This window comes from Bufo bufo, chromosome 2, assembly GCF_905171765.1.
Source record: "Bufo bufo chromosome 2, aBufBuf1.1, whole genome shotgun sequence".
Classification (NCBI taxonomy): domain Eukaryota; kingdom Metazoa; phylum Chordata; class Amphibia; order Anura; family Bufonidae; genus Bufo; species Bufo bufo.
In genome coordinates, this window is record NC_053390.1 from 297000711 (window position 1) to 297144889 (window position 144179).

Consider the following 144179-nt stretch of genomic DNA (forward strand, 5'->3'; position numbering starts at 1 on the left):
CACCAATTAAATACACCGGGTAGTAATAAAGTGAAAGGAGCCCTAACACATTTTACTAAATTCGATACCCAAACAATAGAACTACGGCTCCAATTATAAGTACAAAAATTCTCTTTATTAAATAAAGAAATCACATTGTCATAAAAACAGCAGTAAACGGGTATGTTGTAGTGAGGAAAGACCCAAGGAGGACCGGGGGATCGACACACATGGGCTCACATAAGTTAGTAAGGAGCGTCGCAACAAAGCCAGAAAAAGAAAAGAAAAAGTAACTCTGGATGGTTGGATCCAATGAGAAATATACATAGGCAGTGTTGAAATAAAGACAAGCTCAGAAAAAGTACCCAATATTACTGCACCGGTCCCTCAGTCTCCTTGTCCCTACTGCTGTTTACTGCTGTTTTTATGACAATGTGATTGTGTTTCTTTAATAAAGAGAATTTTTGTACTTATAATTGGAGCCGTAGTTCTATTGTTTGGGTATCTAACACAGATTTAGACAGATTTGTGAACAATATTTGAGAGTAATGGGTCTTTTGTGAATGTAGAAAATGTTTCAGATCTTTGAGTTCAGCTCATGCAAAATGGGAGCAAGACCGAAAGTGTTGCGTTTATATTTTTGTTCAGTATATGTGATTTACAGTAAGCTGCCATCTGCTGATTGTTGCATAATGTGAAACACATTGGTGGCTTGAGACACACAGCCTGACAACCCCATATAAAACATAGTGGTTGCTATCAGCTGGTCTCACAGGACTGAACTGTTCAGCCTTATAAACTATGTTACTATGAAGGGGTGAATCAGCTTGGCAATAGTCCTTGTGATCAGTTTTTTTAAAATACTATAATAAGATGGCATTTTTAAATACCTTTTAACCACTTGCCGTCACGGTAACGCCGATAGGTGTCCGGACGGCAGCTCTCTCAGGTCTCAGTGACGCCTATTGGCGTCATCTCGTGAGACCTGAGATTTCCTGTGAACGCGCGCTCACAGGAGCGCGCGTTCACAGGATTGCGCAGTATTCAAGTTTAACTACAGCCTGCCAGCGCTGATCATTGGCTGGCAGGCTGTAGATTTTTAAAAGAGCCAATTAAATAGGTATATCAGACGCTAATTTGTAAATAGCGTCTGATATACCTGCTACCTGCTCTTCTGGTGGTCCCTTTTGCTTGGATCGACCACCAGAGGACACAGGCAGCTCTGTAAGTAGCACCAAGCACCACACACACATTACACCCCCCCTGTCACTTATTAACCCCTTATTAACCCCTGATCACCCCATATAGACTCCCTGATCACCCCCCTGTCATTGATCACCCCCCTGTAAGGGTCCCTTATCACCGCCAGTTAGTTAGCTACTTGTTAGGTAGTTAGCGCCCAGCCCACCTCACCGCAGTCACTGATTAGTTGCTGATTAGCGTCATCACTGTCGCTTATCAGCACTAGTACTATATAGTATCTGTAAGTGATCAAGACTGATCGCAATCAGATCTATATCAGTACATTAGGGTCACCTTAGGCTCTACAAAAAACGCAGTGTTCACCCGATCAGGCCTGATCTTGTGCCCACACTTGCGTTCAGTCCGCCCCACCGCAGTGACAGAATTATTTTTTTTCTGATCACTGCAAAAACACCGTAAAATCGCTGCGGCGCTATAAAGATCACTTTTGAGCTTTTTGGATCTTTATTAGCGATCGCAGCTTTACTTCACAAGCACTCCTTTTTACTAGGCAGGTGTGCTCTTTTTCCTGGGTAGTCTCAGAGGAATACCCCCTAAATTTAGTTAGCCCAAAATGTCAAAAAAGGGGTACTGCCCTGGCATTTTAGGGGCCCTAAAGCGTCAGAAGTAGTTTGGAATTCAAATGCGTAAAAATGCCCTGTGAAATCCTAAAGGTACTCATTGGAATTTGGGCCCCTTTGCGCATCTTGGCTGCAAAAAAGTGTCACTCATGTGGTATCACCGTACTCAGGAGAAGTAGGGCAATGTGTTTTGGGGTGTATCTTTACATATACCCAAGCTGGGTGAGAGAAATATCTCTTTAAATTGACAACTTTGTATAAAAAAATGGAAAAAGTTGTCATTTACAGAGATATTTCTCACACACAGTATGGGTATATGTAAAAATACACCCCAAAACACATTGCCCTACTTCAGGGATGGCCAACCTGAGGCTCTCCAGCTGTTGCAAAACTACAACTCCCAGCATGCCCAGACTGCCTACAGTTATCAGCCTACAGCAAAGCATGGTGGGAGTTGTAGTTTTACAACAGCTGGAGAGCCACAGGTTGGCCAGCCCTGCCCTACTTCTTCTGAGTACGGCGATACCACATGTGTGACACTTTTTTGCAGCCTAGGTGCGTAAAGGGGCCGAAAGTCCAACGAGTACCTTTAGGCCCCTTTCACACGAGCGAGTATTCCGCACGGATGCGATGCGGGAGGTGAATGCATTGCACCCGCACTGAATACCGACCCATTCATTTCTATGGGGCTGTGCACGAGCGGTGATTTTCACGCATCACTTTTGCGTTGCGTGAAAATCGCAGCATGCTCCTCTTTGTGCGTTTTTCACGTAACGCAGGCCCCATAGAAATGAATGGGGTTGCGTGAAAATCGCAAGCATCCGCAAGCAAGTGCGGATGCGGTGCGATTTTCACGCACGGTTGCTAGGAGACGATCGGGATGGGGACCCGATCATTATTATTTTCCCTTATAAAAAAAAAAAATTTAACTCACCTTAGTCCACTTGTTCGCGTAGCACGGCATCTCCTTCTGGCTTCATCTGATCTCTGTGCAGCAACAGGACCTTTGGTGACGTCATTCTGGTCATCACATGATCCATCACCATGGTAAAAGATCATGTGACGTACCATGTGATGACCAGAGTGACGTCATCAAAGGTCCTGTTGCTGCACATAGATCAGATGAAGACAGAAGAAGATGCCGGGCTACGCGAACAAGTGGATTAAGGTGAGTTAAATTATTATTATTATTTTAACCATGTTATAAGGGAAAATAATACAATCTACAGAACACTGATCCCAAGCAGTTCGGGTTTGGGTACCAAACACACGCGATTTTTCTCACGCGAGTACAAAACGCATTACAATGTTTTGCACTCGTGCGGAAAAATCGCGGGTGTTCCCGCAACGCACCCGCACATTTTCCCGCAACGCCCGTATGAAAGAGGCCTTAGGCTTTACAGGGTTGCTCACAATTTAGCCCCGCCCTGTAATGACCTATGTCACGCACAGGGAGGAAAAAAGGGAAAGCCCTGCCCAAGGGAGAGGAAAAGGTGGTGACCCCTAACTCACCTTGCGGCTGGCACCTGACTGCCCTGACGTCCCTAGACGGGTTCCTCACCCGTGCGGCGATCACGTGCCTAAACCCTGGCTTTCCCTAGAATGAGCCCTAGATAGTGAACGGGCCGGTGGGATCGCTAGTCCGCACCACTATCACTAAGAGGGAAACACCAGGGAGAGGACAGACAAAACAGACAAACACATACACCCAGGTGGGCGATCACAATAGACCACAAAGGTCCAACAGGGATCCGGAGGGTAGCGTTCTGGACCAACTACCAGAGAACGCAGCAACACAGCTCCAGAAGGTCAGAATAGATGTCCAGGCAGGAAGTTCTATCTCTGGCAACCAGAGAAGTGTGAGAGAGGAATATAAGGAGGATTGGGAGTGCTGGACAAGGAACAGCTGAGGAGAAAGAGCTACGGATCCCTGAGTGAGCCAAAAGGGTTTGCAAAGCAAACCCAGAAAGCTACCATAAGGAAAACAGCCCTATCTTAAATAGAGCGTGCAGCCAACCGCTGCGACTTCCTGACTCCAGGTATAACGGAGTCAGGCGTGGTTCTCGATACCCTCGTGACACGCCCAAAATGCCAGAACAGTAAACACACCACACAAATGACCCCATTTCGGAAAGAAGACACCCCAAGGTATTCACTGAGGGGCATAGCGAGTTCATAGAAGATTTATTTTTTTGGCACAAGTTAGCGGAAATCTATTTTTTTTTTGTTTTTTCTTACAAAGTCTCTTATTCCACTAACTTGTGACAAAAAATAAAATCTTACATGAACTCACCATTTGCCTCACGGAATACCTTGGGGTGTCTTCTTTCCAAAATGGGGTCACTTGTGGGGGATTTATACTGCCCTGGCATTTTAGGGGCCCTAAAGCATGAAAAGTAGTTTGGAATCCAAATGCGTAAAAATGCCCTGTGAAATCCTAAAGGTACTCATTGGAATTTGGGCCCCTTTGTGCACCTAGGCTGCAAAAAAGTGTCACACATGTGGTATCGCCGTACTCAGAAGAAGTAGGGCAATGTGTTTTGGGGTGTATTTTTACATATACCCATACTGTGTGTGAGAAATATCTCTGTAAATGACAACTTTTTAATTTTTTTTATACAAAGTTGTCAATTTACAGAGATATTTCTCTCACCCAGCATGGGAATATGTAAAAATACACCCCAAAACACATTGCCCTACTTCTTATGAGTACGGCAATACCACATGTGTGACACTTTTTTGCAGCCTAGGTGCGTAAAGGGGCCGAAAGTCCAACGAGTACCTTTAGGCTTTACAGGGTTGCTCACAATTTAGCCCCGCCCAAAATGCCAGAACAGTAAACACACCCCACAAATGACCCCATTTCGGAAAGTAGACACCCCAAGGTATTCACTGAGGGGCATAGTGAGTCCGTGGGAGATTTTTTTTTTTTTGCCAGAAGTTAGCAGAAATGGAAACTTTATGTCATTTTCCGCTAACTTGTGAATTTTTTTTTAATCATACATGAACTTACCATGCCCCTCCGCGAATACTTTGGGGTGTATTCTTTCTAAAATGGGGTCATTTGGGGGGTATTTATACTATCCTGGCATTCTAGCACCTCAAGAAACATGACAGGTGCTCAGAAAGTCAGAGCTGCTTCAAAATGCGGAAATTCACATTTTTGTACCATAGTTTGTAAACGCTATAACTTTTGCGCAAACCAATAAATATACACTTATTGGATTTTTTTTTATCAAAGACATGTAGCACAATAAATTCTGACACAAACTTGTATAGAAATGTAATTATATTTGAACAATTTTACCAGAAAAAGTAAAAAATACACTTTCTTTGAGAAAATTGCGGTCTTTTTTGATTAATATCAGAAAAAAGAAAAATCTCAGCAGCAATCAAATACCACCAAAAAAAAGTTGTATTTGTGAGAAGAAAAGGAGGTAAAATTCATTTGGGTGCCAAGTTGCATGACCGAGCAATAAACCGTTAAAGTTGTGAAGTGCCGATTTGTAAAAAAGGGCCTGGTCACTGTGGTCCTTAAGTCGTTAAAAAGGTATTCCTATCATATAAAATGATGGCCTATGGCTGATATGCAATCACTCTATGATTATCACGGTGCCGATCTTTGGGACCCCCGTTAATCCTGAGAATGAAGGGGCCATAGAGCAGGTTCAGTCACTTTTTAGAAGATGTTAATAACCCTTTATGGAAATTCTGATTTAATCAGGATATCTGCTGTACATGTGTTGCAGATATCCACACTTTAGAGATGGCGTTCACACTAGAGCGGATGTCACAGCCGCCCGGTTTCTGTTGTTTCACCCAGCAGACACCTGAGGCTAATGCCTGTAGTTGGCGATAACGCTGATCTCAGACATCTGGGAAGGATCCAGGCTACTACAGCAATATGTTCCTATGGAGCCCTTAATGTGAATGTATCTTCCATAGACTGCAATGGTAACTCATACTATGAGAAAAGAGATCTGAAAATTGCATGTTCATGTCCCCTAGGGGGACTTGAGGACTGTTTGAGTACCAATTCTAATTGAACCAGGAAATTTATTGGGGTGGTTCATGGATCAAACACCTGTTGTGAATTTTGCTGTTAAGCTCCTTGTTAGAGAACAGCAAGTTGTGCAAAAAGTACTGAAACATTGAACAGTTGGACATGTGCATTCAAAACTTAGAGAAGGTCACATTAAGTTCACCTGTAAAGGTTAGTGTGCATTTTAGGTTCATCCTAAATTTCACCCACAAACCAAATATCTCTAACTTTTTGTGAGTAGTGTATGTATCTGATAGAGAATTTGATGAGGAATCCAAATCTGTACCGGGAATTAAGAAAATGAAAATACCTAAATATTACTTTATTATAAATATATTCTCAAATACCTTTCATTAGTTATAATGCCTCATTTTGTCTCAGGAGCAGTCACTAGGCCAAATAAAATGTCCGCCGTCCTATTAGTACACACAAAACCTGTCCTAATCAGACAGCAGGACAAGTTACTTCACCACACTGAGCTGAAGAGTTGCCTCTCTGCTCTGCAATTTTAAAACTGGGATCTGAAGTCAGCTTCAGTACCTACTGGTACCTAGATACTGAAGCCAACTTCGGATCCCAGTTTAAAATTGTTTTCAAGTTGAATAATCGATGTTCAAAGTTATTCAAGAGACTTCGGGGATAATTAATTTTATCTCGGCGGAGCCCATACATTTGAATACTGCACGGAGACGGATCTCCTTACTGCATTCAAATAAAGTTTTGACCGAAGCGACTTCGCTCAACACTAATAATCTCTGACAAGTAGAGCAGAGGAGGCTGAGGCAGCTCTTTAGCTCAGTTTTGTGAAGTAACTTGTCCTGGTGTGTGATTAGGACAGGTTTGTGTGTACTAATAGGATGGCGGCCATTTTATTTCCCCTAATGATTGCTCCCTCAAGAAAACAAGCCATTATAACTAATGAAAGGTATTTTAGAATATATTTATGATAAAGTAACATTTCAGTATTTTCATTTTCTTAATTCCTGGAGAACCCCTTTAAGAAACTGAGCACAGGTATACATTGATCCACACTATGCGGGTACAGCTCGCACACAGAAAAACTGCTGCAGAGCTGGAAAAAAAGGAGTCACAGATAGCTTGGCATCTGCCAAAAGCGCATCGGCGGGGAAGGTACTGGGAGAGGAAATGGTACTTTGGATCTGCCCAAATGTACATTTCAATCAATGTACATTGCAGCAGTTCCAGAATAAAAAGTTATCATTATGTTTTTTTGAAGTAGATCGCTGTGGAGCTCAGGTGCACCACAAGTCCAAGCCAGCCAACAGAGCACACAGTAAACCTCTACAGACAGTCACCAAATAGAAAACTAGAATGGCTGCATGCAGAGAGATTCTTCCAGTTCCAGCCAATCGCAGTGCTAACAAGGGACACCAAACACTGGTGTCCACTGTCCGACCATAAGGGTGATTGGTGCTGTCCATTTCAGCACCAATCCCCCTCATCATCACTCACCCCCTTCGGAACCTACCTGCACCCCCCTCACTGGTTTTTACAGTGAGCAAGCTGCGACTAGCTGGACTGCATTGCCTGGCCAATCCCAGAGATTGGGGATGCAGGGGGGTGTCAAAAACTTAAAGGGGTTATCCTATGATTAATGTAAAAAATTAAAATCTGATATCAGATAGTACATGATAATCTCACATGGATTCAGAGATCTCCCCATTGATTGCTCTGCTAGATTTATTTCAAGCTGTCAGTTTAGTGAGTGTGCCCTTTCTCAGGGGACATGTCCTTTCTACTGCAGTTGGTCACAGTTAAAGGATGGAATAGAGCATGTGTGTCCATCTCAGGACAGAGAAATTAGAAAAAGAGCAAACAGCAGGTGGCGCTATACAGATACTTTTCAGTGAATAATTCAGTGGTGTGACGAATACTGCACCTCGCGGCCCCGTCTGACGTCAACTACGTCGAGCTCACGAGATACAGTTTAGTCACTGGGTTCCAAGACGTGATGTTACGCACTCCCTGGGAGCACGTAAGGTGTCACGGCCATGGTCATGGTTGTGACTCTTAACCGCAGGCTGTTGCCTGCGGTTTGGTTTGGGTGTTCAACCACAGGTGAGGGCCGCTAGTGTGTTGCCTCACTTGTGGTTGCCGCGGGCAACAAGTTGTTTTGTATTGTCGCAGTATAGCAGCCTGAGCTGATGCTAGGCAGCTTGCTGCAATGTGCATGTGGTTGCACCTGGCAACCTGTCTGTTAGGTGTGTCTTCTGAATGTCTGGTGTGCACTGTGTTTTATGTTTGGTATGCACTCTGACATTTTCCCTTCGTCTGTGGCTGCCCGTGGCAACGTTTGGTGTTTGTACATGTGATGGCAATGTCTCGGCCTTTTGGCCGGCTCCCAGGACACGTTTGCCACGCATGTCGTTGTCAACGGTAACAGCTGCAGTGAGAGTTTGTGTATTCCCCTTTTTGTGGTTCCACTACACTCCCTGGTGTTGGAAGGGTTAACTTCCTTCCCTGTGTGTCTGAACACTGGGTGTGTCTGTGTGGGTGTGACTACTGGGGCCTATAAAGCCTCACTTAAGACCTGATGTCTGAGGGGTACTCCAGCCTTGTAGTAAGCTGGAGGCACTCTCCTGGTCACATTTAACATCTGCCAGTGAGGGCCACCCCTGTGGTCATAAGTTTATGTCTATGTGATGTTCTGTTGATATTTTCCTTTTGTTATTTGGTGCAGCTATGGATCTGTGTTCCTGTGTGTGTGGATGTGTGTTTGCTGGGTTCATTGAATGTTGTGTGGACATCAGCTTGCCAGCACAGGGATCCAGTCAGCAAGGCTGTGGCAGGTAGGTGGAACTAGTTCAGTTCACATGCCATATCCATAGGACTGTTTGTGTTCCCCTTTTCCCTGCAGCTTGGCCAGTGAGACTCCTGTTCCTCCGTGTCCAGAAGGAACAGGTCGTCTTACCCTGCTCCTAGTTTAGGGCCGTCCTGAGGGCTAGCAGGGACTACAAGGTTCCGGAGCATGAGCCCTCCTACCATCAAGGTCGGCTCATGCAGCTAGGAGTCAGGGTCAGATTAGGGATGCGATTAGGAGGTTACCTGCTCCCTAATTCTGTGGTCCTGGCCAAGTAGCGACCATCCATCTCCTGGCATCGCACGGCTGAGGGTTTTCCCCATCCTCAGCCGTGACAGTATGACCACAAAGGCTCCTCACGTGGCATTCCCTCGAATGAGGGTGAAGCATGCATCGCCATATGCTTATGGGGTGCATGCGTGTTCTCCTGAGGGAGAGCGTTGTGGGGGTATCGCCGCTGACGACTCGGTGAGTGGCTTTTCCCCGCCATCCCTTCACCGTGTTCTGTTTTGGCGTCCCCTTATTTTTATTCCCTCACCATTGTGTTTTTTGGTGTGAGGTTGCACGCCTTCGAAAGAGGGTGCAGCATGCAGCGCCATCTGCTTTTGGCCTGCATGCGCGTTCTCCGGAGGGAGAGCTTTTGGGGATCACCGTCAACGGCGCGGTTGGTGGCATATTCCCCGCCACCTTACCTTCCGTGTCCGTGTTGGTGATCCCTCGTCCCTCTCTATGTTCCTATCTCTGGTCGTCTGCTGGCAGCATTCCGTTAGTCTTCCGGCTGTGTGCTGGGTAGGAGTGTCTGTTGGCAGCGACTGGAGTGGGGACGTTAATAGAGAGTGGACGCAGTGTCAGTGCGGTCTCCTCGGGCTGTTTCTTTGCTGGTCTCTGGTTCCTGTGTGTTGTTCCAGAGGCTGGCAGTCGGATCCTGGTTCCTGTGTGTTGTTCCAGGGTCCGGCAGCAGTCCTGGGGAGACTCGCAGGTACTGACACTGATTCCCCTTCTCCTATCCCCTTGTTGGGTCCCGCACCAGTTTCCTTTTTTTGGTGGGGGGGCTTTGAGGGGTGGGAGTGTCATGGTCATGGTCGTGACTCTTAACCGCATGCTGTTGCCTGCGGTTTGGTTTGGGTGTTCAACTACAGGTGAGGGCCGCTAGTGTGTTGCCTCACTTGTGGTTGCCGCGGGCAACAAGTTGTTTTGTATTGTCGCAGTATAGCAGCCTGAGCTGATGCTAGGCAGCTTGCTGCAATGTGCATGTGGTTGCACCTGGCAACCTGTCTGTTAGGTGTGTCTTCTGAATGTCTGTGTGCACTGTGTTTTATGTTTGGTATGCACTCTGACATTTTCCCTTCGTCTGTGGCTGCCCGTGGCAACGTTTGGTGTTTGTACATGTGGTGGCAATGTCTCGGCCTTTTGGCCGGCTCCCAGGACACGTTTGCCACGCGTGTCGTTGTCAACGGTAACAGCTGCAGTGAGAGTTTGTGTGTATTCCCCTTTTTGTGGTTCCACTACACTCCCTGGTGTTGGAAGGGTTAACTTCCTTCCCTGTGTGTCTGAACACTGGGTGTGTCTGTGTGGGTGTGACTACTTGGGCCTATAAAGCCTCACTTAAGACCTGATGTCTGAGGGGTACTCCAGCCTTGTAGTAAGCTGGAGGCACTCTCCTGGTCACATATAACATCTGCCAGTGAGGGCCACCCTTGTGGTCATAAATTTGTCTATGTGATGTTCTGTTGATATTTTCCTTTTGTTATTTGGTGCAGCTATGGATCTGGGTTCCTGTGTGTGTGGATGTGTGTTTGCTGGGTTCATTGAATGTTGTGTGGACATCAGCTTGCCAGCACAGGGATCCAGTCCGCAAGGCTGTGGCAGGTAGGTGGAACTAGTTCAGTTCACATGCCATATCCATAGGACTGTTTGTGTTCCCCTTTTCCCTGCAGCTTGGCCAGTGAGAATCCTGTTCCTCCGTGTCCAGAAGGAACAGGTCGTCTTACCCTGCTCCTAGTTTAGGGCTGTCCTGAGGGCTAGCAGGGACTACAAGGTTCCGAGCATGAGCCCTCCTACCATCAAGGTCGGCTCATGCAGCTAGGAGTCAGGGTCAGATTAGGGATGCGATTAGGAGGTTACCTGCTCCCTAATTCTGTGGTCCTGGCCAAGTAGCGACCTTCCATCTCCTGGCATCGCACGGCTAAGGGGTTTTCCCCATCCTCAGCCGTGACATAAGGTCAGCTTGGTACGGTTTACACAAACACCTCCTGTCAACGCAGGCACAGAGGGGTGGGGGGGTGAGTGACTGTGGTCCATGCGGCCTTTGGCGTAACTCCACACTCGCTCACAACCCTGACAAGCCTTTTCACTGTCTCAGTGAAACAGAGCTTTATCAGCCTGGTAGACTGCCACTAGTTCCTCATTGGACATAAGCGCGGTCCGCTAACGGGATTATATTGGGTGCGAAACCAACCCGCGGCAGCGTATAACTATGCGGAAACACGGACATGGGGATTCGTGATCGAGATACAAGGACAGCACAAGATTAAATCATATATTTAATTGCCTTAAGGGCGGACTAGACAATACACACAGAGAATATATACAGTGGTCGGATGTGCAAATACAGGTGGTATGATACAACAGAGTTAAACAGAGCAAGGGTCAGTTACCAGATGGATGAGTAGTCCTTTGGGTTGTGATGAGTTCTGGGCTGCTATAATGCTTGGCTGTAGTCATATGGGGGCAGTGATGTCAGCAATTTGTCCACGGTCCCTCCAAACACGTTACCCGAGGTGACCCCCTTCAGAGAAAGACGCCAGCCTCTGGCCTGCATGGGCCTTTTCACCTGTAGTCGGTCACTCCCCTCCCTCCCTCTGGGAGGTGTCCACCCTCCCTTCCTTGTCCTGGCAACCAAAAGACCACAAAACCCATTAGGGCCCATAGCTCCAGACCAGAAGGTCACAGGGAGATGGTTCTGGGACTAACGGATCCGCCTGGGTTCTGGCTACAGGGGGAGACCAAACATGGTGCCGTTATTCGGTTTCTGCTGGGAGATCTCTGTATCTCCCCTTCCTGGAATCCTACCACCAAACTACAACCAAGGGCAGGTCCGTCTGGGTCTCTGTGTCACAGTTATATAACTCGTTTATGCCTGTGACGGATGGGCAATTCATAATTCCTTATGAACCCCCGGTTCCGTGATGTCTGATAGATTTGAGTGATCTGGTTATTAGCTGCGACCCCCTACAGTTTTTTTTTCCTGTAGGATGAGTTGGCCTCCGTGCTGAGAGAGGTGTGAATTTGTACACATGTGGCCTGTTTGAAGCCAGGACCCCTGCAGAGTTCACTCCCTCTGCTATCTGACAGCAAATGGCTGGAATTAGATCATGGCTGGCATTAGATCATAATTCCACATTCCTCACAAGTGGCTATACTAAATTTTTTATGATATTCAAGTATTCAGGTCCAGGTGCTGGTTTAAAAAGTGTAGAATATTTTTTGTTTGACAACCCCTTTAACTAAGATGGCTGACTGTTGCGCTGAGCAGCTATCTTAGCTCGGGACTGTGCAATTAGGCACTGACTGTTTTTCGTTGCACCATACATGTGCAATGCTTTGCATGAAGTCACTTTCCACCGCACCGTATGTGCACGAAACATGTCGGGAAGGGGTTAAGCACAAGAACACTGCACATCAACAAATCATAGAAATGGGAACATGTTCAAGGCTGACTTCCCTTACTATGCGATACTGACGTCAGTCCTGTCTAGGGCATAAGCAAGTTTCTAAACAGCTTGTATCCCACTGCAGCGATAAAACCAGAACATTCAGACCCGGCAGCAATCAGAAAGCATTGCCATCTGACCTGTAATGATTAACAAAGTAGTAAATTATGGAGCTAGGAATCAAGGAAATAGTGATTCATTATTACATGCACAACATCCGCATACATGACTGCACTGATTCATGTTAAACAGCGGATAAGATAAGATACTTATTCCCCAGCTATGAGTAGGAATGATTGGAAAGCTGTATTTTTTCGCATGCTACGGCTATTTGGTTTCAGTAGGATGCTTTAAGCCTCATTCACACGTCCGTGTTCATGCTCAAATCTGTGAGGTCATCAGTGATGCATCCGTGAAGCTGTCCGTGATGGATCCGTGTTGGGTCCGTGTGTCCGTTTTTTTGCTGTCCGTGTTGCATCCGTGTTTCACTGACACTGAACAGCTGAAAAATAATTTTCAAAGCATCTCTTCTTAATGATCCGTGTTGCATCCGTGGTTTTCACGGACCCATAGACTATAATGGGCGTGAGGGATCCAGGAACACGGACCAAGATAGGATATGCATCCGTGCTGAAAACACTGATATGTGAATACACACATTCAAATGAATGGGAACGTGTGCTGTCCACGGAGAACACGTACAGCACACGTCCGTGAAACACTGACGTGTGAATGAGACTTTATGCGTGGAGCAGTAAGCGCAGAAAACTCACAAAGAAAGAAAAAAAAAAAAAACAATCCTGCAGTTACCCATAATACTGATGGACTATCCTTAACATATCATTAACAGATTGCTGGGGTCAAACCCTCAGCTGTCTAACCCTTTCAGCTCCAGGTCATTTAACATTTTTGCGTTTTCATTTTTTTACTCCTGGTTTTCCCGAAGCCATAGATTTTTATGTTCCATTCACATAGGCGTAAGAGGGCTTGCTTTTTTGTGGGACAAACTGTACTTTCTAATGGCACCATTTACTGTTACATACAAGGTACTGGGAAGCTGGAAAAAAATTCCATATGTGTTGGAATTGAAAAAAAAAAAAGGAATTTTGCAACAGTTTTATAGGTTTTTTTTTCCGTTCCCTGTTAGTTTCATTCTCTGGGTCAGTACAATTAACACATTTATATAGCTCTTTTTGTGTTTTTATAGTTAAAAAAATAAAAACTTTCCAAAAAATTATTTTTTCTTTGCAGCGCCATATTCTGACCCCCATAACTTTTTTATGTCTATGGGGACTTTGTGATCACATTTTGTTGAATTTTTGAGGGAGGTAAAGCGACCAAAAAAAAGGCGAAACGACCATTTTGATTTATTTTTCCATTACGCAGTTCACCGTATGAGATAAATATATTTAATTTATATTCCTTTTTTAATAGTATTGGTGTTTTTGAATGCGGCGTTACCTATGCTATTTGTTTTTTTATTTATTTAAATTTTGGCGAAAGGATTTTAGGTGATTTAAAGTTTTATATTTTTTGTTTTTTGTTTTTTTTTACTTTTAATTTTTTTTTACACTTTTTAAAAGTTCCCCTAGGGTACTTGAACATGTCATAATCAGATCGCTTTTGTCATAGACTCCCCACAGGCAGGGTCTCCATAAGAGCATACAGTCAGGTCCATAAATATTGGGACATCGACACCATTCTAACATTTTTGGCTCTATACACCACCACAATGGATTTTAAATGAAACAAACTAGATATGCTTTTACTGCAGACTGCTTTAATTTGAGGGTATTTACATCCAAATCAGGTGAACGGTGTAGGAATTACAACAGTTTGCATATGTGCTTCCCACTTGTTAAGGGACCAAAAGTAATGGGACAATTGGCTTCTCAGCTGTTCCATGGCCAGGTGTGTGTTATTCTATCATTATCCCAATTACAATGAGCAGATAAAAGTTCTAGAGTTCATTTCAAGTGTGCTATTTGCATTTGGAATCTGTTGCTGTCAACTCTCAAGATGAGATCCAAAGAGCTGTCACTATCAGTGAAGCAAGCCATCGTTAGGCTGAAAAAACAAAACAACCCATCAGAGAGATAGCAAAAACATTAGGCGTTGCCAAAACAACTGTTTGGAACATTCTTAAAAAGAAGGAACGCACCGGTGAGCTCAGCAACAGCAAAAGACCCGGAAGACCACGGAAAACAACTGGGGTGGATGACCGAAGAATTCTTTCCCTGGTGAAGAAAATACCCTTCACAACAGTTGGCCAGATCAAGAATACTCTCCACAAGGTAGGTGTATGTGTGTCAAAGTCAACAATCAAGAGAAGACCTCACCAGAGGGAATACAGAGGGTTCACCACAAGATGTAATCCATTGGTTAGCCTCAAAAACAGGAAGGCCAGATTAGAGTTTGCCAAACGACATCTAAAAAAGCCTTCACAGTTCTGGAATAACATCCTATGGACAGATGAGACGAAGATTAACTTGTACCAGAGTGATGGGAAGAGAAGAGTATGGAGAAGGAAAGGAACTTCTCATGATCCTAAGCATACCACCTCATCAGTGAAGCATGGTGGTGGTAGTGTCATGGCGTGGGCTTGTATGGCTGCCAATGGAACTGGTTCTCTTGTATTTATTGATGATGTAACTGCTGACAAAAGCAGCAGGATGAATTTTGAAGTGTTTCGGGCAATATTATCTGCTCATATTCAGCCAAATTCTTCAGAACTTATTGGACGGCGCTTCACAGTGCAGATGGACAATGACCCGAAGCATACTGCAAAAGCAACCAAAGAGTTTTTTAAGGGAAAGAAGTGGAATGTTATGCAGTGGCCAAGTCAATCACCTGACCTGAATCCGATTGAGCATTCATTTCACTTGCTGAAGACAAAACTGAAGGGAAAATGCCCCAAGAACAAGCAGGAACTGAAGACAGTTGCAGTAGAGGCCTGGCAGAGCATCACCAGGGATGAAACCCAGCATCTGGTGATGTCTATGCGTTCCAGACTTCAGGCTGTAATTGACTGCAAAGGATTTGCAACCAAGTATTAAAAAGTGAAAGTTTGATTTATGATTATTATTATGTCCCTTTATTTTTGGTCCCTTAACAAGTGGGAGGCACATATGCAAACTGTTGTCATTCCTACACCGTTCACCTGATTTGGATGTAAATACCCTCAAATTAAAGATGACAGTCTGCAGTTAAAGCACATCTTGTGCAATCAAATCCATTGTGGTGGTATATAGAGCCAAAAATGTTAGAATTGTGTCGATGTCCCAATATTTATGGACCTGACTGTAGCCTCGTTTCATTCACTGGGACAATGAACTTCTCCAATAGGAAGAGCTGCTGCAGTATAAGTGCCCTTTATAGGGAAACAATGATTAAGCCACGAAGGAAGGAGTTTGTGACTCTGAAACACGTCTGGCAGTTACTATTGGAAACTATTCAGTACCTTTGCAGCGGAATTGTCGAACACATTATTCATCTACCACTAGTATCCACCACCAGTATTGGCGCAGACACCGACACCCACTCGGACTGGAGCATCAGCGAGCTGGAGAGGAGTGGCACGTGCTTTCAGCACACCAAAGGTGTGCTGCCACTAATGCGGCAAACATTGGGGTACAACACCCTCTCCTCCATTACTGTATATTAGAGAAGCTAGCACCTCATACTCACAAAGCAGAGCTCCATCAATACTGGATTGACACTGATAAGGAGACCGGCATAGCTGAGCTGTTACTTAGGGTGGTAAGATCACGCTGCAACATTGTTTGGCTTAGTTGTTACATTATTACAAGGAGTAAAGGCGGGTTTACACTGTAGCTGGCCAGCTAAGACCTGTCCTAGGTTGCTAGTATAGCTTACAGTATATGAGTATACAGCTAAACCTGCCAATAGCCTTAATACAGTTCCTATGTTTATGTGTTAAAGACAAAAGCAGAGTTATTTACTTTGACATCATGTTTCGGATGTCATATTACTGTTATACACTGGTCAAAAAAATAAAGGGAACACAAAAATAACACATCCTAGATCTGAATTAATTAAATATTCTTCTGAAATACTTTGTTCTTTACATAGTTGAATGTGCTGACAACAAAATCACACAAAAAAAAAAAATGGAAATCAAATTTTTTAACCCATGGAGGTTTGGATTTGGAGTTACCCTCAAAATTAAAGTGGAAAAACACACTACAGGCTGATCCAACTTTGATGTAATGTCCTTAAAAAAAGTCAAAATGAGGCTCAGTAGTGTGTGTGGCCTCCACGTGCCTGTATGACTTCCCTACAACGCCTGTGCATGCTCCTGATGAGGTGGCGGACGGTCTCCTGAGGGATCTCCTCCCAGACCTGGACTAAAGCATCTGCCAACTCCTGGACAGTCTGTGGTGCAAAGTGACGTTGGTGGATAGAGCGAGACGTGATGTCCCAGATGTGCTCAATTGGATTCAGGTCTGGGGAACGGGCGGGCCAGTCCATAGCATCAATGCCTTCGTCTTGCAGGAACTGCTGACACACTCCAGCCACATGAGGTCTAGCATTGTCTTGCATTAGGAGGAACCCAGGGCCAACCGCACCAGCATATGGTCTCACAAGGGGTCTGAGGATCTCATCTCGGTACCTAATGGCAGTCAGGCTACCTCTGGCAAGCACATGGAGGGCTGTGCGGCCCTCCAAAGAAATGCCACCCCACACCATTACTGACCTAATGCCAAACCGGTCATGCTGGAGGATGTTGCAGGCAGCAGAACGTTCTCCACGGCGTCTCCAGACTCTATCACGTCTGTCACATGTGGTCAGTGTGAACCTGCTTTCATCTGTGAAGAGCACAGGGCGCCAGTGGCGAATTTGCCAATCTTGGTGTTTTCTGGCAAATGCCAAACGTCCTGCACGGTGTTGGGCTGTAAGCACAACCCCCACCTGTGGACGTCGGGCCCTCATATCACCCTCATGGAGTCTGTTTCTGACCGTTTGAGCAGACACATGCACATTTGTGGCCTGCTGGAGGTCATTTTGCAGGGCTCTGGCAGTGCTCCTCCTGTTCCTCCTTGCACAAAGCTGGAGGTAGCGGTCCTGCTGCTGGGTTTTTGCCCTCCTACGGCCTCCTCCACGTCTTCTGATGTACTGGCCTGTCTCCTGGTAGCGCCTCCATGCTCTGGACACTACGCTGACAGACACAGCACACCTTCTTGCCACAGCTCGCATTGATGTGCCATCCTGGATAAGCTGCACTACCTGAGCCACTTGTGTGGGGTGTAGATTCCGTCTCATGCTACCACTAGAGTGAAAGCACCGGCAGCATTCAAAAGTGACCAAAACATCAGCCAGGAAGCATAGGAACTGAGAAGTGGTCAGGTCACCACCTGCAGAACCACTCCTTTATTGGGGGTGTCTTGCTAATTGCCTATAATTTCCACCTGTTGTCTATCCCATTTGCACAACAGCATGTGAAATTGATTGTCACTCAGTGTTGCTTCCTAAGTGGACAGTTTGATTTCACAGAAGTGTGATTGACTTGGAGTTACATTGTGTTGTTTAAGTGTTCCCTTTATTTTTTTGAGCAGTGTATTTTGTGTTCACAGAAGCAGAAAAAGATAATATGCCTTTAAGATTCATTTTGTAATGTAAGGTAAATTCAGTGACACAGCAGAAAAAACAGAAAGTATAGTGTTAATCTTTTGTTACTGGGCAGAAGTCTAGACCAATCACAGCCAGCTTCTCATACAGCAAGAGTTTTCACCAATCACAAACAGCCTGTCTGGGAATTCCCCCAGCTCCTGCTGCTAGAATCATTATTCACCAGAGACAGGAGCTGAAGAGACATTCGCTCCACTTAGAGCTGAGTTTTATGGGAACAAGAGGCCAATATAGGTATTTAAAACAGTTATGTTAATAATTAATGTTCATATTGTTAGTATTGTCTTTAGAACTGTATACTGAACTAGATATATATGTGTTTACTTACAGTTCCATCAATTACAATCCACAAAGTTCACAAATTCAATTGCAGCCATACAAATTTAATTGCAAACTACAAATAGCATACAAATTCAATTGCAAGTTTCAAATTGCAAGCTACAATTGCAAGCATACAATTGCAAGCATTCAGATTCCATATTGCAATCCAAATTGCATACAACCATACCAGATCATACTCAACCAATCTGCAAATAGTCACTGCTAACTGCAAGTGAACTATTAGTTAGACCTCAGATATACCTCTCAGAGAGATCATAAAGTGCTTAAATAACTTAAAGTGAGAGTACAGATACTCAAGAGAGAAATATATCCACCATTTTATGTTGAATGACAAGATTGAACAGTTGAACCACCATCTTTTGCATACCGCCATTTTGTGATATCTTTTCAACACGTGTTATGTAAATGGACTATCTGCTGCGGAGGTGGCAGTGTTATATATGAATGCATTAAATTCCGTTTGGTTGCGTCCCCATCGTGGACAGAAAAACGGATCCGGCGCCCATTGACTTACAATGGTTTTAGTGCCGAATCCGTTATGGCTATTTTAGAGATAATACAACTGGATCCGTTCAGAACGTGCAGCTGGTTCAATTATCATGATGGAATCATTTTTGCTGATCTATGACGGACCCAGCAAAAATGCAGATATGAAAGTGGCCTTAGGGCCCATGCACACGAACGTATTTTCTTTCCGCGTCCGTTCAGGTTTTTTTGCGGACCATTTGTTTAAATGGGTCCGCAAAAAAAAAAATGGAAGTTACTCTGTGGGCATTCCGTTTTCCGTTCCGCAAAAAAATAGAACATGTCCTAGGATAGGACTATTCTATTAGGGGCCAGCTGTTCCGTTCCGCAAAATATGGAATGCACATGGACGTCATCTGTATTTTTTCCGGACCGCAAAATACATACGGTCGTGTTCATGAGTCCTTACTCTGATTCCGTGGATGATTATACTGTAGTTCCAGACAAATCTGGAAATCTGAGAATGAAAGTTGCTAATATCTTTTTTGAAGAGGGAGATGGGGAGACATGGGAACACAAGTCGTTCTACCAAAGAATGGTTAAGGAAAAATAAAGTTTTGAAATGGCCAAGTCAAAGATGTGGCATCAATTCAATAGAAATGCTGTGGAAGGACCTGAAGCAAGCAGTTCATGGGAGTAAACCCACCAACATAAGGCTGCATTCACATGTGCACCCCGCAGAGTGGAGGTATGGACCCGGAAGCAGTCAGTCGGTCTGCACCGCAATACACAGTGCACACAGCCTGTGTCCGCGGTTTGCACTTTGCACTCAGCCATCACATGGTCGTGGGAATGCGCCTTACAGAGTAAAGCTGTTTTGTGTGGAATAATGGGCTGAAATTCCTCCAAGCTGATGTCCAGGACTAATCAACAGTTACTGAACGTAAAGGTTCACATACTTTTGCCACTCCCAGACATGTGATATTGGATCATTTCCCTCAATAAATAAATTACTAAGTCTAGTATTTTTAATTCATTTGTGTGATACTTTTTTGAACTGCCATACGAGGTTAAAACATAGGGTCGGTGGCAGATACTGTGGCTGTCATCCCTGCCTGCTCACTTCAGCATTATATTGGATTACATTACCCCCTGTCCCCTGATGAGTCTGGGGGAATTTGTTTATGACAGAATGCATTAGTAAAATATTTGTTTATAGTGTTACCCCACCAAACTGGATTTTTCCATAATCCTAGTGTAGTGTCCCACTACGTAAAGGTAGGCACTACTAAGGGTCATGTTGCCCCCACCTCCTGTGGGAAATTGCTATGGTATTTTATATTGCATTGTAATGTGTATTTTCATGTTATCTCCTGTACCAGGCCTGTTAGGGGTGTAGTTCCTCCTCCTAAGCTGTAGATGGAGCTAGGGAACCCCCTAGTATATATAGTAAGGCCCAGACAGGAAAGAGTAGTTCAGTCCAGTCCAGGAGGCTATGTAGCTCAGTCTAGCCTGCCTGAGGTTCCTGAGTAAGAAAAGCTCAGAAGTTAGTCCAGGAGAAGAAGTTCCCTCCTGAAGTTATCCTGCATCTTACAAAGTACAGAGCAGTGCTAATTTTAACCAGCAAAGTAGAAAGCTGAAAGGCAGAAGGGTATTTGCAGCAAGTAGATTGCATAACAGAGGAAGGTTCCCCTCCCAAGGATAAAGCCAGCTATTAGGCATCCGGGCCTTGGAGAAAGTCAGACAGGATTCTGCAGAAAGTACAGCCTGATCTGTGAGTTTATTCCCTCTGAGTTATCTTGCTTGGATTTTACCTGCCATTTATGTCAAGCCTGCCTGATACCCATATCCTGCATATGGAACTTGATCTGAAGCCTGTAAATAGTTGAACTGTTCAGTAAAAAGGAGTTCTGGTTCACTACAACTGTGTGTACCTCAATTATTCCTACAACAAATCGGTGTGCCACCGTTACCGGCACTGGCGTCACGAACTATAAGGGATCTTGCCACCGGCAGACTAAACTTCCAACACCCAGGGCACCTCACCTACCACCCGGCCTGGTCCCTATATACAGAGAGTGCCCCAGAGGATCCATGTGCCAGCCTCTCCATCACTGCTGTACGCCTGCCCAGGGTCTTCTACAAATTGTGAGTACCAAGAGTAACCCTCGTTCTGCCTATTAACCCGTGACCTCACATTCGCTCACCCTGAAGGACTGGCGAATTGCATATTTTGGCGTCACAAACAGGATGCGAATATGTCTACGCCATAGTGGAATCTGAACTGTGTGCCATAATTGCCTATTAAGTGATAAATGCCCTATCTGTTTATTTGAAAATTGTTGGGCCAAAGAACTGTGGACAATCGCGGTGTGAAAACTGTATATTGTGGACTGTTTGTTGCTTTCTGAGTCACCGCTTGCTGTCAGTGAATTGACAGCCTCATGCTTAAAGATGGCCGCCTAAGCTGACTGGATTATCGTTGCGCCATTGTTGTGTCTGTCTGGCGCGGAAAAAAAGAGAAGATACCGTCTACCTCGAATCTGGAAGCTCCGAGAGGCCGCGTGGGACCTCCGCACGACGTGATCACGTACCTCGCGAGACTTGGACATCACCGGAGTGAGTAAAACTTCGGTATTAACTGCCCCTTTGTATTCAAGTACCGGGAAGATTCTTGCTGGGAGACTGGGGGGAAGTCCATCGTTAGCAATAAAGTACTTGATCCGGGGGAAGCACATCCAATTTGTATTTCGGCCTGCTCCGCCGCTCCTTAAAGGGCCATACCCTCTCCGTGGTCACGGCCTGAGAGAGCGAAGTCCAGCGTGAGTCTGCCTACAGAACTTGCCTCCATAGACCACGCCATGTCCGCATCTGAGGAAACGGGGCAGGTGGCCCCCAACAAGCCTTCTGTAATTCACGCAGATGAGAACAGGGCGCCCGCCGCTGCGGCAGCATCCAGTCTAATGCCGCTGACCATGCCAAAATACTTTGGGGCCCTCTGGTTCCCGCGATACTCCGGGGAAGCCCACAAACTGAAAGACTTTAAAGACCAGATCAAGGCCTTATTCCGGCTCTATCCTATCTCCGCGGAGCAACAGATGGCGATCCTCTTAGCGCAGTTAGAAGGGGCCGCCCGCAGGGAGGTCATGTCATGGCCCAGCCCCGTCCTGGCACCACGTTTGAAGCCAGGACTGGGTCGGAAGTTAGGATGTGATTTTTCAGCAGAAAGCAACAGCCCGGTGAGTCACTCCGTGATTTTGCTTTGTCCCTGCAAGAGACCTTGAGGGCCGTGGTCCAGGTGGACCCCCGGGAGGCTGAGGACCAGGACCGGACTCTGAGAGAGCAGTTCATTGCGGGTGTAAACGCTGAACACTTAAAGGGCCAGCTGAGGATGCTGTCGGCCCAACACCGCAATTGTGCGTTTTTGGACTTTAAGGAGCTGGCCATCAGTATCCTGGGTCAAAACCCGCCCACAGGGCCGGCGGCCTCCCTTGAACCTCAGGCCTGCCAGCCGAAAATTATTGATGTGAAACCGTCCGGAGCCAGTCAAGCCACCCAGGCTCCAGTAACAGATGTGGTGGCGGCGTTAATGGAGCAAGTTAACTATCTCACTAAGAGCCTGGAAAAGGTGTGCAGGAAAATAGAGGAATGGGAAAGACCATTGTTATTGGAAGACAAAAGCCCCCTACCTCAAAGGCTCCTCCCGCCTGCATATACAGGGAGTGCAGAATTATTAGGCAAGTTGTATTTTTGAGGATTAATTTTATTATTGAACAACAACCATGTTCTCAATGAACCCAAAAAACTCATTAATATCAAAGCTGAATATTTTTGGAAGTAGTTTTTAGTTTGTTTTTAATTTTAGCTATTTTAGGGGGATATCTGTGTATGCAGGTGACTATTACTGTGCATAATTATTAGGCAACTTAACAAAAAACAAATATATACCCATTTCAATTATTTATTTTTACCAGTGAAACCAATATAACATCTCAACATTCACAAATATACATTTCTCACATTCAAAAACAAAACAAAAACAAATCAGTGACCAATATAGCCACCTTTCTTTGCAAGGACACTCAAAAGCCTGCCATCCATGGATTCTGTCAGTGTTTTGATCTGTTCACCATCAACATTGCGTGCAGCAGCAACCACAGCCTCCCAGACACTGTTCAGAGAGGTGTACTGTTTTCCCTCCTTGTAAATCTTACATTTGATGATGGACCACAGGTTCTCAATGGGGTTCAGATCAGGTGAACAAGGAGGCCATGTCATTAGATTTTCTTCTTTTATACCCTTTCTTGCCAGCCACGCTGTGGAGTACTTGGACGCGTGTGAAGGAGCATTGTCCTGCATGAAAATCATGTTTTTCTTGAAGGATGCAGACTTCTTCCTGTACCACTGCTTGAAGAAGGTGTCTTCCAGAAACTGGCAGTAGGACTGGGAGTTGAGCTTGACTCCATCCTCAACCCGAAAAGGCCCCACAAGCTCATCTTTGATGATACCAGCCCAAACCAGTACTCCACCTCCACCTTGCTGGCGTCTGAGTCGGACTGGAGCTCTCTGCCCTTTACCAATCCAGCCACGGGCCCATCCATCTGGCCCATCAAGACTCACTCTCATTTCATCAGTCCATAAAACCTTAGAAAAATCAGTCTTGAGATATTTCTTGGCCCAGTCTTGACGTTTCAGCTTGTGTGTCTTGTTCAGTGGTGGTCGTCTTTCAGCCTTTCTTACCTTGGCCATGTCTCTGAGTATTGCACACCTTGTGCTTTTGGGCACTCCAGTGATGTTGCAGCTCTGAAATATGGCCAAACTGGTGGCAAGTGGCATCTTGGCAGCTGCACGCTTGACTTTTCTCAGTTCATGGGCAGTTATTTTGCGCCTTGGTTTTTCCACACGCTTCTTGCGACCCTGTTGACTATTTTGAATGAAACGCTTGATTGTTCGATGATCACGCTTCAGAAGCTTTGCAATTTTAAGAGTGCTGCATCCCTCTGCAAGATATCTCACTATTTTTGACTTTTCTGAGCCTGTCAAGTCCTTCTTTTGACCCATTTTGCCAAAGAAAAGGAAGTTGCCTAATAATTATGCACACCTAATATAGGGTGTTGATGTCATTAGACCACACCCCTTCTCATTACAGAGATGCACATCACCTAATATGCTTAATAGGTAGTAGGCTTTCGAGCCTATACAGCTTGGAGTAAGACAACATGCATAAAGAGGATGATGTGGTCAAAATACTCATTTGCCTAATAATTCTGCACTCCCTGTAAAGAGGTCTACCCCAAAGAACCCGATGGACGACTGAGCTACCGGTCTAAGAATCGCAAGCAGCCCGTCTGCACCTATTGTAAAAAATATGGTCATACTGAAACGTGTTGGCAGTTAAACGGGCCACCCCCGAGGCCGTGGACCGCCCCTTGGGAGGTAGAACAGTAGGATACTGGGTCTCAGGTCACCACCATCCAACGACCTACATTTGGCAAATTCTGGGATTCAAGTCCCCTCACCCAGCCACCGGAATCCTGGCTGAATATCATTGCTAGCAATGGCAAGCCAGTGAAAGTCCATGGGTACTGGGAACCTACCCTTCAGGTGGGAGAAGCCACCTTACCACAGCAAGGTGTGATTGTGGTGCAAGCCGGAGATAAAGGGGGACACCCCGTGATCTTAGGGACCAATGTCTTTAAAAATTGTTACTCCGAGATACTCGAGGCCCTGAACCAATTCATACATTCAGCTTCACCTGTTTCTAAAAGAGTCATTCAAAAGACTATCAGTGTGCTGTGTGCTCAGCAAAAATTTGTGAATGGAAAAGGAGAAATCTGTACTGCCCGGATCCGGGATAACCGGCCGGTTATCCTGCCACCGAATTCCCAGATCATTCTGTGGTGCCGTGCTGTACTAGGGATCCAGGGCCAAGACTATCAAGCCTTGGTGGAACCTATCCAAATTGAAAAACATCCCTTTGTGCGAGCAGCTAAGAGCCTGGTGACTGTATCTCAAGGTAAAGTGCCTGTCCGTTTGATTAATTTCAGTGATCACCCTGTTGCATTCTCTAAGCACTGCCCTGTTGCTCAGCTTTTCCAACTATCCTTCCAGGATGTTATCCGTCTGCCTTCCACGGAGACGTCTCAAACCGCACAGAGCAGCAGCGTCTCTGCCAGCGCCTCTTCAGTATCCTGGTGGGAGGAACTTCATGTGGGGAACGAATCCACCCCGAAGGATCAATTGGAGGGAGTCCTGAATCTGGTGAAAGAGCACCACCAGGCCTTTAGCAAGCACTCCACGGACTATGGAGAGGTCAGTGTAATCAAACACACTATACCCACTGGCTCTCATCCTCCTATCAAGGAGAGATACAGACCCCTACTACCTACTAGTCTGTAAAAGAGATGATACAGGAAATGAAAGACTCTAATATAATCCGGGACAGTCATAGTCCCTGGGCTGCACCCCTAGTTCTTGTTCGTAAAAAAAATGGCAGCATTAGGTTCTGTGTGGACTATAGAAAAATCAATAAAATCACTCACAAAGACGCTTATCTATTGCCCCGCATTGAAGAGTCTTTAACTGCCCTAGGGTCATCAGCCTGCTTCTCAACTCTTGACTTAACCAGTGGATACTGGCAGGTGCCTATGGCCCCGGAAGACCGGGAAAAGACCGCTTTCACCACGCCTATGGGCCTGTTCGAATTCAACTACATGCCTTTCGGACTGTGTATCGCTCCAGGGACGTTCCAGCGGTTGATGGAGCGTTGTTTAGGCCATAAGAACTTTGAGACTGTACTGCTATACTTGGATGACGTCATTATCTACTCCAAGACATATGAGGATCATTTAAAGCATCTGGCCGAAGTGTTTCAAGTCCTCATTAAATATGGCCTCAAAGTCAAGCCGTCCAAGTGCCATCTGCTGAAACCAGCTGTAAAGTACCTGGGCCATGTTGTTAGTGCAGAAGGAGTCCAGCCTGATCCTGATAAACTTGCTGCTGTCCGTAATTGGCCTACTCCTACCACCGTGAAAGAGGTGAGAAGTTTCCTCAGTTTTGCAGGATATTACAGACGCTTCATCCCGCATTTTGCACAAATTGCGGATTCGATCCAGGAACTTCTGAGGGGGCATCCCAAAAAGAGTCCAAAGACTCCTATCCCTGTTGAATGGAGTGAGGAACGGGAGATTGCCTTTCAGCTCATGAAGAAGAAGCTGACCGAACCCCCTGTCCTGGGTTACCCGGATTATCAGAAGCCATTCCACCTCTATACGGATGCCAGTAAAAGAGGCCTGGGAGCCGTCCAAGACAACAAAGAGAGGGTGATTGCCTACGCCAGTAGATCCATGAGGGGAGCTGAGAAAAACGATCCGAATTATAGTTCCTTCAAGCTGGAGTTCCTTCCTTTAGTGTGGGCTGTGACTGAAAAATTCAAGGACTACCTTGCTGCCACTCCGTTTGTCGCCTTCACTGACAACAATCCCCTGGCGCATCTGAATACAGCCAAGTTAGGGGCTCTGGAGCAAAGATGGGCCTCCCGCCTTGCCAACTATGACTTCACTGTGAAATTCCGGGCAGGTCGCTCAAATGATAATGCTGATGCCCTGTCTCTGCTTCCCACTACAGAAGCACCAGATGAACCAAAAGATGCCTGTGAAGAAGTGGAGATGCCGGTGTTTTACAACTAATTTACTCAGCAAGATAATGTTCACATTGAAAATTACTCAGCTGCTGATCCCTCTCCACCGACTAATCCTGAGTCCAGGGGCGAACAAGAAAGGTGGATTAAGCTCCAGTCAGAAAGTAGAGTCCTCGGTGAACTGCTCGACTTCCTTATTAGTGGAAGAACTCCTGAAAGAGTCCGCAGGAAGAGTGCAGACCCAGAACTATTGAAATTGTGGAGATATCACCACCAACTCTTCCTTCAAAAAGGCCTGTTGCTAAGAAGGAGCCTGGATCCAGTGTCCTGCGATAGGGTGTACCAGATCCTCATACCACGTCGAGACGCCAGTCTTGTGTTAGAGATGTATCATAACCGGTCCGGACACTTCGGCGTGCAGAAAACTGAGGCCACCATTCGCAGAAGGTTCTATTGGATTGGGATGAGAGAAGACATTGAAAAGTGGTGTCGGGAGTGTACTGCCTGTGCTGTCGGGAGAAGTGAGCGCCATGACCAGAGAGTGCCTCTCCACCCTATCGTAAGTAAAACTCCCCTGGAGCTTGTTGCCATTGATCATGTGAAGTTGGAGCCAAGTCGCTCAGGTTATACTTATGCCATGACCATTATTGATCACTTCACTAAGTTTGTTGTAGCTGTGCCCGTGAAGGACCTGACAGCCAAGACTGCGGCGGAAGCATTTCCTCCTGCCCTACGGCTGCCCAGAGAGAATCCTCACCAACTAGGGGTCTGCGTTTGAATCACAGTTGTTCCAGGAATTGTGCCCGCTACATAATTGCCAGAAGGTCCGGACCACAGCCTATCATCCGCAAGGTAACGGACTCTGTGAAAAAAATGAATCAAACTCTCATCGAAATGTTGAGAGCAGTGCCCCCTGAGACAAGGGGTAATTGGCCTACTCTGCTGCCACAACTTATGTATTACAATTCACTGCTCCACCGGGTACACTCCTTTCTATTTGATGTTTGGCCGTCAAGGGAGGCTGCATGCCGATCACTTCCTGGACGTGCAAATACCTGATGTCATCAACCCACTACCAAAGACTGATTGGGTGGTGGAGCACCAAAGACGTCTTATTAATGCCAAAGAGATTGTTCAGGAGCGCATGGAAAGTGCCCGAGAGCGGCAGCAGAGAGACTATGACCTGGCTGCTCATGCAGAACCTCTTGCTATAGGGGACGTGGTGTGGTTGAGGAATAACCACCGGACTAGCAAGCTGGACAGTAAGTGAGAGAGGACTCCCTACGTCATAACTGCTATTCCTAATGCTGAGACCCACGTTTACCAAATTTCCAGGGAAGGTAAAGGCTCCCAGATCGTACACAGGAATCGTTTAAAGCCCTGCATAGAAGGAGAAACTGCAGCAGGGGGCATTGAGCCGGAGTCATCAGTCCAACCTGTTGATCCTATGCAGGCCGTTGAGAATCTGTTACATGACAAAGAGCCACTTCTTTGGTTCCTCACACCCTAGTTGAACTTGGTGGTACCGGCTCCAGTTCCTGCTAGTCCTCAACCCCAGGATGACCTGTCCCAGGGTATACCTGAAAGGGCTCCAGAACCTGTGGATTCCTCTGGCCCCACTGAGCCAAGGCAGGAAGAGTCTCTGCCAGTAAGGAGGTCCACGCGGCCTACTAGAGGGCACCGACCTGTGAGATTCGGAGACTACATTGTTGATTAGTCACTTCCCCCGGGAAACCCCTGTTTAACTGTCTACAAGACCCGGGTACGGACTCATGTCGTTCTTTTGAGCCTCCAGGAACTTATGTTATATTTGCATTTTTTATTATTATGGACTATCCTGGTTTTTCCTGATACGCTGTACCAGGTCAGCCCCTGTTCCCTGTATTATCCTGCGTAGAGAACGACGCCCCCTTTTCACCGCACTTGTTCCTTTGCCAGTGGAGCTGCCTGATAATATCCTTGTAAATGTAGTGGTTGTTGTATATGCCTGCTTTGCATTTTTGTCTTTCAGGTCACAGATTCCAGCTGGGCGGGCCCCCTGTGTTGCGCCGAGGACGGGCAACCTCAAAGCAGTGGGGTATGTAGTGTCCCACTACTTAAAAGGTAGGCACTACTAAGGGTCATGTTGCCCCCACCTCCTGTGGGAAATTGCTATGGTATTTTATATTGCATTGTAATGTGTATTTTCATGTTATCTCCTGTACCAGGCCTGTTAGGGGTGTAGTTCCTACTCCTAAGCTGTAGAGGGAGCTAGGGAACCCCCTAGAATATATAGTTAGGCCCAGACAGGAAAGAGTAGTTCAGCACAGTCCAGGAGGCTATGTAGCTCAGTCTAGCCTGCCTGAGGTTCCTGAGTAAGAAAAGCTCAGAAGTTAGTCCAGGAGAAGAAGTTCCCTCCTGAAGTTATCCTGCATCTTACAAAGTACAGAGCAGTGCTAATTTTAACCAGCAAAGTAGAAAGCTGAAAGGCAGAAGGGTATTTGCAGCAAGTAGATTCATACCAGAGGAAGGTTCCCCTCCCAAAGGATAAAGCCAGCTATTAGGCATCCGGGCCTTGGAGAAAGTCAGACAGGATTCTGCAGAAAGTACAGCCTGATCTGTGAGTTTATTCCCTCCGAGTTATCTTGCTAGGATTTTACCTGCCTGCCTATTAACCCGTGACCTCACATTCGCTCACCCTGAAGGACTGGCGTATTGCACTAGTAAAGTCGGGACGTTCCGAGCCTTGATAATAGGGTAAGATTCCAGACAGGGCCATCCTTATAAAGGGCAAAGACTCTGTATTAGGTCATTTTAGGGTGGACAAGCCTTGACAGAGACAAGCACCATAGGCCCAGCCCTCGTCGTATTTTTGCAACTTCCAAGAGCCCGCAATGTGATCATTTAGCTGGTAAATAGTTGCGGGGTGCTGTATACCCGAAACCCTTTGGGTGTTCTTATTTATGTAGTGCTTTTTTTTGTTCTGTGGTATTGTATGTGTCTGGTGTGCTTACTGGTTTGTAAAATTGATGTGTGAACATTGTTTTATTGTGAAACATTAAACGTTAAGTTTTAATTGATATTCTTCACTACTTTTTTTTTTTATATTCGCAACAGAGTTTGCCTAGGTAGTATTCGGGTGTATTGTCACCAGATCCCCCATTTCGCTGCAGTCTATTTTATATAAGAACTGTCAGTTACCAGCTGGTGGACAGCGAGAAGGGAAACTCTTCTCTGGCAGAACCAGCCTGTTCTCCGGTATGTGGTGCCAGGATTAAACGCCAGGAGGGGGGAGCATTTAACAAGACCGCCAATTTCTTTGCTGGTCTTGATTTCCCCTGCACAGCCAGAGGATGTGCAAAAATTATGCTGAGGCACAAGCCTAGTCATATTTAGCACATCCTTCAGCAGGCCAAGCACCAGACTGAAAACTATGGCCACGTCCCCTTTTTGGAAAGTGGCCTAGTAGCACAGAAACACGCGAGACAACATTTTGTCGCAGTGGTGTTAAAGTTGCAAACACAAGGTTTGATTTTTTTTTTCTTTGTTTTTTATACCAGAAAACTGGAATGGGCAGGAGGTTAATTTCCCTTGGGTTTTCAGCAGCAGCGCAACTTTAGCAGGTAAGTGACAGACCACTGATTTCAAGATGTCTGTCCTTACTGAATACTATTTCCAGTGAGGGCAGCATAATGACACATGACTCTGTGTGGCCCATGCTGCAGACCGCAAATAGCAGTCCTCAATGCACAGGCACTAGCCGTGTGGCCGCTGTATGTGGACCCATTCACTTGAAATATTATATACACACACACACACACACACACACACAGAGGCACGGACCGAAATTCTACTGAAGTGCTCTGCGACGCTAGTGACTTAAATTTGTTGGTATGACATTTGTTATAGATAATATTGTAATAAAGATGGAGTGGATTGGTAAATGTATTCATCACACTACAAATTAACTGATCATCCATCACAATGGCTCCCTGGAAGAGAGGAGATACATTAGGCAGCAAGTGATCATTCAGCTTTCGAAGCTCTAGTGTTGAACGCTGGAAAAAATGCAAACACAAACATCAGAGTGACATTGACAAGGGCCTAATTGTGAAATGTTCCCAATGTACTGAGGTTAGTACCTACTAAAAGTAGCCCATGAAAGGGCTGACCTAGGGACAGGGTCACTTAAGATTGATGCGTGCTGGGAGTGAAGGGTAGGCTGTTGGTCCAACACCACATAAGAGCTACTGTAGTGCAAAGTGTGTATGCACCAAAAATCTGTCTAAAAGGTGGCGCATCTAGAGTTTCTACACAACCCCATGTGTCATGTATCTTAGGGGCAGGGCCTAAGATACATGACAAAATTACACTACAATTCTAGTGTATAAATCTGTCTCAAATGTAAGCCAACCAATAGTTGGTATAGAGTCAGAAGTGTGTCTATCCCTGAACCAGATTTATCATCCAGCCTAAGACCCTGTGATAAATCTGGTGCAGGTATAAACAGCAAACTTTCTAAGCTTACACCATCTTTAAGATTCATAAACCTGGACCACAGTTTGCCGTCTATGGGGCTGTGTCCCAGTTAGAGTGCTCATGCTGACCACAGTCCACCACCAAAAGCTCCTACAATGTGCATTTGAGCACAGACCTGAAACAATGGGAGAAGATGGCCTGGTCTGAAGAAATCGCATTTTCTATTATATCATGTGGACAGCCTGGTGCGTGTTGCAATATGGAGCGAAGAGATGGCACCAGGTGAAAAAGGCAAACTGGTTGATACAGCATGATGCTTGGGACAATGTGGGTCCTCATTTATCGGAACCTCTTAAAGAGCATGGTATACCCGAATGTCAGTGGCTACTATCACGGGTAGCATGTGCCTTGCTACACTGCAAATATTGTTCAGGAATGGCTTAATGAATAGACAGGTGTTCAAAATGCTGCAAACCAAGTCCGATCTATGGAGGCCTCACGTCACAACCTACAGGACTTAAAGGATCCGTTAACTTCTTAGCGCCAGATAGCTTCAGAGGTCTGTTTTTGCAGTGCAACAGGGACCTACAGATTAGGTAGGTGGTTTTAAGGTGGACTCATCTGTATGTTTTTGTACAGTGGGCACCATGCTTAAGAGTTCAACCAAAACACAGTGCTCTAGAAATACTGTACTTTGTGAAGCCTACTTTTGAAGGGCTTGTGGCTTTTCCTTTAGTGATACACAAAAATTCTACAACCTCAAAAAAATACAAACAAATCATCTGAGTTTCATAGTTATTTTATTTAAGCTCTCTACAGTAAGATATATACAAAGTACAGAGGTATGTCAGATGTACATGGAATGTCAAGAATCACATTTCCATTATAACACATAGAACTACAGATTGTTAAAGGATTGACTGCTCTATAAATCTGTCTTACAGTATAGACTGTGGGAGTGAATAAATAACTACAGTACTCGGGGTTATACTGCTTTCCTTTACAAGCTCATTAGCAAAAAGGTTATTATGACCCTTAGGGCTTGTTCACACGAACATGCCGTGTTTTGCGGTCCGCAAAACACACAGATGCCGTCCGCGTGCCTTCAGCAATTTGTGGAATGGAATGGACGGCAGATTATAGAAATGCCTATTTCTTGTCTGCAAAACAGACAAGAATAGGACACTATAGTTTTTGCAGGGCCACGGAACAGAGCAAGAGATGCAGACAGCACACGGAGTGCTGTCCGCATCTTTTGCGGCCCCATTGAAGTGAATGGGTCCGCACCCGAGCCGCAAAAGCATGCGGCTCGGATGCAGAACCAAACCACGGTCATGTGAATGAGCCCTTAAGGTGTTCTCTGGGAATGATTTGTAACGGCCACCAGCAACCTGTCCTAGAATGTGAGCATGGCTGGTTCCTACCACTTGCGGAGCTGCCCAGGAGGGTGAGGCCTCACTAGGCTTTGGCACTTGCATGTACTATATATTGGTGAGTTTTACTGTAAGGCTGCTCAGCCATGATGGCGTATCATTGTCAGGATTACATTATCATCTATTGTAGAGCTGTGTAGTGGGGCCCTGATCCCTCCTCCTAGGCAGCTCTGCAAGTGATAGCAACAAGCCCTGCTCACATATTAGGACAGGTTGCTGGAGGCCATTTTAAATAAATCCTGAAAGGACAGGTTCCTGCACTGCAGTTTGATGACTCTTAAAGCCAAAACAAAGTGGATACCAGACTAGAATATAAAATATATATGGATCAGGTTATCAGATGTCCTGTGACATGTTCTCTCTCCGATATATGGAGGCACACATTGTCACTGATAAGGGAAGATCTTTAAAACTTAAAGGGAAGCATTCTTGCGATACAGGTATTGCTCCCCAATGGGATACCTACTCATGAAATAGGGTAAATGAACTTGGACTATATAGAACTTGTATACAACTGCTCCACCTATTAGACTTTTGTAGGATTTAAGCCTCATGCACACGTCCGTGGAACACGGAGCGTGAGATACCGGCCTGGATTCCTGCTGAGTGCAGTAGCGCACTGAGTCATTGGTTGCTATGAGGCCGTGCGCCCGCTGCAGTACAGTAATACACTCTTATAGATAATACGAGTGTATTACTGTACAGCAGCGGGCGCACGGCCTCATAGCAACCAATGACGCAGTGCGCTACTGCACTCAGCAGGAATCCAGGCCGGTATCTCACGCTCCGTGTTCCAGACGTGTGCATGAGACTTTATAGTGAACAAGTCCAATATATATTTTTTACATTTTTTTTTTATTTCTCTATATGGAAAACATTTTTCTACATATAAAATTATAGCACAATGTTCATACAAGATTTATATTTTATATTTTTTTCCAATATTTTCTTGTTAATAAAAATGGTTTATTTATCTGAGATAATCAACTATCCTCTCATCTTTAATCTTTCTTTTACAAAAATAGTCTGGATTGTTAATATAATAAATCATTCATAGCATCTCTCACATTGCGGTCAATTTATACAACCCTAGATATTTTGAGTGCCTCCCAGATCGAATATCCATTATAAATATATACCTATTAAACTTATAGTTATACCTTCCTTTCTGTTAGGATCCAGTTTATGTTTTGGCAAATTGAAAACTGCATCAATAACTGCTTTGTGTGAACCTGGCCTTAGAGTACAGTTTATTAAGAAGCAGTGTGAGGTGGATGTAAAATACTAAGTTCTATAGTATTTTAAGACCAAAGTCATTACTTTGTCCATATGAGAATTTCATGCAAGGAGCAGATTATATGAACTACTCTGTTCATGAGTAAAAACCATTTTGCACCTATTTAAAAATATAAAATATACCAGAGAATGTACCAGTACTACTAAAGCCCGCATTAGCTCATTCAGCTTTGATCCTAAAGTCAAACACTGATGCATGGAAGAGTACAGTACATTTAATATTAGAAACAAATGCAATACAGTACCAGAAGTCTATTAAAGCCCCCAGGTATTCTTTGCATTAATAAACAGCAAGATCTATTAGATTGGCTTTGCAGTTTTGTCTCATGAAATTCAAGTCTTCATTGTTATTTAGAGCTAAACCGTTATATATGGTCAAAATTAATGGAGGACTGTAAAAAAAGAAAAAAAAAAAAGTAACGTGTGCACAAATGCCTTTACATAATATAAATAAATAGCATTAATAATTATAAAATTGTAACATCACCAAGCTATTCATTTCAATGTAACAAATGATATTCTCATAAAAGGTACAATGAGAGGAGAACTCTAGATAGTCATGCAATGAATGCAAAGATATCTACCAAAAAACATGTGTACGATCTCAGATATCAGTGCTAAAGGGTCTGAGAAGGAGGGAAAGAGGAATGCTTGTCATGTCAAAAGTCATAAAGCACATTTATAGCTGAGGAATGTGGTCCAGTTCTCTACACAGCAGGTGGGTACAGAACCGTGCTAATGAGCCCCTATGGTTGGAGAAAGTACCCTGCACAGAGAAATAGCTGAGTGTACTTGGCAGTGGCCACTAATTCTAAATACAAGGGCCTAGATGAAGAGGCAGCACTTTCTCCGGCCCATCACACACCCTTCCTAGAACACATTATTGTTCAGCTCAATGCGTTGGATCAGGAGAGTCACCAGCTTCTCTAGGAACTTGGCACTATCTTTTCCAGCTTGCAGCACTTCTTCGTGGTTAGCAGTGAGTTCACAGTCGTAGTCCATCACCGCCTTGTTCGTAATGAGAGACATGCCCAAAACTCTTAGACCGCAATGTCTGGCGACAATCACCTCAGGTACAGTACTCATCCCTAGAGAAAGGAAGACCGAATAGAAGAGTAAGGAAAGTGTGTGATAGTGTAATTGCAATAACTGCTGCTATATGTTTGTATTGTGGTCCAAGAATATGAACTTACACATTATATATACTGTATACATTTAATTCTGTATTAGAGTAGATACTCTTGCCACTAGTCTACATACCAACAGCATCAGCTCCAAGGCTATTGAGGAATCTACATTCAGCAATGGTCTCAAAATTGGGTCCTCCAAGGCTACAATACACTCCTTGCTTCATGTTCTCAGAGAATCCCAGCTCTTGCCCAACAGACAAAGCCAGCTTCCTCAGGTCTTTGTCGTAAGCATCTGACATGGGTGGAAACCGAGGGCCAAACCTGTAAGAAACCATGAGTGGTTTAGTAAGGAAGCAACAAAAGACTAAAGGGGTCATCTAAAATTAAAATAATTGGCCTCAGAATTGTTGTTATATTCAATGTACCGAACCTCTACATTCCAATGCCACCAATTCTATCCTCTCCGTGGCTGCAGATAAGATGTCATGCCGTTATACTATGTGACCGTGCAGCCAATTGCTGGCATCAGCACAAGATCAGTGACACTAGTGATTGTAGCAGTGATATGCCTATATATCCCACGATTGCTGCAGCCAAAGGACGGAGAAGTGGCACTGGAATGGAGGGGGATTTTAGGAAGGGTGTATAGACAATAATTTTTTTTTATTATTCTAATAGGCTCTCTGCCTTTATTGTTTTGTAATGAACTCAGACAACTGCTGCCCATATGCCCTATTAGGACACATGGACATAATGGAAAGAGGCCATTTAATACTACATTTTCTCTGTAGCTGCTGGGGAATGTGCATCACAACTTTTCCAGGCTAGTCACCACGAATTGTTGGTCCTTTACAAGGGGGTATCATGCGAAGAGAACGTCATTCATTAGCTTAATATTTACATTGTACGTTTAAAAGGTAATTTTAATAATTAGAAGACTCACCTATCCTCATTAGGACCTGTGAGTGGATTCTGTCCTGCAAACCCTGGCAAATTTATGTGATCTTTAATCACCATAATGTCCCCAACTTTATAGTCTTGATTCAGTCCTCCTGCAGCATTCGTCACAATGAGCGTTTCAACCCCAATCAGGCGAAAAACACGGATTGGAAATGTAACCTGGTAAAAAAAAAAAAAAGGGAAAGGAGAGGAGCACTGTTAGAATATACGTAGGATCACCATCCTTGTATGTGCCAAATTGCAGCATACCATCACCTATACGTAATGGGGTCAACCAATATACAATAGTTTATATGTTATATCCAGTATTCACTCTATAAGGAATTGGGGAAGTAACTGAAAATATTTGGATGGAATATCATCATATCTGGTAAGAGCAGAGCAACTTTTCATCGTAACGAATAAAGGTTGTATCCTGTTCGTACAAAGGGTATTGTGTAAATGGATACCGACGCCATTCACAAGCTGTTCTCACCTTCCAAAGTGAGTAACCCTCATAGAGGTGAAACCGTCCTTGCATACACACACATGGCTTTCCATTCAAATTTCCAAATATAAGACGTCCAGCATGTCCAGGAACTGTAAGTTTTAGAAAGGTGGAACAAATCAATAAAAAATAAAAAAAATGCATATGCAGGTGCCACTACAAGTGTTGACAGTTCATAGCAGGGGAACCCCCAAAAATCAATGTGGGATTTCATAAACATTTAACTATAAATGCCATTTGCCATACCTGTACTGTGTGGGAAGTTGGGAATGTCACTGTAGTTAAAGGCAACTTGATTCTTTAAAACTTCACCCAAAGCTCCAAGTCCAGAGCCACATACAATGGCCACTGCAGGGCGATGCTCTGTCTTTGACAAGAGCCAGTCTGCAGTATGCTTGTATTCTTCATAGGTGTACCTGAAAACGCAGAAAACAAGACTTGTCAAGAGAACCGAAATTTACCAAAACAGATGAATCTTCCTAAAAACGTACAAGTATGACCCTCTAAAATTATGGCGGGTTTACACAGCCTGATCTTCAGGAACAAGCATCATTACGAATGCCTTTTCCCAATAATTGGCCCGTTTAAAGGTGCCGCAGATCTCTCGAAAACAGGAAAAACACTCCATCTGGTGAAAATCGTTCATGAGGACACCTCAATCATCATTTTTGGCCAGCAGATCGTGCCATGTGACCAGCAATCTACTGCCAAGAAACAATGACTAAGGAAAAGTGATGGTGACACCCATTGCTCATCCCGATGCGTGGAGGGGAATGCTGCATGTAAAAAAAAGGGGCCGTTATCAGGGCAGTACTGGTGGTACCGAAGTCAGGGGCCCAGGCTCAGCCATTCTTATTAATATTTACTTCAAGTCATTTTACTAGGAATTTAATTCACTGTATGGGCAGCTTGAAAGCTTAACAACTACACTATATGATCACATATGTATGTAGGTAGGGTAGGATAAAAGCAGAAACAGTAACACCATTTGCCTTTGGTAGATTTGGGGAAGAGGGGTCGGTATACAGATTGCCTGTATGAGCCCCTGAAACTCCTGATGGCAGCCCTGCATGTAAGTGATTTTGTACTTTCAGCCACGGCGAAGTGCACCTGTACTTTAGGATGTGTTGACTAACTTTGTTTTTTGTCTCTGAATGTAAATGCAGATCTTTACCTCCAAAGCAGGCAATTATTGGGAACAAATGGTCCCTTCCCGAAAATTGCCTGATCGGTGCATGTAAATACACCTTTAGGCCCCTTTCACACGGGCGAGTATTCCGCGCGGATGCGATGCGTGAGGTGAACGCATTGCACCCGCACTGAATACCGACCCATTCACTTCTATGGGGCTGTTCACATGAGCGGTGATTTTCACGCATCACTTGTGCGCAACGCAGGCCCCATAGAAATGAATGGGGTTGCGTGAAAATCGCAAGCATCCGCAAGCAAGTGCGGATGCGGTGCGATTTTCACGCATGGTTGCTAGGAGACGATCGGGATGGAGACCCGATCATTATTATTTTCCCTTATAACATGGTTATAAAGGGAAAATAATAGCATTCTGAATACAGAATGCATAGTAAAACAGCGCTGGAGGGGTTAAAAATAAAAAATCATTTAACTCACCTTAATCCACTTGATCGCGTAGCCCGGCATCTGCTTCTGTCCCTTTTACTGAATAGGACCTGTGGTGAGCATTAATTATAGTTCAAGGACCTGTGATGACGTCATTCCGGTCATCACATGGTACGTCACATGATCTTTTACCATGGTGATTCACCATGGTAAAAGATCATGTGACGTAACATGTGATGACCGGAGTGACGTCATCACAGGTCCTTGAACTATAATTAATGCTCACCACAGGTCCTATTCAGTAAAAGGGACAGAAGCAGATGCCGGGCTACGCGATCAAGTGGATTAAGGTGAGTTAAATGATTTTTTAATTTTTTTTTAACCCCTCCAGCGCTGTTTTACTATGCATTCTGTATTCAGAATGCTATTATTTTCCCTTATAACTATGTTATAAGGGAAAATAATACAATCTACAGAACACCGATCCCAAGCCCGAACTTCTGTGAAGAAGTTCAGGTTTGGGTACCAAACATGTGCGATTTTTCTCACGCGAGTGCAAAACGCATTACAATGTTTTGCCCTAGCACTGAAAAATCGCGGGTGTTCCCGCAACGCACCCGCACATTTTCCCGCAACGCCCGTGTGAAAGGGGCCTTAGAGTTCTTGCAATTTCTATAGATAGCGAAAAATGCAGTTCCTTATAAGTAAAGCTTTGTGCTTGGGAATTCGCTTGAATAAATGTGGCTAGTCGTGTTGCCTATTCCTTCAGGAAACAATAAAAAAGGTCAAGGCATTTCCGCCAGGCTTCGTGGTATAAAACAAACTTTCAAAGTGATCCAGAAAACTTGATTAACTGTATGTTAGAGGTTTTCCCGAACTTCTATACTGAAGACCTATCGGCAGGGGTTTGGCACCCCAACCATTTGGCTGCAGTGTTGGATAATAATAATCAAATTATTATTAGTGTTGAGCGAACTTGTGTTTTAAGTTCGGGTTATCGAAGTATCCCGTTATGGATTCCGCTACCACGGACCATAACGGAATTTAGAATCCTTAACGGGATTCTTCGATAACCTGAACTCGAACTTTAGACGCCGAACTTAAAAAACACAAGTTGACTCAACACTAATTATTATCATATTAAAAAGTTGCAGAAACAAAAAAAAAAAAAAATTATATATATATATATATATATATATATATATATATTATACACACACACTGTATAATGTTACATCCAGATCAGTATAAAGAATATATGGTATAAGCTAATAAATAAAAAGCTGGGAAAACAGTAGGCCCCATGGACATGTAAATTAAATGCAGACATTACAGTCCTCACATGCATTACTTTAGGATAAGAGTTTTTTTTATAAATCAGTCCTTTGGAATAATGCAAGTGGTATGCCCAACTGGTGGCCTTCTCCGACTGCGGTGCGGCACAGGCCACAGAAGAGAGCTGCCCTTCTTGAATTAATGATGGACAGGAGTGGTTTACCGCCACTGATCTACAGTGTTCCGATAGGGCTGTTGAATTGGAACTCCATTTCTATTGAAGCATACAATGCATCTGTTCATATATTGCAATCCATGCAATAGGTTTTAGAACGTGACAGAGATATATCCATCAACTGCCTTATGATAAAAGAGCCCAAAATGCGTAAAGAGGAGTCATCTTTCCCCAGTTTCTAATAAACTGAATACTGGATAGAACTTAAAATGGAATTACATGTTCAGAGAGATGACAGCTCCTCTTTACGTGTCTAAGTTAGTAAATACTTGTATTCCCCATGAAATAATTCTGGAGTATCTTTTCTTAGTACTTTTTTTTTTTTTTTTTAGCAATGGCAGAACAAAGTATAAATAACAAGACAGAAGGGCTTTGCTAGTTGGGGGGTGTCCGTACACTCAGATGTGGTCCAATCAGTGCTAAACTGTGTAGGGACACAACCCCTTTTGATAAGGGGAACTGTGACAACTAACTGTCAATTTATTTGTAAAAATTCAGTGAGTAATGATATGAGAATAGATGCTCCAGCATTGTTATTACATGGGGAATACACAGTTATTAAACAGATGTAGGCGACAGATACGATCCCGTGAACTAAAGCCTAGGCATGGTGTTTTCTTATTTTTACAGTATGTAAGTGGGTTGGACATTTTATAATAGGACCACCTGTATAAATGGGACTATAGGCTTTCCAATTCATTACCCCCTTGGAGTTACATTAGGAGGCATGTGACAGGCCGAAGGCAAGGCTCATCAAACTATCCTCACAACCGAATGAAACTCAGTTATTCCAAGAATGGAAGTTAACACTCCAGAGAGAACATTACTGAATTCTTTGGAAATATCTTTCCAGTTCAACAGTGAACTATAAAGCTTCCATTTGTTAGGTAGATGTGTGTCGGGGATAACTGGGTGGAAAGCCACATGGCTGCCCCCAGAGGGGTTTACCCAATTATGCAGCAATCAATCCCCCCATCCAGATCTCATGTGTCGGAAAATGGAATGGCCACCATACTGGCTGTCAGTCACATGCATGAAGGCATTGCGGTCTGCGTGAATATTGTGGTGTCTTTTTTTAACCTACTTGCTGACACTGCAGAGGGAAGCATTCTCTGCCTCGGGCACACAGGCTGTTAGGAGGGTGTGGGCTCTGAACGCAGAGCTTATTTGGCGGAACTAGGAAAGGCTGGGCATTAAACATTATACACCAAAATGCACAATATTGTGTGCACAAGGCCCGAATAGGTTAAAGGAGTTTTAAAAAGTAGCCCTGTCAGACCCGATAGTTCCAGGCTGCATAGGCCGTCTTCACATCTCAGTTTAGGAGATTCGGTGTAAATGCCAGCTGTCAGCCAGACAGAAAAAAAAAAAAAAACTTTGCATGCACTGGATTTTGTTGGGCCAAAAACCAGCATTTATGCTGGAAATCAGCTGGAGCACCGCCAGACCTCATTGCAGTCAATGGGGATCCTGCAGTGAAAGTAGAGGATCCAGCAACTGCTGTGGCGGGACAGCCTGCCAGATCTCCTAGTGGAGAGGTGAGCGAGGATGTGCTACATACACATCCCCCACACTTCATAGAGTGGGTGCCTGGTGGAGCCCAACACTGTGGGCCCTGTAGTGGCCGCTAAGGCTCCCACAGTGGTCGTTACGTCCCTAGGTGTTGCAAAGGAAAGAAAATCTTCAATGCCTTTGTATTGGAGTATGAATCAGTTGTGCGAATTCTATATAGCATGCTGTGCAGTATGTCAAGAGCATCTGCCATTGCACAAGTTAGGGTTCGGCTACACAAGGTATGTCAATGTTGTTACAAGGAGACACAAGACTTTAACACATGAGACTTGCCTGCATAGTCACCGCCCAATCACAGCTCCGAAATAGCCCAGCGACAGCAAGTTGCACATATTTTAGTGTCGTGCGACATGTAGCCATACCCCGATTCACAAGTAAGAACCAGCCTAGCTACATTCTGTGCCTCAGCAAAAACTAGGGAATTGGTGAAATTCTGTACAGTAGCACAACAGGACATTCATGAGAATGACAGTCACAGCACCTACCATATGTATAGGACTTTTAAACTTTACTTTAGAGCCAGTGTGTACAAGTGTCTATTTGTGCCCTACAAAAGTCATTAACCTACAGGACGTCATCCCATAGACATGCAGACAAGGAGAAACCATGCTGAACATTTCTCAGAGGTACTCAACCTACTGTAGACCACAAGCCATTATGAAACCGTATGCAGGTGGTACTGACCCTGCCGAATATTAAAAGCAATAGTCTATGAAAGATGTGACTCACTGTCGTGTTCAGGGGCTTTTTCCATCTCAGATGACATTTATGGCACATCTACAGGTTTTGAGTCCTGCCTCTAGTACTCACACCTACATCAAGAAAGGAAGTCCCCCGACTCTGAATAGAGAGGCAAGTGTGCCTTCAGAACTCCCATAGAAGTGAATGCATCCATGTGCAGCCACCTCTTCACCCACAGGGGACGTATACAGCATAAATGTCCGAGATCCAGACAGTGATATGGTGCCACATCCTAGTAATGCTAGGATATCCCTGGTGCCCTTAGTGCACAATATGTGGCACGTTAAACCACAGACGGGCAGGGATTCAAAGAACCACCAGATTAACAAAGTAAGGCCTTGCACACACACAACCGTATGCAAACCGCAGATCCGCAACATACAGATACCGTCTATGTGCCATGTCCGTTAAAGGGAACCTGTCACCTAGAAAATGCATCATATTAAACCGCCAGCAGTACCTTATTGCAGCCTGTAGCATGACTATAAAAGGTGCCTGTCTTTTCTGTGCAATGCACCAAAGGTCTAAAAAAAAATAAAAAAAATAAAAAAAATAAAAAAAAAGGACTTATTCAATGGGCCACGCTATGTAAACGATAGTCTTGAAGTCAAGGAGGCAGCGGCTTTCTCGCCTGTAGTCAAGCGCTCCCCTCCCCCTTTACCTCCCCAAAGCGTTTGATAGGATGCCCGATTCCTTCACTGCCGGTTGCTTGAATGCAGTCTCATGTGTGCCTGAGCATTGACCTCATAGCGGAGTGGAACAGGAACAGTGCAGGCGCCGGTATTGCAGGGACACGGCGCGCGCGCAAGACCCATGTGTCAAGTAGTGAAGGAAATCCTATCAATCAAATGCTAAGGGGAAGAAAAGGGGATGGGGCGCGCTTGACTTCAGGCGAGAAGGTCGCTGCCCCCTTGACTTTAAGACTATCGTTTACATAGCATGGCCAGTTGAATAAAAGTCTTTTTTTCAGAATTTTGGCGCATTGTACAGAAAAGAAACAGACACCTTTATAGTCATGCTGCAATAAGGTACTGCTGGCGGTTTAATATACATTTTCTAGGTGACAGGTTCCCTTTAAGCATAGAACATGTCCTATTCTGGTCCACAAAATGCAGTCCACAGACCTACTGGAGGCAACAGGTCCGCAAAAAACAGATGGCACTCAGACAGTATCCATATTTTTTTTGTGGATCCGCGATCTGCAAAATACATACAGTTGTGCATTTCCACGCTTTATCCCATCTGTAGGCTAAGAAAAGTCAGCATTCTTATAAGCTTGAGGTAGCCATCCTGAAATTACATAGTTACATAGTTAATACGGTTGGAAAAAAAAAAAAGACATAAGTCCATCAAGTTCAACCAAGGGATAGGTGGGGACGCGAATCCCAGAAGGAAGCGAGACTCAGATTTCTACACATTTTCATCAGCATTAATGTAATTTACTTTTAAGAATTTGTCTAAACCCTTTTTAAAACTGCCCTCTGTTCCTGCTGTGACCACGTCCTGAGGAAGTCTATTCCACAGCTTCACAGTTCTTACAGTAAAGAAGCTTTGACGCTTCTGGAGACTGAACTTTTTCTTCTTCAGTCAGAGGCAGCGCCCCCTTGTCATTTGAGCGCATTTTACATGGGACAGCTTTCGCTGTATTTTTTGTATGGCCCATTTATATACTTGTACAGGTTAATCATGTCCCCCTTGAGACGTCTCTTATCAAGACTAAATAAATTGTATTCTTTCTTCATAACTAAGACCCTCTAGGCCCCTTATCAGTTTAGTCGCTCTCCTCTGTACTTTTTCCAGCTGCAGAGCGTCCTTTCTATGGACTGGTGCCCAGAACTGAACTGCATATTCCAGATGAGGTTGCACCAACGCTTTGTAAAGTGGTAGCATTACATCCCTGCACCGCGAGTCCATGCCTCGTTTAATGCATATCCTGGTGGCCTTAGAAGCAGCTGATTGACATTGTATGCTGTTATTTAATCTACCATCTACAAGGACACCCAAATCTTTCTCTATAAGTGACTCTCCCAGTGCTACATCCCCTAGTACATATGAAGCATGGAGATTATTACTAACAAGATGCATAACTTTACATTTGTCCACATTGTCATGAAATCAGTCATGTTTAATACAAATGACTTTCCCAGTATGACTAGTTTGGAGAGTAATGACCAAGTACGGGCGCAAGATCATATTTTCCACAAGATGGAAAAACCCGCTTTACTAACAGCAAGCATGAAGACACGACTGGAAAGTCCAATGAAGTCTTCATTTACATGAAAAGATCACCTCTCCAACCACATCTAATGGATGTAACATAATGTAGGAGACATGTTCAGTGCAGCATTTTTTAAGTGTGTCTAAACCAGGGATGCTCAACCTGCAGCCCTCCAGCTGTTGCAAAACTACAACTCCCAGTATGCCTGGACAGCCTACAGCTATTAGGGCATGCTGGAAGTTGTAGTTTTGCAACCGCTGGAGGGCCACAGGTTGTGCATCCCTGATCTAATCCTTCTGCACTTTGCAGTCCATTCCCCATACACTGCTGTGTGGAGGAGTATAGATTCCCCTGCTGCTGCACTGTACAGGCTGGGGCTCCTCCTGAATGTGCCAGTGCTGCTCTCCTAAAGCCTGGCACAGATCTGGCTGGCTGGCTCCCTGGTGAAATGGATAGCATTTGAGGCTTTAGCAGAGCAGTGCTTTGAGAAGAACAGCTTTGGTACAGGCAGAGAAGCAATGAACAGAGCTCAGTGCAGCCGCAGGGGAATCCATTCTCCAGTACGCAGCAGTATGGATTGCAAAGTGGGATAGACGCCTATATCACTAGGAAAAGAAAAAAATGAAAGTATAAGGCCCCTTTCACACAGGCGAGTATTCCGCACGGATGCGATGCGTGAGGTGAACACATTGCACCCGCACTGAATACCGACCCATTCATTTCTATGGGGCTGTTCAGATGAGCAGTGTTTTTTATGCATCACTTATGCGTTGCGTGAAAAATCGCAGCATGCTCTATATTCAGCGTTTTTCAAGCAACGCAGGCCCCATAGAAGTGAATGGGTTTGCGTGAAAATCGCAAGCAAGTGCGGATGCGGTGCGATTTTCACGCATGGTTGCTAGGATACGATCGGGATGGAGACCCGATCATTATTATTTTCCCTTATAACATGGTTATAAGGAAAAATAATAGCATTCTGAATACAGAATGCATAGTAAAATAGCCCTATTTTACTATGCATTCTGTATTCAGAATGCTATTATTTTCCCTTATAACCATTTTGTAAGGGAAAATAATACAATCTACAGAACATTGATCCCAAGCCCGAACTTCTGTGAAGAAGTTCAGGTTTGGGTACCAAACATGCACGATTTTTCTCACGCGCGTGCAAAACGCATTACAATGTTTTGCACTCGCGCGGGAACACCCATGATTTTTCCGCAACGCACCCGCACATTTTCCCGCAACGCCCATGTGAAACCAGCCTAATACTAAAATAATTTCGAATACATTTTAATAAAGTGTATTTGAAGGCTTAGGGCTGTTTCACATGAGCGAGTCCATTGCGGGAATCATGCTCCGTGTGTGAGTGTGATCCTCCGCTCTGGACTTGCAGGAGCGCACGGCATTATCATGATTTATAATGCTATTGTCTCTGCTTGACCTTATTTCTACAGAATCACACTGACAGCTTTATGTCACTATGATTCTGTGGAAAAAAGGTCAAACAGAGACACATAGCATTATAAATCATGATAATGCCGTGCGCTCCTGCAAGTCCAGAGCGAAGGATCACACTCACACACAGAGCGCGATTCCTGCAATGGACTCGCTCGTGTGAAACAGCCCTTAGGGTCATGTCCCCCCCACTATGGGTCTGCACTGTCCAAACTGGGGGACGTTACTCCTAAGGTGACCAAACACATTAGACAGAAGTTGGTTGACAGATGAACAAACATCTGGTGAGCGTCCATTTCACAGAGGAGGCCATTGGCCGTTACAATTGATCAAACTGGCCATACATGCTCAATAAAACCGGGCGAGGAAAGATCTCGGATCGCATGTAAATATTAAACATCAGAAACTTATTTTCAAACGATAATGTTCTGTCATCTAAAATGATCATTCGTTGTTAAGTTTCACGTTACGATCATTTTCGTCAAAATTTGTCCATTTTGATCAACGTTAGTCTAATGTGTATGAGCACCTTTAGATCAGCTGGCCCTTTATGAAATATATTTTACCCAAGGCTATGGCCGCAGAGCATCAGAAACTGGGACTGTCACACGGGATTTCATGTCCTGCTTGAAAATTATAAATAACTGTAATGGAAAGAAATACAGTAATAAAATAAACGTAGGCTTCCTGATGACGAATGGAGGAAATTAAAAAAATAACCCTGAACCAGCCGCATTACAACACAGCTACGATGAATAATGAATAACTGAACACCTTTCATTCTACCTAAAACTAATAGCCAGATAACACACGAGTGTAGCCTTCTCACATAGAGAATTGTATGTCACATGGCGTACAGCCCTCGCTCACGCCTGTTGCCGTATTTCAGACCACATTTGCAGATCCGCAATACACAGGAGCTGTTCCGTGGGCATTCCGCATCACAGATGCGGACCCATTCACTTTAATGGGTCTGCAAATCCGGAGACGCGGAACAGAAGCACTACTTCCGTGGGGTTTCGTCCCGCAAAAAGATAGAACATGTCCTATCTTTTTGCGGAACGGGCGGATCCATTAAAATGAATGGGTCCGCGATCCGCTGCGGCTTTCCCGCGGCCGGTGTTAGCGCATTGCGGCCCGCAATTTGCAGGCCACAGCACGGCCACACACGTTCGTGTGCAGGAGGCCTAACACTTAGGCCTCTTTCACATGAACGATACGGATTAGGTCCGGATGCGTTCAGGGAAACTTGTACCATTTTGCAAGCAAGTTCAGTCGGTTTTGTCTGCGACTGCGTTCAGCGGGTGCGATGCGTTTTTAACGCGCGTGATAAAAAGCTGAAGGTTTACCAACATCCCTTAGCAACCATCAGTGAAAAACGCACTGCATACGCACTTACTTCCGGATGCAATGCGTTTTCCACTGAAGACCCATTGACTTCTATGGGGCCAGGGCTGAGTGAAAAAACACAGAATATAGAACATGCTGCGTTTTTCACGCAACACAGAACTGATGAGAAATAGGAAAAAAATATAAATAAATCATGTACACAGACCCATTGAAATGAATGGGTCAGGATTCAGTGCGGGTGCTATGCGTTCACGTCACGCATTGCACCCACACGGAAAGCTCGCTGGTGTGAAAGGGGCCTTACAGTGACAAAGTAGGCATTCATGTCTTCATTCCATGAATTTCATTAGAGAGCCTCGGGATCTTTCAGAAATCCTGTTCTGGAGTCATTAGCAATGGAAATGTATTTAATCCCTTAGGGCGGTTTCACACGAGCGAGTCAATTGCGGGAATCGCGCTCCGTGTGTGAGTGTGATCCTCCGCTCTGGACTTGCAGGAGCGCACGGCTTTATCATGATTTATAATGCTATTGTCTCTGCTTGACCTTATTTCTACAGAATCATAGTGACATAAAGCGGTCAGTGTGATTCTGTAGAAATAAGGTCAAGCAGAGACACACAGCATTATAAATCATGATAATGCCGTGCGCTCCTGCAAGTCCAGAGCGGAGGATCTCACTCACACACGGAGCGCGATTCCCGCAATTGACTCGCTCGTGTGAAACAGCCCTTAGTGACCACACTTTTTTAAATCGCATGCCAAGAGCCATAACTTTAGTTTTTTCATCAATGTACTTGCATGAGATCTTTTTTTTTTTTGCAGGATAAGTTCTAGTTTTTAATGCACCATTTTGGGTACATGTAATGATTGATTAAAGCCAGCCGTTTAGCAAAAACCCCCTATGTTTACGTCAGTAAAAAGGCGTATTAGTGGTCACTAAGGTGTTAACCAAATATCAGGGTCTCCAGGTTTAGGGAGCATTCACACGACTGTGTTTTTCTTCCGTGTCAGTTCCGCAATTTTTGCGGACAATGCACGGACCTATTCATTTCTACGGGTCCGCAAAAATTGCGGAATGCCTTTCATTGTCATCCGTGTGCTGTCCGTGTCTGTTGCTTTTATTTTAGAACATGTCCTATACTTGGCCGCAAATTGCGGTCCGTGGCCCCATAGAAAGTCATTGGGTCGGTAAAAAACGGATAGCACACAGAAATGCATCCGTATGTCATCCGTTTTTTTGGACCCCTGGACTGAAAACATTCTAGGAAACCCCATTTCAGTTTTTTGCGGACCGTGAAAAACGGATCACACAAGGAAGCACCACGTCCGTATTATATGGACTTACGGAACGGAAAGATAACTGAAGACACACGGAACACACGGATCCGTGATTTGCGGGCCGCAAAACCAACACGGTCGTGTGAATGCTCCCTTAGACTTGCATACAAAGTATCCATGTCTAGATTGTACAAAGCACCCCATTTTTACATCTTCTTATGCACCAGGCCATGTCATGGACCCACGTTGTACAGATCTGTACATAGCACCACAGAACTCCATGGGGGAGATTTATCAAGACCGGCGCTTTCTGCGCTGCTGGAGGATGCGCCTAAGACAGATTTACTATAATTTACACAAGAACCTGGTGGAAATTGTAGATCAAACCTACACTCGCGGATAGCTGGTGTCAGTTTCCATAATCCACACTATTATGGAGGTGCCATATTATGCTGTGAACAGCTGATCAGTGGGGTTGCTCGGTGTCAGACCCCCACCCGGGTGATCAATATGTAAATGGTGGGTGGGGGAATATATAGAAATTATACAAAACCAGTACCTTGATGACACTGCACGGAAAGGACATGATACTATTTGGTCAACCCAGGCCGGGGGACTGGCCACTGTGGGCATCATGTCCCGCTCACCCTGGAGGGGTTGCTCACAGGGATGAGGGCTATTAGACTAACGAAAAACAAAAGCAGCACAGTCATGCCATCAAGTACTTGAAGAAAAGGCACTACAGATAGGAATGGGACTATTAAAGGATTATCTTAAAGGAACAGTACAAACGACTCAGTCTCAGAATAGTCTAACAATGGAAAATACATCCATTCGGACATACTTGATATATACTACATAGAAGCCTAATCTATTCAATACCGACGAAAGGTAATTCCTATTAGAAAAAGAATAGAGAAAGAAGATCAAACAGTACAATAATACTAAACAAGGTAATCAGCAAGGGTACAGTACAGGAAAGTGCTCGTGATGGTGAATAGCCCCCACCCCATTGTGAGCCATTCACAGATGAGAAATAATGAAACTGCTCTTCGCTCCTTATGACTTAATTCAGAATGTCTACTGACATAATAAAACTGTGTCCTGTAGAAGAAATGAGTCATAACTGAGCATTGGGAGCGCCAAGTATAGCCGTGTTACCGGAAGGACGCGGGACAGCTCTGCTGAAGAGCGCCACATATCTGGTAGTGACACAATATAATTATATATATATATATATATATATATATATATATATATATATATACACACACACACACACACACACACACACACATACATATACATACACACACACACATATATACACACACACACACACACACTGACATGCTGTAGATTTCAAAGTCCACAATGAAATCATATGCAAAGTCTGCACAAGTTTTGTCAAAGTTCCTTCACTTTGCTGGTACTGTATTACTCTGCAGTTGTTCCTCACGAAAATCTGTGCGCAAAAACCCTAGATGCACCAATTTGCAACACTTTTTGGAGACAAATTATGCATTAGTAAGGGCTCATGCACACGACCATATGTATTTTGCCGTCCGCAAAAAAACGGATCCGGAAAATATAGAAAAGTACTATCCATGTCCTATTATTGTCCACATTATCGACAAGTACTATTTTTTTGGCGGAACAGAAATACGGAAACAAAATGCACACGGAGTACCTTTCGTTTGTTTTGCGGACCCATTGAAAAGAATGGTTCTGTATACAGTCCGCAAAAAAACAAAACAAAAAAAAACACGGAAAAGAGCATGCTCTTACAGGCAATGCATAATGAAATGGGCATCATTCAAGGAAATGGCATACCTTATGTTATAGGCGATGTATGGAATCAGGCATTGTATAGAATGCCTAGTATCCAGGCAAAAGTATAAAATACTTAAGGGTTTTCCAATATTTTTTTACTCATCGATGGGGGTCCGACAACCAGAACCCCCGCCATTAAGCTGTTTGAGAAGGCAGTGTTGCTCCTGTGAGCACGGCGGCCTTCTCTCTGCCAGCGACGACACGGTCATCGATCACAGGAGCACCGCTGCCTTCTCAAAACAGCTCATTGGCAGAACTCCCACCCATCAGATACTAATTACCTATCCTCAAAACTGCCCACAGCAACCAGATTCCATCTTTCATTTTCCAAAGAAGCTCTGAAAAATGAAAGTTGGAATCTCATTGGTTGCTATGGGGAGTTTTGATAAGTCTCAGCCTAAGGCCTCATGCACACGACCGTTGTTTTGGTCCGCATCCGAGCCGCATTTTTTTGACAGCTCGGGTGCGGACTCATTCACTTCAATGGGGCCGCAATCCGTTTCTCCGTTCCGTAGCCCCGCTAAAAAAAAACAAAAAAAAAACCATGTCCTATTCTTGTCCGTTTAGCGGACAAGAATAGGCATTTCTACAATGGACCGCCCGTTCCGTTGTGCAAATTGCGGAAGGCACACGGGGGCGGCTTCCATTTTTTGCGGATCCGCGGTTTGCGGACCACAAAAAACAGAACGGTCTAAAGGCCTCATGCACACAACCATGTCTATATTGTGGTCCACAAACCATGGATCCGCAAAATACACCATCTGTGTGCAGTCCGCACTTTCCTCACTCCCATTACTACAAACTACTGTTTTTGTCAATAGGACACATTCTATCATTTGCAGGATGGACACACGGATGGATGACATCTGTGTGCTGTCCGTTATTTTATTTTTTTACGGACCCACACATGAATGGGTCCGTGTTCAATCCACAAAAAGAGTAGACTAGAACATGGATACAAAATATGACGGCAAACCTCAGATCCACAAACCACAGGCACCGGCCGTGTACACCCCGGTCCCACCAATATGTCCCATCTTTTGTGGCGTGGAGGCATAGACCTGGAAGAACATGGAAACACAAGGAAGCCCTTCCGTGCTGCAAAAGATAGGAGATGGGGGGTGCACACGGCCAGTGCTCGGATCTTGCGGTCCGCCACACATTTGGGTGGCTGAAGACTCTAGATTCTAGAGGCAACTGAGGTGAAGCTGCAGTGGGGTACATACGCCCCAAAACATGGCACATGCCTACAGCCCACTACCCGCACCCTACTCCCGCAGTTGTAAAACGACAACCCAATCGCCCTCATAGCCGCAGGCTGTCAGATTATGATGGGAGTTGTGGTTTTGAAACAGCTAGATAGCCACAGGTTAGGGGACACCATTACATAGAGCCACGGAGTCATCTGGGACCACACTATGGCCACGTGACTACTCATCTCACTTGAGCCCAGTCTGATGCCAACTCTCTGGGCACCACTATGGCTTCTAAAGATTATCCCCCCAAGTATCACTGCTGGCACCCTAATGTCCCATCCCAAATTTATAGGACCACCATCAGCACCTAGAACTAAGGGGGTCCCCTGCTTCTATCAGTAACTGCAGGCAGGCCAGCCTCCCAAGGGGTTAGATAGGAGATCAGCACTCACCCTGTCCGCGCCTCCTCCTTCCTCCTCACCTCCTGCTTCTGCGTCTCAGCTGCTGGGGGAGCCATGCCGCAGACGATGCTATGTAATGATATGTAATGACTGTATAACTGCCACCTGTTTTATATAAGCACGTAAATAAACGCTTCGAGCAGCTTCTGCCCCGCCCCTCCTAGGACGTCAGCACGGCTCTGATTGGTTTATTAGGACCGTGCCCATCACACTCCCCTGTACAGGGGATTGCATACTGGGGTTTTCTCAATGACACATCCACCTTCGTCAGAAGGAAGGAAGGGAGGGGGCGGAGGGGGGGCTCCGGATGTGGAAGTGGCTGACTGGAAATGTTTCGTGACACTTTCCCGCCTTGTGACAGCTGATCATAAGGAGCCGTACAGCCTGACACGTGACTCTAATTAACCCTTACCACCACATAAACCTAAAGTGATACTCCAATACAGCCATGGCGGAGAGAGGAGCTGGGACCTCTGAGTGGTCAGTGTCTGCCCTGGTGGCTGCATTTAAACCAACCAATAATTGGTGGTCATTTATCAATATTTTGACTCCTGGTTTTGGCATAAAAATGTTGCACGACCCCCTATTTTGATTCTGGCAGAGGGGATCAGTCTCAGCGATCTGTCATTGTCATCTACCAGAAGTGTACGTGAATCTCATAGGACCCCATAGTAAACCTTAGTATGGGCCCCTACTGCCCGCTCCGTTTCCCAGTACACGTCAGTCACTCCCAATCGATGCAGAGTGCAAAGCACAATACTTCAGACTTCTGACATCATGTTTCATTAGGCAGAATCCTTTTTAATTAAAAATGTAATTAAAAAGTCACCCTGGGCCTCACTCGCTTAAAAGGATTTAGCGAGATTTTAATACTGATGATGACCTCTGGATAGGTCATCAGTATCTGATCGGTGGGGGTCCGACACCCAGGACATTGGATAGCAGTTGTGCTTCGGAGGGACTGAGCTGCTCCTAGGCCACGTGACCGATGAACATGTTGTCACTGGCCTAGGGAAAGCTGTGAGAAGGCCACGGGGCTACTGCAAGCGTCACTGTCTTCAAACAGCTGATCGACGGAGGTCCCGGGTGTAGGGTTGTTTCGATACCAAAATTTTGATTCGGTTTCGATACCATAAAAAAGTATTGCGATACTCGATACCACGCGAAAAACATAAAACACCAAGAAAAGCTGCGTGCATTACACATTTTATGGAACGTCCGGCCCAGAATAGAACAGTCCGATCCTATTTTTTGGGGGGACAAGGTGACAAAAAAAAAGTGGGTGAGTTTTATTTATTTCTGTTACGGCACTCACCACATAGGACATTTTTAACAAAATATTTTAATAGTTTGGACTTTTCAGACGTGGCGATATGTAAATGTTTATTTATTTATTGTTTATATATTTTATATCTAAAATTGGGAAAGGGGGTGATTTATACTTAATATTTTCTTTTCTTTTTATTTAATAACTATTTCCCCCCCTTAGGGGCTAGAACCCTTGTCCTATTCAGCCTGATAGAGCTCTATCAGGGTGAATAGGAGCTCACACTGTCCCTGCTGCCCTGTGCATAGTACACACAGCAGCAGGGAGGTTACCATGGCAGCCAGGGCTTTAGTAGCGTCCTGGCTGCCATGGTAACCGATCGGAGCCCCAGGATTACACTGCTGGGGCTCCGATCGGAACTGCCACTGCCACCAATGAGGAGGAGGGGAGGGGACCCTGTGGCCACTGCCACCAATGGGGGGGGCGCACTGCGCCACCAATTATTTTAATATTGGGGGGTTGAGGGGAGGTGGCGCCACCAAAGATAATATAATTAACATTTATTACAGGATTTGTATTAAACATTTACTTTCATTGGTGGCGCTGTTTGCCCCCCCCGCCCTCTTCATTGGTGGCAGCGGCACAGGGGGGAGGGAGAGACGGCTTCATTCTCCCCTGTGCTGCTGAGGAGAACACAGAGCGCACTTAGATCAGCACGCTCATTGTTCTGTGATACTAGACTGCGCAATAGCGAAGCCTAGTATCGAAAAAAAGGCAAATTCTGGTATCGAGGTCGATACCAGGCAAAAGTATCAATTGGGTATCGAAAATTCAGTACCCGAAACAACCCTACCCGGGTGTCAGACTCCAACGATCAGATATTGGTGACCTATCCAGAGGATGTAAGTCTTGGAAAACCCCCTTTAATCCAACTGTGTAAAAAAAAAGAAAAAAAGATGGAGCTCATCCTGACAATCATAGGCCTCATGCACACGGCTGTTGTTTTGGTCCACATCCAAACCGCCGTTTTTGCGGCTCGGGTGTGGACCCATTCACTTCAATGGGGCCGCAAAAGATACGGACAGCACTCCGCGTGCTGTCCGCATCCGTTGCTCCGATCCGTGTCCCCGCAAAAAAAATATAGCATGTCCTATTCTTGTCTGTTTTGCGGACAAGAATAGGCATGTCTACAATGGGCCAACCCGTTCCGTTCCGCAAATTGCGGAAGGCACACGGCGGCTTCCGTTTTTTGAGGATCCGCGGTTTGTGGACTGCAAAAAACGGAACGCTCGTGTACATGAGGCCATAAAAGATTTTCCAGGATTTTTTAACTGATCACCTGCCCTCAGGCTGCTCCTAGGCCACGTGACGCATGAACATGTCGACACTGGCCTAGGAAAGGCAGAGAGAAGGCAGCGGCGCTACTGTGAGCACTGCTGCCTTCACAGACAGCTGATCGGATCATATACTGATGACTTAACCTGAGGATAGTTATTACAAGAAAGTTTAGACTGGCATATTCTTATTCATAATCATAGTCATGGGTGCACATCCATAAGGCAAACATAATAAATAAAAAAATAATGGCTGCACACATATAAGCAGTAAAGCTGAGAAATGGGGATCATTCTAAATTCAAGTGGTACTATACCTACTATTGGAATCAATGGAAGCTCTTTGCGCACATTTTGATCAAACTTGTGTTGGGCCCATCCACCACGCGTCAAGGTGGCTTCCGCGGACGGGTCCCTATCACTAATATACCGCCTCTCTTGGACTTATCCAAGTCCACATTATCAGGGCAGTGAATGAACCAGCTTCATTTGTACTTTGCTCAGAAGCTCCAGGCAGATGGGTGTGTGCTCAGTCTAAAAGAGGCGCCACCCTCAGATAAATACACTGCTCAAAAAAATAAAGGGAACACAAAAATAACACATCCTAGATCTGAATTAATTAAATATTCTTCTGAAATACTTTGTTCTTTACATAGTTGAATGTGCTGACAACAAAATCACACAAAAATTAAAAAATGGAAATCAAATTTTTCAACCCATGGAGGTCTAGATTTGGAGTCACACTCAAAATTAAAGTGGAAAAACACACTACAGGCTGATCCAACTTTGATGTAATGTCCTTAAAACAAGTCAAAATGAGGCTCAGTAGTGTGTGTGGCCTCCACGTGCCTGTATGACCTCCCTACAACGCCTGTGCATGCTCCTGATGAGGTGGCGGACAGTCTCCTGAGGGATCTCCTCCCAGACCTGGACTAAAGCATCTGCCAACTCCTGGACAGTCTGTGGTGCAACGTGACGTTGGTTGATAGAGAGAGACATGTCCCAGATGTGCTCAATTGGATTCAGGTCTGGGGAACGGGCGGGCCAGTCCATACCATCAATGCCTTCGTCTTGCAGGAACTGCTGACACACTCCAGCCACATGAGGTCTAGCATTGTCTTGCATTAGGAGGAACCCAGGGCCAACCGCACTGACATATGGTCTCACAAGGGGTCTGAGGATCTCATCTCGGTACCTAATGGCAGTCAGGCTACCTCTGGCGAGCACATGGAGGGCTGTGCGGCCCTCCAAAGAAATGCCACCCCACACCATTACTGACCCAATGCCAAACCGGTCATGCTGGAAGATGTTGCAGGCAGCAGAACGTTCTCCACGGCGTCTCCAGACTCTGTCACGTCTGCCACATGTGCTCAGTGTGAACCTGCTTTCATCTGTGAAGAGCACAAGGCGCCAGTGGCGAATTTGCCAATCTTGGTGTTCTCTGGCAAATGCCAAACGTCCTGCACGGTGTTGGGCTGTAAGCACAACCCCCACCTGTGGACGTCGGGCCCTCATATCACCCTCATGGAGTCTGTTTCTGACCGTTTGAGCAGACACATGCACATTTGTGGCCTGCTGGAGGTCATTTTGCAGGGCTCTGGCAGTGCTCCTCCTGTTCCTCCTTGCACAAAGGCGGAGGTAGCGGTCCTTCTGCTGGGTTGTTGCCCTCCTACGGCCTCCTCCACGTCTCCTGATGTACTGGCCTGTCTCCTGGTAGCGCCTCCATGCTCTGGACACTACGCTGACAGACACAGCAAACTTTCTTGCCACAGCTCACATTGATGTGCCATCCTGGATAAGCTGCACTACCTGAGCCACTTGTGTGGGTTGTAGACTCTGTCTCATGCTACCACTAGAGTGAAAGCACCGCCAGCATTCAAAAGTGACCAAAACATCAGCCAGGAAGCATAGGAACTGAGAAGTGGTCTGTGGTCACCACCTGCAGAACCACTCCTTTATTGGGGGTGTCTTGCTAATTGCCTATAATTTCCACCTGTTGTCTATCCCATTTGCACAGCAGCATGTGAAATTGATTGTCACTCAGTGTTGCTTCCTAAGTGGACAGTTTGATTTCACAGAAGTGTGATTGACTTGGAGTTACATTGTGTTGTTTAAGTGTTCCCTTTATTTTTTTTGAGCAGTGTATTACAAGAAAGTTTAGACTGGCATATTCTTCTTATTCATAATCATAATCATGGGTGCACATCCATAAGGCAAACATATGTAGGTATAGTACCACTTGAATTTAGAATGATCCCCATTTCTCAGCTTTACTGCTTATATGTGTGTGCAGCCATTATTTATTTATTTATTATGTTAACCTGAGGATAGGTCATCAGTATCAAAATCTTGGAAAAACTCTTTAACTGGCACAAATAGGTAAACCTTCTCCTGTACAACTCTAATTCACGGCTTCCCTTCAGATACCATATAACAAAACTGACTGCCTACAGCCACCACTAGGGGGAGCTCAGTGCATAGAAATTTGTACAGTTACGAGTTAGTGCAACATTTTTTTGGCATTTTTATTTAGTAATCTTTAGAGAAGAGAGACACAAAAGATGCCAGAGACACAAAATATGCCACAAATTAGAAATGAAGAGCCACTAGGCAAAAAATGCTTGTCTCCCCCTCCTTTCATATTTCCTATAGACTTTCAACTAATAGCTGGAGCTGGTGTTTACCGCAAACCACTAATTGATTTTGATTACCAAACCACACCTACAGTCCAAAGCAATGCAATTGCTTGCATCTTGCCGCTAAGTGGTGGCAACTAACGGCCATATAGTTTTGCAGTAAAATAATGTGGCTGTTGTGGGTGGGCATGGTCGCATGAAGCCAGCTGTACCGTTGGGCCACAGCTAAATGACAGTTTACTTCTTGGCCATTACTATATACTACATAATAATGTGTAAGGCCAGACAAGTGAGTTCAATGCGAGTAGCTCGCAGCGTGTGTCAGTGAGAGGTCCAATCCTGACCTCCGCTCCTCTCACAGGATCACACCGCATAAGGGCTCATGCACAAATTGTGGATCCACACCGATCAGATAATGATAACTTGGGATGAGAGAACTTGTGTTTTCGAGTTTGACGTACAAGGTTTGGGTTATCTAATAGTTAATCATAAGTTATGGTCCGTGGTAGCGGAATCCATAACGGAATTCTTACATAACCCGAACCTTGCCCAGTTTGGTCATTATGCACCGTGCTACTACATCACCAATGGCTGGTAGGATGCTACCGTCACCGCACTTCATAAGGAACTGGCTGAAGACCATCTCACTTTGCCAGACTGGGCAATTTGCAACTAAAGCCAAGTTCACACTTCATTTATGTGGTCAGTTATCTCCATCGGTTATTGTGAGCCAAAACCCGTAGTGAAGCCTACGCAAAGATAAGGTATAATTGAAAGATTATATACCAACAGTAGCTGTAACCAGCTATTATATACACCGCACGGTAACTGACCGTAAACCTCCTACAAAAGCAAAACCAAACCCGCGGATATGACCATGTAAATCTTTATTGAACAAATATTAATAAAACCCAGTAGGAAATTGCAGAGGAGTGTGGATAAAATACCCCCAAGCCAGTTCATGTGTCAATGAATAATAATTGCATATAGTTACCTCTGCATATATGATACACCAAGGAACATCCAAAAGGGGATAAAACACATAAATATGCCACAGGCATGTGCAACTTGAACCTGTGCAAAAACGGGAGACCAATTGGCAATTAGCATAAAGAATGTGTGAGGTACCACTGACACCTGGTACTAACACATAAGCAGCGATAACAAGCATGAATAAATAACAGATGACCAACCTGGCTGGAGGGACGGCCCTGCCAGGTGTCAGTGGTACCTCACACATTCTTTATGCTAATTGCCAATTGGTCTCCCGTTTTTGCACAGGTTCAAGTTGCACATGCCTGTGGCATATTTATGTGTTTTATCCCCTTTTGGATGTACCTAGGTGTATTATATATGCAGCGGTAACTATATGCAATTATTATTCATTGACACATGAACTGGCTTGGGGGTATTTTATCCACACTCCTCTGCAATTCCCTACTGGGTTTTATAATTGAAAGATCTAAATCTGTTCTGTGGTTTTGACGCACTCCCTGTTTTGGCTCAGCAATTTCCATCAGTTATTGTGAGCCAAAACAGAAGTTCGTGTTTGGGTTAGGTGTAGTGTAAATTTTTTATTATTTTCCCTTATAACATGGTTATAAGGGAAAATAATAGCATTATTAATACAGAATGCTTAGTAAAATAGCGATGGAGGGGTTAAAAAAAAATACTAAAATAATTTAACTCTCCTCATCCACATTTTTGTGCAGCCCGGCTTCTCTTCTGTCTTCTTTGACCAGGAGGAAAAGGACCTGTGGTGACGTCACTGCGCTCATCACATGGTCCATCACCATGGTGATGGATCATGTGACGGACCATGTGATGAGCGCAGTGACGTCACCAAAGGTCCTTTTCCTCCTGGTCAAAGAAGAAGACAGAAGAGATGCTGGGCTGCGCGGATGTGGATGTGGGGAGTTAAATTATTATTATTATTTTTAACCCCTCCATCCCTATTTTACTAAGCATTCTGTATTATAAATAATAATGATCGGGTCCCCATCCCGATCATCTCCTAGCAACCATGCGTGAAAATCGCACCGCATCCGCACTTGCATTTGCATAAAAAAAAAATTGTGTCAGATTTAAAGGTTTTAATCAAGGATTCAAAAAACATGGCTTCTATCCTACAAAATCAGCGCCACCATTTCCCATGGGTTGTGTCTGTATTGCAGCTGAACTGGATGGAAGTGGATGGGACTGAGCTGCAATACTTTTTATTTACAATTGGTCAGAAGACCATTAATGTCCCTTGATTGACACGTGTTACTAAATGTAAAACTTAACATTTATTAGTTATTTTTATAAACAATTAGAACATCTTAATTTAAAATTATCAGCTCTGCCTGCCTTATGTATTAAACTGTCGCTCGGGGTCTGATTGTTAGGTGTATCCACTAGGGGGCACTTTCCCCTCTTGGCTATTGCGATCTCTGTTTGATTATCAACTGCATGAAGTTAGTGCACATTGTTGCTTTCACAGTGCACTAGTCCCTAGCGATTTTGTCCCCTCCTGTGGGTTCACTCTTGTGGCTATATCAACCAGACCTAATTTGGCTAAGCATCCGCTGCTTAAAACCACCCTAATAACACTATCTGCTCCCCGACATGTTTCGCCAACAGCTTTGGCGTCTTCAGGGGTATGAGCAGTGACTAGTGTGTTGGGGGCGGAGCCAACCTTTTGAAACCTCCCTCCGTGTGTCATAGTTCTTAAACCAATCGGTGCCTCTGTTGTTCTAACCTAGTTCTGCTGGCCTATCACTGTGTATCTAACAGTTGAGGCTCAGTACTGTCTCCTCCCACTGTCTCAACTTCCAATGGGCATTGATCTGCGCTGCTTCTATTGCGCTGACACTTAGTAACTGCGGTCGGCACTGCCATTTTCTGCGCATGTCTGGGCACTTGGTCCGTGGATTTACAGGATCTTATGTTTCCGCACTCTCCTAATATTGATGGCGCTTGCTCTCCCCGTGACTGCCCGGTATGTCGCTCATCTGCACCCTTCAGATGTCTTAGATTTATATTTTATTTGCGAGTTATACTGCGCCTATTTAATGATAGTGCTGATCCATCAGACTACTGTTGCGCATGCGCGGGATGCCTGTTACGCGTGTCAAAACCCTTAGGTTCCGTCTGATGTATCCGATCTGTCCCTTCACTGCATCTCGTAATGGTGATATTGCCGATCACCCGGCTTCTATAGCGCATGCGCTAGGACTCTGTCAGTATTAGATATTGCCTATATCAGTTCACTAAGGTCCCATATGCTGTCTCTAAGTATCTTTGACTTAGCTAGGTGCTGCCTTTGATTTTGGGGCTCTTGTGTTTTGGACATATGTCCGACTTCCATATAGCTACAGCCATCCACTGGGTCATTTTATTGCTTATAATAACAGTGTATTTATGAGTTCACATATAGTTGAATATTTGCTTTATTTGTATTAAATATTTATTTTTATATATATTTGGTTTAATTTTTTATATTTTTTATTTTTTATTTTATATTTTTATTTTTTATTATTGATTATCAATTCATGCTGGTGGTACCTTCACTCCTTAGTGATATAACCTTAATATTAATAATGGTGATAATTCGGATTAAAAATAATTTATATTTAAGCCACACCTCGTGTCCCTTGGATCTGTTGAGCTATTGGAATGTCGTCCATATGTACATCTATGTGTATTTTATTTTGAATACTTATAATCTCATCATTAATGCTTTATTTTCTTGGTTTTATTTAATTTCTGTATTTATTTCAGAGGTGCATTGGTTCTCATTTTTCACCTGCTAGTTAGCATATATGTGGTTCTCCTTCGTCTGGATACATTTTTATTTTATATTTATTTTTATTTTTATTTTTTCCAAAGGTAAGTTTTTATTTTTTATTATTTTAATTTTATTTTATTTATTTCAGAGGTATATTGTTTGTCACCAACTGGTTATCATATGTCTGTTCCTCCTTGGTCAGGACAGATCTTTATTTTATATTTATTTCAAAGGTACTTTAGTTACCATATGGTCCCCTACTAATTGATATGTATATGATTCTCCTTATCCAAGGTACATATATTATTAGAACTATTTCTTATTCATCTTACTATATTCCTGGTTTATGGTGTACTGCTGTAGTAAAATGGGGCAGCATAGTCAACCATAAACCAGGAATATAGTAAGATGAATAAGAAATAGTTCTAATAATATATGTACCTTGGATAAGGAGAATCATATACATATCAATTAGTAGGGGACAATATGGTAACTAAAGTACCTTTGAAATAAATATAAAATAAAGATCTGTCCTGACCAAGGAGGAACAGACATATGATAACCAGTTGGTGACAAACAATATACCTCTGAAATAAATAAAATAAAATTAAAATAATAAAAAATAAAAACTTACCTTTGGAAAAAATAAAAATAAAAATAAATATAAAATAAAAATGTATCCAGACGAAGGAGAACCACATATATGCTAACTAGCAGGTGAAAAATGAGAACCAATGCACCTCTGAAATAAATACAGAAATTAAATAAAACCAAGAAAATAAAGCATTAATGATGAGATTATAAGTATTGTAGCGGGATTAGCTCACGGGACCGCCGTCTCCTGGGATAGACGGGCGCTATAGGCACATAAAACACAGTCCAGTCCAAGCAAGTATGGTGCAACTGGCCTCAGCCAGTTTTATTGACTTTTGCAGAAAAAGAATTAAACAAAACAGTTCAAAACAAATGAAATACCTGGCCGTCTGGCCACTACTTCTAGACAGGTAGTAGTCCCTAACTACATGAAACTGAGCCTTGTGCCCAGCTCCATCAACAAAACACACTGTTGTTTTTACTCACACATAAGGGTTCTTCCCAGGAGCAGAGAGATCAGCTAGTGAGCTGTTTGCCCTTTTATAGCACACTCAGGTTGCAAGGTGATTAGCCACAGTTACACTGAATACCTGGAGTGGCTAATTGGAGCAGGGACCCACCCAACTCTCCCTGCTCCAAGCAGCCAGGCCCTTCTAACCAAGTTTTTAACAAAACCCTTGCAAAGAGAAAACCTAGTTTTCCTTGCTGTCAATTCCCTGGCTGCTTTTTAGAACGTATAGGACAGGAACCTAGGTGAAATGTAGACTCCTTCCACCACTTTCCCCCTGGTCCTGTCACATATCCTCCCCCCCTGTTTCGACCTTGGGGTAGGAACACTCTGTGCCCTTAAACAGTACATCCTGGACAGGGCATCTGCGTTTCCAAGCTGACGCCCGGGCCTATGTTCAACTGTAAAACTATAATCTTGAAGAGACATGAACCATCGGGTCACTCGCCTGTTTTTCTCACGGTTTTGGCACATCCATTTAAGGGGGGCATGGTCAGTTACCAGTTTGAATGTTCTCCCTACCAAATAATACCTGAGAGCTTCTATGGCCCACTTAACTGCCAAACACTCCTTTTCTACAATGGAGTATTTCTTTTCATGTTCATTTAACTTTTTACTCAGGTATACTACAGGATGCTCTTCCCCAGCCCTTACTTGCGACAACACAGCCCCTATACCAACATCCGAGGCATCTGTTTGCACAATGAACTCCTTTTTAAAATCTGGTGTGACTAACACTGGGTGGGCACATAGAGCCTGCTTCAGGTTCTGAAAGGCCTGTTCCGCTTCCGTGGTCCATTTGACCATGGTTGAATCCTTCCCTTTTGTAAGGTCTGTTAAAGGGCTCGCAATGCTGGCAAAATTTTCAATAAAACGCCTATAATAACCAGTTAAACCTAGGAATGCTCTGACTTGTTTTTTGTTCAAAGGCCTTGGCCAGCTCTGGATGGCTTCCACTTTGTTTATTTGAGGTTTTATAACTCCTCGCCCAATCATGTACCCCAAGTACTTTGCCTCTTCTTGCCCAATGGCACATTTTTTTGGATTCGCTGTTAACCCTGCTTCCCTAATAGAATTCAGGACGGCTTCTACCCTGGGTAGATGACTTTCCCAATCCGTGCTATGGATTATCACATCATCTAAATAGGCAGCTGCGTATCTACGATGTGGTCTTAAAATTTTGTCCATCATCCTCTGAAATGTGGCCGGGGCCCCATGCAAACCAAAGGGAAGGACTACATACTGAAAATGGCCATCAGGGACACTAAAAGCAGTTTTTTCTTTGGCCCCCTCAGTCAACGGTACTTGCCAGTAACCTTTTGTAAGATCTAATGTGGTAAAGAACCTAGCATTACCAAGCCTATCAATCAGCTCATCCACTCGAGGCATTGGGTAAGCATCAAACTTTGCGACAGTGTTCAGTTTCCTGAAGTCATTACAGAAACGTATGGTGCCATCAGGTTTGGGAACCAAGACTATAGGACTAGACCAGTCACTATGGGACTCCTCTATAACCCCTAACTGAAGCATTGTTTGGACTTCTTGGGAGACAGCTTTACGTCTAGCCTCAGGTATTCTATAAGGCTTTTGGTTGACTCTGACCCCTGGTTCGGTTACAATATCATGTTCAATTATATCTGTTCGACCAGGTAGCTCAGAAAATACATCTTTATTTTTTATTACAAACTCCTTTGCCTCTTGGGTTTGAGATCCTGACAAAGTGTCTGCAATTTTTACCTCTGGTATCTCAAAGCTACATTCCTTTTTCCCACTGCTGTAAGCTGCTAACACCTCTCGGTCCTTCCAGGGTTTGATTAGGTTCACATGATAAATTTGGTAGGGCTTACGTCTACCTGGTTGGTGAACCCGGTAATTCACCTCTCCGACCTTCTCAACTATTTCATAAGGTCCTTGCCATTTGGCCAAAAATTTACTTTCTACTGTGGGGACAAGGATTAATACCCTATCCCCAGGGTTGAAGTTTCTTACTTTAGCCGACCTGTTGTAAACCCGGGACTGACTCTCCTGGGCCTGCAGCAAGTGTTCTTTTACAATGGGCATTACTTTTCCAATCCTTTCCTGCATTTGGGACAAGTGTTCAATCACACTTTTGTAGGGTGTAGCCTCACTCTCCCAGGTCTCTTTGGCAATATCCAAAAGACCCCGAGGGTGCCGACCATACACTAGCTCGAACGGAGAAAATCCGGTAGATGCTTGAGGCACCTCCCGTACAGAAAACATAAGATATGGTAAAAGACAATCCCAGTCTTTCCCATCCTGTGCCACCACTTTTCTGAGCATCCCTTTTAAGGTTTTGTTGAACCTTTCAACTAATCCATCCGTTTGGGGATGATAAACTGAGGTACGCAAGTGAGTTATTTTCAACAGTTTACACAACTCTTTTGTAACCTTTGACATAAAGGGCGTCCCCTGGTCAGTGAGTACTTCTTTAGGTATGCCCACTCTAGTAAACATCTGGAACAACTCCTTGGCTATCACTTTTGCAGAGGTTTTCCTTAGAGGTATTGCTTCAGGATAGCGGGTAGCATAATCAAGGACAACCAAAATGTATTGGTGACCTCTGGCAGACTTAACAAGAGGTCCCACCAAATCCATTGCAATCCTCTCAAAGGGAGTTTCAATAATCGGGAGTGGTACTAACGGACTCCTAAAGGTCGCTACCGGGTTGTGTAATTGACACTCTGGGCATGAATCACAGTATTCTTTTATCTCTTTATGTACCCCGGGCCAATAAAACCTCTGCAAAATCCGGTCTTTGGTTTTTTCATAGGCCAAGTGCCCTCCTAGCACATGTGAATGGGCTAGATCCATCACCTTTTGGCGATGCGATTTTGGGACCACAAGTTGCTCCACAACCTGCCCATTTTGCTCATCAACTCTATATAAGAGTTCATTCTCTATAGAAAAATGGGGAAATATTTTCTCTACCCCAGTATCTTGAGGTACCCCATTGACTACTTTCACACTTTGCCATGCGTGGGTTAATGTTGGGTCCCTGAGTTGAGCTGTCCCAAAGTTATCATTGGAGACTGGCAAGTCAGGGAGACCAATTTCCGGGACATCATCAGTATCACCTGCAAGCACTGCTAAGGGAAAATTCTCGGTTTCACTCTGGGTCACCCCTACTGTTTGCACATTTTCAGTCTCAGCCAGGGGAATGGGATCTAGAGCAGACCCACTTAAACACTTATCAAGCATATTCCACATTTTCCAAAACAGAGGAAAATCACACCCCACAATGACAGTATGCAACAGACTGTTTACAACCCCCACTTCATGGGTTACTTTCCCGCACGGGGTTTCAAAAGAGACTATAGCAGTGGGGTACTCTTTTGTATCCCCATGTATGCAGATGACCCCCATCTGTCTCTTTTGCAGCTTCCTAGTGTCCACCAGGCTGCCATGCACAAGAGTCACTAGACTACCAGAGTCCAACAGAGCTTGAACTGAGTGTCCTTCAATCACCAAGCTGCAAGTTTGTCGCTCCATATCTGGGGTCGGCAAGGCAGAGTAGGCAGGTCCCGCAAACAATGACCTCCTCCGCCCACTGTCACACTCCATAGGCTCAGCCAAAGGACAGTTGGCAGCCACGTGGCCCAGTCCTTGACATCGCCAGCAAACAATGTTTTTGAACGCCCAAGGCTGTCTAGGGCTAACTGGCTTAAGAGGTCTGGCTAATAGGTCGGTCTCAGTTCCTACTTTACGGCCCTCCCTCGCCCCCTTTAGATTAGGAACAGTCTTACCGCGATCAGTAGACTTCTGGCTCCCTGGGGCCGGCCAAGTAGGAGAGAGGTCTTGGAGATACTCCTCGGTGTTCAGATACCGCTCCACTAGGGCGACGAGCTGATCCACATCCCTGGGGTCCGCTTGTCCCACACAGCGCTGTATCCGAACTGGTAGAGCACAAACAAACCGGTCCAGGACCACTCTTTCCACCACCTGAGTGGCTGTAGATACCTCTGGCTGTAGCCATTTTTTAGCCAGGTGAAAAAGATCATACATTTGCGACCTCGCTGGTTTATCCAATTGGAAAGTCCAGTTGTGCACTCGCTGGGCTCTGACCGCAGATGTTACACCCAAGCGAGCGAGAATTTCTGCTTTCAGTTTTGGGTACTGTCTGGCATCCTGCTCACTCAAATCATAGTAGGCTTTCTGTGGCTCCCCACTCAGGAAAGGAGCAATGGTGTCTACCCACTGTTCGGCTGGGAGTTTCTCTCTTTCAGCGGCTCTTTCAAAAATGGTGAGGTAGGTCTCCACATCATCCCCTGCTACCATTTTTTGAAGGGAAGCTTGCACTCTCCTCCCCACAGAGATGGATTCCTCCTGGACATGGGGCCTTTCAGCCAGCACCGCTATCTGCTCCACCAGACTTTTATTAAGCGATTGCTGTTCTCTGAAACCAGCTTGCGTAGTCTCCATGAACAACCGATTGGTTTCCTGCTGGTTAGCATTCGCCTTTTGGAGCTGTATGTTAGCCTGGATCAGCTGTTTCAGCACTTCCTCCATATCTGCACTGTTTGTTTTTTTTCAGAACAGCAGACTTAACCCAGGACATAAAACTTGCTGGATTTTTGTGCCAGCGCAGCCTCCACCATATGTAGCGGGATTAGCTCACGGGACCGCCGTCTCCTGGGATAGACGGGCGCTATAGGCACATAAAACACAGTCCAGTCCAAGCAAGTATGGTGCAACTGGCCTCAGCCAGTTTTATTGATTTTTGCAGAAAAAGAATTAAACAAAACAGTTCAAAACAAATGAAATACCTGGCCGTCTGGCCACTACTTCTAGACAGGTAGTAGTCCCTAACTACATGAAACTGAGCCTTGTGCCCAGCTCCATCAACAAAACACACTGTTGTTTTTACTCACACATAAGGGTTCTTCCCAGGAGCAGAGAGATCAGCTAGTGAGCTGTTTGCCCTTTTATAGCACACTCAGGTTGCAAGGTGATTAGCCACAGTTACACTGAATACCTGGAGTGGCTAATTGGAGCAGGGACCCACCCAACTCTCCCTGCTCCAAGCAGCCAGGCCCTTCTAACCAAGTTTTTAACAAAACCCTTGCAAAGAGAAAACCTAGTTTTCCTTGCTGTCAATTCCCTGGCTGCTTTTTAGAACGTATAGGACAGGAACCTAGGTGAAATGTAGACTCCTTCCACCACTTTCCCCCTGGTCCTGTCACAGTATTCAAAATAAAATACACATAGATGTACATATGGACGACATTCCAATAGCTCAACAGATCCAAGGGACACGAGGTGTGGCTTAAATATAAATTATTTTTAATCCGAATTATCACCATTATTAATATTAAGGTTATATCACTAAGGAGTGAAGGTACCACCAGCATGAATTGATAATCAATAATAAAAAATAAAAATATAAAATATAAAATAAAAAATATAAAAAATTAAACCAAATATATATAAAAATAAATATTTAATACAAATAAAGCAAATATTCAACTATATGTGAACTCATAAATACACTGTTATTATAAGCAATAAAATGACCCAGTGGATGGCTGTAGCTATATGGAAGTCGGACATATGTCCAAAACACAAGAGCCCCAAAATCAAAGGCAGCACCTAGCTAAGTCAAAGATACTTAGAGACAGCATATGGGACCTTAGTGAACTGATATAGGCAATATCTAATACTGACAGAGTCCTAGCGCATGCGCTATAGAAGCCGGGTGATCGGCAATATCACCATTACGAGATGCAGTGAAGGGACAGATCGGATACATCAGACGGAACCTAAGGGTTTTGACACGCGTAACAGGCATCCCGCGCATGCGCAACAGTAGTCTGATGGATCAGCACTATCATTAAATAGGCGCAGTATAACTCGCAAATAAAATATAAATCTAAGACATCTGAAGGGTGCAGATGAGCGACATACCGGGCAGTCACGGGGAGAGCAAGCGCCATCAATATTAGGAGAGTGCGGAAACATAAGATCCTGTAAATCCACGGACCAAGTGCCCAGACATGCGCAGAAAATGGCAGTGCCGACCGCAGTTACTAAGTGTCAGCGCAATAGAAGCAGCGCAGATCAATGCCCATTGGAAGTTGAGACAGTGGGAGGAGACAGTACTGAGCCTCAACTGTTAGATACACAGTGATAGGCCAGCAGAACTAGGTTAGAACAACAGAGGCACCGATTGGTTTAAGAACTATGACACACGGAGGGAGGTTTCAAAAGGTTGGCTCCGCCCCCAACACACTAGTCACTGCTCATACCCCTGAAGACGCCAAAGCTGTTGGCGAAACATGTCGGGGAGCAGATAGTGTTATTAGGGTGGTTTTAAGCAGCGGATGCTTAGCCAAATTAGGTCTGGTTGATATAGCCACAAGAGTGAACCCACAGGAGGGGACAAAATCGCTAGGGACTAGTGCACTGTGAAAGCAACAATGTGCACTAACTTCATGCAGTTGATAATCAAACAGAGATCGCAATAGCCAAGAGGGGAAAGTGCCCCCTAGTGGATACACCTAACAATCAGACCCCGAGCGACAGTTTAATACATAAGGCAGGCAGAGCTGATAATTTTAAATTAAGATGTTCTAATTGTTTATAAAAATAACTAATAAATGTTAAGTTTTACATTTAGTAACACGTGTCAATCAAGGGACATTAATGGTCTTCTGACCAATTGTAAATAAAAAGTATAGACAGTCCCAGCACGTGTTAGGGAGGTATATATAACTGAGCTGCAATACCACACACAACCTGTTTAGAAAGAAGCAAGCTTACTGAAGTGCATCACTCACTCCGTTCTTTGCAGAATGGACGGAGCTGTATAGTCTAGCTGATGAGGGGGGTGTAGGATGTCAGACCCCCTGTCAATCTGATATTGCTGGCCTATCCTGAGTAGGGTTGCACCGGTTATCGAAGTATCAATACCCAATCAATACTTTTAGACCAGGATCGGTACGATACCGGGTCTTACTATTTACCGATACTAGGCTCCGCAGCCTAGTATTAGTCAGGGATCATGGCACGCGCCGCTCTCAGCGCGTGCCATGTTCTCTTCACTAGCACAGTGGAGAAGGAGGCAGTCCCTCCCTCCCCACTGTGACGCGGCTGCCGCTGCCACCAATGGGGCGATAGGGAGGAGGGGAGGGACTGTGGCCACTGTGCCATCAATGAATATAAAACACATTAATTCAAGCATAGGCGGCAGTATCACATAACCGGCACCCGGCCTCAACAACAGGGCACAGCAATCCGCTGAACCGCGGCAATTAACCCCTTGGGTGCCGCACCTGAGGGGTTAATTGCCGCGGATCGCTTGCCCTGTTATTGAGACCGGGTGCTGGGTATGTAATACCGTCGCCAGCACCCGCTGAAAGTCAATGGGTCCGCAGAAAATCATGAAAAACGGAACAACGGACACGGAATAAAACAACGGTCGTGTGCATGAGGCCTTAAGGTGAGGTAAATAACCCCTCTAGCCCTATTGTACTATGCATTCTGTATTCAGAATGCTATTATTTTCCCTTCTAACCATGTTATAAGGGGAAAAAATATAATCTACACAACACCTAACCCAAACCCGAACTTCTGTGAAGAAGTCCGGGTTCGGATCTGGGTACCAAACATGCCGATTTTTCTCACGCGCGTGCAAAACGCATTACAATGCGCATCTTATCTGGCCCAAAAACATGACGCCCGCGTGAAAGAGGCCTAAGGGTTACTGTTACGGACTCCCTGGTACCCCGACTGGGCCCCTCCATCAGTGATATGGCTTCCCAAATGGAACGTATTCCAAATGCTGTTACTATTACCTCAAGAATCAGGTAGCAGTCATTTTGAGGTAAGCAGAATGACAAGAGCCTTTATTAATACAAAGCATTTGAGTTTTATAGAAAGAAACACACCCCGTCCCGGTCTAGAAAGAACCGGTATCAACCACTTTGTAGGAGTCTGATTTGTCCCGAATACACATTTCGAGTTAGGGTACTTTCACACTTGCGGCAGTGTGATCCGGCCGGCTGTTCCGTCGTCGGAACTGCCCGCCGGATCCGCCGATCTGCATGTGACTGAAAGCATTTGTGAGACACATCCGGATGCGGATCCATCTCTCACAAATGCATTGCAAGAACGGATCCGTCTCTCCGCTTGTCATGCGGACAGACGGATCCGTCTTGTATCTTTTTTCACAGATCCGGCATTCCGGTATTTTGAATACTAATACATTCCTATCCGGAAAAATGCCAGATCCGGTATTCCGGCAAGTCTTAAGGTTTTTTTCGCCGAAGATAAAACCGCAGCATGCTGCGGTTTTCTCTTTTGCCTGATCAGTCAAAACGACTGAACTGAAGACATCCTGATGCATCCTGGACGGATTACTCTCCATTCAGAATGCATGGGGATAAACCTGATCAGTTCTTTTCCGGTATAGAGCCCCTGTGACGGAACTCAGTGCCGGAAAAGAAAAACGCTAGTGTGAAAGTACCCTTAACAGGGCAAACATCATTGCACAGAGTCTAACAATGGGCTGATTAGGTATGGATGGGGGATGGGAGGATAAACAAAGAGACATACACACAGTGCGTTCGCCCGCACCCACAATAAACCACATTCCCCAGCATTAGCAATACACATCCTGGATTTGTCACAGTTACATAGCATCGTAAATCAATATAATGCTATGTGACCCCCGGCAGCGCTGGGAGCTGCTCTGCGGACTCGCAGCGTGACACGCGCTCGTCTGCAAGTGACCTAAAGGAGACAATTTGGGAGCATTATTCTCCACAGTGCACCAGAGAGAGACCAAGACCCTGCACAAGGTGACTCTAGCATTTCGTCTTGTGTTTGCAAACGGGCTGCGACAAGACACATGGTGGTATGAGAAATGACTATGGTTCTGGCTGAAGATAAGTGCTTTGCGGTTGAACTGTAACCCCTTAGTGACCACTAATACGCCCTTTTTACTGACATAAACATAGGGGGTTTTAGCTAAACGGCTGGCTTTAATCAATCATTACATGTACCCAAAATGGTGCATTAAAAACTAGAACTTATTCTGCAAAAAATAAGACCTCATACAAGTACATTACTGATGAAAAAACAAAAAAGTTATAGCTCATGGAATGCGATTTAAAAAAAAAGTGCCTGAGGGTCCATTCATACGTCCGCAGTGTATTACGGATCCGCAATACACCATGCCAGCACCCCCATGGAAATGCCTATTCTTGTCCGCAATTGCTGACCAGAATAGGACATGTAATATTTTTTTTCCGGAGCCGCGGACCGGAAGATCGGCAGCGCGCTCTGGAAATGCGGATGCGGAGAGCACATAGTGTGGTCTCCGCATACATTCCGTCCCCATAGAGAATGAATGGGTCTGCACCCGTTCCGCACAATTGCGGAACGGATGCGGACCACAATTGCGGACGTGTGAATGGAGCCTAAGCCATCCTGTTAATAATTTTATCTTTTTTTCTTTTCTTTTTTTTTTTTAATAAATAAAACCCTTATGCCCCTTTCACACAAGCGAGTATTCCGCGCGGGTGCAATGCATGATGGGAACGCATTCCACCCGCACGGAATCTGGACTCTCTCATTTCAAAGTGGCTGTGTACATGTGCGTTGGTTTTCATGCATCACTTGTGCGTTGCGTGAAAATCGCAGCATGTTCTATATTCTGCAATTTTCACGCAACGCCGGCCCCATAGAAGTGAATGGAGCTGTGTGAAAATCGCATCCGCAAGCAAGTGCAGATGCGATGCATTTTTCACGGATGGTTGCTAAGAATTGTTGTTTGTATATGTAGAGGGAAGTCAGGTGGGCGTATATATAGATATATATATATCTGTATATTGGCCCCTTATATGGCCCATAGGGATATATATTTCCTGTATGGACATATATATATTGGCCCTGTCACCGCGTGCGTGTGGACACCTGCAGCGCTGGAAGGCAGGAGCGAGTGCGCCGGGTTTAAAACCCGGCAACACTGTTCTACGAGGCAGGAGAGGAAGAGCGCAGGCAGCACTCAGGAAGATCTCCCTCCCAAGGAATCTTTTGGCTGAGTAACCCATTAAGCCCTGCAAATCCCTGCTGCCCATACCCTCTGCCCTGCATTGCCCTGTCCCTGCAGAGCATTAACCCCTGAGGTCCCTGTGTTAACCCACCAACCCTGGATTAACCCTTTCTGAATTCCATCCTGTTACCCTTGCATAACCCTGATTGTTTTTACCCCTGCCCTGTTAACCCTTGCATTGCAGTAGAGCCAGGTGGGGTGGGCGCTGTTATATGACGTATATGTGTGTAAGTGGTAATGTATAGTTAGTTTGTGGGGTGGAATTGTGTATTGTACTGTGTGTAGTTAGTTGTAATATTATCTTGTGGTGTGTTTAGTATATATTACTGTACTGTGGTGTGTGCATCTATATGTTGTAGAAAGGCACAAGTGACCATCATAGATGGAAGATGTGTCATGAGGATCCTGGCCTCGGTGAAGTAGGAGCCAGTAGTGCATATGTCTGCAGCAGTTGCTGATGGAAACTTTGATAGTTAGCATAGCTGTGAAAAGCTAATCCGGGCCAGCTCTTACTGGGAGCAGCCAAAGTGCAGGGTGGGTGGCTGTTCCCCATGGTCCAGGCCAGGTTTTGATGGACTTACAAAAAGTCAGCCAGCAGGGTCAGGGGTGTGATTACCTGGCTGATGGTGGAGCCGAGTGAAAACCGGAGGGTCTCTGCCAAGGGACAAAGCAAGGTCCCCATCCACTCCGTGGGGAGTACGGTACTGTGCCCTAAAACTTCCTAGATGATTGTTCAGATTCAAGACTGAATTATTTTTCTTTACGTGTCGGCTGAAGTAAGCTGATCACTTAGCTGATCACCGCCTGTTGAATTGTGGTGTGCCAACAATAAAAGACATTTATTACTTTGATTTCCACCACTAAAAGGCTATTGTGTATTTATCTGAAGGCTACCATTTGGGAAATCCCTACAATGTATATATATTTTTGACCATTGATTTATACCGTGTATATATAAGCGTATTATTAGACTGTATACTTGCTATTGTGTAATAAATACTTTATTACTCATAATACAGTGTATAGTGTTTTTTAGTAGTCGCCGCCGTAGTATAAATGGTAGTATAACGTAGTTCAGTGTAGTGTAAAGGCAACTGAGATAGCTAGATAATTAGCTAACATAGAATAGTTAGCGTCTTTTTATTGTATAAATAGGCGGAGTCATCACTAGACGACTCACGCCTATTTATAAATATTTTTAATTGAGATTACCCAAAATATTAATATCCCCTTTTACAGTATACATTCAGTTTTTTATCACATGTGTGCAAAACGCATTGTACCCGCGCGATAAAAACTGAACGCGATCACAGGCAAAACTGAATGACTTTGCCTGTGAAATTGCGTTTTTTTTTTTTTTTTTTTTACTGAACGCATCCGGACCTAATCTGGACATGCTCGTCTGCAAGGGGCCTTATGCTACAGCCAATCCTGCTAGTTGCCTACTCCCACACATGTTACTCCGTACCAGTTACAAACTAAATGGACACAAATGTGAAGGCTACACTTGCAGTTCATGGGTAATGTCCATAGTACATAGTGTTATCACTGACAACTAGGTTATATGGAATGAAAACAACCTTCCCCTTGGTATTTTTATAGCCAGTAAACATAAATTGATTAGGAGTGCGAGCGTTCCTAAGAAAACACTCATTTGTCGGATCCTTTATGGGACATAAAAGTGCTGGCGGGTTGGCCTGGGATGCACTGCTGCTGCGTGTGTGTGGGTCGAACGATTGTAGTAACAAGGAAATTTGATGTCTAGGGTGCCTTTTTAATGGGAATGTGTCTGGCCATACGCACTGGTTTTTATATTCGGCTGTAGCAGAAGCCGAGCGCTGTGTGAGCGGCGGGCTTCCAGCACTGACTGACAGTGGAGCTAATGAAGGACTCCAGAGCCTGTGCACATCATTGAGCGGACTGGGATTGTATGGAAACAAGTGCATAGTGCCCATTCACACGACCATATGGCCGTTGTGCCCGTGTTGCTCTGCAGAACACAGACAACGGCTGTATGAACACCACATCGCCAGGGGCGGATTTGCCATAGACCTTACAGGAAAATTTCCCAGTGGGCTGATACCTGCTCACGCCCAGCCAGTGGAAGTTTTTGGGGGATGTATTTTGTGATGGAATGTGGTATTTAGCTCTTTTTTTTTAGGTTCCCAGTCCGCCCCTGCACATTATGGATGCAGACCCATTGGCTTTAATGGGTCCGCAACCCATAAGATAGGACATGTCCTATCTTTTGCAGTGCGGAGTCACGGATCAGAAGCCCACAGAAACACTCAGAAAGCCTTCCTTGGGCTTTCGGGTCTGTGCCTCCGTACTGCAAATGATAAGACATGTCCTATCTTTTGCTGTATCTTATGGGTTGCGGACCCATTCAAGCCAATGGGTCCGCACCACAGCACTGAGTGCACATGGCCAGTGCCTGTGTTTTGCGGACTGCAACACGAGCACAGCGGCCAAACATTGATCTGAAAGAGCACTAAGTCAGTGTCAATGCTGGAATCAGGGCAGCAAAAACTTGGTGACAGATATCCCTTCAAAGGGGTTGTCCAAATTTTTTTTCTAATTGCCTCCTCCAACCAGTGGAATCTGTGAAGGAAAGTATACTTACCTGCTCAGTGCCACCTCCATGGGTCCTGCTGTCTTCACTGCACTTCCATTCCTTGTACTGTGTGTAAAGTACAAACTAGTGCAATGAACTGGCTCAGCAGTGATGTCTTCTCAGGTGGCACATCACTGCTGGGTCAGATGCCGCTTTGGGACACGTCACCGCAGAGGCCAGTCATTAGCTGCAGTAGCGCACATGATGCGCATCTATGCAGGAAGATTTGTCTGCTGACCAGAAGTAACAGCCCTGAACCCATGGAGCTGGAACCGAGCTACAGAAAGCGGGTATGTATACTTCCCTTCCCAGGTCCTGCTGGGTGTGAGGGTTTAATAAAAAAAAAAAAACTGGACAACCCCTGGGTATGGTCACATGCAGGTTTTTTATGAAGTTTTTGGAACCAGAACTTGTATGTTCTCTCCCTTTATAATCCATTCCTGATTTTGTAATTTAAAAACCACATCTAAAATCTTAAATGTGTAAACCCAGCCTAAGGGCTCATGCACACGACCGTATGTATTTTACAGTCCGCAAAAAACTGATCCGCAAAAAATACGGATGACATCCTTGTGCACTTCGTATTTTGCAGAATGGAACAGCTGGCCCTTCATAGGACTGTACTATCCTTGTCCGTAAGGCGGACAATAATAGGACATGTTCTATTTTTTTATTTTTTTTTGCGGAACGGACATATGGAAACGGAATGCACACTGAGTAACTTCCGTTTTTTTTGTTTTTTTTTGCGGACCCATTGAAGTGCAAGCCTGCAGTAAAATTCATTGATAGGATTCCTGATGGTGCAAACATAAGGATAATTTCAGACGAGCGTGTCCTGTGCGGAAATCGCACCCCATGTGTGAGTGTGATTTCCCGTTCTGGACACTGCTCATTTTGCAGGAGCACAAAGCATTATACAGATTTATAATGCTGCGCGTCTCTGAACTGTAGCTACTGAATTATACTGACCTAAAGCTGTCAGTATGATTCTGTAGAAGTAAGGTCATACAGAGACACACAGCATTATAAATCAGTATAATGAATGGGAAATCGCACTCTCACATGGGGCGTGATTTCCACACAGGACACGCTCGCCTGAAAGAGGCCTAATGGCAGAGGCTGACTGGGAACCGGCAGCCCTGGAATAAATACTAAAAGTGGCCCTGTTTGGTAGTTGGGTCCAAATTGATTGAAGACGGGGCCAGCAATACCATATTGTGGCCCATTATACCACCTCACCAGAGCCAAATACCACATTCCATCACAAAATACATCCACTGTCTGGCTGTGAGGAGGGCTCAGGCGGCCTTGTGGGCATTGGCCCACTGGGAAATTTCCCTGTAAGGTCTATGGCCAATCCGCCTCTGCCTAATGGAGAGGACCATAGGAGAAGTTCTCTAAATGCATTTTACTGCTGGTTTGTAGCATTGGAATGTGAGGGAGTATGAAGACTCCAAAAGCCATCTTAAAGGAAACCTGTCATGTGTGGTTAAGATGATTGTCTTAATTCAATTCTCATATAGTTTAATGTACCTCTAATTGCTTATAGTTGTGCTTTGTCCACCGCTCCCACGCCAAATTTCTTTTTTCAGCAGTCTTGCGCTGCATGCTAATTAGGTGAATAGAGTCCAGCGTACTCGCACTTGAGACCAGCGTTTTTTCTATAGCCACTCCCCTAATAACTCCAATTGATACACCCCTTTTACTACAAATTCCGCACATGCGCACAGTAGTACCAGTCTCCCTGTGTCCTTTCTACTGCCAGTTCTTCCCCTCTTCTAAATTTCTAGGCACTGTGTCGTCACTTTCTGGACTTGCATCAGAGCGTAGGGTTATCTTGATGCGCTCTGTAAACTGGTAGTACTGCGCGCATGGGCGCGATTTCACGATACGTTGGAAACAAAAAAAGGGAGGCATCAATCAAATATAAGAGAAACAGGGGGGGAATAGCGCAAAGGGTTAAACTAGTGACGCACTCTAGTGGATTAGAAAGGTACAGTATGCATAGTGCTAATAATTTTTTTTTATTTTTTTTTTTACATTTTGGAAATTAAACAAGGGGCAAGTTGGTTCATGGTGTAAAAATGACATGACAGGTTGCCTTTAAGGCTACTTTCACACTAGCGTTTTAGTTTTCCGGTATTGAGATCCCTCGTAGGGGCTTAATACTGGAAAAAACGTTTCAGTTTTGTCCCCATTACTTGTCAATGGGGAGAAAACTGAACAGAACGGAATGCTCCAAAATGCATTCTGTTCCGTTTAGTTGCGTTCCCATACCGGAGAGCAAACCGCAACATGTTGTAGTTTGGTTTCTGTCCTGGGATGCGGAGCAAGACGGATCCGGCATGACCCACGATGCAAGTTAATGGAGACGGATCCGTTTTCTCTGACACAATAGAAAACGGATCCGTCCTTCAATGACTTTCAATGGAGTTCATGACGGCTCCATCTTGTGTATATAAAGATAATACAACCGGATCCGTTCATAACGGATCCAGGCGGTTGTATTATCAGTAACAGAACTCTGCTCGATCCAGTAAAAATGCTAGTGTGAAAGTAGCCTAAATAATTTTACAACTTTTTCATATTTATTTACCCGGTGAACAAACACCTCGTGCTTGTGTGAACGCCCTTTCATGTACTGGTTAGTCACCTGTGTTGTTTTTCCACCCTGTTCTGTATTAAACAGTTCATGAACTTTCATTACCTTTTGTATTACTTGTTTTTATCCAGCACCAGTCATGGTCACATGAGCTCAGGCAAAGGGCTAGCAACAAGGTTCAAGGATAAGAAAGTGAAATAGACCCTGACTGGGAAAATCCAGGATGTGAGTCGTCTTCTCTCCCGGTGGAATGGGGTGAGGAAAGCTCAGCACCAATCAGAGTGGAGCATTTCTCACACCTCTACCGGAGAGCCAATCAAGAAGGCCCGGGATTATATACCACTTTCCACATTCCAGCTGTGTACTGTGGGAGGAGAACAGCAAATAGACGCACTGTAGTGTCCTTCATCAGGAGTTATTTATGTCTCTTTACCACCATCCGTCTGTTCTGTCTGAATTTCAAAATGAATTTAAGTGCCATATTTGGCAGTGTAACATATATGTCCTGACCACTGCAGGGCTCCAGACAAAAAAAATAAAAATATCAAGGAGTCATTGGTTCCTAACCTGAAAAATTTAGGAGCCAAATTTAAAATACATATAATTACGGTATAATAAAAAACTAAAAAAAAACAAAAAACATACCCTCTTACCTAGGGTTGTCACGATACCAAAATTTTGAGTCTATTTCGATACCATAAAAAAGTATTGCAATACTCGATACCGCATGAAAAAAATAGAACAAAAAAAGCCGCGTGCATTCCAGATTTTATGGAACGTCTGGACCATAATAGAACAGTCCTAACCTAATTTTTGTCGGGACAAGGGGACTAAAAAATGGCAAATTGCACTTTTTTTTTATTTTTATGTTACGGCGTTCACCGTATAGGAGATATTTTAATAGTTCGCACTTTTTTGGGCGTGGCGATATGTAATTTTTTTTATTGTTTATATATTTTATATGTAAAATTGGGCAAGGGGGTGATTTAAACTTAATATTTTGGTGTTTGTTTTTGTTTTTTAACTGCTTCTTTCCCATGGGAAATTAGAGGAGTTACCGGATAGGTTCTCTTCTTTACCATTATGTGTGTTTTCAGATTTTTTTATTTTTTCCAACTCTTCTTTCTTGGTGGTTGGCATGGCTCCGGAGGTCGGTTTATTATAATCACTGAGGTGTGGTGGGGGTGTGAACCATTTTATCTCTTCAGGTTTCCTGTCCTGGATGGGAGGTCCTAGTTACATGGGTGCCGTCATGGGTTTTAAGAAAAACAATTACCGGTAAAAGCAATTATTGTTTTCCATTGATAATCATTACATTTTTCCTACGGGGCCAGCACTGCCCTCCCCAGTCAAAAGATGCTCCAGGTCCTTCCTGGATCACGTGCTGTACATTCTGCATGTGATCCTGGCCCGGTTACAACCCATATTGAACATGTCAGTTATCACTGACAACATGTTCATGGCCTGCCCCCTGCTCTCCATCACTACAGCGCATGCGTTAGAATTTCTCTAGCGCTGTGAGAGTATAGAACACTATCCCCCAGGGAATCGGGGTGAGTATGGCTTCTTTTATATTTGTAACCCACTGTTGGGCATATATATAAGAAAAATCAATACTGCTGGACAGCACTACAGCGCCGTAATCTCCATAAGTAAGTAGTTAGGCCTTGGCTACATACTATTATAGTGCTGTTATAGCGCAGGGTCAGGAGCTGGACTTCTGATGTATTATACAGCTGGCACCCTGCTTTCACTGCCAGGATCAGAGATGACTCTGATCTCTGCAGTTTAATCCCTTAGATCAGGCATGCTCAACCTGCGGCCCTCCAGCTGTTGTAAAACTACAACTCCCACAATGCTCTGCTGTAGGCTGATAGCTGTAGGCTGTTCAGGCATGCTGGGAGTTGTAGTTTTGCAACAGCTGGAGGGCCGCAGGTTGAGCATGCCTGCCTTAGATGATGATGTAAGTACTGACTTTGGCATCTAAGTAGTAGAAGAGAGCTCCCTCTCTCACCCCATCAAGCCCCCTGCAATGCGATTTTAGGGTGCCAAGGGGTTTCTATGGCAGCCCAGGGCCTATCCATGGCCCTAAGCCTGCTGTGAAATCTACTCCGTTCATTATCTGGAGTAGATTTAAATTGTCATTTACACCTGGCAACATTCTAGGGCCAACAGGCTGGCCTCTGCCAAAATTTTGTCGCATAGTCTTTAAAAAGTAGCAAACTGGGGTCTTGTGACTTTTTATGCATAAAAATGATATAAGGATTCTTAGTAAATTACGCCCATTATGTAATTTTTACTATAACTAAGACTTCACGACTGTATGAATTGGTTTGCATCTCTTCCGCAATTTTGCAGAACGGGTGCGGGCCCATTCATTTTAATGGGGCCGCAAAAGATGCGGACAGCACACTGTGTGCTGTCCGCATTCGTTGCTCCGTTCTGTGGTCCCGCAAAAAAGACAGTACATGTCCTATTCTTGTCCATTTTGTGGACAAGAATAGGCATTTGTATAATGGGCCGCCTGTTCCGTTCTGCAAATTGTGGAACGCACACGGACAGCATCAGTGTTTTGCGGATCTGCAATATGCGGACCACAAAAAAAACGTTGCGGTCGTGTGAATGAGCCCTAAGGGTGCATGCATATGGGGCAAGAACAGTCATTTCAATCATAGAGCTGGCCATGTGCGGTCTCTACCAGTATGCCCTCTCAGTGGTGGTCAATATAAAAGATGGACAAAAAAAAAAAGATTAGATAATGATTAGGTAACAGATCGTCTCCTGACGAAGCAGAGTGAAACGTGCTAAATCATGTACATGCTGGTAAGCAGTTCTTTTGTGTTATATACAATGGTAAATCTAGTCCAATTGTGCTTTGTCTGGTGACCTCATTAATGCTTTTTCAACAAAAACTTTAAATGGGTTGTCAGCCATTTGTACTTTTTAGCTGTAGGGACGGCGTGTTGTACGGGTTGGCCCATGAAACAGCAGGCCGCCTCCAATATCTCCAAATCAAACTGCCTAATAGTAAATCTGTCTTAGCTGTCCACAGCAACCAATCAGAGCTCAGCTTTCATTCTTTCAGAGCCCTGTAGGAACTGAAATCTGAGCTCTGATTGGTTGCTATGGACAGCTAAGACAGATTTACTATCAGGCAGTTTGATTTGGAGATATTGGAGGCGGCCTACTTTTTTGTGGGCCACACTGTATCTATTGAAAAAATCATACAAATCTGCTCTCCTGCTCTGTTCCGACTCCCTGGCTCTGTTTCGTGATCTTCTGGTCCCCGGGTTGTAAACTTCTGGGCAGGGTCGCGTGTGTGCTGTGCCCAATTACTGACCTCAGCAGTGACATGTCCCTAAGCGACATGTGACCCAGCAGTGACGTGCTGCATTGGAACACATTGCCATCATAACAGAGGCCCAATGGCAGATTATAATAAGGTATTTTGGACAGTTAAGGGCGGCCAAGGGCCCCTAAGGAGTATCGGGTGGCCCATCAATGTTCCTGGGGCCCGCATTTGAATATTGCAGCAGGGTACAGGAGTCTGCTCCCATTCCCACCATCATCCTCATAGGCTTCAGCCCACTTACAGTGAACTTATGTCATCACACCCTCCTGCGCCAGGATGCAGGCAACTAAGGCCACAGACTGGAAGAGGCCCTGGCCTGCATCACAGATGGTGGCATGGAGCAGTATGAGTACTGGGGGCACTACAGAGGGGGCCATTAGAGCTACTAAGAGCACTACAGGGGGCATTATAAATACTTGGGGCACTACAGGGGCATTATAACTACTGGGAGCTTTGTAACTACGGGGGGGGGGGGGGGCAATGTAATTGCTGGCACATACATACTGGGGGCATATTATAACTACTGGGACACTACTGGATGCATATTAGAACTACTGGGAGCTTTATATCTACTACACACTATAGGGGGCATAACTGCTGAGGGCACTATACAGCCCTAATACTTCTGGGGCCCTAAAAGAATGTCTTATAGGACAGCTGGTATGATTTTTTTCAACAGGTACAGTTGGTACAAAAGGCTGGACAAGGCCTTTAATTATACTTAGCATTTCCTAGACCAGTGGTGGCGAACCTATGGCACGGGTGCCAGAGGCCTCTCTGTGGGCACCCACTCCCTGGATAAGGTCTATGGTGTACCTATATGCCTTAGACTTTTACTGCCATTCATCAGTGCAGGGCATGCTATGGACAGCACAGGCAGCGCACTAAATGTAGTAAGGCTATTATAGCTAAATGATAAAGTACATGGAAGATATACTATACTGGACTGTAGTATTCAGTGTTGGCACTTTCCCATAAATAAGTGGGTTCTGGGTTGCAGTTTGGGCACTCTGTCCCTAAAAGGTTCGCCATCACTGTCCTAGACCATTTCCAATTGATATTAATCTATGACTCTTCTGTCAACATAGCTGTATGAGAGCTTGGTATTTTTTTTTAAGCAAGTTGTATTTTTTTCTAATACCACCACCATTTTGCCACCACCATTTTGCAAATACAGTGAAGGAGTTTAAGCATGCATGGGATAGGCATAAGGCCATCCTTCATATAAGATAGGGCCAGGGGCTATCCATAGTATTCAGTATATTGGGCAGACTAGATGGACCAAATTGTTCTTATCTGCCGACACATTCTATGTTTCTATTTTGGGTTAGCACTGGTGACTTGCAGCATTGGGGTCCTAGGTTCAAATCTGACCAAAGTCCCCAAATGCATGGAGTTAGTATGTTCTCCCTGTGTTTGCGTGGGGGTTCTCAGGTTTTCTCCCACACTTCAAAAAGACATACTGATAGGGAACTTGGATTGTGAGCCCCATTGGGGACAGCTTGGTGCTAATGTCTGTAAAGCGCTGCGGAATATAGTATCGCTATACAGTATAAGTGCATATAATGAATAAATACTTCCACACCTTTCTTTGTTTCCTTTATACTTGGAAATAATACTGGGCATGCATGTACCTGAACCAAACTGGTCTTTCCTTGTTACAGCTGCTACAACTTGTTTTACTAGCTTCATTTTTGTCCGCTAATTATAATGATGCAAGTGTTCCTTGTTAGAATTTATTATTGAACGTGTGCATTTTGTACAGTATTTGGCTTCCAAATAAAAATTGTTTTGTAGAGCACATAATAGTAGATTTTATTAGACTCTGTACTAGAGCATTTCCAATTGATATTAATCAACCCCTTGGAGTCACAGACAGTTTGCCAACCCACTTTCTATGACTTTTCCATCAAGATAGCTGTATGAGGGCTTTATTTTTTATTTTTTTATTTTTTTTTTAAACCAGTTGTATTTTTTCCTAATGTCACCATTTTGGGTTACCTTTACTGTATTGTATACCATTAACATTTTTGGTGGGACAGTGCAAAAAAAAACACAATTCTGCTATGGTTTTTAGGGTTTTGTTTTTTTTGGTGTTTACTGTGTGGTAAAAGTTACAAGTTAACTTTATTCTGCAAGTGTGTACAATCTATGAAAAGTATATAGTTTTTTTTAAAAATGCTTTACTGCTTAAAAAAAAACATTGCTTTGTTTAGTTTATAACTTTTATGATAGTGTAAACCTAAGCTGGCAATCTAGTATGTATGATGGCCTCGCAATAAGAAGTTGGATTTAAATGCTTACCGTAATACTTTTGTTAGCGGAAACATAAGCCGCTGCCAGAAGAGTCAGGCAAGGGCTTTCTCCCCTCTCCCAATGTACTGTATATTCATGGCAGGATCAGGAGAGATGGCTGTAGGCCAAATTAGCGTTCAGACGTTTAATGTATACAAAAACATATACGTTGCCGCAGAGAGATACCATACAGTGGCATCCATCACCATAGAGTTCCCCCCCAAAAAAGTATATGTTAAACGTGATGTGAACCCACCCTAATGTGCCAGCTTTAATAGGCTGTCTAACGATCCACTAAATTTATCACAGTGGCTCATGCTGTGTGATAATGTTATACTACCTATCGGTTGTTCACTTCCGTTGTTTGGTCAGTTAGCTCCATCAGTGATTGTGAGCCAAAACCTGTAGTGAAGCAGTTAAGGGATAGTTCACACTTCCAGTATTTGGTCAGTTAGTTCCATCAGTTAGGGCTGTTTCACACGAGCGAGTCCATTGCGGGAATCACGCTCCGTGTGTGTGTGTGAGATCCTCCGCTCTGGACTTGCAGGAGCGCACGGCATTATCATGATTTATAATGCTATGTGTCTCTGCATAGCCTTTTTTCTACAGAATCACACTGACAGCTTTATGTCACTATGAATTTGTAGAAATAAGGTCAAGCAGAGACACATAGCATTATAAATCATGATAATGCTGTGCGCTCCTGCAAGTCCAGAGCGGAGGATCGCACACGGAGCGTGATTCCCGCAATGGACTCGCTCGTGTGAAACAGCCTCTATTGTGAGCCAAAACCTGAGAAGCCTACATGGAGATCAGGTATAGGCCTCCTGCACACGATTTTTTCACGGTCCGCAAAACGGGGTTCCGTTGGTCCGTGATCCGTGACCGTTTTTTCGTCCGTTGGTCTACCTTGATTTTTGGAGGATCCACGGACATGAAAAAAAAGTTGTTTTGGTGTCCGCCTGGCCGTGCGGAGCCAAACGGATCCGTCCTGACTTACAATGCAAGTCAATGGAGACGGATCCGTTTGACTTTGACACAATATGGTGCAATTGCAAACGGATCCGTCCCCCATTGACTTTCAATGTAAAGTCAGGAGTTAATATACCATAGGATCGGAGTTTTCTCCAATCTGATGGTATATTTTTACTTGAAGCGTCCCCATCACCATGGGAACGCCTCTATGTTAGAATATACCATCGGAGTTACATTGTGAAAACTCATAACCGACAGTATATTCTAACACAGAGGCGTTTCCATGGTGATGGGGACGCTTCAAGTTAGAATATACTACGAACTGTGTACATGACTGCCCCCTGCTGCACCCGATCTCTTACAGGGGGCTGTGATCAGCACAATTAACCCCTCAGGTGCCGCACCTGAAGGGGTTAATTGTGCGTATCCTAGCCCCCTGTAAGAGATCAGGGGCTGCCAGGCAGGAGGGGGCACACCCCCCTCCCTCCCCAGTTTGAATATCATTGGTGGCCAGTGTGCGCCTCCCCCCCCGGCCCCCCCTCTATTGTTTTAATATCATTGGTGGCCAGTGTGCGGCCTCCCCTCTGTCCCCCCCCCCCCGATCATTAGTGGCAGCGGAGAGTTCCGATCGGAGTCCCAGTTTAATCGCTGGGGCTCCGATCGGTAACCATGGCACCAAGGACACTACTGTAGTCCTGGTTGCCATGGTTACTTAGCAATATTAGAAGCATCATACTTACCTGCTGCACTGTCTGTGACCGGCCGGGAGCTCCTCCTACTGGTAAGTGACAGGTCTGTGCGGCGCATTGCTTAATGATCTGTCACTTACCAGTAGGAGGAGCTCCCGGACGGTCACAGACAGCGCAGCAGGTAAGTATGATGCTTCTAATATTGCTAAGTAACCATGGCAACCAGGACTACAGGTCCTGGTTGCCATGGTTACCGATCAGAGCCCCAGCGATTAAACTGGGACTCCGATCGGAACTCTCCGCTGCCACCAATGATCGGGGGGGGGGGGATTGCGGATCCACAATACACTACAGACGTGTGAATGGACCCTTACATTGTGTGCCAGGACGAATCCGTTTGGCTCCGCTTCGTCAGGCGGACAGCAAAACGCTGCAGGCAGCATTTTGGTGTCCGCCTCCAGAGTGGAATGGAGACTGATCGGAGGCAAACTGATGCATTCTGAGCGGATCCTTTTCCATTCAGAATACATTAGGGGGAAAACTGATCCGTTTTGGACCGCTTGTGAGAGCCCTGAACAGATCTCACAAATGGAAAGCCACAATGCTAGTGTGAAAGTAGCCTAAGTAGTCTTTCCTTTACAGGTCTGGCCAAGTGGGGAGGTTTTCCACCCCCCTCTCCTCATTCTTGCACAACCCCTTTAAGCCAGAATTCAGGCGTAGCCGCAGAGGTGACTGCAAACCAGTGTCTGCCCTTATAGTCAAGCTTAGTATGAATATAAATATTATAACGCATTATAAAACAAATCCCATTGCAAAGTTACTACCGAAGTGCATCAACTAGAACTTCTCTATGGGGGTCATTTTTTATACTGAAATGCGCCTAAGTTAGGTGTATTTCAGGCGCAGATGGTGGCGCAACGGTTAGTTGCGCTGCTATCTGCAACTTCTCCCCGCTCGCGCCAGGTCTAAAAAAGCGGACGTGGAAGGGTATGGGCCGGCGGGCTCGTCTCATTCACCATTTTCTACACCTATTTTAGGTGTAGAAAATGGTCTAAATGTGAGACAGCTTGGAAGCTGTCTTACATTTAGAACTGGCGCTGAAGTTATGGAGAGGTGGCGCCTCCATAACTTCGGCGGATCCACCACCATCTATGGGGCTTTATTAAGACCGGCATTTAAAACGCCAGTCTTAATAAATGTGCCCCTATGTTTCTACTTTTAGAAATAGTCTGTTTATGGGGTACAAAACCTGTCTAAGCTTCTGGGAGTAGAGAAAATGAGACGTGTACACAGTGAGACTCCTTAGGAGTGTCCAGTGTAAAGGAGCTGTCGAAAATGAACGGTGGAATCTGATTGGTTGCTCTGGGCAGCTAAGCAAGTTCTACTTTACACTGGTTTGATAAATGACCCCATTGGTTTGAAGACAATTGACATTTCCTATTAGCAGCTTTAAGGCTGTGGTGAAGGACTGCATTCTGAAACCACGTCCGAGGTGTGACGACATAATGGTGTCATAACTCCTGACTTCCCATTACTGCTGACAACATTCTCCTCCTGGATGTCTCGCATACCTCAGACCAGCTAGACCATCTACAGATCAAAACATCTTGAGGTGCGAAGGTCATCACTCCTGCCAAACTATGTTTAGAAAACTACTGTAACTTTCTGCTAAAAATGTCTCACATGAACACGGACACTGTCAGCAATCCTGTAGGGTACAAGCGCAAAACGAATAACCTAACAAGGGACATTCTATACGGTATGTTCCAGTATCTTAAAGGGGTATTCCCATAACATACAATGGGGGTATATCGCTAGGATATGCCCCCATTGTCTGATAGGTGCGGGTCCCACAACGAGAACGGTGCAGGGAGAGCTGTGTCTCGAGGACCCTGGATTTCCCGGGGTCCGTCCACCACCAAGCGCTGCTCCTATAGAAGTGAATGGGAGCACACCGCGCACCCTGCTCCCATCCATTTCTATGGGGCAGACGGAAATAGCCGAGCCAGTGCCCCATAGAAATGAATGGAGGGTGTCTTCACATGCGCGTGCGCCCTCCGTTCATTTTCCCGCTCCGTTCTCATTGTAGGTGCGGGTCCCAGAGGTGGGAGCGATATGCCCCCATTGTCTGAGATGGCAAAACCCCTTTAACATTTCAGTAGTAAATATGACCCACCCTACTGATATAATAATGCACCCAATGGAAATCTCAGTCTATATAACATCATGAGATGAGGAGCCGTGCATGATGTCTCAAGACTTTTAGTGCAAGAAGTTACTGTAGTTTGATAACAGGATATGTAGTAACTATCCTGCATCTCAGAGAGTCTCTGACATCAGTGAATTTTACAATCCACATATAACTGTAAATGACAAGGAACACGTATCATGTAACGCTACAGATAGCCAAACACCACCGCCCCTATATGATAGTAACATTTTTTGTTTAAAACTTTTGAGAAGAAAAAAATGACATGGCAGGCGTGTATGTGATCTACAGACAAAAGCCTAAGGACTCATGCACACACGAATGTGTGACGGCCAGGCCCGTGCTGCGGAAGGCAAGTTGCGGTCCGCATTGCATGGGCACCAACGGTGGGGCTGCTGCATGCGGATCGCGGACCCATTCACTTGAATTGGGTCCGCGATCCGCATCCGACTGTCCGCACTGCAAAAAAATAGTGCATGCACTACTTTTTTGCAGTGCTGAGGCATGGACAGAAAACCCACGGAAGCACGCCGTAGTCTTCCGATCTGTGCCTCCGTTCCGCACCGCATCTCCCAGATTGGGTTCGCATCCGTGATGCGGGGTGCACACAGCCGGTGCAAGTGTATTGCAGACCTGCTGTTTGTGGGCTGCAATACGGCAAAGGCCACGTGCATGAGCCCTAAGGTGACAGGGCTCTAAGCTGTCAGTGACCTGTTGAGTTCATCATGCAGCTCACTCCATTGAAAACATGGCCTAATGTAAACTGCTGAAAATAGTAAGAGTTACTGTAAAATAGCATGAGTAAATGTGGAAAGGTAGTTACATATTCTACATTTTTCGAACCAGCACCCGGAGCTGAATACTTCTGTAATTGCATGTACTGTAGTTAAACATGTAGAATAGCCGGTGAGCTCTTCAATTAAATGTATCTGCTACTTGTTCTTTTTCTTCTTTGTTGTCCGTCTCCCTGAACTGGATGAACGTGCTCCGTTTAAATCTTCAATTGCCACCAGCCATATGTTCTATTAGAAGCTGTGGCAGTTATAGGGAGAGAGCTGCAGCAGAAAGGACATGTCCCCTGAGCTGCCAGACTGAATATAATCTAGTAGAGCAATAGGAGCAATGAATATGGAGAGATCTGGACCCATGTGAGGTACAGGGCTGGTTCCTTCTTTGTTAGTAAGGTACTCTCATGTACTATATGATGTCTGATTTAAATTGTTTACATCAATCATGGCAAAACCCCTTTAATCTTGTTGTCCTGTAATTTTCATGAAAACAACACCACTTTAAAAAGGAAGTGTCATGGCCATCAACTGGCATAAGTCTGGCGTCTCTAAACCACGGCATTCCACTGTTAATGCCAGGAGAAGCCAAGGCCAGGAACATTTGCAGAAGGAATGTATTACAGTCACATGTTGGAGATGTGGTTCCTCTAAGCCATAATCTGGTACTGCTTAGAGGGGGATGTCTAAGGAATTTCTAGTCTTCATCCTTAACCCCTGCAGGTCTCTGTCTTGCAGAATTCTTACAGATTGTAGTGTAGCAGAGCCATCATCAGGAACAAGGCCAAAGATAAGGATCTTGTCCTCAATTAGGGGGCAAGGCATGACGAGATGATTTCCCTTTAAATAGGTTGTCAGGCCAGAAGTGATCTTTGAGCGCAGGTTGTATCCAGCAGGCCATGGCTGAAGACAGGAGTGAGAACAGCAGAGGAAGAGGGATCCAGTTGCCTAGCAACTGACCACCGCTAGAGGCCACTGAATGGGACACTGTACTGGAACCAGGTGAGGTGAGTAACAATACTCCCCTTCTTAGGGCCCAACTCTAAGGGGATTTCATGAGGCAGGAGAGGATACATCAAGTGGTATTTCCTAATGAGCTGGGGAGCATGAATTTACACTTTAGGAACCGAAATTCACAGGACCATATCCCTTTCAATTAATAAGATAAGAGTTTTCCACTGACTTTTTCCTATTCCAGAATGTGTTCAATCTTGAAATCTGCTGTGAAAAAAAGAGCCGAGGCAGAGGGTGTCTTGATCTTCATAGAAACCATCTTGATGACCAGAGGGTGCAGATGGGATATATGGGAACTATTTAGGATTTCGATTTTAAAAGGGTATTCCCATCTGAGACAATGGGGGCATATAGCTAGGATATGCCCCCATTGCCTGATAGGTGCAGGTCCCACCGATGGGACCCGCACCTGTATTGTAATGGAGTGGGGAAAGTGGTGGTTGGAGGATCCCGGGTCAAGCCACCACCAAGTGTTCTCTCCATAGGAGTGAATGAGAGTGCATTGTGCTTGTGCGGCCACCTCTGGGATCCGCACCTATCAGACATTGGGGGCATATCCTAGTGATATGCCCCCATTGTCTGAGACAGGAAAACCCCTTTAAAGAGGACCTTTCACCGATTCTTACCCTATGAACTAACTATACAGACATGTGGAGCGGCACCCGGGGATCTCACTGCACTTACTATTATCCCCGGGCGCCGCTCCGTTCTCCCGTTATGCCCTCCGGTATCTCCGCTCACTAAGTTATAGTAGGCGGAGATACCAGTCCCTAAGTTATGGTAGGCGGAGTCTGCCCTAGCGCTGGCCAATCGCAGCGCAGAGCTCACAGCCTGGGAGGTTATTTTCTCCCAGGCTGTGAGCTCTGCAATGCGATTGGCCAGCGTTAGGGCAGACTCCGCCTACCATAACTTAGGGAACGGAGATACCGGAGGACATAGCAGGAGAACGGAGCGGCGCCCGGGGATAATAGTAAGTGCAGAGAGATCCCCGGGCGCCGCTCCACATGTATGTATACTTAGTTCATAGGGTAAGAATCAGTGAAAGGTCCTCTTTAAGAAAAACAAAATAACTGCTTGAAGGGGTTGTCCGGGTTCAGAGCTGAACCCGGACATATCCCCATTTTCACCCCGGCAGCCTCCCTGACTTGAGTATTGGAGCAGTTTATGCTCTGATGCTCTCCTTTGCCCCGTGCTAAATCGCACAGGGCAAAGGCATTTTCTGGAGTTCCGGTGACAAACTGGGCTCTCCATAGGACTGCCAGGCGGAGGCTTTCGCCCAGCAGTGAGCCCGGTGACGTCACTGGCACTGATGGGCGGGCTTTAGCGCTGCCCTAGCCTGTAAAATGGCTAGGGTAGTGCTAAAGCCCGCCCATCAGAGCTGGTGACGTCACCGAACACACTGCTGGGCGGAAACCTCTGCCCGGCAGTGTGTTATTGTAAATAAAAGAGCCCTTGCCCTGCGCGATCCAGCACAGGGCAAGGGAGATGCTGCCTGGGTGAAAATATGGGTATTTCTGGGTTCAGCTCTGAACCCGGACAACCCCTTTAAAGCAGTTGTCCCACGAAAAGTATTCTACAGTTTTTAAACCAGCACCTGGATCTGAATACTTTTGTAGCTGCTTGTAAATTAAAAATTTTGTATAGCTTCTGAGTTATTCAATCTGTATAGCGCCACCTACTGTTAGCTGTTTTTCTAATTTCTCTGCTATGATCACTGAGATGGAAGCACATGCTCAGTTCTGTCCACCAACTGCATGAGCTGCAGCAGAAAGTGCACACCCCTAAGAATGGACCCGCCTCCTAAACTGACAGCTTGAAATGAATCCAGCAGAACAACTGGAGCAATGACTGGGAATATCTCTGGATCCATGTGAGGTACAGGGCTGGTTCTAACATGTACTAGATTATGTATGATTTTCTTCCATAAACTCTTAATAGTGTTTTGCCAGAGGACTCAAAGACGGGATTGTTGTACGCAAACTCCGTCCAAGCTTCGACAAATTATTCTCATGGGCACTAACATATTTACGAAGATATTGTTTATAAAAGCGGTTTTCCACTCTTTAGATAGTGATGGACCTAGGTCATCAATATCAGACATATGGGTTACAACACCCGGCACCCCCCACCAATAAGGTATTTTCAGAAGGCGCCGGCACCAAAAACAATATAATGGATGGAGCCGAATGCAGAAGGTGAAAAATCTCTTGAAGAAGATGCGGGACAAAGGAGCCGTTTTGACATCTATGGTTGGTTGAAATTACTAATTAACATGCGGCCCATAAAATCTTTTGGCCCCTGCCTTTTTATTGAGGTACATAACTTCCTGCGACATCTTTATAGAGACCATAAAATAAAAATAATGTCTGTATGGCAATAAAAACCCTTTAAAGTCCATGTATTAACCCATTCACTGCCAGGGCACTTTTCACACTTTTACAAACACAAAAAAAATGAATTATAAAAAAAAAAACTAAAAAAAAAACCTGCATTGTCAAAATGCCACCCAACACTTTACATTCCTAGACACTAATGTGTGTAACCTAGAATATGTGAAAATTCCTATTTGTGTCTAGAAGAACCTGAGATGCACAAGACCTAAAAGTAAAACTCTGTCCTGGCGGCCAAAGGGCTGTCACATCTTGAACAGTTTCATAGCGCTTACTCCATCCTCAAATATATATATATATATATATGAAAAAAGGATTGCACACAGGCGGCTTCCGCGTAACATTCCATTTTTTTTTTCTTTCTCCCATACATAAGCAAGTCTGATCCACAGAAACGCACCAAAATACAACCTGCACTGAGTTTCTAAGATTTGGCCTACGGATATGTGAACAAAATGGATGTGTGAATAGCCCCATTGACTTGTATGGGTCCATGTGCTGTCCGTTTTTAAAGCACACCACACAGGAAAGAAAAATGGTTGTGTGAATAAACCCTCAGCATGAAGCTACCCCAACAAACCGCTTATCGCTGCAGGTAATCTGCGCTAAACCTCTGGATGCTCTTGTCCTCTCCGCGAGTGCTGTTAGGGAAATACTGTACTGTGTTACAAATTAATACTGGATTACGTATAGACTAGCAGTGATGGCCAGTTCGCATTGTTCGCCCGCGAACATATGCGGGCTGCCGTCTTTTTTCACAAGTCCGGCGATGCACAGGTAAGCCTGTGCCTGTGCGCGAGTCGGTCTGAAAACAAGTGCGGTCAGCGGGAGCAGGCAGTTCCGAGAACAGCCACCGGGGGCCTTCATCGGGCTGCTCTCGGAACTGCCTGCTCCCGGTGACCGCATTTGTTTTCAGACCGGCTCGCGGCCAGGCACAGGTAAGGGCTTACCTGTGCCTCGCCAGACTTGTGAAAAAAGATGGCAGCCCGCATATGTTCGCGGGCGAACAATGCGACCTGGCCATCACTGTAGACTAGTAAGGTGGAAGCAACTGTTTGCAGAGGCCCTCACCTGGGTCTCTTACTGGCCCCTATAAGAAGCACTTTGGTCCAGTCTAACATGCAGGGAACCTGTATGCAACACAGACACACAAAAGTAGGTTGCATGTAAGGCAATATGCTAAAGATATCCATAGCTCACCAGGGAAAGACTTATTAGGGTGACAACACATGAAAGTGTCACAAGTGGCTGAACATTCAGTGGGCGGAGGTGTTCAATTAGTAATACTGCAGTTCTACCAGCAAAACCACCCATCCATTAAAATGATTGCTGAAAGCTACAGTTTTATGGATAAAACTGGTATTACAGGCAAAATCACGTAGCTAGATAACAAGCTGTGTGGGCAGGGCTTCCAATATATGCGCCAGCCGCTCAGTCTGTTCTCACAGTTAGGCCGAATACACACGGCCGTGTTCCGCGGTATGTCGGGCTGGATTCCTGTTCAGAGCAGGAGCGCACGGCGTCATTGGTTGCTAAGACGCCGTGCGCTTCATGCCGCCGTGCGCTTCATGCCGCCGCTGCACTACAGTAATACACTCGTATGATCTATACCAGTGTATTACTGTTCAGCAGCGGCGGCATGAAGCGCACGGCGTCATAGCAACCAATGACGCCGTGCGCTCCTGCTCTGAACAGGAATCCAGCCCGGCATACCACGGACCGCTCTCGGCCGCGTGCATTCGGCCTTATAGAGCCATGGGGGGGGAAAGTCCACATCATTTTTTTTGCAGACATTAATTGGGACATACCTCTTAATCATTGAATTCAGGTGTTTCATTCAGTCCCATTGCCACAGGTGTATAAAATCCAGCACCTAGTCATGCATTCTACTTTAACAAACATTTCTGGAAGAATGAGTCATTCAAGAGCTCAATCAATTCCAGCCTGATCCTTTAATAGGATATCAGATCAAGTCAGTTCATGAAATGTCTTCCCTTCTAGATATTCCATCAAGTGCGAGTGGTTATTGTGGCAAAGTAGATGTGTTTAGGGAACCACGACAACTCAAAGTTACAGAGTTGGGGTCGCCAAGTGTTGAGGCACTTAGGAGATTTATCAAGACAGGGGTTGCTGGAGGATGCGCCTCATTTATGACGAGGCACACACACCTTGTCATAAATGAGGCACATCCTCCAGCAGTCCTGAGTTGGCATACATTTCTGGCTTCATTTGCGCCAAAAAAACTGGCTTAAATGAAAATGAATTTGTCACTACTGCTGTCCATGCCCCTTCCCGCCCTTGCCACGTCCCCTTTCTGATAAGCCTTACATCACCAAGCACAGTGCCAAGCGTCAGATGGAGTGATGTACACTGCCACTGGCCGATGGAGCGGTGGGAACATGTTCTGTGGCGTGATGAATCATGCTTCGCGATCTGGGTAGTCTGAATTTGATGAATGCCAGGAAAACTGTGCCTCCCTGACTGCATTGTGCCAACTACAAAGTTTGGTGGAGGAGGAATAATGCTATGCAGGGACAGACTGGGAACTTAAAGGGGTTATCCGACTCTAATAACAAATGCTCCCCCATAAGCCGGGCCCCTCACATTAATTCTACTTACCTGCTGCTTCTCCCCGTGCACAGATGAAAACATCTGGGGGTGGGTGGTATAGGGGGAAAGCAGCCAATGGCAGGCGGTGTCGGGGACGAGCCTCCCTAGCGCCAATCGGAGTGGGGATCCAGGTAATTAGAATCTGTGTGAGGAGCCCAGCATATGGGGGGTGGTGTTTGTTGGTGTTAGATAATCTCTTTAAAGTGGCTCCATGTTGTAGCTGGGTCCCAATTGGTCTAAGGTGGGAAAACAGAAGTAGATAGGGACAGCATAAGTAGGCAGGGACAACAGAAGTAGACGGCCCTGAAATACCTTTGTGCAGCACAAAATACCGCCCCAGCAGAACCAAATACCACACTTCACCACAAAATACTGTCACACTCACCACAGTATTCAACTTTATCACTGTCCTGAGGATCGTGATACAATTAAATTCAGAAGGGTACCTGCAGCCGCTGGCCAGGTGCTTAAGTACCTGATGTTCCAACATTAATTTGAGAGCATCGGATCATTATGTACCCAGCCAGCGGCTGTAAGGAGGGCTCGGGTGGCCCTCTGGGCATTGTCCCCCTGGGAAATCTCCCTGTAGGTCTATGGCCAGTCCTTCCCAGATGTTATGGTGTTATTTTTCATGGTTTTACTTTAAGGGCTTCTGTCACCCCCCATTTAGCAATTTTCAGTATTGGAGATTAGCTATTTGCTAATGTCAGTTGAGTCCATATATCACTCTTACCTCTCTCTGTGCTGTAATTTCTTTAAAAATCTTACTTTTATAATATGCTAATTACTTCACTACCAGCAAGTTGGGCGGTTACTTGCTGGTAGCCGCCGCATCCTCGGACTATAAACACGCCCCTCCTCCACTTGATAGACAGGGCCAGCGAGCTCTCTCCTCCTGGCCCTGTCTGCCCATGAAATCCTGCGCCTGCGCCGTACCGGTCCTCATTCGGCGCAGGCGCTCTGAGAGAAGGGCGCTCGCTTTCCCGCTCCTTCCTCAGTGCGCCTGCGCCGATGACGTCAGCCTACACCCGGAAAAGAAGACTGCCGGCATCGCTTATCAAACTGGTGTAAAGTGGGAGCTGTGAAAAATGAAAGGTGGTCGCTATGGGCAACTAAGCCAGTTCTACTTTACACCAGTTTGATCAATCTCCTCCATAGTCTAAATACTGTAGAGCAGTTTCTAACTTGATGGCGGTATCACATCACAAAAACCATTAAACGGCATTGAAATAGTCAAGGTTTCTTGCAACAGTTTATTTAACTTGTGAAGTGTCAAGATAAGAATTGCTTTGTGGATATACTATATATATATATATATATATATATATATATATATATATATATATATATATATATATATATATATATATTGCTATTTAGGGCTCACGCACACAAACGTATTTGCTTTCCGGAACCATTAACTTCAATGGGTCTGCAAAAAAAACTGAAGTTACTCCGTGTGCATTCCGTTTCCATTTGTCCATATTTCCGTTCCTCAAAAAAATAGAACGTGTCCTATTATTGTCCACATTACGGACAAGGATAGCACTGTTCTATGAAGGGCCAGCTGTTCCGTTCAGCAAAATAGGGAATGTACACGGAGGTCATCCGTATTTTTTGCGGATCTTTTTTTGAGGACCGCAAAATACATACGGTCATGTGCATGAGCCCTTATACGTGTGTACTGTATCTAAAAATTTACGCACACACAAACACACATACCAGCTCCCACTGGTACACACAAAAAAGTGCTAATCAGCATAGACATAGTAAGGGTGTCATCAGCATGGAGGAGTGTGACACACATTAGACATCCACACACATCTGAGCATCACCACCTCCCTTACAGCTAGTCCTTTTTAATCCTCTTTCTCCATGCCCCACACAGAGGAGCATTTGTTGTCCTCCTCCCATTTTCTATCACACTGTGATACTAATTAAGCACAATGTTATGCCAAGGTAATCTGATGTTCTGCCAGTCTACTGGATTATGTGAAGCAGGAGCACTGCAATGGTTAACAGCCCCCTCATCCCCTCCTCCCATCACGTCGCCTCTTCATATGGATATACTACCTGCTGCTATCTTCTTTGCAGTGAGCCATGGCAGTGCTGTCCAAGGATGATGCTCTGTCACAGTCGCTTCCTTCGGGATGTGGCTTTGAGTTTGTCACTGTGACACTTTATCCACCTGACTGATGTCAGAGGTGACTTCATCGGAGGCAAGTCCCTCATCAGCCAATGGTGAAGGATCTCCATGGAAAGATGCTGCATTGTGAGCTGGCCAGGGCAGAAGGAGGGGTGTGGTGTAACATGTAGCTGCCAGCCTGGAGACTAGAAGCATAGGAGAAGCACACAAAAAATCCCAGAACTGAAACCTCATCTAATATTCGGAATCTTCTCCTGTGTATAATATTAGGGTACTTTCACACTAGCGTTATTCTTTTACGGTATTGAGTTCTGTCCTAGGAGCTCTATACCGGGAAAGAACTAATCAGTTTTATCCTAATGCATTCTGAATGGAGAGCAATCCGTTCAGGATCTCATTAGTTCAGTCTTTTTACCTTTTCAGGACGGAGATAATACCGCAGCATGTTGCAGTTTTATCTCATTTTTTTCCATTAAAATGCATTAGTGTTCCGGCAAAACGGATCTGGCATTGTGGTCTGCGCGTGCTCAGACCACAAAAAATGTGAAAAAAATAAATTCTGGATCCGTTTTTCCAGATGACACTGGAGAGACAGATCCGGCATTTCAATGCATTTGTCATACGGATCAGGATCCTGATCCGTCTGACAAATGCCATCCGTTTGCATCCGTTTTGACTGAACTGCCTGCCGCAATCCTCTGCCACAAATGTGAAAGTACCCTAACAGACCAGACTTGTGCAGTTTATGTGGCTTCAGTCATGGGAATTTTCACCTTCGATATGACTGAAGACATTTAGGAAAACAACCACAAAATACTGTTTCATTCTTGTTTTACGCACAGCCATTTGCAATATGGATTCTATCTTTTTAAAGGTGGTCCACCAAGAAATGCCCAGTTTTTAATAGGTTCGTTTTATGCTGGGATATGAGCAGTAGATGTTGTAGGCCCAGAGCCTGAAGCTGCTTTACTGAGTGGGGATGATTTACTAAGACTGGCTTTTTATGGCGGACTTAGATTTCCTCCTACGCTTCCATAAGATTCGGCTAATTTTTGACAAGGCGTGCACCTCATCATAAATTAGGATAATCTACGTCAGTCCATTCGCCTGGAGAGAAAAACGACTCCAGCCCCTGACGGGAGTCATTTTTCGCCAATATTTGCCTTACATAGTACATCCTTGACTATTATTGGCAGTGTTGCATGATTAGTTAAGGTTGAATTTTGTTATTTTCCTATTGCCCCCCTCCCCAATTACTCAAAGCTGCTCTGAAAGACAGTCTGGACTGCTGTGCTGAGACAATGGAGGTGTGTAGGCCTGACAATGTATTTCAGTGCAGCTTTGAGCGCTGACAGCAGAGGAACGGGGAATAGTAGAAAGTAGCAATCTTGACTTCTTATCTTCTGTGCTACGAAGTACTGCAGATAGTAGTCCAAGGCTGTGGTGAACGATTCCCTTTAGGGCTGATTCACAGAAACGTGTGCCGGCTGGACCCGTATTGCAACCCGCAAACAGCAAGTACGCAGTATACTGGCACCGGATCACGGATGTGGACCCATTCACTTGAATGGGTCTGCAATCCGGAAGGTGCGGTGTGGAATGCAGGCATGGAAGCACTATGAAGTGCTTCCGTGGGGTTTCTCTTCGTGCTAGAGGGTTGAGAGCCACACGCTTAGGAAACAGGCCTCCTAAAGCCTGTTGTGGATCGCTGGAGATTGTTCAGCCAACAAGGTGATTTTGTTGTTCTGTGGACTTTACTTTGTGTGAACTAACACTAAGACTGAAAAATGTTGTTTTGTTTTTGCCTTGTGTGTGAATAAACACTGAAGTTTTATTTTACAAACAGTTTTTTTGCCTCTTTTCTACGTCCGCTTACCCTGCCTACCAGAGCAAATCCCGAAAACTGCTACAATCTGTCTTGAAAGACTAGATTAACTAGTTTACTGAGGTATCAGGTTACATGTTGCACATAGATGTCTATGGATGGGGGATGTGGGAGGAGGAAACAGCTTCAGAGTGCTGGTTGTGACTCTAGTAAGTTTTTTTTTTTATCTCACCCCCAGGCCAGATTATGGAGTCTCAGCTCTAGGTCCTGCTCTCTCCATGGCTTAGAGGGCTGCAGGTTGGGCCCCAGTTTAGTGAAATGAGGAATGGAGGGCAAGAGAGCAGCCACAGGCTGGCTGCAGTGGGGGACCACACAGACCTACATCTCCATAACTTGTCAGTCTGGTCTCAGGTGATGTATTATAGTTATAGTACTATGAAAACTTTTTAGGCAGGTGTGGAAATAACGCTTAAAAGTAAGATTGCTTTCAATAAATAGAAGAGTTAAAGGGAGGGCTACTTTAAACTGCTGACATTGTCCTATAAACAGTTAACAAATCTTACTTTTGTTTCCCTTTTCTGTGACTGATGTAAAAAAAATTTTTTTTAAGATATATGCTGTAAGTGATCGCCTTTCTTTCAGGGAGTCGCAACCACATACTTCTTCAGGACACCAGGATATAGGGGCCAAACTGTGCTTTATTGTGGCACGTCAGCAAATACAGGTAATGAAGTCACAGCTTCACCTAAACACGTGTGACATCCACACAAAATAATAAACACTTGCCCGGCTAGGCTCTAACTAATACATATAACGTATCTCCCTGACTCGCCTACATAGCACAGATCACACACTCTCAGGTGCGGCTTTCTCAGCCAATCGTCCAGCAGCCTCCACGCTGTCACTACACCGCGCACAGTTCCCCACAGTGAAGAGATTCGGCTACACAGCCTCGTGGCCCCTCAGCCCTGCTAGCTGAGACCACACAGAGCCTTGTAGGCCTCTGTTCCAGGATCACACTCCCCCCCCCCCCCCCCCCCCCCCGACTGACATACTGGGAGGTGCTTGATTACAGCAGGCCTCACCTACGATCACCTCAGGTAGAAGGAAATACCCGTCCTGTAAGGGTGTGGATTGGCAGATCCCACTTCCAGTCCTATCTGCCAATCCAAATAAAATCCAGCCCAGAATTAATAAATAAAACTGTCTCGGCAAACTATGCTTTGCTGAGACTACTGCAGCTCTCTGGATTTTAGTTGTCTCACCCAGCTGAGGTACCTGAGTGGGACATACACACCTTCCAGCACTGTTCCTATTACCACATATCCCCCTCTTCTTCAGACCGGAGGTCTGAGTATTTTCCCACATTGTACCATGCCCTCTGGAAGATGTGGCCCGTGACACATGTGACACATTTTTTTCCCTTTATTCTGCCACGCCCAGGCTAGCAGAGCTCGGTATTTCATAAACACTGACTTTCTACCTAGTAGAAGATGTCTAAGGGCTTTCTGTGCCCAACTAATGGCCAGATACTCTCTTTCTACTGTTTTCTGAGTGACAATGACACGCCCTCGCACTCTTTGATTCTTGCGCTCATGCTCCCTTGCTTTAAATACCAAAAACAAGACACAAATATAATGACATATTTTATTACAAAAATGTCACAATACACATCAAATAAATATAAAAGTTAGCAGCAATGTTAGAGGTGTTATTACACTGGATGTTCCCCCTGAACCCACAGGGTCCGAAATGACACAAGAAAAGGAACATATAAAGTTACAAATTACTGGTACAAAGTACACTATCTAGTAAGCGACACAATGTCATGACCCAGCTATTGCACAGTAATGGTATAGGTGTCCATATGGTTAATCCACGCGGATCCAAGTCCACAAAGAGACCACATCTTTAACATACGATGATCTAATGTCTGATGTTATAACCGCAACCAAATAATCACATATCAATGTTACATACTGCTGGAGTGTCATACAGACCGGGAGTGCAGCGGAACCACCAACCCGAACGCGCGTTTCGCCTACGCTTCCTCCTGAGACATGCCCCCTGAGACACTGCAGAAGTGTTTCTACTCCCCCACAAGACGAAAAAGCAAGGGGAAATCATGGCCCATCATTTCATCATGAATTAGCGTATTTGTAACATCGAGTACATAAGTCCCAGTTCTCACGGGAGTCTCGCACTCAGTGAGAGGCCCCGGATAGTCCTTGCTGTCCGCATGAGTGTCCCTCACCCTTAATATTTTGTCCATCACACAATCCCCAGCTACCAAGCTGGCAGACACCAGGCTCACCTGGCTCCCTGCGTCCACTGACGCTGGGACTGGACTGCCCTTCATCATAATGTTGCACACTGTTGGCACAGTCTCTAGTCCTACCGGCCCAGCAGGTAGCAACTGCTGCAGGCTCACTGTCACTTTATCGGCCGTACAAGCAAAATTCGGAACAATCTTACCCATTGACGTCATCAGTCCCGAGCGATGAGGGTGCTCCAGGAACCTCTCCACCAAGATCCTCATCCACCTCTTGGATCTTAGTGCCACGATCTCCTGCCGACTCCTCATGGTCGTGGTTGCTCCTAGCAACAGCATTACCTCACCTCCGCACATCCTCTCTAGGACTCGATACACACTGGCAGGGAACATATGAACTCCTAAGAGCTGAATTGCTCTCCATCTCAGGTTGCTCCCGTTGGTTGCCCTTGGCAACTGCACACATCATCTTTTCCTCGGGAACTCCGGCCGCACAACTTGAAACGTTTTCTACGCTTCACAGCTGCCAAAATAATGTAAAGTCCTTGCCCAACTCACACTCCATTCTCAGGGTCTCAAACATCAAGATCTCCCATTTCAAATAGATATAGTCCGTTGCAAAGGTGAGAGTCACGGTGGTATCTGTCTCTGACTACCCCTTTATGACATCTGGCATGACACGAGAAACTTGCTGGTGGGAATCCAGAATGACCCCCAAAGGAAGTCCTCCAATCACCAAGTCGCAGTGTCTTTCATATATTTTGTTAACTCTCCTGGCCAACCACTCATCCATGTCACAGTCCTCCAGTCGGCAACTTTCCCACCAATACTTGTTTCAGCCACAGCAGACTTTTTTTCTGTGCATTGGCCTGCATCAGCTGCTCGGCGAGATCCTCAAACCACCCCATAGCAACTAGCAGTCTGGTAGCAACACAGTTCACTTTAATTTGGGCTCCTGGCCCTTTAAATCACCGCACAATTTTACTTGCACCACCGCAGAAATGTCCAGAATAGTACGTGTAGCAATTTCACCGGATAAACAGGCTTCCGGCACTTTAACTCCACACAGCAACACAGCAGCATTCAGCAGCACATGCTTCTTCTGCCATGCCGTTGCCCCTAGCAACGCTTTACCTTTTTAGCATGGATAACATCCGAGTGCTCTTTTTGCATGGACATTTGCTGTTGCCCGCATCCTCCACCAATTGTAAAGGATCACCTTTTCTTTCAGGGGGTCGCAACCACATACTTCTTCAGGACACCAGGATATAGGGGCCAAACTGTGCTTTATTATGGCACGTGAGCAAATACAGGTAATGAAGTTCCAGCTTCACCTAAACACATGTGACATCCACACATAATAATAAACACTTGCCCGGCTAGGCTCTAACTAATACATATAACATGTCTCCCTGACTCATCTACATAGCACAGTTCACACACTGTCTCAGGTGCAGCTTTCTCAGACAATCGTCCAGCAGCCTCCAGGCTGTCACTACACCACGCACAGTTCCCCACAGGGAAGAGATTCGACTACACAGCCTCGTGACCCCTCAGCCCTGCTAGCTGAGACCATACAGAGCCTTGCAGGCCTCTGTTTCAGGATCACACTCTCCCCCCCCCCCCCCCCCCCCCCCCCCCCCCAGACATACTGGAAGGTGCTTTATGCCAGCCTGAATACAGCAGGCCTCACCTGTGATTACCTCAGGTAGAAGGAAATACCCGTCCTGTAAGGGTGTGGATTTGCAGATCTTACTTCCAGTCCTATCTGCCAATCCAAATAAAATCCATCCTAGAATTAATAAACAAAACTGTCTCAGCAAACTATGCTTTGCTGAGACTACTGCCGCTCTCTGGATATTAGTTGTCTCACCCAGCTGAGGTACCTGAGTGGGACATACACGCCTTCCAGCACTGTTACCATTACCACAATGCTAATCAATTTGCAAGTGCCCAGGGGAGTTTCCTATTGTTTTAAGTGACCATGCCCTCTGGAGACTGCCCCAGGCCTCACTTTAAAACAGCCCAGTGTCCTAATGTCATTGTCCCTGCTCCTTGCTCCCACTCACTTCACCGCTAGACCCAGGCATGCGCACTCAGTTTATTCATGCAGCTGCCTACAGTGGGTAGTGTACGGCACATGCCTGGGACTGCCAATGAAGTGAGCTGGCATGGCATTTCAGGGAGCAGGGACAGCGAGGTAAGGACACTGGAATATCTTACAGTGAGACATGGTTGAAGCTATCAATGACAGACTCTTTAATAGTTTATTTTAATCAATTACCAAAATGCAAGTAAATGAGCAAGAGAGAAATTTAAATCAGATCAATATCTGGTGTGACCACCCTTTGCCTTCAAAACAGCGTCAGTTCTTCAAGGAACACGGCAGGGAGGTTGCTCCAAACATCTTGGAGAACTATCCTCAGATCTTCTCTGGATGTAGACTTCGGGCTCATGCACACAAACATGGTTTTTGTCCGTATCCGTTCCGTTTTTTGTGGCCCATATGCGGAACCATTCACTTCAATGAAGCCACAAAAAAACAGAAATGACTCCGTGTGCATTCCATGTCCGCATGGCCGTTCCTCCAAAAAAAAAAATAGAGCATGTTCTATTATTGTCTACATTATGGACAAGGATAGGAGTATTCTATTAGGGGCCGGCCATTCCTTTCTGCAAAATCCACACAGTCGGTATCCATGTTTTGCGGATCCGCGGTCTGTAAAACACCCAACAGCCTTGACTCAAATCCATCTGTCTCTGTTCATGTAATTAGGGTTCTATGAGGACTACTGTATATCATCCTTCCAGGCAGGGCTGGCCTTAGGTGTTCTGGCGCCCTGTGCGAGCTAACCTTGTGGATCCCCCCCCACTGTTTCACCTAAACATACACAAAAAGGAAAACAATCTTTGTAACAAACAGTTTTTTTTTATTACAGATAATTTAAGTGCAAGTGCAAACAAGTACAATCATACCCAGTGTCACCCATAGCCAGTCTCCTGCCCCCCTTAATCATACCCTGTCACCTTTGCCCAGTCCCCTGCCCTTCTTAATCATACCCAGTGTCACCCTTACCCAGTCCCTGCCCCCTCAATTAGACCCTACCCCCCTTAAATTAAGGGTGACAGACATTGGGTATAATTAAGGGGGCAGGGGACTGGATAAGGGTGACAATGGGTATGATTAACGGGCAGGGAACTTGGTAAAGGTGACAGGGTATGATTAAGGGGGGCAGGGGACTGGCTATGGGTGACACTGGGTATTATTAAGGGGGGCAGGGTCTAATTGAGGGGGCAGCGGACTGGGTAATGGTGACACTGGGTATGATTAAGAAGGGCAGGGGACTGGGTAAAGGTGACAGGGTATGATTAGGGTGGCAGGGGACTGGGCAAGGATGACAGGGTATGATTAAGGGGGCAGGAGACTGGCTGTGGGTGACACTGGGTATGATTAAGGGCCTTAATCATACCCAGTGTCACCCATAGCCAGTCTCCTGCCCCCCTTAATCATACCCTGTCACCTTTACCCAGTCCCCTGTCCCCCCTAATCATACCCAGTGTCACCCATAGCCAGTCTCCTGCACCCCTTAATCATACCCTGTCACCTTTACCCAGTCCCCTGTCCCCCCTAATCATACCCAGTGTCAACCAAAGCAAAAAAACAATAAGATCAGGTACTCACTATTTGAAGTCTTCTGCTCCCTCCCTGTCTACAGAGCACCGGCCGCTGCCCTCACACATTGAGCAGATCCTTCCGCGGCTCTCTGTGAAGGCGCAGCACTTGGACGCTGCACCTGCGCCCCTAAGCTCCTCCTCCACCCCCCGGAACTTGACCTGGCAGCTGCAGCGGCTCAGCTCGCCAGGCTCGCCTCACACAATCTCGGGCCGGCCTGCTGTAAGAGACCGACTGCGAGTTGTGTCAGCCGCCGGGCGCCCCTGTTGCCATGGCGCCCTGTGCGGCCGCACAGCTCGCACACCCCAAAGGCTGGCCCTGCTTCCAGGACTCTTTGTTCTTCTTTACACTGGAGATAGTTTCTAATGACAGTGACTGTATGTTTGGAGTCATTGTCCATCTGCAGAATATATCTGAAGCCAACCAGATGCTTCCCTGATAGTATTGCTATTTTGTCTCGCTTTTATGATAGAAGCTGCAAGAGAAGCTCCTAACCAAATCTTTAATGAAGATGTGAACCGAGTCTTATTGTATACTGTACATTTATATTTAACAGTTATTAAAGAAAAAATCCATGGCAGGACTACATTAGGAGATGGCAGTGCTGTATTGGAGGATGAGTCCTAGAAAACCGAGAGAATATAGTGCCATGTTGACCTGTGGGTATAACAAAAAAAAAAACTATATAAACATACTAAATTTCAATTATGTATGAGGTATTATCTAGACATGTAGAAAAAAGGAAAGTTCAGTAGCTCTCACCTGCCCCTCCTCCACCTGTGAGCACGGTTTCCGTGTCAGGCCCGGGTAGTACAAATGCAAAAAGGTTCAAAGAATCCAGCTCCACTTCGATAAAGGAATCTTTATTTTGCTTGCGGTAAAATCACATCCAAATTATGGTTACAAAAAGTCTTGTCTATGCGTTTCGGGCTACCAGAGACAATTCCAGCCCTTACTCATGACACAGACTTACTTATACACTAGACTCTAGCGATTATTTGAGCCAATTCGGTCCCACTCGTATTCCCATTGAGGACTCATTGACATTGGAAGATGATTTCTCCTCTTCGGAACTCATGGGAGTTAGGAAAGATCTTAAAAACTGGAAGAATCCGGGACCAGATGGCCTAACTCCATGTTTTTATAAACTTCTCGCGGAAGAAATATCCCCTTTTCTCCTTCAGATTTTTAACTCCATATCATTGGAAGTCCCATTCCCACCCCAATCTCTACAGGCTCATATAACAGTTATTCCCAAACCTGATAAAGATCTTTCCCATTGTGCCAACTATAGGCCAATATCCTTTTTTAAATCTGGACTTAAAAATGTATGCTAAACTAATCGCTCTGCGGTTACATCCCCTTATACCGAAATGTATCCATCAGGAACAGGTGGGTTTCGTCCCTGGTAGGGAAGCACGTGATAGTACCCTGAAGTCTTTGGGCATTATAGCTAGAGCTAGGTCTACCGGGTCTCCTCTGTGCCTGCTTTCTGTGGACGCAGAGAAGGCTTTTGATAGTCAACTGGAGTTTTCTGGCCCAAACGCTAGGGTGTGTGGGTCTCGGCTCTAGAATGATTACTCGTATCATGGCACTATACTCCTCTCCCTCAGCCCAGGTCCGATTCAATGGCCTTCTTTCAACGCCTTTCACTATAAGAAACGGAACACGCCAGGGTTGCCCCCTCTCCCCCTTCCTCTACATCCTGACCATGGAATCATTGGCTAATGCACTACGGAGCAACCAATCTATAAAAGGGGTTGCGGTTGGGGCCAGGGAACACAAACTGTCCCTTTTTGCAGACGACTTGCTTCTATAACTTTCCTCCCCTAGAATAGGATTGCCTTCGGTCCTCCAGGAATTTGAGAGGTTCGGCAGGCTTAGCAATTTCAAAATAAACATCCAGAAATCTGAAATCCTGAACATCTCACTTGCTCATCAAGAATTCACCCACATCAAAGAAACATTTTCGTTTAAAATGGCCACTGACTCGATCCGCCATCTGGGCATAAATCTCCCTGCTAACCCTAACCACCTCTTTTAAGCTTAACTACAAACCGTTGCTCAGAACCGTTGAATCTACCCTCCAGAAATGGTCCCCCCTTCAGATTTCTTGGTTTGGTAGAATTAATGCCCTGAAGATGGACATTCTACCCAAACTCTTCTACCTGTTCCAGACAGTCCCCTGTAATATCCCTAACAGATTCTTTATCCAACTTCGGTCAATTGCCTCTCGGTTTATCTGGAATGGCTCCAGGGCCAGAGTGAGCTATAAAGTATTAGCTAGAGCGAAGAGTTTGGGGGGAGCAGGCCTTCCTGATTTTCAGGCATACTATAGAGCCTCCATTGCAAACTGTGTGTTGGATCTAATTCATAACCGTACCTTGAAACTCTGGGTAGACATAGAACATACCCTTGCCCCGCACCTGGTGCCAGGGATCTTCTGGCTTCCTGTTGCCACACAAAATAATCTCCTCCATACTCTTCGCTCTCCATTACTTCAAACACTGGCAAAGTCTTGAGGAAGATTTGCCTCTAAAATAAACCTAATCTCTGCGCCAGGCCCTCTGACGGCTATTGCTGCTCATCCCGACCTACCCTCCTCAATCAGAAACATGCCATCTTTCCGGGCTTCTCCTCCTCCCCAGATTCTAATAAGAGACATTTTTAAAGAGTCAGGTCTTCTACCCCTGAGTGATCCACCTCACATCTTTCTCAACTCTCCAAGTCGTTGGTTTCATTACCTCCAACTCTGCAGCTTTATAGGATCTCTGGCTTCCGGATCGCAACTGTCCGCTCCTCTGACAAATTTGAAAAGCTTTGTGTAGCTAGCACGGGTCCAGGTCATGGTATATCTTTGATTTATGGTCTGCTTGGTGCCGGGGAGATTGGGGATATGTCGCTATCCGATCAGTTGAGAGGTGTCGGATTTGCCTCTGGTTGGGAGAGTGAACTGGTGGCCTCTTTATCTGCTGAACAATGGAATCGTTCCCTCTTATTTACACATAAATCGACTACATCATGTCGTCTACAAGAGTTTAATTATAAAATTCTCACACGTTGGTATAGGACTCCGGTCAAGCTGCATCAATTCTACCCATCGGTCCCCAACACCTGCTGGCGATGCCAGGCAGCAGTTGGATCTATGCTCCACATCTGGTGGGATTGCCCGGGGGTCGCCCCCCTGTGGCAGGATATCTTTGCTCTTTACAATGCTCTATACCGGACTGCTGTATCACCGTCCCCTCTGATAGCTTTACTTTCTGTTTACTCGGGAAGATTCCAGCAAGTCAAAAAAGGGGCCCTTAGATCATTTGTTCAGTCTGAGGCAGATTATACCGCGCCAGTTGAAATCATCGGATAGCTTGCAGAGAGTCACATGGGTACGTGCCTTGGACGCCTTGGTCCGAATGGAGGAGCTAGGGGCTGAGGCCCACAACCAAACCCAAATCTACACGCTGACCTGGGAGCCCTGGCTACAATTTAGGAGCTCCCCTCGCTTCCAATCCTGGTTAGATACAGGTGTTTACACCTGACGACATCTCTGACAATTTCTTCAGATGTCCCTCCTCCCTTCTCCCGCCCACCTTTCTCACTCTTCCCTCCCCTGGTCTATTGTCTGTCTTTGTCTTGTTTTTGTTTGTTTTTTGTCTTTGTTTGTTGAATTTTCGTGTTTCTTTCCCTGAGCCACGATGTTAGAAGCACCATATTTGCCTTACTATTAATACGTAAATTAGGCGCCCGACGCGAGTGCTTGTCACATTTATTTCCAGTATATTTGGCTCATATATTGTGCATTTTATGTCTCCTTTTTCGCCACTGTGATTGCACAGTGTAGGACTCGAGATGACACTTTTCCCTCAGTTAAAGACTTACTATATCTTCAAGTCAGGGTCTACCTTATTTGAACACCCACAATTTTGCAGGGGATCTCAGTCCCACAATACCTGTTAATTTGGGAGGAATTTCCAAATTACTTTGTTTCAAAACTGTGCCTTGAATTGGGGATTAGGCTGTACTGTATTACTGTTAAATCATAGAAGCCTTTACCCTAAGCTGGAAAGAGGAGGCATTTATTGTTTATATTGTTTATAATGCTCTGTGTCACTTACTTTGTCCTTACATACAATAAAAAGAGATTTAACAATAAAAGTGGCACTATTTGTAAGAGAGACTGCACCTGTCTTCACTAATGGTGATCACATGACTGCAGATACTCTCAAAAAAGTGCCACACCCTGTTCCCTGGGAACACTACCTTGCATGCTACATCTTGTCATCCCAAACATGTCCTAGCAAATATACCAAGGGATGAGATAATACGTGCAAGAAGAAATTGCACGGATTAAAAAAGCTTCATGACCGAGGCTGAAAATATTGCCCATAGATTATACAAAAGAGCTTATGCCACAAAACGGGTTGACGATGCAATACGGCAGGTGTCAAACATGGAAAGAGGGTCCCTGGTTTATCCAAGACTAGAAAATATGTTGAAGGGGGATGATTCCCGCAGTATAGTTACGAACAAAAATAAAAACTATAATATAAACCCTAAAAGTAATAGTAACAGAAATAACAATCTGTTTGTTACACAATACAGCACAGAGTTTAAACAAATATGTTACATAATAAAAAAACATTTTCCTGTTTTGGCATATGACAAGGAATGGACTGACATAGTTGCAGATGGGGTTAAATGTGCAGCCAGAAGAGCGCCCACCATCGCAAACTATGTCAGCCCTAGTCTATACCAGGAAAAGAAAAAATCGCAGCCAGTCTGGCTTACGACTAAAGGGAGCTACAGGTGCGGACATCATAGATGCATCTGTTGCACCCATATGTCGATTTCCAAGACCTTTGTCTCGGCATCAAATGGCAGAGTATTTCAAATGAAATCATACCTCAATTGTAACACAACTCATGCAGTTTATTTAATTACATGCAAAAAATGTAAGCTGCAATATGTGGGGTGTACCATTAATGCCATTTTTAAAGCCAGAATACGTAAACACATTTCTGATGTGCCCCACCATGGCAACCGCAATATATCTGCAGCCAGTCTGCACTTTGCAGTTTGCCATGGTGGGGACACATCGGATATGGTGGTACAGGGCATAGAAAGGGTTTTATTGCCCAAAAGAGGAGGAGACCACAGAAGAAAATTACTAAATAGAGAGTCCTTCAGGATTTTTGCATTAAATACGCGTCAACCAGATGGTCTGAACAAACATCTAGATTTAATCCTGCAACAATAATCCACATTATCAGAGTCCCCGCAGCCTCCAGATTTATGAAAATAATCTTTTCTATCTTTTTTCTTTCACTCGTTTATTATATTCCATCATTTTCCCAGCCAGTATATATCTCATGCATTTTCACATAGGTTTTTTATTGTGTATTGTATGTTTTTTTTATTTTTTATTATGAGAAGAGTTGTTCAAAGGTGTGGCACTTTTTTGAGAGTATCTGCATGTCATGTGATCACCATTAGTGAAGACAGGTGCGGTCTCTCTTACAAATAGTGCCACCTTTAATGTCTTACTGTGTCATGAGTAAGGGCTGGAATTGTCTCTGGTAGCCCGAAACGCATACACAAGACTTTTTTTCTAACCATAATTTGGATGTGATTTTACCGCAAGCAAAATAGAGATTCCTTTATCAAAGTGGAGCTGGATTCTTTGAACCTTTTTGCATTATCTAGACATGGTATGGTGATATTATTATATGTTACTCTTTGAAGTGAGATGCACCTACTTTATTAACCCCTTAAGGACCGGGCTCATTTTCACCTTAAGGACCAGGCCATTTTTTGCAAATCTGACCAGTGTCACTTTAAGTGCTCATAACTTTAAAACGCTTTGACTTATCCAGGCCATTCTGAGATTGTTTTTTCGTCACATATTGTACTTCATGACACTGGTAAAGTGAAGTCAAAAAAATTATTTTTTTTGCACAAAAAAATACCTAATTTACCAAAAATTTTGAAAAATTTGCAAATTTCAAAGTTTCAGTTTCTCTACTTCTGTAATACATAGTAATACCCCAAAAAATTGTGATGACTTTACATTCCCCATATGTCTACTTCATGTTTGAATTGTTTTGGGAATGATATTTTATTTTTTGGGGATGTTATAAGGCTTAGAAGTTTAGAAGCAAATCTTGAAATTTTTCAGAAATTTACAAAAACTCAATTTTTAGGGACCAGTTCAGGTCTGAAGTCACTTTGCGAGGCTTACATAATAGAAACCACCCAAAAATGACCCCATCTAAAAAACTACACCCCTCAAGGTATTCAAAACTGATTTTGCATACATTGTTAACCCTTTAGGTGTTGCACAAGAGTTATTGGCAAATGGGGAGGAAATTTGAGAATTTCATTTTTTTTGTCTATTTTTTCATTTTAACCCATTTTTTCCACTAACAAAGCAAGGGTTAACAGCCAAACAAGATTGTATCTTTATTGCCCTGACTCTGCCGTTTACAGAAACACCCAATATGTGGCCCTAAACTACTGTACGGCCACACAGCGGGGCGTAGAGTGAAAGGTGCGCCGTTTGGTTTTTGGAAGGCTGATTTTTATGGACTGGTTTTTTGACACCATGTACCATTTGAAGCCCCCTGATGCACCCCTAGAGGAGAAACTCCCTAAAAGTGACCCCATCTAGGAAACTACACCCCTCAAGGTATTCAAAACTGATTTTACATACGTCGTTAACCCTTTAGGTGTTGCACAAGAGTTATTGGCAAATGGGGATGAAATTAGCGAATTTCATTTTTTTGCCTAATTTTCAATTTTAACCCATTTTTTCCACTAACAAAGCAAGGGTTAACAGCCAAACAAGACTGTATCTTTATTGCCCTGACTCTGCTGTTTACAGAAACACCCCATATGTGGCCGTAAACTACTGTACGGCCACACAGCGGGGCGTAGAGGGAAAGGTGCGCCGTTTGGTTTTTGGAAGGCAGGTTTTGCTGGACTGGTTTTTTGACACCATGTCCCATTTGAAGCCCCCCTGATGCACCCCTAGATTAGAAATTCCATAAAAGTGACCCCATCTAAGAAACTACACCCCTCAAGCTATTCAAAACTGATTTTACAAACTTTGTTAACCCTTTAGGTGTTGCACAAGATTTAATGGAAAATAGAGACACAATTAAAAAATGTCACATTTTTGGCAGATTTTCCATTTTAATATTTTTTTTCCAGTTACAAAGCAAGGGTTAACAGCCAAACAAAACTCATTATTTATGGCCCTGATTCTGTAGTTTACAGAAACACCCCATATGTGGTCGTAAACCGCTGTACAGGCACACGGCAGGGCGCAGAAGGAAAGGAATGCCATACGGTTTTTGAAAGGCAGGTTTTGCTGGACTGTTTTTTTTGACACCATGTCCCATTTGAAGCCCCCCTAATGCACCCCTAAAGTAGAAACTCCAAAAAAGTGACCCCATTTTAGAAACTACGGGATAGGGTGGCAGTTTTGTTGGTACTAGTTTAGGGTACATATGATTTTTGGTTGCTCTATATTACACTTTTTGTGAGGCAAGGTAACAAGAAATAGCTGTTTCGGCACCGTTTTTATTTTTTGTTATTTACAACATTCATCTGACAGGTTAGATCATGTGATATTTTTATAGACCAGGTTGTCACAGATGCGGCGATACCTAATATGTATACTTTTATTTTATTTATGTAAGTTTTACACAATGATTTCTTTTTTTAAACAAAAAAAATCATGTTTTAGTGTTTCCATAGTCTGAGAGTCATAATTTTTTCAGTTTTTGGGCGATTACCTTGGGTAGGGTATGATTTTTGCGGGATGAGATGACTGTTTTATTGGCACTATTTTGGGGTGCGTGTGACTTTTTGATCGCTTGCTATTACACTTTTTGTGATGTGAGGTGACAAAAAATGGCTTTTTTTACACCGTTTTAAAAAAAATGTTTTTACAGTATTCACCTGAAGGGTTAGGTCATGTGATATTTTTATAGAGAAAGTTATTACGGACGCTGCGATACCTAATATGTATACTTTTTTTTTATTTATGTAAGTTTTACACAATGATTTTATTTTTGAAGCAAAAAAAACAATGTTTTAGTGTTTCCATTGTCTGAGAGCCATAATTTTTTCAGTTTTTGGGCGATTACTTTGGGTAGGGTCTGATTTTTGCAGGATGGGATGATGGTTTGATTGCCACTATTTTGGGGTGCATATGACTTTTTGATCGCTTGCTATTACACTTTTTGTGATGTAAGGTGACAAAAAATGGTTTACTTAGCACAGTTTTTATTTTTTATTTTTTACGGTGTTTATCTGAGGGGTTAGGTCATGTGATATTTTTATAGAGCCAGTCGATACGGACGCGGCGATACCTAATATGTATACTTTCGTTTTTATTATGTAAGTTTTACACAATAATATCATTTTTGAAACAAAAAAAATGATGTTTTAGTGACTCCATATTCTGAGCCATAGTTTTTTTATTTTTTGGGGGATTGTCTCAGGTAGGGTCTCATTTTTTGCGGGATGAGGTGACGGTTAGATTGGTACTATTTTGGTGGGCAAATGCCTTTTTGATCGCTTGCTGTTGTACTTTTTGTGATGTAAGGTGACAAAAAAATGGTTTATTTAGCACAGTTTTTATTTTTTATTTTTTACGGTGTTCATCTGAGGGGTTAGGTCTGAGAGATATGTTTATAGAGCCGGTCGATATATTTTTTACCAATTTTTTTTAACTTTATTTCGGGAAAATGACGTTTTTGTTTATTTTTACTTAAAACTTTTAATTTTTGGGGGGGAAAACTTAATTTTTTCAATTTTTTTAACTTTATTTTTTGTCCCACTTTGGGACTTCAACTTTTTGGGGTCTAATCCCTTTTATAATGCATTCCAATACTTCTGTATTGGAATGCATTGGCTGTATGAGTAATACTGTGTGTCTCACAGGCTCTTCACCGGAAGGCAGCGCGATGCCTTCCTTAGACATCGCGCTGCCTTCCATGCCATCGAGTCCCCCCTACAGCTGCATGGGGACCCGATGGCAGCGCCACACGCCACCACCGCAATAGGTAAAAGCCGCAAACCGCAGGTCTGAATTGACCTGCGGTTTGCGGCGATCGCCGACACGGGGGGGTCACGGGACCCCCCCGGCGTTGTGACAGGATGCCCGCTGAATGATTTCAGCGGACATCCTGTTGCAATTAACCCCCGCCGGGCGGCAATCGCAATTTAAACTTAGGACGTACCGGTACGCCCTGAGTCCTTAAGGGGTTAGGAGGCTCCACCCATACCACACCAACTTTTCAGAACAGTGTTGAACATGGCGTAAAATAGCAAAACGTTGCAAATTTGTGTGAAAAAATGGCTTCACAAAAATGTATAACTTTTTCTGGCATAGCAACTTTGATAAGATCTCCCCTGTATGTACTATAGCTATTTGTTTGGCAGCACTTAGATGATTTTCATGGTATTACATAGATATTGCATGACACAGTTTTTAGGCATTGTATAGTATTAAGGCTAAGTTCACATCACCGTTTAGCTTTCTGTTTTTCTGATCCTTCAGAAGAAGAGAGAGAGAGAGAAAAGAAAACAGGATCCTACAAAAAAAATTGATCTTGTTGCATCAGCTGTCATCCATTTGAGATTCATTTTTTTAGATGCAAAGAAAAATACTGCATGCAGGACTTTTTTTTCCCGTCTACAAAACGGATCTCAGATGGAAATGGCTCAAACGGATGACAACTGATGCAACAAGATACAGTTTTTTTTTCTCTCTCCCTTCTTCTGACGGATCAGAAGAACGGAAAGATAAACATGATGTGAACTAGGCCTAAGCCCCTAACTGCTTAGGCGTTTCAGAGAATTTGGCAGTACATCCAACCGGCCTCACAACCGCAGACCACGTGTAACCACACCAGCCCAGGACCTCCACATTCAGCATCTTCACCTCGTCTGAGACCAACCACCCGGACAGCTGCAGCAACAATCGGTTTGCATAACCAAAGAATTTCTGCACAAACTGTCAGAAACCGTCTCAGGGAAGCGCATCTCCATGCTCGTCGTCCTCATCAGGGTCTGGGCCGACTGCAGTTCATCGTCGTAACCGACTTGAGTGGACAAATGCTCATATTCGATGGCGTCTGGCACGTTGGAGAGGTGTTATGTTCACGGATGAGTCCCGGTTTTCACTGTTCAGGGCAGATGCACACAGAGTGTGTGGCGTTGTGTGGGTGAGCGGTTTGCTGACGTCAATGTTGTGGATCGAGTGACCCATGGTGGTGGTGGGGTTATGGTATGGGCAGGCATATGTTATGGACAACGAACACAAATGCATTTTATTGATGGCATTTTGAATGTACAGAGATACCGTGATGAGATCCTGAGGCCCATTGTTGTGCCATTCATCCACGACCATCACCTCATGCTGCAGCATGATAATGCACGGTCCCATATTGCAAGGATCTGAGCACAATTCCTGGAAGCCGAAAACATCCCAGTTCTTGCATGGCCAGCATACTCACTGGACATGTCACCCATTGAGCATGTTTGGGATGCTCTGGATCGGCGTATATGACAGCGTGTTCCAGTTCCTGCCAATAATCTGCAACTTCGTACAGCTATTGAAGAGGAGTGGACCAACATTCCACAGGCCACAATCAACAACCTGATCAACTCTATGCGACGGAGATGTGTTGCACTGCGTGAGGCAAATGGTGGCCACACCAGATACTGACTGGTTTTCTGAATTCCCCCCAGTAAGGCAAAACTGTGCACATTTCAGAGTGGGCTTTTATTGTGGGCAGTCTAAGGCACACCTGTGCAATATTCATGCTGTCTTATCAGCACCTTGATATGCCACACCTGTGAAGTGGGATGGATTATCTCGGAAAAGGAGAAGTGCTCACTAATACAGATTGAACAATATGTGAACAATATTTGAGAATAATGGGTCTTTTGTGTATGTAGAAAATGTTTCAGATCTTTGAGTTCAGCTCATGCAAAATGGGAATAAAACCGAAAGTGTTGTTTATATTTTTGCTCAGTGTAAATTGATAGGGATTAGTTTGGAGTTGTTGTCCCTTTTGAGCTTTCACTCTTTTGGGAAGTATTTCAACAAGATTTTGGAGAGCATCTGTGAGAATCTTTATCAATTCATCCAGAAAAAAAAAATCTGAGGTCAGACTCTGATGTTGGACCACAGGACCTGGCTCACAATCTCTGTTCTAGTTCATCCCAAAAACCTTCAGTGGGGTTGAGGTCAGGGCTCTGTGAGGGCCAGTCAAGTTCTTCCACACCACATTCACCCAACCATACCTTTATGGAACTTGCACACATGTCAACTGCTCCAGAGTCCAGTGCCAGCATGTTTTACATCCCTCGCATTGTGCTTTATCATGTAAGGTTTGCATTAAGCTGCTCTGCCATGGAAACCCATGCCTTGAAGGTCCCAGTACATGTTTTGTTGTGCTGATGTCAATGCCAGAGGAGGTGTGCAGAGCACTGATGAAAACTGAAGAAATTTTATGAACTGACTTGTTGCAATGGTGTCATCCTATTATACTGAGCTCTCTAGAATAACCCATTCTTTCAGAAATGTTTGTAACGGCAGACTGCATGGCTAGGTGCTGGATTTTATACACCTGTTGCAATGGGACTGTATGGAACACCTGCATTCAATGTTTACAAGGTGTGTCCCAATACTTTTGTCCACATAGTGTTTCTTCAGAATGAGGGTTCCAGACACCAGTCCCAGTATGTAGCCAGTAGCAGCCAAGTAGGTCATGGTGTTTTTAGGCTGCAAACTAAAGTGGGAGATAGCATATGCATTCCAAGCTCCATATTGGCAATTATATGGTTGAAAACACAAGTTGCACCATTATCTTTGCTAGAGGCCCTTAATATGTCACTGTTCACATCTGTGTTTGATTCACAGCTATCCCACTTATTACAGCTGTATAAGATCCTCCATGCTGCTACTGCTTCTGAGGGTGTGCTAGTAATAAATGCAGGAAACAAGTCATAAGAGGGACAGATAAAGGCCCTGATTCTTCAAGACCGGTATGTAGTAAGTCAGTCCTGAGAGGACCTGTTTTGCCAGAGGAGGCATGTAATTTATGATAAGGCGCAGGCCTCGTCATAAATTACATGCCTCCTCTGGCAGTCCGTACGGCAAACTTAAATCTAAGGAAGCTCAGAACAGGTGTAGATTTTAGTCATTATTTATACCAGTTTCTGGCTTAAATAATGATGAATGAACTGAGGCCATTGGCTCTGCCCACATCCCACCCTCTTTTTGTAAGCCTGACGAGGGTAGCATAAAATGGCAGTTGCAACAAAAAAAAGTCAAAATGGCATTAAAAAAGAAGCAAAACTGGGGTTTTGTGACTTTAAGCCAAAAACAGGTTTTATGATTGTTCTTTCCAGTAGTACTATTAACCCTCTGACTTAAACAGTAGTTAACCTAATCTTTAATAGATGACACATATAAAATGTCTATATTAATAAGGTACGCAGGTTATAAATGAATAACAAAGGTTGATTCTGACACATTCATTGTTTGCTGAGCAACACTACTCAAGCTACCTACTACAGTATATTTTAAGACTGTATTGGATAGACTTGTGTTTTAGATTATATAGTATGTTAGATATTGTTGTTTTCTTTCTTTCTCCTAGCTTTTTTAGCAGTAAGGGTTCATGTACACAAGTATTTTCTTTCCGCTTCAGTTCTGTTTTTTTTTGCGGACCGTATGTGGAACCATTCACTTCCGTTTCCGTATTTCCGTTCCGCAAAAAAGTAGTGCATGTCCTATTATTGTCCGCAAATTACGGTCCGAGGCCCCATTCAAGTCAATGGGTCCGCAAAAAATACGGAACGCAGACGGAACACATCTGTATGTCATCCGTATATCATCTGTATTTTGCGGATCCATACTGTAGAAATGCTATGCTCAGCCCATATTGCTCATGTGTTTGGTGATTAATAAGTTACTGTTTCCTTTTCCGATCCACAAAAAACGGATCGCATACGGAAACCATTCGGATATGTTTTGTGGAATAACTGAATGGAAGAGGACTTAAATCAGAAAAAACAACAACTCCGATACGGAACAATAGACTCGTGAAAAACGGACCGCAAAACAACAACGGTCGTGTGCATGAGCTCTAACAGTGAGAATAGTTCACTGTGAATTGTGATTTTAACACACTTTTTAAAGGTTTTCTTTCCAATTGAACAGAGTAAGAGGAACCCCATAAATGCTACAACATTTTGTAGTGCTCTGAATACAGTCTGAATGGGATATCCCAAAGGTCATGTAAATGGGATTCTCCAGGCTTTGGTGAAAATCCTCCTGTGTGCTGACCTACATGTGGGTTCTTCCCCTTAGGTCCGACTGGACCTGTGTTCCTGAGTCTCTGTTCACGTCATTTACAGTATGCAGCTGAAAAGGAAGACTAACGAACACATCCAGTCAAGACCTACGCGGAAGAGCCCACACCCAGTCCTGGTGGTCACACGGGCAATTTGCGGTCCCCAATGCACGGGCAACGTCCGAGCGGCAGCCGGGACGGATCGAGACCCATTAAACTTGAATGGGTCCGTTATCCGTCCGCACTGCAAAAAAATAGAACATGCACAGCAGCTCTGGATTGCGGACCCATTTAAGTGAATGGGTCCGCATCCGTGATGCGGGGAGCACATGGCCGGTGCCCGCATATTGCCGATCCGCTCTTTGCATGAGGCCTTACCGGGGGTGGGAATAAACCGTGCTTAATGCACTTTGGAAACCACAGGCTACATTCACACGAACGTATTTTGTTTCCGTGTCTGTTCTGTATTTTTTGCGGATAGGATACAGACCCATTTATTTCAATGGGTCCGCCAAAAATGCAGACAGCACACTGTGTGCTATCCGTATCCATATGTCCGTTCCGTAGCCCCACAAAAAAATACATGTCATATTCTTGTCCGTTTTGTGGACAAGGATAGGCATTGTTACAATGGATCTGCAAAAAAAACGGATGCCATATGGATGTCAGTTTGCGGACCGCAAAACGCATATGGTCATGTGAATGTAGTCTAAACAGAAGAAGGAAATGGAATAGGACCATAGAGATACCTAATTAAAGAGTTAAGGACAGAGGCCACTCACTTTTTTAGGGCTCATGCACACGGCCATTGCCCGGCCATGGCCGTATTGCGGCCCGCAAACAGCGGGTCCGCAATACACAGGCACAGGCCGTTTGCACCCCGCATTACGGATGCGGACCCATTCACTTGAATGGGTTCGCAATCCAGGAGGTGCAGTGCGGAACGGAAGCACGGATTGGAAGCACTACGGAGTGCTTCTGTGGTGTTTCTGTCCGTGCCTCTGCACCGCAAAAAATAAAACATCTTCTATTTTTTTGCGGTGCGGACGGATCACGAACCCATTCAAGTTGAATGTGTCTCTATCCGTCCCGGCCGCCACACAGACATTGCCCGTGCATGAGGCCTTAGACAGGGATGAGTGTATGCTACCAACCTACAAGCACCAGGTCACTATTACCTGCAGAATATTACCATGTTGCAGAGTATACAGTAGAATACAGTACTGATCAGGTACCATTACAGAAAGAACATAATTAAAGAGGACCTCTGGGCTTTCCAGACATGTCTACTAATATTGCCCATTGTGGCGAAACCAACCTCGCCACTGGGTTTCGGAGGGGCCTGGCTACCAGCCTCTTGCCTCAGGATTATGGCCCATACTAACTTTAAAGGAGCAGACAGACCGGCCGCACAGCTTAAATCTGTCTTTGCAATTGTATTTTGTTATGTGAGGGTACCCAGATAGCTAATTGTACTGTATTTGTGTATTCTGAGTGCCATTCACCTAATGATATACACTCAGACTTGCGCTATCTGGGAATATGTTAAATGTCTGTGTTTGCTGTGGGGGTGTGACATTGTGTGTTTGGGTGGTGATTTCTGTCCTGTTGTCCCCACATGTGTATTGGCGATTTCCCTTTGTCTTGAGAGATAATTGGATTACTCCTCGGGTGTCTCCAGGGCAGAGAGGAGGAAACCATGATGCATTGTGGGGATGTATTGTGTCTGTGTATCCTGCAGTGCTGCATATCTGTCCTGTGTCACAGTCTTCATTCTGGTCCCCTAGGGGCGTGTCCACCAGATGGGGACCTGCATAAATACGGGCGGGTAGCCCTCAATAAAGTGTTCCTGTTTTACCCTTTATCATGTTGAGGCTGATGTTTGGGTAACTGATCAACGCTGGGGATTGCTATACGCTGGGAGATTTGCTATACTCCCCTGGCTATAACTACTAGCTCTTTTGAGAGCTGTTCCTGCTCTCTGGTTTTAGGAGAGGTTCACCCACTGGAGCCGGGAGCCTTGTCGTAGGTCCAGGGTGGGTAGGAGACGGTGAGACCTCAACCAAGCTTCGGTGGTTCGTGGGGTCTGCAGTGCGTACTGTGTCAAGTGGAGTGCTTGGAGTCCTCGGAAAGCACTAGGAGCATCTATCAACGGAGGTACCCGGTCGGGGTGCCAGGAGATCCGTTACACCCATGAAATAACAGCTCTGCATTTTGCCATTCCTCTGTTATTCTTACTTGAAATGTAGGAACAAGTTTCCCAATTGGCTGTTACCATTCTCCTTTTGTCCCTACAAAGTCTGACCCTGTCAAATACTTTTTACGAGGGGAACAATAAGATCCAGTGGTCAATTTGGTTAGTTTCACGGTATGCTCGTAAACTTTGCTGTAGAGCCATGGTTACATGAAATAACTCTGTTTCCTCTGAACTCACAGTAAAACCTTGACAATTCAGTGTGAAATACACAGTTGCAGTAAACTTTAGCTTGACTTTTAATGGCTTTTGTTGCGTTAAGTGTCAGTTTACCGTTTGCTGCAATTGTATATTTGAAGTGTTGTCAAGTTAAAGATTGTTACTTCTGTGCATTCTTTTTTCGGTCCAATTAAGTTGTCTCATGAAGATTGTGAAGCTGGTCTACATGTAAATGATCAGCGGCCACTGCACAGCAAATGTAGTATTACATACTGGCTGCCATTGGTAAGCTCCATCAGAGCAACTAGCAGCTTATGTTCTGCCTCGTAGAGATGAATCCCATGCAGGGAGCCCCTCTCTGTGACATCCACGTACACATTGTGAGACAGCCCCTTTAAAAGTAGCTAATTAGATTAGGATTGTGATTTGCTAGAAAACTGTCTGGAACATAAATGTTCATGGTGCTCAAATTCCGCCTTGAACAAAGCAGAGCAAACATTTATAAAGTCCACCGGCTGGCTTTGAATTCCAAATACTATCAAATGTTTTCTTCTCCTTCATTCTAGTTGTGAAAGCATTGGACTGTGAGAAGAACCACCAGACAAGGAGACAACAGTGATTAATGCACATAACGTTATAGACGTTCAGACAAAGCCCCTCAGCGAATAGTCTGTGCCAGGCTCTGACTGTCCCACTGAAAAGCAAGTGGGCCCCATAGTCCCCCACCGCATGCACATGAAGCACATGGCACAGTAGACTGCACTACATACAGATATTTAGTCTACAGCATCTCAGCCCTTATGTTATCATATACAATGCTGGGTAGATTAGCAAACGACCCAGTTTATCATTACAGATGCATCAGGAGGCTGAGATGTCTTCTAGGTACAGGGACAAGGCCTTCAAGATAGAACAGTCTGAGGCGCAGGTTAGGAAGAAGGCTGCTACTGAAAATAAATGTGTGTTGGTGCAGTTTTAGGGATTTGTGAATGGGCTTGGACAATATTTGCATGTAGCTGTATATGGCACCTCATTCTGACACTGGGAAGTCAGTGTAACAAAAAACACTGGAAAACATGTCCGGTAAAGTAAGAAGCACTTACACATCATTCAGTACCTACAGAGTGGTACTGGACAGACAGGTCACCTAAGTAGATAGCTACTACTTCTTTCAGAAAGGCCTGTTATGGCTTAAAGGGGTTGTCCACTTTAGTTATATTGATGATCTATCCTCAGGATAGGTCATCAATATTAGATCGGTGGGGGGCCAACTGCCAGCACACCAAACGATCAGCTGTATAAAGAGAATGCAGCGCTCATATGCTCTGTTAACCTGCTCGCTGTCGACATTGCAGAGGCGAGCAGGTATAATTGCAACTCTGTCGTACCCATTTACTTCAGTAGGAAAATCAAAAATTGTGATCTGGACTCAATATTTGCAGTACTACTCATTTATTACTGTAGATAATAGTCCAAAATTATATATTAGCTTTTTTTCTAGCCCTGTGAATACCTATCGATACAGGAGGAAGAGGTTATCAGTGATTGATAACATTATGTGTATAACTGTACATAGAGAGGTAGTTGTCAATCACTGATAACCCCTCCCTCCTGTACCGATAGCTGTTCACAGGAAGTGAAAAAAGCTAAGATATAAATGTATAAACTACAGGTTTTACTAAATCTTCTCCTACAATGATATACATCAATCTGCTCAACATCTCCTGCTCTACAACATGCACTGTATTTTGTGGTGACATGTCCTTATTATAGAGGACCTTTCCCCACTCCTGACATTCCTGTTTTAAAAGCTTCATGCATCCCCCATGTAATAATAATTCTGGAGCATCTATTCTTATTGCTCTATGTTGTGCCATTCCTTTATTATTTCTACTAGACGTTATGGATAATTTGCTATTAGCCTTCAGTAAGGGTACAGAGGGGAGGTAAGCAGTTGGGGGGGTGTACCTGCACAGTCTGAAAATGGCAGCACTGATTGGATAGAGTCAGACTGTGCAGGTACACACCCCAACTGGTTACCTCCCGTCTGTACCCTTACTGAAGGCTAATAGCAATTCATCCATAACGTCTAGTAGAAATAATAAAGGAATGGCACAACATAGAGCAATAAGAATAGATGCTCCAGAATTATTATTACATGGGGGATGCATGAAGCTTTTAAAACAGGAATGTCAGGAGTGGGGAAAGGTCCTCTATAATAAGGACATGTCACCACAAAATACAGTGCATGTTGTAGAGCAGGAGATGTTGAGCAGATTGATGTATATCATTGTAGGAGAAGATTTAGTAAAACCTGTAGTTTATACATTTATATCTTAGCTTTTTTCACTTCCTGTGAACAGCTATCGGTACAGGAGGGAGGGGTTATCAGTGATTGACAACTACCTCTCTATGTACAGTTATACACATAATGTTATCAATCACTGATAACCTCTTCCTCCTGTATCGATAGGTATTCACAGGGCTAGAAAAAAAGCTAATATATAATTGTATTCATTACAGGTTTTACTGAGTCTTTTATCACACAAATATATAGCAATCTGCTCAGCTTATTCTGCTTTATAACATTGTGCTTTCAGATTGCATTGCATTTTGTGGTGACAGGTCCTCTTTAAGAAGATCATGTTTGGGTTCATGGTACTGAATGTTCATACATGGGTGTCAATACAAATGGCAAGAAGAAAAATAAGTAGCTCTGTATAAATAGGCCACCCGATTTAAAATTTTTACTATAGGTAACAAACTATCAATATGCCAAGAAAGGACCTGGACAAGGTATTTTAGTGCTCTAAACAGATTAGGCAAATTATGCCCCCTTCGTAGAATTAAGTCTAAACCAGGTTACTTGCTAATAAAACAAATTTTAAGAAATTTTTTAAAAGATGCAGACACAGTCAGAATACATAATTATTTAATCCAGTCACTTTCAGATTTTCTTTTCTTCTCCATTCACCCCAGTCCACCATGACAGGTTTTCCTGAAGACAGCAGAGAGACATCTTTGGCCAGTGGCGTAGGTATAGTGCAGTGGTAGCGAACCTATGGTACGGGTGCCAGAGGTGGCACTCAGATCCCTCTCTGTGGGCACCCACGCCCTGGAAAAAGTTTAAGGCGTACCAATATGCTTTAGACTTTTCCTGCCCTTCATCAGTACCATAGGTTCGCACACTATGAACAACATAGGCAGCGCACTGAATGTAGGCAGGCTATTATAGATAAGTGATAAAGTACATGGGAGATATACTATACTGGACTGTAGTATTCAGGTTAGATTGCTGTGTTGGCACTTTGCGATAAATAGGTGGGTTTTGGGTTGCAGTTTGGGCCCTCAGTCTGTAAAAGGTTCGCCATCACTGGTATAAGGGATTAAGAGGTAGGAATCGCACCTGGACCTGGAGCCTGACGAGGCATAAAGACCCTTCTGCCACATAACAATGGCACTTGGTAGTTGGGGGCATTACAGATTTTGCATTGGGGAAAAGTCAGCTTCTGCAGAACCTCATGATACACACCTCGGCTGCAACTGCTACTGAACATCATAATACCTAGAATCTCATTATAAACACCTCAGCTAGTGCAGAACACCATAATACACGAGTTCAACATGACCTCATAAGGCTTTGATCACATCTATGTTAGAGGCTCTGTTGGGCATTGAATGACTGGTGGGGAAATTGGTGCACTGCCATAGGGACCTAGTGGAAGCGTGGAGCAGTGACACCCACGGAATACAATATTAATAGACTGGTTGATAAAAACACTAGTGGCTGAGCCGCAAATCCCAAACTTAGGTCTGACGAGTGAAGGATAAAGTGACCTACTGAGAGGAACAATGTGGGTTCTGAACACCACGAAGAACTAAGAGCCTGGGGAGAGCATGTATGGGGGTCTTATATGTTTCTAATGTTTCTATCTGGTTGGGAGCAAGGAATTTGAGACCCTCGTTCCCGGCAAAAGTAGGACAACACCTCCACCTTCATGGGTTGTCTAGTTCTCAAGTCATAAACATAAAGATTTTTTTCATGGAACAAAACATTGGAGAGTAATGTTTGTCTGACATAAAAAATGAAAGTCTGCTTTTTCCCCCCAGAAACAATGTCACTGTTTTTCTAGCATAGGTAAGACACTGACAAGATACTGCTGGTTGCTACGAGGCTCATTGTCTCTATGATAGCACACATCTTTCTATCAAATTTCTGTTTATTAAGCAGAAAAGACAAATATACACTTATTGCAGAAGGTGTACATATAAGACCAAGTTATAAGAAAGGTCAAATTACACCATATAAATAAGCTCGTCACATTTCTGATGTTTTAAAACATACCAATTTCAAGGCATATCTGAATGAGTGTGCAAAGTGCCAATAATACAGTTTACATAAACAGCAATTCTAGAGCATATATGAAGGAAGAAAAGAAACACAGAAGGGGATAGGGGGAGGAGGGAAGAAAAGGGGATTTGGGAGAGAGGGAAGGGTGTCAGTAAGGGAAAGAGAGGTTCCAAGACAATATCCCTCGGACACCCCTCGTCCTCAAGCCTACTCACTATAATATTGGTATACATAAAATTATATAGTAACCGTACCCAGGATTTCACTAACTCGGAGGTCAATAAGCTATAGGTACCCAAAAGGCTTATGGGAGTGACTTAAGGTCCAGGCCTATCATAGTGATTTCAGCTCGCACATCTATCTTAGCCCAAATTGTGATGCTGAGTGGGGTGAGAAGTTCTATAATTTAACCACGGACTCCATATTTTCAGGTATCTCTCATGCTCCCTATTTTCCCAGCTCACCAACTCCTCCATACAACATAGTTGGTATACTTTATCTTCCCATTGAGTAACTGATGGAGATTCTTCCTGCAATCACCTTAGGGGGATGAGGAGTCTCGCTGCTTGAATCAGATGAGTTGCAAGATTTTTCTTGGAGGGTTGCCAAGCAGGAGTAGGGAGCCAGAGAAGCACCATTTCTGAAGTGAAAGTGATAGGGTGCAGTAACAAGGTGTTGATTACGTCCAATACTGGACCAGAACGGCTGAATCTTTGCACAAAACCATGTATGTGACTCAATATGCCTGATTCCTTTATACACCTCCAACAAGTGTCCGATCCCTGGAGGCCCCTCAGGAATAGTTGTTCAGGGGTTTTGTACCATTGGGTTAACACTTTTTAAGAGTGTTCCTGGACCCTGACACACCTCGAGAATCCATGAGAGTGTGAATGCATGCGCATGATGTCGGAGTCAGAGAACACTCTATCAAGTTCCAATGCCCAGGATTGTATATATGGGGGAACCGTTTTGCATCTTGGCATCAACAAAGAGGAGTATAACTGTGAGATCAATTTCCTAGGAAGGGTCTCCAGGAGCATTAATTTTTCAAACCATGTCCTTTCCCCATTACCACCTATTTTGCGTTCCAGTAAAAGCCTTGTGGTGTTTAGTTCTAAGTTTTCAAGGAAGCTATTGGATGTGAAGCATGTGTTAATGGGATGCTCCCCCTCTATCTTCTTAGAGAGCTTCCCTAGAAAGTCTTCCACTGCGAAGTTTTTACATTTATCCCATACTGGAGATCTATCACTTCTAGTCTCACCGAAAATGGGATGAGGTTAGCAGGCATGTTTAGAGAGGGGTATTTTAGTAAGTTATGGTCTAATGCAAGATTTCTCAGCACAGATGCAGTACCCTTAAGCAGAGGGTACTCCTTTAGGGATGCCTTATCCAGGTTCCAAAGACCAGCTCTCTGCAATTGCGTGAGTTGGGATAGTTCCAAGTCATTGCCCAATATCCCATATTTAGGTGTATGTAATTGCAACCATCATTTAAGATGGATCGCTCTGTAGTATGATTGTGCATCCGGTAATCCAAATCCCCTGTGTTCTTTACTGAGTGTTAATTTATTATAAGCTAACCTGGGTTTCTTCCCATCCCAGAGAAAGGCAGTGAAGACCTTTCTAATTTGGGAAAAGAAGTGACCAGGCAGATAGGCAGCATTTGCATTATGAACATGATTTTGGGCATAATGAAGGTTTTAAGAGATTTTTCCTACCCATCCATGAGACATATGGGATTTTAAGGGATTTCAGAAGTGACTGAATTTCTTTAATGAGGGGTATGTAGTTAAGTTGGAACAATTTCCCTAATTGAGAAGGAATTTTGACTCCAAGGTAGGAGATGTGAGAATCCTGCCATTTAAATTGAGTGGAAGTTTTAAAGAGTATTTCTTATGAACGAGGTAACGAGACGTTCATCACCTCGGATTTAGTGTAGTTGACCTTAAAATTTGACATACGCCCGTACCGGTCAAAAAGGTCTAACAGATGCGGGAAAGCCTCAACAGGGTTGGTGACCATGACTAGGAGGTCATCAGCAAAGGCTGCATTTAGGTATGAGGGACCATTTTCTTTAAGCCTAACACCGTGAATATCTGGGTGTTCTCTGATAGCATGTAACAGAGTTTCCATTACGAGTACATAAAGGAAGGGGGACACGGGACAGCACTGCCTAGTGACATTTTTGATAGGGAAAGAAGCAGACAGTGTCCCATTAACCTGAATCCTGGCACTGGGCACACTATATAGAGACATTACAGCTCTTCGGAATTGTTCTGGGATATTCAATTTCTCCATCGTCTGACATAGGTAGGCCCAATTGACCCTGTCGAAGGCCTTCTCCGCATCAACCCTTAAGAGGACCAACGGGATGCCCTTCTTTTTGGCCATCTGAATTATCGTGATGAGTCTACAAGAGTTATGGCAACCCTCCCTCCCTGGAACAAATCAGGACTTTTCGGGGTTTATCAGCTTATTCAAAAGGCCCTTAAGGCGCATCGCAAGTAGCTTTGCCCACACTTTTACATCGACGTTTAAGAGAGAAATAGGCCTATAACTGCTACATTGCTGGGGGTACTTCCCCTCCTTAGGTAGAATGGTAACTGTAGCCTCAAGAGACTGTCCAGGGAGGTGGGAACCCGACATAAGTGAGTTGCACCATTTGGAAAGTTGTGGCAGAAGAACATCAGATTTTTTTTTTTTAAATACCCCACCGGGAGACCATCCGGTCTAGGGCTTTTTCCCATGGGCATGGAGGTTAATACTCGCGCTACTTCCTCCTCCGTGACAGGGGTTAAAAGAGAAGCCCTCTCAAGGTCTGTCAAATTAGGTAGGCTCAGTTTGTTCAAAAAGCTTCTTATCTCAGCTGTTCCCACTGCCCCAGGAGATCCCCCGGAATCCTCCAGCCCATATAGCTCCTGGTAAAATTGTTGAAATTCATGTGCGATATCCCCCGTCTTATAGACCAGTTCTCCTTTCTTTGTTTTGACATTAGCGATGAATGTGGAGTCCCTCCTCTGCTTAATCAGCCTAGACATCAGTCTAGTGCCTTTATCCCTATGTGAGTAGAAGCAGAACCTGGAGTACTGATATGCCCTGGCACTACAAACATTAAGATGGTCCTTCAGCTCTTTTTCCTCAGCCTTCTCAAGTCCTCCTGAGCCTTAAAGGGGTTCTGCAGTTTGTTTTAACTGATGATCAAGTGAACGGGGCTTAGCCACGCCCAGGCCAGTTGATACTAGTCGTGACGTCACTGGGCCAGCGGTAAACAGTGAGAAGGCCGCGGCGCTGCTGGAGCACCGCTGCCTTCTCAAACAGCTGATCGGCGGGGGTCCCCTTTAAGAGCCTTGGAGCGTTTGTGAAGGGACTCTATTGCGGATATCTTGGTAAGCAGTGAGTGAAGCATTTTTTGTCTATCTTTTTTAACCTTGCTACTGAGTGCAATAAATTCCCCCCTCATCACAGCTTTGTGAGATTCTCACACCATTGGTGGGTACATATCTGCGGTTTCATTTTCCTGGAAATACCATTGGAGCTTCTGGAGAACTTTCACATCCTCACTTTTATCCAATAAGGTTTCATTTGGTCTCCATTGCTATTGCTTAAGGGGCAGACTAGAGAAGTGTACTGAGGCAGAAGTAGGTGCATGGTCGGAGATTGTAATGGGGTCAATATTGGCCTGATCAAGTAGATCTATATGGGATCCTGAAGGGAAAAATGTAGTCTAACCTTCTATATGTGTTGTGGGGGGTAGAGAAGAACGTATGGTCACGATCTGATGGATGAAGCAATCTTCAAGTATCAACCAAGTTAGCCTCATAGAGACTCCTGTTTATTATACCTAGTGAGGCTTGGCATTGTGTGGAGGAACCCTCAGACGTGTCTTGGGGAAAGTGCCACATTCAAATCACCCCCAACATATCAGATCCCTTCAGCAAAAGCATTGAGCTTTTTCAGTGTTCCCATAATCCAGTTCTTCAGATTTTGGTTGGGACCATATAAGCTGGCCATAGTGACCAATTGGGTGCCTACTTTCCCTTTAACAAAGATGAATCGACAATCAGAGTCTGTTTTGAGTATGCAGGTGTGTAAACGGGACTTGTTTGCCTATTGCAATTCCTACCCCTCTGGATGCTTTAACGTATGCGCTATTATTGTATAGTGTAGTAGGTGGCTCACCAATAGAACACAATAAAATGGGTGCACACTTCAATTAGACTCGCCCGTCCTATAGAATAAATAGAAAATGGATAGGAGAAGGGCACTCGCTATATGGGAATATATGGAATTTATTACACGGATGTCCACTTAAATACAGGAATGTCACACAATAATACAGTTAAAATATCAAAAATAAAATCACATAAAATGAGATAAAAATGCCAAGATAGGCAACCATATATCCACTCTGATATATAGCTCGTATGTTAACATTTGTGGATGTCCTTGCTAGATTGCACAAGCCTGTCACGTCGTATGCGCTATTATACCAATATTTTAAATACCCCCTAGGTAGACTGGGGACAGTGTGTTTCTTGGAAGAAGCATATGTTCGCATGAGATTTTTTCATAAGGCGAATTATGGGGGCGGGACTGTTTTTGAGGGGTATTCAGGCCCCTGAAATTAAATTAGACATCTCCATGCATATAACTCAAACGGATAGAGCTAGTGTTGGGTGAGTAGCCTAAGGTAATGTAAGTAGGTATGGGGGGGGGAGATATTATGGATAAAACAAATGTACAAACATCTGATCTCTAAGGTCGACTTCAGCATTGAAGGCATAAGAGTGTTTACAGAAAGGAACCATAGAGACTTTATAAGGGTGTGCCATAACCAGGGTAATGCACCCGTTCCCCTAGTATAACCTGGGGGTAGGAAAAATAAACAAACAGTAACCAACATGTTCTGACAGGCCCTGCAAACAGCTATAGAGTAATAAAAACTTGCCTAAACTAGCTTGAGGAATTTAGCATCTCTAGCCCTCTGGTCTATACAGACTAACAGATCAACTTATAGTGATGCTTAGGCAATGCTAGAGCAATAGCCAAAACAAGAGTCAACATGACTACATGTTATCCTGAGAGCATGAGGGCAACATGGATTTCTGAGAAAAATTATGTTTTAACCTGTTGGGGACACATGAAGTACCGGTACGTCATGTTGTCCCGGTACTTAGGGACACATGACGTACCGGTACGTCATGTGTATTTCCGATCACCGGCAGGCGGTGATCGGAACTGGGTGCCTGCTGAAATCAATCAGCAAGCACCCTGGGACAATGTGGGGTCCTGTGACCCCCCCTCCCCCGTATCGGCGATCGCGGCAACCCGCAGGTCAATTCAGACCTGCGGTTTGCTGCGTTTCCTAGTTATGGTGACCCGATAACCCGGAACAGTATGGTGATCGGTGGTGTGATAATACACCACCAATCACCATCCTGCGATCCTGAGAGGTGATGGTGACATCACCTCTCAGGATCGCTTTTGATTGGCTGCAGGGCGGGTGGGAGGTTTAAGTTATTGCAGCTCTCCTCCTGTCTGTGTCTGGGAGCGAGGAGCCTGCAATCAGATCTCCCGAACCAGCACCCCCATCTGTGCCCAGCACCCCCCTTCTGACCCTCCACAGTGCCATCTGGCACTAAAAGGTACTTAGGGAAAGGTTAGGTAAAGGTTAGGTTAGGCAGGGATATTCAGGGAAAGTTTAGGGGGGGGGGGGGGGGGAGTTTGATTATTTCATCACCCTGATCGGGTGTCTGCAGCTTGCCCCCCTGTTAGGTTTAGGGATATGTACATGAACACCCGTCCCCCACACACAATAAATGAAGATTTACACACACGCACACACACATTCCCCTATGGCCTGCTGGATGTTCTCAGCCGAGGAGGCATACCCAGCTTGCCTCCGTCTCCGAGAGCCCCAGTGAGGACGAGGATGACCCCACTTTCCTTTTGTCATTCGCGTCCTCATCATCTAGTGATGATGATGAGCCCCCAAAGCGGCGGAGACGCCGCCAGGCGGAGCAAGGGGACCGCCATGCCAGGGACCCTGTGGCCCACACTAGTACGAGCAGCTCTGGGGCTCGTACTAGTTTTCCGGCCCACCAGATAAGTCCACTGGAGCCCCCTACCGGTGAACTTGCATGGTGTACCCCAGAGGATTTTGAGCCTGTGATTCCTGATTTTGTTGGCCAACCAGGAATCCAGATTCTCACAGTGGGCTTCACTGAATATAACTATTTTTGTCTTTTTTTCAGTGACCACTTTGTGAATCTGATGGTGGAGCAAACGAACGTGTTCGCCCAACAATTCATTACTCAACACCCGGGCTCCTTTTTGGCTAGGGCGGGTGGCTGGACTCCGGTCAGTGCAGCCGAGATGAGGACGTTTTGGGGCCTCGTGCTGCACATGGGCCTAGTAAAAAAAAACTGTGTCAGGCATTACTGGAGTGGGGACCTCCTCTACCCACCCCACTTTACAGTACAGCCATGACATGTACCCGGTTTGAGGCCATCCGGAAATGCCTGCATTATGCAGATAATGCAGCATGTCGCCCCCCAAGGTGATCCTGCTTATGATCGCCTGTACAAAATCAGGCCGGTCATCGATCACTTTGGGGCCAAATTTTTGGAGGCCTATGTACCTGGAAGGGAGGTTGCGGTTGATGAGTCTCTCTTTGCTTTCAAGGGGAGACTCATTTTCTGCCAGTATGTTCCCTCTAAGCAGGCGAGGTATGGCGTGAAGCTGTACAAACTTTGTGGGAGTTCCTCAGAGTACACTTACAAGTTTCGTGTGTACGAGGGGCGAGATTCCCATATTCAACCCCCAGAATGTCCCCCCACTCTGGGTGTTAGCGGCAAACTTGTGTGGGACCTTATGCACCCACTGCTAGATAAGGGTTATCCACTGTACGTGGATAACTTTTATACTAGTATCCCCTTGTTCCAGTCCCTCGCCGCCAGATCCACGTCCGCTTGTGGGACCGTGCGGAAAAATCAACGCGGCCTCCCTAACCACCCCCTCCAGGTACCTATCCCCAGGGGTGAGACCTGTGCCCTTACCAGTGGAAACCTGTTGCTGGTCAGATATAAGGACAAGAGGGATGTCCTTGTACTGTCCACAATTCACGGTAATGGCATCACCCCTGTCCCTGTGCGAGGTACCGTGGCAACTGTCCGCAAGCACGATTGTATCGTCGACTACAATCTGTATATGGGAGGAGTTAATCTCTCTGATCAAGTCCTCAAGCCATATAATGCCATGCTTAAAACCCGGGCATGGTACAAAAAAGTTGTGGTCTACTTGGTACAGGTTGCCTTGTACAACACAGGGAAATTCCTCCAGTTCTATGAGGCAGTCCTCAAGGCCCTGATCTTATCTAACCGGGAAAGAGCAGGCCGGAGTACCTCGGGAACTGGAGGCGCCCAGATTGTCCCTGGCCAACACTTTCCAGGTGTGGTCCCCATACTGGAAAGAAGGGACGGACCCAAAAAAGGTGCATAGTGTGTCACAGGAGGTGGATACGAAAGGACACCACCACTCAGTGTGACACGTACCCCGATCATCAGGGCCTTTGCATTATTGGTTGCTTCAGGGAGTACCACACTTCCATGGAGTACTAAATTTATAATCCCCTTCCCCAATTTTAATTCCATTTAGCCACTGACAATCGGAAAAAAACTATGGTTCTCAGACTTGAGACACTAAAACAAAAAACATTTTTTTATTCAAAAATAGAATTTTGTAAAACTAAAATAAATAAATAAAAGTTGACATATTAGGTATCGCCACGTCCGTAAGAATCTGCTCTATAAAAATACCCCATGACCTAACCCATCAGATGAACATGGTCAAAACCATGAAATAAAAACGGTGCCAAAACATTTCCATTTTATTCAGTTTTTTCCAGTAACAAAGCAAGGGTTAATAGCCAAACAAAACTTAATATTTATTACCCTGACTCTGCAGTTTACAGAAACACCCCATATGTGGTTGTTTTTTTTGGCACCATGTCCCATTTGAAGAACCCCTGATGCACCCCTAGAGTAGAAACTCCATATAAAGTGACCCCATCTAACAAACTACACCCCTCAAGGTATTTAAAACTGATTTTACAAACGTTATTAACCCTTTTTTTTAATTTCAGAATTTCTATTTTTGGTAACCTTGCCTCACAAAAATGTAATATAGAGCAATTAAAAATCATATGTACTCTAAAAATAGTCCCAACAAAACTGCCACCTTATCCCGTAGTTACCAAAATGGGGTAACTTTTTTGGAGTTTCTACTCTAGGGGTGTATCAGGGGGGCTTCAAATGGGACATGGTGTAAATAAACCAGTCCAGCAAAATCTGCCTTCCAAAAACCACACGGCGCTCCTTTCCCTCTACGCCCTACCGTGTGCCCGTACAGTAGTTTACGACCACATATGGGGTGTTTCTGCAAACTACAGAATCAGGGCAATAAATATTGAGTTTTGTTTGGCTGTTAACCCTTGCTTTGTTACTGGAAAAAATGGATTAAAATGGAAAATTTGCCACAAAATTTAAATTCTGAAATTTTATCTCCATTTGCCATTAACTCTTGTGGAACACCTAAAGGGTTAACAAAGTTTGTAAAATCAGTTTTGAATACCTTGAGGGGTGTAGTTTCTAGAATGTGGTCATTTTTGGGTGGTTTCTATTATGTAAGCCTCACAAAGTGACATCGGACCTGAACTGGTCCTTAAAAAGTGGGTTTTTGAAAATTTCTGAAAAATTTCAAGATTTGCTTCTAAACTTCTAAGCCTTGTAACGTCCCCAAAAAATAAAATGTCATTCCCAAAATGATCCAAACATGAAGTAGACATATGGGAAATGTAAAGTAATAACTATTTTTGGAGGTATTACTATGTATTATAGAAGTAGAGAAATTGAAACTTGGAAATTTGCTAATTTTTCCAAATATTTGGTATTTTTTTATAAATAAAAATGAATTTTTTTTACTCCATTTTACCAGTGTCATAAATTACAATATGTGACGAAAAAACAATCTCGGAATGGCCTGGATAACTAAAAGCGTTTTAAAGTTATTCACACATAAAATGACACTGGTCAGATTTGCAACAAATGGCCTGGTCCTTAAAGGGAACCTGTCACCAGGATTTTGTGCATAGAGCTGGGGACATGGGGTGCTAGATGGCCGCTAGCACATCTGCAATACCCAGTCCCCACAGCTCTCTGCGCTTTTATTGTGTTAAAAAACCTTTTTGATCAATATGCAAATGACCTGATATGAGTCCTGTGTCCGGAGATGAGTCAAGCGGAAAGGAGCCCAGCACCGCCCCGCGTCCTCCGAATCTCCTCCTTGCTGGCTGACGTCACAGAGCTGGAGCGCCGAAATCTCGCGATGCGTGAGCTAGCGCATGCATAGTTTGTTCCCTGTGCTGATGCCAGCACAGGGAATGAACATGATGCCGACACTGCGCATGCGCTAGCTCGCGCATCACGAGATTTCGGCGCTCCAGCTCTGTGACGTCAGCCAGCAAGGAGGAGATTCGGAGGACGCGGGGCGGTGCTGGGCTCCTTTCCGCTTGACTTATCTCCGGATACAGGACTCATATCAGGTCATTTGCATATTGATCAAAAAGGTTTTTTAACACAATAAAAGCGCAGAGAGCTGTGGGGACTGGGTATTGCAGATGTGCTAGCGGCCATCTAGCAGCCCATGTCTGTCATGACCGGCGTACGCAAAGGGAGGGAAATGGGAAGGCCCTGCCCAAGGGAGAGGGAAAGGTGGTGACCCCTGACTCACCTTGAGGCTGGCACCTGACTGCCCTGACGTCCCTAGACGGGTTCCTCACCCGTACGCCGATCACGTGCCTAAACCCTGGCTTTCCCTAAGATGAGCCCTACGTAGTGAACGGGGCGGTGGGAACACTAGTCCGCACCACTGACACTAAAAGGAAAACACCAAGGAGAGGACAGACAACACAGAAAAAACATAAAATCCCAGGTGGACGACAACAGCAGACAACAAAAGTCCAACAGGGATCCAGAGGGTAACGTTCTGGAACAACAACCAGGGAACACAGCTACACAGCTCCAGTGGGTCAGTATAGAAGTCCAGGCAGGAAGCTCTATATCTGGCAACCAGAGAAGTGGGAGAGGGGAATATAAGGAGGTTGGGATTGCTGGACAAGAAACAGCTGAGGAGAAGGAGCTACGGATCCCTGAGTGAGCCAAAAAGGGTTGCAAGGCAAACCCAGAAAGCTACCATTAACCACCTCCGGACCGCCTAACGCAGGATCGCGTTCCGGAGGTGGCAGCCCTGCGCACAGTCACGCATATACGCGTCATCTCGCGAGACGCGAGACTTCCTGTGAACGCGCGCACACAGGCGCGCGCGCTCACAGGAACGGAAGGTAAGAGAGTTGATCTCCAGCCTGCCAGCGGCGATCGTTCGCTGGCAGGCTGGAGATGTGTTTTTTTTAACCCCTAACAGGTATATTAGACGCTGTTTTGATAACAGCGTCTAATATACCTGCTACCTGGTCCTCTGGTGGTCCCCTTTGTTTGGATCGACCACCAGAGGACACAGGTAGCTCAGTAAAGTAGCACCAAGCACCACTACACTACACTACACCCCCCCCGTCACTTATTAACCCCTTATTAGCCCCTGATCACCCCTAATCACCCCTGATCACCCCATATAGACTCCCTGATCACCCCCCTGTCATTGATTACCCCCCTGTCATTGATCAACCCCCTGTAAAGCTCCATTCAGACGTCCGCATGATTTTTACGGATCCACTGATAGATGGATCGGATCCGCAAAACGCATCCGGACGTCTGAATGAAGCCTTACAGGGGCGTGATCAATGACTGTGGTGATCACCCCATATAGACTCCCTGATCACCCCCCTGTCATTGATTACCCCCCTGTAAAGCTCCATTCAGACGTCCGCATGATTTTTACGGATCCACTGATAGATGGATCGGATCCGCAAAACGCATCCGGACGTCTGAATGAAGCCTTACAGGGGCATGATCAATGACTGTGGTGATCACCCCATATAGACTCCCTGATCACCCCCCTGTAAAGCTCCATTCAGATGTCCGCATGATTTTTACGGATGCACTGATACATGGATCGGATCCGCAAAACGCATCCGGTCGTCTGAATGAAGCCTTACAGGGGCATGATCAATGACTGTGGTGATCACCCCCCTGTCATTGATTACCCCCCTGTAAAGCTCCATTCAGATGTCCGCATGATTTTTACGGATGCACTGATAGATGGATCGGATCCGCAAAACGCATCCGGACGTCTGAATGAAGCCTTACAGGGGCATGATCAATGACTGTGGTGATCACCCCATATAGACTCCCTGATCACCCCCCTGTCATTGATTACCCCCCTGTAAAGCTCCATTCAGACGTCCGCATGATTTTTACGGATGCACTGATAGATGGATCGGATCCGCAAAACGCATCCGGACGTCTGAATGAAGCCTTACAGGGGCGTGATCAATGACTGTGGTGATCACCCCATATAGACTCCCTGATCACCCCCCTGTCATTGATTACACCCCTGTCATTGATTACCCCCCTGTAAAGCTCCATTCAGACGTCCGCATGATTTTTACGGATGCACTGATAGATGGATCGGATCCGCAAAACGCATCCGGACGTCTGAATGAAGCCTTACAGGGGCATGATCAATGACTGTGGTGATCACCCCATATAGACTCCCTGATCACCCCCCTGTCATTGATTACCCCCCTGTCATTGATTACCCCCCTGTAAAGCTCCATTCAGATGTCCGCATGATTTTTACGGATGCACTGATAGATGGATCGGATCCGCAAAACGCATCCGGACGTCTGAATGAAGCCTTACACGGGCGTGATCAATGACTGTGGTTATCACCCCATATAGACTCCCTGATCACCCCCCTGTCATTGATCACCCCCCTGTCATTGATCACCCCCCTGTCATTGATCAACCCCCCTGTCATTGATCACCCCCCTTGTCATTGATCACCCCTCTGTAAGGCTCCATTCAGATATTTTTTTGGCCCAAGTTAGCGGAATTTTTTTTTTTTTTTCTTACAAAGTCTCATATTCCACTAACTTGTGTCAAAAAATAAAATCTCACATGAACTCCCCATACCCCTCACGGAATCCAAATGCGTAAAATTTTTTAGACATTTATATTCCAGACTTCTTCTCACGCTTTAGGGCCCCTAGAATGCCAGGGCAGTATAAATACCCCACATGTGACCCCATTTCGGAAAGAAGACACCCCCAGGTATTCCGTGAGGGGCATATTGAGTCCATGAAAGATTGAAATTTTTGTCCCAAGTTAGCGGAACGGGAGACTTTGTGAGAAAAAAATAAAAAATATCAATTTCCGCTAACTTGTGCCAAAAAAAAAAAATTTCTATGAACTCGCCATGCCCCTCATTGAATACCTTGGGGTGTCTTCTTTCCAAAATTGGGTCACATGTGGGGTATTTATACTGCCCTGGCATTCTAGGGGCCCCAAAGCGTGAGAAGAAGTCTGGTATCCAAATGTCTAAAAATGCCCTCCTAAAAGGAATTTGGGCACCTTTGCGCATCTAGGCTGCAAAAAAGTGTCACACATCTGGTATCGCCGTACTCAGGAGAAGTTGGGGAATGTGTTTTGGGGTGTCATTTTACATATACCCATGCTGGGTGAGAGAAATATCTTGGTCAAATGCCAACTTTGTATAAAAAAATGGGAAAAGTTGTCTTTTGCCAAGATATTTCTCTCACCCAGCATGGGTATATGTAAAATGACACCCCAAAACACATTCCCCAACGTCTCCTGAATACGGAGATACCACATGTGTGACACTTTTTTGCAGCCTAGGTGGGCAAAGGGGCCCATATTCCAAAGAGCACCTTTAGGATTTCACAGGTCATTTACCTACTTACCACACATTAGGGCCCCTGGAAAATGCCAGGGCAGTATAACTACCCCACAAGTGACCCCATTTTGGAAAGAAGACACCCCAAGGTATTCCGTGAGGGGCATGGCGAGTTCCTAGAATTTTTTATTTTTTGTCACAAGTTAGTGGAAAATGCTTATTTTTTTTTTTTTTTTTTTTCATACAAAGTCTCATATTCCACTAACTTGTGACAAAAAATAAAAAGTTCCATGAACTCACTATGCCCATCAGCGAATACCTTGGGGTCTCTTCTTTCCAAAATGGGGTCACTTGTGGGGTAGTTATACTGCCCTGGCATTCTAGGGGCCCAAATGTGTGGTAAGGAGTTTGAAATCAAATTCTGTAAAAAATGACCTGTGAAATCCGAAAGGTGCTCTTTTGAATATGGGCCCCTTTGCCCACCTAGGCTGCAAAAAAGTGTCACACATCTGGTATCTCCGTAATCGGGAGAAGTTGGGGAATGTGTTTTGGGGTGTCATTTTACATATACCCATGCTGGGTGAGAGAAATATCTTGGCAAAAGACAACTTTTCCCATTTTTTTATACAAAGTTGGCATTTGACCAATATATTTATCTCACCCAGCATGGGTATATGTAAAAAGACACCCCAAAACACATTCCTCAACTTCTCCTGAGTACGGAGATACCAGATGTGTGACACTTTTTTGCAGCCTAGGTGGGCAAAGGGGCCCACATTCCAAAGAGCACCTTTCGGATTTCACAGGTCATTTACCTACTTACCACACATTTGGGCCCCTAGAATGCCAGGGCAGTATAACTACCCCACAAGTGACCCCATTTTGGAAAGAAGAGACCCCAAGGTATTCGCTTATGGGCATACTGAGTTCATGGAAGTTTTTATTTTTTGTCACAAGTTTGTGGAATATGAGACTTTGTATGAAAAAAAAAAAAAAAAAAAAAAATCATCATTTTCCACTAACTTGTGACAAAAAATAAAAAATTCTAGGAACTCGCCATGCCCCTCACGGAATACCTTGGGGTGTCTTCTTTCCAAAATGGGGTCACTTGTGGGGTAGTTATACTGCCCTGGTATTCTAGGGGCCCAAATGTGTGGTAAGGAGTTTGAAATCAAATTCAGGAAAAAATGAGGAGTGAAATCCGAAAGGTGCTCTTTGGAATATGGGCCCCTTTGCCCACCTAGGCTGCAAAAAAGCGTCACACATCTGGTATCCCCGTACTCAGGAGAAGTTGAGGAATGTGTTTTGGGGTGTCTTTTTACATATACCAATGCTGGGTGAGATAAATATCTTGGTCAAATGACAACTTTGTATAAAAAAATGGGAAAAGTTGTCTTTTGCCAAGATATTTCTCTCACCCAGCATGGGTATATATAAAATGACACCCCAAAACACATTCCCCACCTTCTCCTGAGTACGGAGATACCAGATGTGTGACACTTTTTTGCAGCCTAGGTGGGCAAAGGGGCCCATATTCCAAAGAGCACCTTTCGGATTTCACAGGTCATTTTTTACTGAATTTGATTTCAAACTCCTTACCACACATTTGGGCCCCTAGAATGCCAGGGCAGTATAACTACCCCACAAGTGACCCCATTTTGGAAAGAAGAGACCCCAAGGTATTCGCTGATGGGCATAGTGAGTTCATAGAACTTTTTATTTTTTGTCACAAGTTAGTGGAATATGAGACTTTGTAAGAAAAAAAAAAAAAAAAAAAAAATCATCATTTTCCGCTAACTTGTGACAAAAAATAAAAAGTTCTATGAACTCACTATGCCCATCAGCGAATACCTTAGGGTGTGTACTTTCAGAAATGGGGTCATTTGTGGGGTGTTTGTACTGTCTGGGCATTGTAGAACCTCAGGAAACATGACAGGTGCTCAGAAAGTCAGAGCGGCTTCAAAAAGCGGAAATTCACATTTTTGTACCATAGTTAGTAAACGCTATAACTTTTACCCAAACCATTTTTTTTTTACCCAAACATTTTTTTTTTATCAAAGACATGTAGAACTATAAATTTAGAGCAAAATTTCTATATGGATCTCGTTTTTTTTGCAAAATTTTACAACTGAAAGTGAAAAATGTCATTTTTTTGCAAAAAAATCGTTAAATTTCGATTAATAACAAAAAAAGTAAAAATGTCAGCAGCAATGAAATACCACCAAATGAAAGCTCTATTAGTGAGAAGAAAAGGAGGTAAAATTCATTTGGGTGGTAAGTTGCATGACCGAGCAATAAACGGTGAAAGTAGTGTAGGTCAGAAGTGTAAAAAGTGGCCTGGTCTTTCAGGGTGTTTAAGCACTGGGGGCTGAGGTGGTTAAGAATCAGCCCTATCGTTATACATAGAGCGCGCAGCCACCCGCTGTGACTTCCTGACCCCGGGTATAACGGAGTCAGGCGTGGCTCTTGACACCCTCGTGACAATGTCCCCAGCTCTATATACTAAATCCAGGTGACAGGTTTCCTTTAAGGTGAAATATGGCCGTGTCCTTAAGGGGTTAATATACCTGTATATATGAAAGTGCCTCTAGGAGCAACAGGGGTGTTGCCGTCACACTTAGAGGCTCTGCTCTCTCTGCAAATTTGGCAGCATAATTGATATGCTGTGAATTAAATGAAATGCGGTACTTTTCAATACCAGCGAGTGCCATCCTACTGATAAAAAATCCTTCTATAATTTAAGAGAGCTAAGAGCAAAGCATGGCATTTTCTGCCACAGTTACAAACAGAAAATTATGTCACCTACGATACAAGGACACTGGCGGATCCAGGGTGGGGCAACAGGGGCAATTGCCCCCCCCGACCTTGCGGCGCGGCCCTGCTCACAAGTGGGCGGCGGCAGGGCACAGGGAGATGAGCGCTTCAATTGTGGAAGCACTCATCTCCATAGTCATCTGTATCGCCGTCCTCAGGACAGCGATACAGATGGAAGTGCTGTGGTGGGGCAGGGGAGGGAGAGGAGTCTCCCTTCCCCGTTCCTCTGATAGGCTGCCGACACTAGGCCAGCAGCCTATCAGAGGCCGTTGCAGGCTACGTGATGACATGATCGCGCCGCCTGAGCCGTACAGCGCAGGACACAGGTCGGAAGAGGCCTGCATTGCTGACATGGAGGTAAGTATAAGTGTTTTTTTTTTATATGTACAATACTTTTACTGGCACATTGCGGGGGGCTCTTGTTACTGGCACATGATGGGGGGGCTTTTATTACTGGCACATGATGGAGGGGCTCTTATTACTGGCACATGATGGGGGGGCTCTTATTACTGGCACATGATGGGGGGGCTCTTATTACTGGCACATGATGGGGGGCTCTTATTACTAGCACATGATGGGGGGTGCTTTTATTACTGGCACATGATGGGGGTGCTTTTATTACTGGCACATCATGGGGGGGCTCTTGTTACTGGCACATGATGGGGGGCTCTTGTTACTGGCACATGATTGGGGGCATCTATGGGGGCACATTTTACTGGCACATTATTGGGGGCACTTATTACTGGCACATTATTGGTGGCACTATAGGGGCATCTACTGAACAAAGAAGGGGTATTTTATATGGGGGGCTCTGCACAGTAGCATTTTATACTGGGACACATTATGGTGGGTACTATGGGTAAGGGGGGAGAGGAGTACTATGGGGTCATCTACGCGGGGCAATAAGAAGGGGTATTTTACACTTGCAAATTATGGGGGACACTGAGGGCATTTACTTGGGGCACTATATTGGGGCATTTTATACTGTTACATTATGGGGGCACTATGGGGACATTAGCTCACCTGGGGGCATTACAAGGGGGTATATTTTCACATTATAAGGAGAGTTATTTCTACTGGGGGGGGCATTATGGTGGGCTCTATTACTCCCCCATGGTATGACCCCCTAGTAGCAGCACCAGCCTCTCTCTGCTCTGCTATTCCTCTGCCCCTTCTCCAAATCCTTATTATGAAATCCTTCTCATTAGGATAAAACACAACATCAGCTCCGCCGAGCCCCCGGCCAAAGTGTTGAAGTGGTGTCCGAGATCCCCAAGGGCCAAGCCAAGTATTCGTAAGTTTTCATGTGAAATATGTACACATATTACACACATATAGCCTACACTGTGCCACACAATATACAGTATACCTCTACACTGTGTAGTCTGTTCTATAAGCACCATTGTTTTGTGGCGGCGGACAGAAAGTAATCTGGAAGTGCTCCTCCCGAGACCAGGCTCTGGATCCGCCACTGCTTCTTCATTCGATATTTTGCACGTGTGTGAACTATTTCATGTGCTGCACTACTTCAAAATACTGTCTACAATTTTTCTTTATAAACCCCAGGGTGTCCAAGTACCTCCTAAGCACAGTGATACATAAAATGGCCACATGTAGTAAGAAATATAAGTGCCAGGGAATGTGTTCAGCAGAGAAAGAGCTTTCTTTTCATTTGGTTTAAACTCCAGATAACGGCCTGGCTGCTGTAGAGGAGAGGAAAGGGTAGGCTCCCACTCAATCCAGACAGCGTCTAGGCGTGGTAACTATAAGTATTGCATGTTCTTTGGAATAGATTCATAGGCAGCTCCAGTGTGAGGCAACATCTGGTCAAGTGCCCAAAGCATCGACTCATCCTCCTTGTGACTCCTGTAGAATCACTGAACACTCCACAACACAATTCAATGGCTCCAGCCAACGGCCAACTACGCCACACTTAGTTTGTGGGCCAGATGGCCTATATAAAGTCTCTAGTAGCTCCACCCAGCATCTCTAGGTCTATGAGCTCCCACACTGGCATGGCTCACTGCCATATCATTCTGAACCAATCATGGCATCAATAGGGGTGAACCATCATAGCCATTACAATAATGGTATCAGAACAGCAAAGCACCACTTTATATACAAATTAAGTATGCAATAACAGTTAATAACACAGTTTGGCCACTAGGTGACAGTATAGCAATAGGAATATATACATGATAAACTAATATATATATATATATATATATATATATACACTGCTCAAAAAAATAAAGGGAACACAAAAATAACACATCCTAGATCTGAGTTAATTAAATATTCTTCTGAAATACTTTGTTCTTTACATAGTTGAATGTGCTGACAACAAAATCACACAAAAATAAAAAAATCAGATTTTTCAACCCATGGAGGTCTGGATTTGGAGTCACCCTCAAAATTAAAGTGGAAAAACACACTACAGGCTGATCCAACTTTGATGTAATGTCCTTAAAACAAGTCAAAATGAGGCTCAGTAGTGTGTGTGGCCTCCACGTGCCTGTATGACCTCCCTACAACGCCTGTGCATGCTCCTGATGAGGTGGCGGATGGTCTCCTGAGGGATCTCCTCCCAGACCTGGACTAAAGCATCTGCCAACTCCTGGACAGTCTGTGGTGCAACGTGACGTTGCTGGATAGAGAAAGACATGATGTCCCAGATGTGCTCAATTGGATTCAGGTCTGGGGAACGGGCGGGCCAGTCCATAGCATCAATGCCTTCGTCTTGCAGGAACTGCTGACACACTCCAGCCACATGGGGTCTAGCATTGTCTTGCATTAGGAGGAACCCAGGGCCAACCGCACCAGCATACGGTCTCACAAGGGGTCTGAGGATCTCATCTCGGTACCTAATGGCAGTCAGGCTACCTCTGGCGAGCACATGGAGGGCTGTGCGGCCCTCCAAAGAAATGCCACCCCACACCATTACTGACCCAATGCCAAACTGGTCATGCTGGAGGATGTTGCAGGCAGCAGAACGTTCTCCACGGCGTCTCCAGACTCTGTCACATCTGTCACGTGCTCAGTGTGAACCTGCTTTCATCTGTGAAGAGCACCGGGCGCCAGTGGGGAATTTGCCAATCTTGGTGTTCTCTGGCAAATGCCAAACGTCCTGCACGGTGTTGGGCTGTAAGCACAACCCCCACCTGTGGACGTCGGGCCCTCATATCACCCTCATGGAGTCTGTTTCTGACCGTTTGAGCAGACACATGCACATTTGTGGCCTGCTGGAGGTCATTTTGCAGGGCTCTGGCAGTGCTCCTCCTGTTCCTCCTTGCACAAATGCGGAGGTAGCGGTCCTGCTGCTGGGTTGTTGCCCTCCTACGGCCTCCTCCACGTCTCCTGATGTACTGGCCTGTCTCCTGGTAGCGCCTCCATGCTCTGGACACTACGCTGACAGACACAGCAAACCTTCTTGCCACAGCTCGCATTGATGTGCCATCCTGGATAAGCTGCACTACCTGAGCCACTTGTGTGGGTTGTAGACTCCGTCTCATGCTACCACTAGAGTGAAAGCACCGCCAGCATTCAAAAGTGACCAAAACATCAGCCAGGAAGCATAGGAACTGAGAAGTAGTCTGTGGTCACCACCTTCAGAACCATTCCTTTATTGGGGGTGTCTTGCTAATTGCCTATAATTTCCACCTGTTGTCTATCCCATTTGCACAACAGCATGTGAAATTGATTGTCACTCAGTGTTGCTTCCTAAGTGGACAGTTTGATTTCACAGAAGTGTGATTGACTTGGAGTTACATTGTGTTGTTTAAGTGTTCCCTTTATTTTTTTGAGCAGTGTGTGTGTGTGTGTGTGTGTGTGTATATATATATATATATATATATATATATATATATTGTGTATATATATATATATACTTCAGAACTGCCTTAATTCTATGTGGCATTGATTCAACAAGGTGCTGATAGCATTCTTTAGAAATGTTGGCCCATATTGATAGGATAGCATCTTGCAGTTGATTGATATTTGAGGGATGCACATCCAGGGCATGAAGCTCCCGTTCCACCACATCCCAAAGATGCTCTATTGGGTTGAGATCTGGTGACTGTGGGGGCCATTTTAGTACAGTGAACTCATTGTCATGTTCAAGAAACCAATTTGAAATGATTTGAGCTTTGTGACATGGTGCATTATCCTGCTGGAAGTAGCCATCAGAGGATGGATACATGTTCTCATTCTGTTTACGCCAGATTTGGACTCTACCATTTGAATGTCTCAACAGAAATCGAGACTCATCAGACCAGGCAACATTTTTCCAGTCTTCAACAGTCCAATTTTGGTGAGCTCGTGCAAATTGTAGCCTCTTTTTCCTATTTGTAGTGGAGATGAGTGGTACCCGGTGGGGTCTTCTGCTGTTGTAGCCCATCCGCCTCAAGATTGTGCGTGTTGTGGCTTCACAAATGCTTTGCTGCATACCTCGGTTGTAACGAGTGGTTATTTCAGTCAACGTTGCTCTTCTATCAGCTTGAATCAGTCGTCCCATTCTTCTCTGACCTCTAGCATCCACAAGGCATTTTTGCCCACAGGACTGCCACATACTGGATGTTTTTCCCTTTTCACACCATTCTTTGTAAACCCTAGAAATGGTTGTGCGTGAAAATCCCATTAACTGAGCAGATTGTGAAATACTCAGACCGGCCCGTCTGGCACCAACAACCATGCCACGCTCAAAATTGCTTAAATCCCCTTTCTTTCCCATTCTGACATTCAGTTTGGAGTTCAGGAGATTGTCTTGACCAGGACCACACCCCTAAATGCATTGAAGCAACTGCCATGTGATTGGTTGACTAGATAATTGCATTAATGAGAAATAGAACAGGTGTTCCTAATAATTCTTTAGGGGAGTGTGTGTGTATATATATATATATATATATATATTTATAAGATGGAATGTAAGCGACAGCAGTCAACCCCGTCATTACATTTATTTATTTATTTTTCATTTTCTTCTCCCCGCTTTCCAAAAATCATCTTTTATTTTTACTTTTCTGAGGGCAAATTATATTTTTAATGGAAACATTTAGTTAACAAATCATCTATTAAAAAGTGGGGAGAAAATTCTTTGTGGGGTGAAAATGAAAAAAAAACACAATTCCGTCATGATTTTTTCAGTTTTGTGTTTACGGTGTTCACAGTGCGCTAAAGATCACATGACAGCCTTCTTCTTCTGCCTTATTGCTGGCTACAGTGCTGTGTGAAGACCTATTGTCTGCATGGCAAAGCCTAATTTTTATTGGTATCAAACTGGGGTATATTCAAGATTTTGATT

The 144179-nt window shown here is 44.7% G+C and overlaps 1 protein-coding gene across 2 annotated transcripts; it reads right to left on the reverse strand.

Moving 5' to 3' along the window:
* Nucleotides 1-33182: 33182 nt before the first annotated feature.
* Nucleotides 33183-95353, reverse strand: LOC120988968 (purine nucleoside phosphorylase). 2 transcript variants are annotated; one of them, XM_040416788.1, is made up of 6 exons: nt 95218-95353; nt 36484-36653; nt 36226-36329; nt 35734-35909; nt 34921-35111; nt 33183-34748 (listed from the first exon to the last, which is right to left on the reverse strand). In XM_040416788.1, the coding sequence occupies exons 1-6, from the start codon at nt 95244-95246 to the stop codon at nt 34531-34533; spliced, it is 888 nt and encodes a 295-aa protein (XP_040272722.1). In that variant the 5' UTR covers nt 95247-95353; the 3' UTR covers nt 33183-34530. The 2 variants fall into 2 exon arrangements, with proteins under 2 accessions (XP_040272722.1, XP_040272721.1); XM_040416787.1 differs by lacking the exon at nt 95218-95353 and adding an exon at nt 51421-51594.
* Between the last annotated feature and the right edge of the window lie 48826 nt (nt 95354-144179).

Coding starts and splice junctions, on each gene's coding strand:
- LOC120988968 (XM_040416787.1), bottom strand. CDS start 51,485: ATGGCTCCCCCAGCAGCTGAGACGCAGAAGCAGGAGGTGAGGAGGAAG. Junction 36,330..36,483: donor CAACTTCCCACACAGTACAG/GTATGGCAAATG, acceptor TAAAACTTACAG/TTCCTGGACATGCTGGACGT. Junction 35,112..35,733: donor ACAGGTCCTAATGAGGATAG/GTGAGTCTTCTA, acceptor GGTTTCTTACAG/GTTTGGCCCTCGGTTTCCAC.